This window comes from Phacochoerus africanus, chromosome 2, assembly GCF_016906955.1.
Source record: "Phacochoerus africanus isolate WHEZ1 chromosome 2, ROS_Pafr_v1, whole genome shotgun sequence".
Classification (NCBI taxonomy): domain Eukaryota; kingdom Metazoa; phylum Chordata; class Mammalia; order Artiodactyla; family Suidae; genus Phacochoerus; species Phacochoerus africanus.
In genome coordinates this window covers 126,435,526-126,579,704 of record NC_062545.1, presented here as the reverse complement: position 1 = coordinate 126,579,704, position 144,179 = coordinate 126,435,526, and positions in this window count along the sequence as shown.

Genomic DNA, 144,179 nt, shown 5'->3' with positions numbered 1-144,179 from the left:
AAAGAAGAAGACGACACAAACAGATGGAAAAATATACTGTGTTCTTGGATTATAGGAAACAATATTGTCAAAATAATTATAACTGAAACAATCCACAGATTCAATGAAATCCCTATCAAATTAACAATGGTATTTTTCAAAGAACTAGAAAAAACATTTTTAACTTGTAAGGAAATACAAAAGACCCTGACTGAATAGAAAAAGAAATTCTGAGAAAGAAAAATGGAGCTAGAGGAATCAGGCTCTCTGACTTCAAACTAAACTACAAAGCTACAGTAATCAAAACAATGTGATATTGGCACAAGAGCAAATCAATGGAACAGAACATAAAACCCAGAAATGAACCCACACACCTGTGGTAAATTAATCTAAAACAAAAGAAGCATGAATATACAATGCAGAAAATACAATCCCTTTAATAAGTGGTGCTGGGAAAACTGGACAGCTACATATGAAAGAATAAAATTAGAACATTCTCTAACCTCATACACAAAAAGACTGAAAATGGATTAAAGACCTACATATAAGACTGGATTCTATAAAATTCATGAGAAAAACATAGGCAGAACACACTTTGACATAAATTGCAGCAATATCTTTTTGGATTCACCTCCTAAAGAAAATAAAAACAAAAATAAACAAAAGGGACCTAATTAAATGTAAAAGCTCTTGCACAGCAAAGGAAATCATAAACAAAATGAATAGACAATACACATCACAGCAGAAAATATTTGCAAAATGACTGAGAAGGAATTAATCTCTAAAGTATACAAACAGCTTGTGTAGCTCAATATCAAAACTAAACAAAACAAAAAACAACACAATCAAGAAATGGGCAAAAGATCTAAAGAGACATTTCTCTAAAGAAGTCAAGATGACCAAAATGCACACAAACATATGCTCAACATCACTAATTATCAGAGAAATGCAGAGCAAAACTACAATGAGGTATCATCTTGGACAGGTCAGAATGGCCATTATTAAAAAGTTTACATAGGAGTGCCCTTGTGGTACAGAGGGTTAAGTATTTGGCATTGTCACTGTGGTGGCTCGGGTCACTAATGGGGGTGGGTTTGATACATGGCTCATGAACTTACACATGCCAAAGATGTGCCCTCCCCCACAAAAAAAGTTTACAAACAATAAATGCTGGAAATTGTGTGGAGAAAAGGGAATACTCCAACATTGTTGGTTGGAATGTAAATTGGTATAACCACTATGGAGAGCAGTATAGAGGTTCCTTAAAAAACTAAAACAGAGCTATCACATGATCTAGCAATAACACTCCTGGGTATATATCCAGACAAAATGAAAATTCTAAAAGATACATGTACCCCTAACTTTCATTGCAGCACTATTTACAATAGCCAAGATGTGGAAGCAACCTAAAGGTTTGCAATGATCGAAGAATGGATAAGGAAGTGGTACATATAAACAATGGAATATTACTCTGCCATAGAAAAGAATGAAATGATGCCATTTGCACAACATGGATGGACCTAGAGATCACCATACTAAGTAAAGAAAGTCAAACAGAGAAAGACAAATATCATATGCTATCATTTATATGTGTATTCTAAAAAAAAAATGATGCAAAAGAATCTATTTATACAATAGAAACAGACTCACAGACTTAGAAAACAAATTTATGGTTACCCAAAGGGTACAGGAATAAATTAGGAGTTTGGGATTAATTTATACACACCACTATTTACAAAATTAGCAAAAAGAGCCTACTGTTAGTACAAGGAACTCAATATACTATAACAATCCATATGGGAAAGGAATCAGAAAAGGAACGTTTCTGTGTATATCACCTTGTTATACACATGAAACTAACACAACATTGTAAATCAAATATACTCCAATTTAAATAAAAATTAAATTGGAAAAAAAGCATAATAAAATAAAGTGGCATAAGAGCAAACAACTGAGGCGTAAGGAGGTAATTCATGTGGGGTGCTCAGGCCATCCTTACGGTATATAGAAACAGTAAGGATAAAGACCCTGAAGGGAAATCCTGCTTGGCCTACTTCAACACAACACCAAGGACAGTGCTGTCATTGACATGAATGACCAGTGTGGTGGCTGCAGATTACATCAGCAAGGTAGCTGAGAGACCCTACAGGCATTTGTAGGCTTGGCAAGAACTATTCCGGATAGAATGGGAAGCCACTGAAAGCAGAAGTGTGTTTTCAAGCAGAAGAGTGAAATGATCTGCCTTATATTTTTAAAAGATTACCTATTTTAAGGAGTAGAGACTATAGTGCAAAGCTAAAAGCAGAGAGACCACTGAGGAGTTTATTTCAATAATCTTATGTGAGAAATAGTAAAGTGATGAGTGCTTATCAGCCTCCAGCTGCCATTTTTCTAGACATTAGGCTCAAAGACTTCTGGACTCCCCAGGGCTTCCTCACAGTTTTTACATTAATTTCTCAGGTGCAAACATAATCCCTTTACTTCTGTGACATCTTAGGTCAGGATCCTGAATAGGGAGTTAGGAGTCTCTTCCAGTTTACTATCTTGTCAGAACCTAGACTTTCAAATGTTTCGATATTAATTGATATAGTAATATGAAGTAGCAAAATGGAGATTAGAGGAAAGAGAGGAAGTCAACACCAGCACCAGAAGGATAAATAGATATATCTATATGGTTTTCCTATTGTCATAGGTCCTCATATTCTGTTAGGAAACAATTGTAAGGGAAATAAAAGGATTTTCCCTCTTATTTTCAGAATGCCTTTTCTTTGTCACAAAAAGAAGCCAAGGCATTTTTGCTTCTAATTATTGCTTTCCACAAATTCACCACCACCTCTCACTAAATTGTTGAAGCTTTTCCTCAAATTATGGCATGTTGTGGTTCTACACTCTAGATTTTCAAAGGCCTGAGTTCTTTCACCTTTTCAGCATTCTCAAGTTTTCTTAGTAAGAAGTTGGAACAGGCTGGAATGGAGTCATCTACTCAGATTTTTTCATCCACCATAAATTTTGAATAAGGAAAAATTATCAATGCTTTTTCTCCTTACTTTGCAAAGAATTTCCATGGAGAGGAAAAGAAATCAAAACAGCTGCAAAGTGTTAAAAACCAAGGGACCATATGAGGTGAGAGTTAATGTGAGAAAAACATCCAAATTACTTTGGGCAATGCAACTCCAGGGAAATAGTAACTCAGAACCTAAGAGCTAAATAATTCTAGTGGAATAAATATATATATTCTGGCATTCAGGGGGAAAATGACATCATAGAGAGATTAAGTCTATTAAAACACACATTTACAGACATGCCCATGCAAAAATTGCTTTTAGAGATGGGAAGAGGAGAAAAACTCATCTTATTTGTCTAATAATTCTACTGGGTGCTTTTCACTAAAAGAGAACCATCCATATATTTATAATGTAAGAATGTAAATTATAGTACATTTCAAGTTATATGAGAAACTAGAGAAATTTCTCAGTTTCAAGTCATTGAGTAATGCCTCCTTGTTTCGTGTTTGCCCCTAAATTTTGTGATTTTATGAATAATTCAGAGCAATGATTTTTACCTTCTTTCTCTAGCACAGCATTTGGGAAGTTTCCACTTCATTTTTGTTGCAAAGGCACAGCTGAGGTTCTTAAAATGGGAATAATGTTTAGAATGTATTTTTTTCCAAAATAAAACATATTATAAGGGGGCAACTAAGATATAGCTTATGGGGTTCTCAATTGTGATACAAACGGATTTAGCCTCAAGGAAGACTGTTATGTTGGTAACTGTAAGAGAAAGGAGATACACTGGCCAGACTTGGGAAAGGTGAATTCAGCCTCAGTACAGTTTTGTTTTGTCCACCAAAACAAAACAAATTCAAGCTTGAACAGAACTAATATTGATACTGAAACATTATTTGATATGTAGAGATAGTATCAAACAAGCATGGCCACGTGAGTGACCATTTTGTTTTATAGAACAGACTCCAGCTATTGGAATATGAAACCAAAAAGCACCAGGCAACTTATCAGTAAATCAATTAAACACATTTGCAACAGTAATGTAGATAGAGCAGGGGAATTGTTATACTATGTAATCAAAGCCAAAAGTAATCATAACTAACGAGAGAAATCTATGATTCACTGTGAACCTTGATACTGGACTTACAGCAGTGATCCTAATTCCAGATCTACCTGAAGTCTGGTTCAGTCTTCTCAAATGCCTCTAACCTTTCTTAAGGATTAGCTTAAAACTAAAGGTACTTGAGTGTGCAGGTGTGTGCCTGGAGCTGCAAGAGGCCAGGAGAAGCAAGATGCCACCCTTGGAATATCTGACCTGGAATTAATATCATTCTCATTTCAAATGAGAGGTAACATAATTATAAGCTTTTAGAAGTCTTTATCCAATAACTAATGGATAATTCCTTTCTCTGCCAAAGTCCCAGTTCAGCAGCAGCCTTACTTACCACTACCACCACCAGCCTTCCAGACAATCTGAAAGATTCAAGGCAATTAAAAGCAGTTTCTGCTGATAAAGGATTACCTGATATTGTGGAGGGAGGAAATTACTCTACGCCTTGTTATCTCTTCATCATAGAATAACCTGTCTTTCTATATACCAATCAAAACTGATACAAATTTTCCAAGAAATTTTCCTTGTATTTCGCTAATTTCTTTGTGCTTCTTTCTGACTTGTATGTATTGTTAGCCCTTACAGTTAGCAGTATGGCTTTCCAAACAAATGTAGCTCTATCATCCACTCTTACTGTCACTCCTCCCCAAGATTAGCACATTGTCAATAAATGTTCATTAAACTGAACTGAACATATGAACAGCCAAAATTCCTTAATTTGCATAAATGCCACATGTCCATGCTCACCTAGGACATCAAAAGATCATTTTCCTGTCTGCACATATTGGTAATAATTGCTGTAAAATAATAGCCAAGCCTTATATTAAACAAGTAAATCTTTGCCAAAATACACATACTGAAAACAATGCAGAGCAAATGCAAACAGAATCCAATAAATGTTTTTAATTTATCACAACATTTCCAAAATATTAATCCTTCGCTCTTGGCATTACATCCAAATGAGAGGATTTGAGGGGGGGGGGGGTTGTCTTTTTACGGATATATGGAAGTTCCCAGGCTAGGGATCGAATCAGAGCTGTAGCTGCCAGCCTACACCCCAGCCACAGCAACACCAGATCCAATTCACATCTGCAAGCCACACCACAGCTCACAGCAACGCCAGGTCGTTAATCTACTGAGCGAGGCCGTGGATACTAGTGGATACTAGTCCGGTTCTGTTACCACTAAGCCATAATGGGAACTCCTAGAGAGGTTTTATCTCAACTGAAAAAAATATGTTTGGCAATGTTGATTGAACTACTGTGTACCTGAACAGAACTCATGCTCAAAATTTTTCCTTAATGTCAAAGTTAAATGTTCCTTTGTGATTCTCTGTGTTTGCACGTTTGTATTCTTTTCCATTTTGTTGTTAGAATTTGCCTCTCCCACTGTAGCCCATTCTGCTCTTTTCAAATACGTATTTTAAAGGTAGCTTAAACTTTCAATCTTTGGGTTAAAAACATTTTTGGGAAAAAAAAGTATTCATACTGAATCATATTTTAGAAAAAAATTGCTTGTAGAAATAAAGCCTAAAGCCAAAGAATTAATACTTAAAAGACATTTAAAATGGTCAAGGAGTTCCTGTTGTGGTGCAGTGGAAACGAATCCGATCAGGAACCATGAAGTTGCAGGTTTGATCCCTGACCTCGCTCAGTGGGTTAAGGATCTGGCATTGCCGTGAGCTGTGGTGTAGGTAGCAGACACGATTCGGATCTGGCATTGCTGTGGCTGTGGCGTAGGCTGGCAACTGTAGCTCCAATTCAACCCCTAGCCTGGGAACCTCCATGTGCTGCGAGTATAGCCCTAAAAAGCAAAAAAGCAAGGCAAAGATTTGCTTTCTATTCCCAATATTTTCTTTTTGAGCATGTGTGCTAGATATGAGAAATTTTTCATAAAAACAAGCCAGGCAAGGTCACTTGTCTTTTCATTCTTTGCTTTCAGTAGTTCCTTCTTTTTTAAACCACATTCCAAAATTTGCCTTTATATTGTCAACTGTTCATTAAATGTAGTGTCATCAACACTCTTCTTCCAAATTTGGATTGAGCTAGTTACTAATTACATTATTTAATTAGCATGGCAACCATTATTTACCTACTTTGTTTTCCTTCTTTCTGGATTTCTGGGTCACTGTTCACTTTCACATCAGTCTGTGTATGACACAATAATTCCCTGTCTACTTCTGACTAATCTTAAAATACTATTTGAATTACATATCTACACTTTTCCTTTGCTTTTGAAAAAATATTACTTTCATTTGTGCCTGTTTCCTTATCCTTTTTTAAGAGTCTTGACAATTATTGATCAAAGCCTTGTTCCCTGAAAAGAGTAAAGATCTTCACTAAATTATTGCATTTAATGAATGTGTCATTTTTTTCATCTGGTTTCAATAGGAAATACTAAGAGTATTCCTTAGCTAAACAATAAATATATGCAAGGAGTCAGTGGCATGTTTTTTAACATCTTTCTCTGATCCAGAATAACAAATACAATGGGGTGAGAAATGGAGAAAAGAAATTAAATGTAGCTACATCTGCAAGTAACAATTGCAGCCACTTTGTCAAGGGTAAAACAATCATCAATGAGATATACAGATTGTTTGTCACTAGAATAACTGAATGGAGAAGTTCCAATTCATTGATTTTTTTCATTCCCATATGCCTGAACATCTGGGAAGCAAAAAAACTGTGCATATATGTTAATAGGCAGTGCAGTGGTAATGACTTCTACCTAAACTAGAAGCACTTATCCATTTTCTCTTTAATATCTAATTTTACATGAAAATGCTATAGATGAATTCCAATGGAAACTCAGAAAGACTGAAGGCATATATGAATAAAAGGAAATGTAATAATGATAGAAAAGTTAAAGCCTAAAAATTTTTCCAAGGACAGCATTGTTGGATAAACTTGTAATTTTGTTTTGAAATGACAATATAAAGCTTAAAAGTATAATATTCAAATTTATATATATATATTTTTTTTAATTGAACAACTAGGGTTTAGTGGCAATAAAGACTGTAGAGAATATTGAATTGTATTTCATGTTTATTCCTCTTGTCAGATGTTACCACATTTCCTATAGTTCATCAGGTGTTCAGTAAGTTAGCATTCATTTTGTGACAAGAATCACATGAATTACTGTAGAAATATAGCAGGAAATACACTTGTGGTTCCTCGTATTCTCAAGTTTATAATTCTGTGTGGAGACTACACTATGTACATGTGGAAATAACATAATTATGCTCATAAATTGATTTTTTAAAACATGCAAATTAATATGGTACAAACTGAATACATAATAAGTATGGGGGCAGAGTACAAAGCAATGATCAATGCCAGTGGGATTAATCAAGGAAGGTTTCTTGGGGGAAGTGAATTCTAAACTGAATTATATTTGTTTATTTAGCACTTGTTTTATGTTTTATAATTATAAAAATAATGTATTCTGTGGCAATAAGTTTGAAAATCTCAAATTTGTAAAAAGAATAAAAGAAACTAAGACTCTACTGTCCAAAGATAATCACTATTCAGGTTCTGTTTTCCTTCCATTTTGTTCTCTGGTTTTTTTCTGCATAGCTACATATTCAGTATTATAATCTTCTTTGTGTTTCAACTGTGTCCATATACACTCTATATATACTCTGTACATAGAGTATGATACAAATGTCTCATTAAAGTTAAGTTTAATGCCAATCAAAATACATGTACCATATTCACAAACCATTTCCCTATAGTCAAACATTTAATTTTTTTCTAAATTTTTGTTAAATAACTTAAAAAATATTGTTGTTGATAGCTTTCTCCTTAGTATTATTTTCTTAAGGTAGACTTCATGATCAGAGGTTATGATTATTTTAAGGTTCTTTATATCTATAATATTTATAAATAATAAAAGCTATCAGTTCTTTGTAATTGCTTATTTCCATTTTATATTTGATTATACTGATCATTTTCAGAAATGTGTCAAATGCTAATTGTTAATTCTTAGATTTCTGCTCATTTAATAGCAATGAATTTAGTAAATATGATATTGTTTACACATTGTATTCGGTATGCTTGATATATTGTTAAGTATACTGCTATTTCTGCTTCTTCCAGTAATTTTGTTTTGTTTTGCTTTTAATTAGAAATCAATCTTGAGTTTTAGTTAATAACTTTATAATAGCTACTTCAATTTTATATAACTTTTAATATAGCATCCAGATTTATATTACTTTTAATACTTCATCCAGATTGAAACATAACCTCTATGTAATAGAATAAGAGTGATCTCACTGTGGGCTACGTTGGTATTCAATGAGGCTATCTGAACTCTTTTAGATAAGCCATGGAAGGCCTTTGGTTTCTTCTGAGCAAGAAATTGATATGATCTCAGAATCTGGAGACCAGGGTGCAATAAAAATGGAGAATGTCCATACAGATAGCTCCCAATGTGTCATAGCTTGAAAAATGTGATTTTCCAGATGACAAATAACAAACACACATATTAAGATGTAGCAATGGAAATGATAATGAAAGAACCTATACAAAATACATTGCAAAAGAATAAGAACTGGCTAGACTTGACAAATAATTACTTATGCAAGCCGTGGAAGAATGAGAAGCTACAAATGTCTATGAGGACTAGGAACTGGAGTGAATGAGAATAATATGGTATCATTTGTAACAGAAAGTCTCAGCCTTCAGAGTTGAGGCATATGAAAAAAGTGTCACGAATAATGTACTGCTGTTAATAAAGCCTCATAATTATGAATAATTTATTCTTTCATGAATTGAAGAATATTCAAGGTTTTCCCCAGAATAACAGCACTCACTTTCATTCCTATATGAATTTTTTCAGAGAAAGAGAAGTTGGTGGATGTATTGCTAAAGGTGGGACTTTATCTCTCTTACCTAACTGCAGCCTTAACAAATAAGCATAACTTCAATGATTGTAACAATTAAACATTTCTTCTTCTGGATTTTCCAGAAGGGAGAAAACTCTGGAGGAAAAGCTGACCTCTCGGACAAAAAAGGAAAAACGACAACATTTACGTCATATGAAATACTGAGGAGGAAGCCACTTTTTGATAGAAGCTAGCTTATACCAGAAGATCCATGTGTGAAAAAAAAGATTGTCTTCCACATGCAACAATTTGTTTAGATTATCCTATTCCATCTATGCTGAATTAGTACTCCCTGCACTTGACTCCAAAGTTCCTCCTCCTGAAATGTGAATTTCTTTTTTCATGTTTATAGATCCAATACCCAGTATAAACACAAAATCTAGTCCAGTTACAAAATGGATGGTATTTTAAGCCAAAAGATAGTCTTTAGAATTTCACTGAGGAATTTATATTAACTCACATTCCTTTGATAATTAATATTTGTTGCCACTAATGAGGATGAGCTAGCAATTCATTACTGCTACCCTATGTGTTTCATAAAATTCATACACGGCTGACAGAAAAGAAATTATTTTATAAGATAAACTAATATGTTTTCTTAAGACTATGTTTTTCCTGAAACACACTTATTCAATAAACATATGCTTTCAATAATTTTCTGTCTTATGGTACCATTATAATTACTTTGCTATGTGTTGACTATATTGAAGTTAAACGCTCTATGAAGCTGTAAAATTTCAAAACTGAAACTGTACATATAGTGTACAGCGATATATATCATATGTCATGGTAACATAAAAATTCCTTAGTTCACTGTCATTTTTATGCTTAATTATCCTAAATATGAGGACTGAGGGATCTAACTGGCTATAAGTCAAATTCTCTTTTCTATTTTTCTTTTAGGATTAGTAACTCTACTTTTTTTGTCTTTTTGCCATTTCTAGGGCCACTCCCACGGCATATGGAGGTTCTCAGGCTAGGGGTCTAATTGGAGCTGTAGCCGCCAGCCTACACCAGAGCCACAGCAATGTGAGATCTGAGCCGTGTCTGCAACCTACACCAAAACTCACAGCAATGCCGGATCCTTAACTCACTCAGCAAGGCCAGGGATTGAACCCGCAACCTCATGGTTCCTAGTTGGATTCGTTAACCACTGAGCCACGATGGGAACTCCTAGTAACTCTACTTTTGAAAAATTAAATTTTCGCTGTTCAGCTGGTCAGAATCCCAACAGTGTTCATTTCTAGTCTTTTATGTCTAAAATAATGTCAAATTTAACTCACTGCAATTACACATTTTTATACCAGATTATTTGACCTTATTTAAATTTTAAGGAGCATTTCATTTATTTTTCTCTCCTTTAATAAAAAAGAAATTTGTACTTTGTTCTTTCTTCCTAGATCCTAAGCTAAATAATTAAGCAAAGTATTTTAAAAGATAATATATCAGTATTATTTTCAAATGAACATTTACTGTAATGAGATTTTGTGAAGAGAGTATGGCATGTTTTTTATTAAGTGAATATCTTATGAAAAAATAAAATTTGGCAGTATCAGTTTTTAAGTTTTAGATACATAAATCACAGGTATCTAATTAAAATAATAATAAGGATATTAGAAAAATTAAAAATAGCTATTTCTGGTGGTATTTAGGATAAATTTTGGGTTTTGTCTTACTTGAGTGTATCTGTAAGTCATTTACAATGAGCATATACTTTAGCATAATTTTTCAAGATTATCTGATTTACATCAAACTTTCTATGTTTCTTTCTTTCTACAGAAGGGACTTTGGAACAGTAGAGGAAACTATATTTAAAAATGGATCCTCAAAAAACCCTGATTCTGGGCTACTACAGTGTGTCTCCTCAGTAAGAAAAACACAAGACTATATCTCTAACAGAATTTTAAGCCTAGCATATGTGAATCTATTTTTTTAAATGCAAATTGACAGTAAATATACGGCTTTATATGCAGAATTTCAGTTGAAGAACTACATTTTAAACAGTCTTTTGCTTAATAAAATATATCTATATTCAGAGAGAAGAGTAAAATTGATCAGGTCTCAAAAGACTAAGTTAAAATTTCTTTAAAGGAATTATAGGTTATTATCCTGGTTTGGCTATGTATCACTATGACTTCATGCACACACAACCATATAAAAATGGTTTTCAAAGTGTAATCTTGGACAACTGGGGAGTCCCAAACTCAAAATTATTTCCATGACAATGATACAATATTCTTTTCCTTTTGCATTCTTCTTATCCTATAAGTGTGCAATATGATTCTGCAGGGTTTGTACACACATATTAGAACAGATTGAATGCAGACACAATATAAGATCCCTATAGTCTTCAAATAAGTCAAGCACTGAAAAGATGTGCAAAAACATGAAGCAATGTTAATCTTTCACTAATTTTTTTCTTTGAAAAATAGTTACTATTCAAAAAAGTCATTTATTTTAACATGTAGTACACTGCCTATTTTAAATAAATTAATAAGAAATTTTAAAATTGCTTTAATTTTGAATATGGTAAATATAGGAACAACACAAATAAAAAGTTTTTTTTCATTGTAAGGTGGTCCTGACAACAAAAAGTTTGAGATCCCGTCTACAACCCCATGTTTAAGTAACTACTAGATGACAAAACTATTGGTATCCTAACATTTTTAATACTCTATCTAGACCTTTCTCTAGACTAGAGATAAGCACATTTCTTCTATAAAAGATCATACGGTCATATTTTAGGCTCTGTGGTGCATTCAGTTTTTGTTGCAACAGTCAAATCTGCCCTTATACAGCTAAAGCATCTACAGATACTATGTAATAAGCATATGAATGTGACTGTGTTCAAAGAAAACTTTACTAAAATAGATGGTGGGCCAGATTTAGCCACAGACTATAAATTACCAATCTCACCCTAGTCCCAAATTTGTGTTTTAGAGTCTGTGTATATGTGTGTATGTGGAGTGGGAAAGGTTTTAGAAAGAAAAGTAATATTTATTGGTCATCTCTTATCTGTTTAGCATTTCTTAACAACTATATGCTTTATGTATTACTTAATAATCAAATATGAGTTGTTAACAGACAGTGATTTTAACCCTATTTTATAAATGAAGAAACTATAGTGTAAAAATATGACACTCACTAAGTACAAAAGCAACTTGGAATTGAACTCTGGTCTATCTGACTTGTAGTAAGCCAAAATCTTTGCCATAACCATCCGTACCAGCTATAGGTTTTATAGTTCATAGTACTTTTTAGTATAAATGATGCATTCATATAGATTACTTCCTTTGCTCTTCACACACACAGTAACAAAAACCAGTAATTCAAAACCTCTTCACAGGTAGAGTAAGTATTACTATCCCCAGTTCACAGATGAAGAAAATGAGGTTCAGATAGTAAAGCCACAATTCTGATCCCTATCTTTTTTTGTTGGCAATTCAAATGTTCTGTTTTTATAGATCCCTTTGTAGAGTCTACCACTTTAAGATTCCCAGGAATCAAATAGTTCTCTTTTCTCTTTTTTTGATACCTAATCTTTTAGCACAAAACTTCAAAGCTATGAAATGTCCATTTCTCTGAGATGGACAAAATGGAACACAGAGTGAAAATGTGCATTTTATCTCCATCTCTATGAAACAGAATTCATGCTGAATCAATGGGAGAGCATCAAAGGTCAAAGAGATGGGAAAGAACTCAGCTCAGAATTAGTAACAGTTTCAATAAGGTATACTTCTTTGAAGCAGAAGGTAATGGGGCTACTAGGCCGTTTGACTGACCAGAGTTATAGTGGCTTTCATTCCTTTACACCTATAATAAATGAGAGTGGAAACCATAGCATCCTGTAGAACTCTGACCATAATCTCTGAGCTTCTTACTGACCAGTTAAAAGTACACAGTTACGAGTTGCTACATCTTTTAGTGAAATGTAATACGTTTTGTTCATGATAGGGTTAACGATCCAGTGTAGATAAATATTTGCTTTAGGAAAGAACACTTTTCAAATCTATTAATTGAACTATACTTTATACTTTTTTTCTACACACTGATAGCTAATTCAAGAAAGGAATTAAACTCAAAAAGATAAAATCTAAATTTATGGTAAGCTTATGAAAAGAAGGTTGTTTGAATTAATGATGCAAGTGAAAAAAAGGAAATATTTAAGGTTCCAAATTATTCCAGCATATTCCCCTTATGGGGCTGATTTTAGCTAATATTGTCTTCAGTGGCCCTCTCTCACTAGTCCTTCTATGAGTGTTTCCAAGCTGCTCATCAGCCACAGATGTCCCCTACTGTCTAGATTATTTATCTTCTAATTTATATCTCATATGCTTTCCCCCAAATACTCAAAGATGTCCTTTGGTATAACTGCAGTAGGGCAGGGAGAGAGCTCACTTCTAACTTTCATCATCAAGTCTTCTTACATCAGAAGCCAAGAGACCACTAATTAATGGAAAGCAAGCTGACATCATTTGGGAGGAAGCAAACACAGGAGAAGGTGTGAAATAATAGCAAATATATAACCTAGGGTCTGCTCCCTATATCTGGCACATTGCTCCTAAATTCCTTGTAATGTCTTAAATGCTAAGAGAACTAGAAGCATATTTTGTTTTAATCGTTGGTCTCTTGGACCTTGGTTCCTGACAGAGAGCACCTAAATACTTTGGAATTTACTAAGTGACAATAGCGTCTTTTCTTCTAAGGCGAAAACTCTTGGTGGGCTCATTAATAGCTTCAGGATGAGGACTCATCGTTAAGAGAGTAAGCCATGATTAGAAGCTTAGAACATGTGGCCTCACCTTTCATCCTCTAGGAAAGGGAGAGGGGCTAGAAACTGAGTTAATGATCGATTATGACTCCATGATGACACCTTCATCCACATACTGGAAGGGTGACAGACACACTCCAACTCCAGGGGTACAGAAGCTTCTGTGCTCAAGACCCTTCCATATCCCCTCTGTGTACCTTTTCATCTGGATATTTATCTGTATCATTTATTATAACTTTTATAATAAACCAGTAAACATAATTGTTTCCCTGAGTCCTGTGAACCACTCTACAAAAAAATTAAACCCAGGAAAGGGATTATAGGAACCTCAGGATATATAGCCTGTAAGTCAAAATAAAGTGACAACCTGGACTAATGACTGGCATCTGAAGTGGGGGCAGTCTTGTGGGACTGAACTGTTAAATTGTGGAATATCAGCTTATATCCAGGTAAACAGTGTCAGAACTGGACTGCAATACAGGATTTCCACCTGCTGTTTGAGAACTCCTTGATGTGTGGAAAACCCACACATCTGATGTCAGAAATCAAGTGTAGTAGTAGTGTCGGAACAGAGAAGAAACACAGGGGTGTGTTTTTCCAACTTAGAAGGAAAAGTCGTTAAACCCAAAGTAAAACTTTGATCCTGCAACATTTATTTAATTGCTAAAGATTTCTCTAAATGAGTAGCAGAAGCCAAGTTGCTTAAAGTGCTGTACTCAGTAAAACATTCAGTAACCTATCACAGTAACCAACATCTCCCTGGCAGGGCTGAAGCCTAGGTGGTCTGAGAGGTGTTTTCCATCGTAATTTTCATGCTTCTCTGATAATTATAACTTTGCTTCCCTGCTTTGTTATTCTCCCCATTCTGAGAAACTACTTAGAATTCCTGAGTGAAATCCTGTGGAAATCAAGCTGAAAGGGCTCTGAGAAGAAATGGTGAATGCTGAGTTATTCAGCCACTTGTGATTATTTTATTTAAAGCTAGATATCACTTAAATTTTGACGGGCTGTCATTGTTCTATTATTAAAATTCTCCCCAAAGAATTTCAAATGAAGATGAGTATAACTTTAGAAATGTGAAAAGTAGGATGACGAAAATCAGTGGTTGATTTCTTAAGCTAGTTTGGCCTCCAGGAGTGAAATCACTAATGCAGGAGCACTCAACAGACTATTTCACAACCATATCTCAGATGCAGGATGGCCCAAAACACGATACTTTGAAAAGATTCCATCACAGAAGAATTACAACATCAGTCTTCCTTATGACAATTTCTGCTTCAGAGAAATTTGGTTTTCAAATTCTAGCATATCTAAAAATTACCAGGTTTCAAAAACACTATGGTGAGGAAGAAAAACAGAAACTAGAGAGTATCTACTGTAGGTTCTATTGTGATGAGACTCAATAGCAGATATAACCAATGCTGAGAAAAGAATTGTGCTTAACACAGCTGGAGTAGTAAGGAGAAGGGACTGGAAAGGAGAAAGAACTTTCTGAGATAACAAATATGTTCAATATCTTGATCTGGGTGATCATCACACATAATTTACTATATATAGCTCTATCTCCATGAAGCATTATTTTTAAAACAACCTACTGGCTATTTGGTTAGAATGCAAACTCCTGTTTTTTTGTTTTGTTTTGTTTTGTTTTTTGGGTTTTTTTGGCTACGCCCACAGTATGTGGAAGATCCCAGGCTAAGTATCAAACCCGAGCCATAGATCGACACAAACCACTGCAGTGACAATGCTGGATCCTTAACCTGCTGTACCACAAAGGAACTTCAGAATTGCAAATTCTTGAAAGTCAGCATCACAGACACTAATTGAGGAGATATGGGGGATGAAGTCCCCAAATCCACAATTTGGTCTTCAGTGAGGTAATCCTTAGATCACACTTTAAAATTTGCTGATAGGGAGTTCCCTGGTGACACAGCAGTTAAGGATTTGGTGTGGTCAGGTTCGATCCCTGGCCCAGAAACATCCATATTCTGTGGGGCACAGCCAAAAACCAAACAAAATGACAGTAAAATTCACTGATAGAGTAAATAGTACTTTACTATTAGAGCTAGCCAAGGGCCTTTCAGAGCATACTGGAGATTTCTTCTCAGCTTTAGGAGGATATATTAGTTTGTCCCCCTCCCATCTCTGCATTAGTTGAATGCGTTATTCTACTGCTGCCTTTAGTCTCCTGAGGATAATTAAAGTAGAATAATCATGTCTATCTCCTATCTCTCTACTGTGTCTCTTGGTCTATAGGTTCTCACATGGGCTGCTCACAGAGTGAAATCCTCATTTTGATGACTGACACTGGAGATGCTGCATTTCTTGTTTTCAATCTTCTATAGAGTAATTGTCAGAGTTGTCCTGGGTCATGGAAAGATGGAAAAAGCTTGGAATATTGATGAAAATATAGGTATATGTGTATGAAATTGTTATTATTTCCTATCTCAACAAAAATGTCCATTGTCTGGAGGCTGACAAATTGTAAAGTAGAAGTTGAAAATATGAGCTTTAAAATGAGGTAATTTTCTATTTCTTTCAGTTTTTTTTTTAAATCTTGTTTTATTGATTTGTTAACAATAAAAATGATGGTTATATATATATTTAAACAAAAGTAAAACAATTCCCTGGTAGCTGGTTAATTTTTTAGATAATTACCAAAATAATTACCACTACATATTATGTACACAGAAACAAGAAGCTTCGCATATTAAATTTAAAACTTAAAGAATTATTTTAATACAAAAGCCTTCAAATTTAACCAAATTATGAAAATATGGCTTTTTAAAAAAGCCTTAAAATTGGCAATCTTTTACCCAAATTTTGAGTATTTCTTCACAATTGTGAAATTTGGGAAGCAGGTAGTTTAGCAGAGTCTCAGGCTTGTTTAAGTGACTAAAGAAATTATTTTCTATCCCCCTAATACATGAGCCTTATTCCAATTTGGGAGCTATAGCTTTAAATATATTTCTGGAAGAAAGGCTTAGTTCTAGCATTTGGATAAGAAGTGATAATTGTTTAAATGTGTTCATAATAAATAATATGTTTAAGAATGAACACTATTTGGTTTGTATGTTTGTTGTTCAGGCTTCTCAGTGCTGAATAATCTCAAAGAACACATTACATCATTTCCTCAAGCTGCAGGTTTTCTTTCCCATCCCTCTGATCAGGGCTGACTGCCTATGCCATTCCCATGATGGTGTTGATATCAAGCAAAATCAACTCAAATACAACACTAAAGAGAGTCATCAAACCACAACTGGAGAGAACAAGAGAAGAAGGAAAGAAAAAACAAAACCAAAACAAAACAAAACTAAAACAAAACTAAAACAAAACCAAAACAGTTAATAAAATGGAAATAAGAAGAAGGAAAGAAAAAACAAAACCAAAACAAAACAAAACTAAACCAAAACTAAAACAAAACCAAAACAGTTAATAAAATGGAAATAAGAAAATACATATCAATAATTACCTTAAATATTAATGGACTAAACACCCCAACCAAGACATAGACTGGCTGAATGGATACAAAAACAAGACCAATGTATATGCTATCTTCAAGAGACCCACTTCACTTCTAGGGACAAATACAAAATGAAAGTAAGAGGATGGAAGAAAACATTCCATGCAAAAGTAAATCAAAAGAAAGCTGGAATAGCTATACTCATGTCACACAAAATAGATCGTAAAATGAAGAATATTTCAAGAAATAAGGAAGGACACTACATAATGATCGAAGAATCAATCCAAGAAGGATATATAACAATTTTAAATATCTACACACCAACATAGGATTACCACAATATGTAAGACAACTGCTAACAATCTGAAAAGGACAAATCAACAAAACAACAATAATAGTGGGGCGGACTTTAACACCCCACTTACAGAAAATGGATAGATAATCCAGTCAGAAAATAAAAATGGAAACTAAGGCCCTGAATGAAGCATTAACCAGATGTACTTTATAGGCATTTATAGGACATTCCATCCAAAAACAACAGAATACACATTCTTCTCCAGTGCACACAGAACATTCTCTAAGATTCATCACATCTTGGGCTACAAATCCAACCTCAGTAACTTTAAGAAAATTGAAATCATATCAAGCATCTTTCCCAACCACAATGCTATATGACTGGAAATCAACAACTAGAAAAAAACTCCAAAAAAGAGAAGCAAGTGGAAACTAAAAAACATGCTACTAAACAACCAATGGATCACTGAAGAAATCAAAGAGGAAATTAAAAAATACCTAGAAGCAAATGACAACAAAGATACAACACTCCAAAACCTATGGGATGCAGCAAAAGCAGTTCTAAGAGGAAAGTTTATAGCAATATACAAGCCCATCTCAGGAAACAAGAAAAAGCTCAAATAAATACCCTAACTTTACATCTAAAGCAGCTGGAGTTAGAACAGACAAGAACTAAAGTTACCAGAAGGAAAGAAATCATAAAGACCAGAGAAGAAATCAATGAAATAGAAATGAAGAAAACCATAGAAATGATCAATTAAATAAGCTGGTTCTCTGAAAAGATCAACAAAATTGATAAACCCCTAGCCAGACTTATGAAGAAAAAGAGAGAGGACTCAAATCAATAAAATTAGAAATGAAAAAGGAGACATTACAAAGGACATCACAGGAATACAAAGGACCATAAGAGACTATTATATGCAACTATATGCCAATAAAATGGAAAACCTAGAAGAAATGGACAAATTCTTAGAAAAGTACAATCTTCCAAGACCAAACCAAGATGAAATAGAAAAGATGAACAAACCAATCACAAGTACTGAAATTGAAACTGTGATTAAAAAACTTCCAACAAACAAAAAGTCCAGGACCTGATGGCTTCACAGGCTAATTCTACCAAACATTTAGAGAAGAGTAACACCTATCCTTCTGAAAGTATTCCACAAAAGTGCAGAGGAAGGGACACTCCCAAACTCATTCTATGAGGCCACCATCGCCCTGATACCAAAACCAGACAAAGATACCACAAAAATGGAAAACTACAGGCCAATTTCACTGATGAATATAGATGCAAAAATCCTCAACAAAATACTAGCAAACCAAAACCAAGAATAAATTAAAAGGATGACGATGATCATCCATGATCAAGTGGGATTTATCCCAGGGATGTAAGAACTCTTCAATATCTGCAAATCAATCAGCGTGATACACCACAATAACCAACTGAGGAATAAAAACCATATGATGCTCTCAAAAGATGCAGAAAAAGCCTATGACAAAAATCCAACACCCATTTCTGATAAAAAATCTTCAGAAAGTGGGCATAGTAGGAACCTACCTCAACATCATAAAGGCCATATATATGACAAATCCAGAGATAACATCATTCTCAATGGTGAAAAGATGAAAGAATTCCCTCTGAGATCAGGAACAAGACAAGGATGTCTGCTCTTGCCACTACTATTCAACATAGTTTTGGAAGTCCTAGCCAAAGCGATCAGAGAAGAAAAAGAAATAAAAGGACTCCAAACTGGAAAGGAAGAAGTGAAACTATCACTGTTTGCAGATGACATGAAACTATACCTGGAGAATCCTAAAGATTCTACCAGAAAACTGTGAGCTCATCCATGAATTTGGCAAAGTCACAGGATACAAAATTAATACACAGAAATTGACTGCATTTCTACATACTAACAATGAAAGATCAGAAAGAGAAATTAGCGAAGCAATCCCATTTACCATTGCATCCAAAAGAATAAAATACCTAGGAGTAAACCTACCTAAAGAGACAAAAGACCTGTACTCTGAAAACTAGAAGACACTGATGAAAGAAATCAAAGATGATACAAACAGATGGAAACATGCTCTTGGCTTAGAAGTGTCAATATTATCAAAATGACTATATTACCCAAGGCAATCTACAGATTCAATGCAACCCCTATCAAATTACCAAGGACATTTTTCACAGAACTTCAACAAAATATTTTAAAGTTTGTTTGGAAGCACAAAAGACCCAGTATAGCCAAAGACATCCTGGAATAGAAAAATGGAGCTGGAGGAATCAGGCTCCCTGAGATCAGGCTATACTATAAAGCAACAGTCATCAAAACTGTATGGTCCTGGGAGAAAGACAGAAATATAGATCAGTGGAACAGGACAGAAAGCCCAGAACTAAACCTACGCATCTACAGCCAACTCAGCTATGACAAAGGAGGCAAGAATATACAATGGAGAAAAGACAGCCCCTTCAATAAGTGGTGCCAGAAAACTGGAGTGCCACATGTAAAAAAAAATGAAATTAGAACACTTCCTAGCACCATACACAAAAATAAACTCAAAGTGGATTCAGGACCTAGAATAAGGCCAGATACTATAAAACTCTTAGAGGAAAGCATAGGCCAAACACCCTTGACATAAACCACAGGAATACCTTTTCAGATCCACCTCCTAGAGTAATGACAATAAAAACAAAAAGAAACGAATAAGACTTAATTAAACTTAAAAAGTTTCTGCACAGCAAGATTTCCCGTCATGGTTCAGTGGTTAACCAATCTGACTAGAAACCATGAGGTTGCGGGTTCAATCTCCTGGCCTTGCTCAGTGGGTTAAGGATCCAGCGTTGCCGTGAGTTGTGGTGTAGGTCGCAGACGTGGCTTGAATCCCATGTGGCTATGGCTGTGGTATAGACCAGCAGCTATAGCTCCAATTCGACCCTTAGCCTGGGAACCTCCATATGCCGCAGGAGCAGCTCAAGAAATGGCAAAAAGCCAAAAAAAAAAGTTTCTGCACAGCAAAGGAAATCCTAAACAAATCAAAAAGACAACCCACAGAATGGGAGAAAATCTTTGCAAATGAAGTGACTGAAAAATGATTAATGTCCAAATTTTATAACCACCTTCTACAGGTCAATACCAAAAAAAAAAACACAATCTCATTAAAAAATGGGCAAAGATCTTGGAGTTCCCGTGGTGGCGCAATGGTTAATGAATCCGACTAGGAACCATGAGGTTGTGGGTTCAGTCCCTGCCCTTGCTCAGTGGGTTAACAATCCGGCGTTGCCGTGAGCTGTGGTGTAGGTTGCAGACGCGGCTTGGATCCGGCGTTGCTGTGGCTCTGGTGTAGGCCAGGGGCTACAGCTCCAATTCGACCCCTAGCCTGGGAACCTCCGTATGCCACGGGGGCGGCCCAAAGAAATAGCAAAAAGACAAAAAAAAAAATGGGCAAAGATCTAAACAGATGTTTCTCCAAAGAAGACATACAAATGGCCAAAAAACACATGACAAGATGTTCAACATCACTCATTATTAGAGAAATGCAAATCAAAACCACTATGAGGTACCACCTTACACCAGCCAGAATGGCCATCATCAAAACGTCTACAAACAATAAGTGCTGGAGAGGATGTGGAGAAAAAGGAGCCCTTTTTCACTGTTGGTGGGAATATACATTGGTGCAACCACTGTGGAAAACAGTATGGAGATTCCTCAGAAAACTAAAAACAGAACTACCATTTGATCCAGCAATCCCACTCCTGGGCATCTATCCAGAGAAAACTATGACTTGAAAATAAACATGTTCTCCAATTTTCACTGCAGGACTATTTGCAATAGCCAAGATATGGAAAAAAACATAAATGTCCATTGAAAGAGGAGTGGATAAAGAAGATGTGGTATATATGCACAATGGAGTATTACTCGGCCATTAAAAGGAAAGAAATAATGGCATCTGTAGCGACGTGGATGGACCTAGAAATTATCATGCTAAGTGAAGTCAGTCAGACAATGAGACACCAACATCAAATGCTATCACTTACATGTGGAATCTAAAAAAAGGACACAATGAATTTTGTAGAAGAGATAGTGACTCATAGACTTCGAAAACCTTATGGTTTCCGAATGAGACAGGTTGGGGGGTTCGGGGATGCACTGAGGTTTTGGGATGGAAATGCTATAAAATTTTATTGTGATGATTGTTGTACACCCATAAATGTAATAAAATCCATTAAGTAATAAAAAATAAAATAGAATAGAATAAAGGTGGCCAATAAGCACCCTGTCCTCCAAATAATAGCATTTTTCTTTGATTGATTTTTGCTGCTTCTGATCACAGTGACATAGTTAAGGAGGTGGTGACCATTGTTGTTAACCACTCCCCACTGTTGCAAGCCACACCCCCTATGGAAGAAGTAACCCCCAGGAGATTCAAGTGGCCAGTATCTATTTTTCCCTTTTGGAGAAGCCAGATATAAAATACTAGAACATTCAAAAGAAAGTGCATATATAGAGAAAATTACAAAGTCACCACACATGCCCAGGGAAAAATACAGGCTCAAAAATATGTGAGAATATCTTAAGTTTACACCTCAGGTTGATCCTCAGTAAGAGACAGTCTATAATAAAAAAAATTAAAATAAGTGTAAAAATAAAAACAGAGCACAAGGGAAATTCTGGGAAGTGTGAGACTCTGATTTCCATAAAAACCACATTATCAGATTGAAATATCCAGGTTTCAACAACAACAAATTATCACAAGCCATATAAAGAAACAGGAAATTTTATTTTATTCAAAGTTTCTTTTATTCCAAGTTTCCTTTGAATAGCCCAAAGGCAAAAAAAATAATACGACAAACTGTTCCTGAAGTCCTGATCTTCTTTGATTCTTTGTGAATCTACTACACAAAGCCTTTAAAACAACTATCTTAAAGATGATCAAAGAACAAAAGTAATACATGGAGAAAGTAAACAAAACAATGTATGCACAAAATGCAAACATCAATAAAGAGATGGAAAACCTAAATAGAAACTTAAAAGAAATTCTGGAGTTGAAAAGTACAGAAACTGAAATGGAAATTTCACTAAAAGTATCAAAGGCATATTGAGCAAGCAAGAGATAGAAACAATGAACTTGATGTGATAAGAAAATGAAAATTATTAAGTCTGAGAAACAGAAAAAAAAAGATTGAAGGAAAGTAAACAAAGCACAGAGGGAGTGTAGAACACCAATAAGTACACCAATTTATACCTTTCAGGAATCCCAGGAAGAGGGAAAAAAAAAAAAGGAATGGAGAGGATATTTGAAGAAATAATGGCTTAAAACTTCCAAATTTGATAAAAGATATGAATATAAATAACCAAGAAGTTCCCCAATCTCAATGTAAGATGAACACAAAGAGATCCACTCTAAGACATATTAGAGTCATACTGTCTAAACACAAAGGCAGAATTTTGAAGGCAGCAAGAGTGGAGCAACTCATCACATGCAAGGGCTCCTCAATAAGAGCAGCAGATTTCTCATCAGAAACTTTGGGATTCAAAAGGAAGTAGGCCGATATAATCTAAGTGCTAAAAGAAAAAACTGTCATCCAAAAATCTCGTACCTGGAAAAACTGCCCTTCAAAAGTGAGGGAGAGTTTAAAACATTACCAGTAAATAAAAGTTGAGCGTTTGTTACCACTAGATTTGCATGGCAAGAAATGATATAGGGATCCTGTAGGTGGAAATAAAAGAACACTAAACCCTAACTTAAAGACATATGAAGAAATAAAGATTTTATTAAAGGTAAATACATGGGAAATTACAAAAAAGCCAGTATTACTGTAACAATGGTATATGACCCCACTTTTTATTTTCTATATAATTTAAGAGGTACAAAACATTTGAATCTCTTAAAATAATACATTTTAAATTAATGTATATAAAATAATACATTTAAGAAATATGATACATTTAATTTTAAAAAGCAACTATTAGTTTAAAAGTTAGTATCATTATAATTTTGTTTTTTAACTGCTTATTTTGTTTTCCACACAATTTAAGAGACAAATGGATTGAAAAATGTTGGTTTATGTTTGGGGACATGTGTATAAAGATGTAATTTTGTGACATAACAACTTAAAGGGGTGGCGATTAAGTTGTTAAAAAGCAGAGTTTTCATATGTTCCTGGAGTTAAGCTAGGAGAAATGCAAATGAAATTGCTATAACTTTAAGATGTTAAATGTACTCCCAATGTAACCACAAAAAAGTTACCTAAGAATACACACAAAAGGAAATCACAAAGGAATTCAAATACTTTATTATAAAAAAAAAATCAACTAAACACAAAGGAAGACAGAAATGCAAGAAATGAGGAACAAAAATCTATGAGGCACACTGAAAGCAATAAAATAGCAAAATGACAGAACTCAGGACCTACCTGATCAATAATTGTCAAATGTAAATGAATTAAACTCCCTAATCAAAAGACACAAGTTGGCTAAAGGTTCTAAAATACATGATCTGGAGTTCCCGTTGTGGCGTAATGGAAACAAATCTGACTAGGAACCATGAGGTTTCGGGTTCGATCCCTCCTGGCCTCACTCAGTGGGTTAAGGATCTGGCGTTGCCATGAGCTGTGGTGTAGGTCACAGATGCGGCTTGGATCTGTCATTGCTGTGGCTCTGGCATAGGCCAGCAGCTACAGCTCCAATCAGACCCCTAGCCTGGGAACCTCAATATGCTGTGGGTGCAGCCCTAAAAAGACAAAAAATAAAATAAAATAAAGTAAAGTAAAATCAAATAAAAATAAAATACATGATTTAACTATATGCATTGTACAACAGACTCACTTTAGGTTCAAAAACACAGGTTGATGGTGAAAAAAAGAAAAAAGGTATTCCTTAAAAATAGTGACTCGCAGCAAGCAGTACGGTTATACTAATATCAGACAAAATAAATGTTAAAATCAAAACAGACTATAAGTGACAGGGAGATAATTATATATTAATAGAAAGTTCAATACAGCAAGAAGAGAGTTACAAACATTTATGCACCTAAAAACGAGTCACCAAAATATATGAAGCAAAAACTGAAAAAACTGAGCAGAGTAACAGTTCCACAGCAATAGTTGATTTCAATCCCCTCTGCAACAATGGATAAAACCACCATACAAAAGATAAGAAAAGAGAGAACTTGAACAGCACAATAACCAACTAGATATAACAGATATATACAGAATTCTCTACCAAATAACAATACATATTCTTCTCAAATGTGCATGGGGTATTTTCCACAAAAGACATATTAGGTCACAAACGATGTCTCCAACCACAATGAGATGAAGTTAGAAATCAATAACAAAGAAAACTACAAAATTCACAGATTAGTAGAAATTAAACAAAACAATCAATTAATCAAAGAACTCAAAAGGGAAATTAGAAAATATTTAGAGACCAATGAAGACAAAAATACCAAAATGGGATATACTAAAATGGGGGACAGAGTGGAAAGAGTGCTAAGGGGGAAGTTTATAGCTATAAATGCTTTATGAAGAAGAAAGATCTGATATCAACAACCTAAGTTTACAACTTAAGGAGCTAGAAAAAGAATAACAAAATAAACCCAAAGCTACCAGAGGAAGGAAATAATAAAGATTAAAGATTAGCATAGAGATAAACAATATGAAGAATAGAAAAATGATAGAGAAAATCAATGAAACCAAAAGTTGTTTCTCAGGAAAAAAAAAAATCAATGAAACTCACATAACTTTAGCTAGATGAACTAAGAAAAGAGGAAAAAAAGATTCAAAATAATAAAATCATAAATGAAAGTGGGGACATAACTGTGACATTGAGATGTATACAAAGAAATACATATTTGACCTTTGGCCCTATTTCTGGTATAGAACTCTTAAAACCCTTGGAAGCTCTTAAGTGATGAGGGTGGTGAAGGTGTCTTTAGTTATGTTAATGAGATGAGTTTGGGAACAAGATGGGGAGTTTGTTGGGAGCAGAGCCTATCTTGCATAAGAAGGCTGGAACTTTCAGTCTAACCCCCAATCCCTAGGGAGAGGAGAGGGGCTAGAGGTTGACTCAGTCACCAATGGCCATGATTTAATCAATTGTGCCTATGTAATGAAGCCTCTAAAAAACCCAAAATACTGGCATTTGGGGCAAATGGTGAACACATGGCAATCTGGGGAAGAATGGTGTAGCTGGAGAGGGCATGGAAACTCCATACCTTTCCCCCATACCTCGCCCCCGTTATTTCTTCTGTCTGGCTATTTCTGAGTTATATACTTTTACAATAAGCTGGTGACCTAGTAAGTAAAATGTCTGAGTTCTGTAAGCTACTCTAGCAAATTAATCAAAGCCAAAGAAGTCGTGGGAACTTCTGAACTATAGCTAGTTGGTCAGATATACAGGTAACAACCTGGACTTGTGACTGGTATCTGATATCAAAGAAAGCTGTTGTTGGAACCTCCAATCTATAGTCAATTTTTCAGAAAGACAGATGATAACCTGGGCTGTGACTGGTGTCTGGAGGTTGGAGGGAACAGTCTTGTGTGATCAAGCTCTCAACCTGTGGAATCTGTTGCCATCTCCACTTAGATAAGGTCAGACTTGAGCTAAACTGAATTGAATTCTCAGATATTTCTGCTGATGTCTGAGAATTGCTTGGTGTTATGTGGGAAGCCCACACACAAACATGGGAATTGGGTCAAGGAACCCAAATGAAATACTAACAATTCTAATAGAAATAAAAAGGATTATAAGAGAGTACTAGGAGTGACTATACAGTAATAAATTATATAAACCAGATGAAATAAATTCCTAGGGGCACAAGATTACATCAGAAAGATATAGAATGTCTGAATAGACCTATAACTAGTAAGAAGATGTCTACCAACTATTTGAAGTAGGACTAAAATCCCTTCTCAAGCTTATTCAAAGATTGATGAGAATATTTTCTAACTAGTTCTGTGAGACCAGGGTTACCTTGATACCAAAGTCAGACAAACACACTAGAAGAAAATGACAGATCAATATCCCTTAAGGAAATTAATGCAGGAGTTCCTGTTGTGGCTCAGCGGGTTAAGAAACCAATTAGTATGCATGAGGATGTGGGTTTGATTCCTGACCTTCATCAGTGTGTTAAAAGATCCAGTGAGCTGTGGTGCAGGTCACAGACATTGCTTCGATCTGGCACTGCTGTGGCTGTAGTGAAGCTGACAGCTACAGCTCCAATCCAAACCATAGCCTGGAAATTTCCATTTACTGCAAGTCCAGCCCTTAAAAAAAAAAAAAAAAAAACACTGATGCAAAAATCATCACTAAATACCAGCACATAGTAAAATATTATACACTATATGAACAACTGTGATCTATTTCTGGTACGCAAGGATGGTTTAATGTATAAAAATCAGTCAGTGTAATAGACTACATTAACAGAATGAAGGAATAAAAACATTTAATCAACTCAATTGATGTAAAAAAAAAAGCACTTGATAAAATTCAATACATTTTCATAATAAAAACATTCAAAAAATCCTAAGAATAGGAGTGCCCATTGTGGCACAGTGGAAATGAATCTGACTAGTATCCATGCGGATGCAGGTTTGATCCCTGGCCTCACTCAGTGGGTTGGGGATCTGGCGTTGCCATGAGCTGTGCTATAGGTCACAAATGCAGCTCAGATCCCATGTTGCTGTGGCTGTGGTGTAGGCTGATTCAACGCCTAGCCTGGGAACTTCCATATGCCATGCATGCAGCCCTAAGAAGCAAAAAATAAATAAATAAATAAATAAATAAATAAATAAACAAACAATTAATTAATAAAACAAAACCAAAAAACCCCACAAAGAATATAAGGCGACAACATCAACATAACAAAACCAGTATATAAAAAACTCACAGAAAATATCATATTCAATAATAAAAGACTGAAAGCTTTTTCTGTAAGATCATGAACAAAAGCAAGTATACCTGCTTTTGTCACTTCTATTCAACTATTCAATATGGTACTGAAACTCCTGGCCTGAGAAATTAGGCAAGAAAAACAAGTTTAAAGTATCCAAATAGGAGTTCCCGTCATGGCGCAGTGGTTAACGAATCCAACTAGGAACCATGAGGTCCCTGGCGTTGCTCAGTGGGTGAAGGATCTGGCATTGCTGTGAGCTGTGGTGTAGGTCGCACATGCGGCTTGGATCTGTCATTGCTGTGGCTCTGGCGTAGGCCAGTGGCTACAGCTCTGATTAGACCCCTAGCCTGGGAACCTCCATATGCTGTGGGAAGCGGCCCTAGAAAAGGCAAAAAGACAAAAAAAAAAAGGGGGGGGGTGACTATATTTAGAGCTGGTCACTCTTTAAACTATCCAAATAGAAAAGTGAAATGACCCCTGTTTACAGATATAATCTTATATAGAGAAAACTCTAAAGATTTAACACAAAGGAAAATGTTTAGAACGAATAAATTCAGCAAAGTAACTGGATAAAAAGTCAATATCCAAAAATCAGTCACATATTTTATACAAAAACAATGAATAAGTCAAAAAAGAAATTATAAAAATAATGCAATTTACAATAGCATCAAATACATTAAAAGTACTTGGTAATTAATTTAACCAAGGAGTTGAAAAATTGTACAATGAAAACTACATAATATTGGTGAGAGGAATTAAATATTTTTTAAAAATGGAAATATACCTCATCTTCATGATTTGTAAGACTTAATATTACTTAATATTATTAAAATGCCAATACCACTTGAAACGATTTACAGATTTAATGCAATCTCTATCAAAATCCCAATGGAGTTTTTTGTAGAAATATAAAACCCATTCATAAAGAATGCAAGCAACTGTCAAGGGACCCCAGATAGCCATAAAAAAATCCTAAAATAGAACGACAAAAATGGAGGACTTACATTTCCTGATTTCAAAACCAACTATAAAGTTACAGTAATCAAAACAGTATGATATTGGTATAAAAGACATATAGACTAGATACCAGATATCTAGACACACAGTCTAGATATAGACTAGATATGTATTCTGGATTAAAATACCGAGTCCAGAAACAGATCTTCACATATATAGTCAGATGACTTTCAACAAGAATGACAAAACTATTACAGAAAATACAATCTTTTCCACAAATGGTAGCAGGAAAGCTGAATATCCATATGCAAAATAAAGTTAAGATTTTTACCTAACACCATATACAAAAACTAATTCAAAATAGACCCATGACCTAAAGCTTCACCATATCAGATTGCCAATGATTTCCTGAATATGACACCAAAAGCACAGATAATAAGAGGAAAAATAGACAAATAAGTTTTTACTAAAACTGTGTATCAAAAGATACTATCAACAGAATAAACAGGCAAGCTAAGGGGGAAAATACTTGCTAATCACACATCTGATAAGGGAATAATATCTAAAATACATAGACAACTCCTAAAACTCAAAAATAAACACAAAACAATCCAAACAGGGGCAACAAATTTGAACATCCATTTCTCCATGTGCCAATAAGCACATGAAAAGATGTTAAACCTCACTAATCAAAAGCAAAGCAAAACTACAATGCAATACCACCTTTCACTCCATAGGATGGCTACTATGAAAACAAAAACAGAAACAGAAAATAACAAACATTGGTGAGGATGTGGAGGAATTGGAACACTTGTGCACATTAATGGGAATGTAAAATGATATAACCACTGTGGAAAAGTATGGTGGTTTCTCAAAAAATTAAAACTAGACGTTCCCATTGTGGCTCAGAGGTAGAGATCCCAACTAATATCCATGAGGATATGGATTTGATCCCTGGCCTTGCTCAGCGGATTAAGGATCTGGTGTTGCTGTGAGCTGTGGTATAGGCCACAAATGTGGCTCATATCCTACACTGCTGTGGCTGTAGTGTAGACCAGCATCTGCTGCTCCCATGCAACTAAAGTCTCTATCAGTGTATGAATGAATAGATAAGCAAACATGGTATTGGAAAGAAGGAAAAGGTTCGCCTACAATATGAACAAACCCTTAGGGGATTATGCTAAGTGAAATCAGCCAGTCACAAAAAGACAAGTTCTATATAGTCCATTTATATGAGGTCAAATGGAATAGTAGTTGCTTGGGAAGTGTGTAGCAGAGGAATGGGCAGCTACAGTTGAATGGATATATAGTTTCAGCTTTATAAGATGAAAAGCTTATGGAAAGGGATGGTGGTAGGTTGCACAACAATGTAAACGTACCTAATACCACTGATTTGTATATTTAAAAATGGTTAAGATAATAAATTGTGGTTTTTGGGTTTTTGTCTTTTGTCTTTTTAGAGACGCGCTCACAGCATATGGAGGTTCCCAGGCTAGGGGTCTAATTGGAGCTGTTGCTGCCAGCCTAAGCCAGAGCCACAGCAATGCCAGATCCAAGCTGCATCTGCGACCTACACCATAGCTCATGGCAATGCCAGATCCTTAGTCCACTGAGCAGGACCAGGGATTGAACCAGCAACCTCATGGTTCCTAGTTGGATTCGTTTCAGCTGGTCCACAATGGGAACTCCAAATTTTTGATATATGTATTTTACCACTATAAAAAACTGAAATAATGAACTATAAGACCTCTGAGGGTTGTACTCTCAAAATATCTGGAATACCAAGGTATCTAAAAACTTCCAATCGGACATGCAAATAAATTGGTATGTAACTTAACAGGTCATTTATTTAATTTACTTTTCATTTACAAGAGCAGAATACTTCATCATATAACAAATTAACATAACTAAAATCCTTGTAGGTACTATTGATATTTAAGCTATGCTTGGAGTCTACTATATTTGTTTCGGATTACACACTTCATTTACAGTAATAAAAATGTACAGATACAGCTAACCCCACCCCCACCCCAGATCCATTCCCTTCTTTCCTTAGCAAAAGGGAACAACTATCCTAAAGATAAGAAATACGATTTTAATTCATTTTTTACAGTTCTGTTAAATATGTAGGTATCTTGAAACAATAGGCGTCATTTACATAAATGGCACGTCTCTTTTTTTAAACTTCTTTTCAGTCAATATTGTTTTTGAGTTTTATTCGTATAGATTGGAAAAAAAAAAAAAATCTTGTTTGAGTGTGTCTGGGTCACCACCCAAGCCAGCCTAGGGAGACAAACTGGGAAGGAGACATTTGAGAGCTCAGAATCCGCATGTCCAGATGAGGAGGGGTGGGGAGGCTCCTGTTGGGGTGCTGCCATAGCAAAGGCACGGGATTGGGAACCTACACCCTTTCCGTTCGCAACCCTTCGCGCCCACTCACCTGACCCAAAGCTCAGACGCTAAGAAGCCTCACCATGCAGACGCCAGACTTAAGAAAAACAGAGGGTGGGAAGACAACGTCGTCTGGGAGGCGGAGCACGCACCCCTCATCCACCAAGAAGCCACACCTGCCTCCACGGAGCGCCACAGATGCTAGCCGCACCTGGAGAAGCTATCATGCTATTGAGAACCAGGGGAGGGCCTTGGCTGGGAAGGCGTGCTAGGTCCCTGCGCTCGTCCAGAACATGCCCCTCCCCCGCGCCCCGCTCCCCGACCTGGTCCCGCCCCAAGACACACCCTCCAGCCTTACCCAGAGAAAAACCCAGAGTTAATTCTATCAATTTGATTTGAGCATTATATCACTTTAAGTGTAGTATTTAGTTAATTAAATTACTTCATCTTATTGAAAAGTCAAGTTGCTTGCAAATTTTCTTAAAATATTTTTATAAGAAGGAATTCTAGTGCATGTATACATGTGCGAATTTCTAGAATAGAAACGAAGAGAAATTAAGGCATCATAGAGCATGCTCATTTTAAACTTTAGCAGGTTTTCAAAATTACTCTTCAAAGAGATCATTTAAAACCATTCTTGTTTGCACAATTATAATGTAATATATTATGAAGGAAAACGACAATTTTCTTTAGAGAGAAACTTGAAAAAGTCACACGGGTCAGGCCCACTATATAGAAATACCTCAGCATCGTTTCCCTTTAAAGTAACACTCATGTTTGAAAACTGGGTAAGACAATTCAATACCTTAGTTAAAATGCGTTTTAGTACACTGCTAGGATGACTTTCTAATGATGAGTGAGTTAATACACTACAGAGAGCTCCAACAATAATTTCAAAGTAGATCCTCACTAAGAAAGTAAAATAGATGCATGAGCAAATTATATACATAACTAATAATGGGAAAAAGGAACATTATAGTCCTCGATGAAACCTGTTAAATTTTGACCCAGAATTTATTCACCAATCTGCAAGTATTCTGTCATGTTTTGGAATTCTGTCATGGAATTCTGTCATGTTGTGGAATACAATAGCTTTTTTAAGTTTCTTTAAGAAGTAAAATAATAATCATTAAGCAAATACCACATTTGTTAACCTGCCTTCAAACTTTTTGGCCTGTATGGTTAGATGGTGAAAACAAAGGGCCAAGACTACCTACCTTCACTGAATTTAGGAAGTGGGATGGCAAGGCATGCTTCCCACAGGCAATGTTTCAGTATCCTTGGTCCCTCTAAAATAATGTAAACAACTTTCATTTGCTAAGTCAACTCCATTTATTGCTTGAATGATCTACAAACATTTCATTTTCTCTTTTTCTTTTCTTTCTTTCATCTCTATTTTTATATGTATTTATATTAATAATAGGCATATAATACTTATCACGGAAGACTTATTCTGGGAAATGTCTCATCAAATTTTAAAAGATTCAAGACATAAAAAAAGGTTCCCTGATCATAAAGATACTAAATTAACATTGTGGACAGTATAATATCCAGAAAATCTCTAAATTTGGAAATCTGAACACACACTTCTAAGTAATCCATGGGTCAAAGATGAACTCTCAAGGGAAATTTTAAAATATTTTAAACTAAATATAGATGGAAATACAACATACCAAAATTTGTAGGATCCAGCTAAAGCAGAGTTGAAAGGGAAACATACAATTTTAAATGCTTATATTAAGAGAGAAGGAAGATTGAAAATCAGTAACTAAACTTCCACTTTAAGGAACTTAAGAAAGAAGTTAAATAAAATCAAAAGTAAAAAGAAAACACAACAATCAGAGCAGAAATTAAAAAATCTGAATCTTTGATACGATGAATGAAATTTAAAACCTCTATAGTTGATGAGAAAGAGAGAGCAAGAAAGGGAAAACATGACTAATATCAGGGGAAAAAAAGCAGGGACAGTGTACTTCTGCCATAGACAGCAAGTGCAAAAAAGGAAATACTATTAAAAGACAAACACTATGCCAATAAATTTGACAACTTGTATAAAATGGAGCAATTCCTTGAAGAACACAAACTACCAACACTCACTTTAGAGAAAATAGGTAACAAATAATTCTATATCTAAAGAAATTAAATTTCTAGTTAAAAGCTACAAAAAATAGAAAACTAAATGTGCAGATAGTTTCACTGGCAAATTCTACCAAACATTTAGAAGAGAAATAATTCCAATTCTTTATAGTCTCCTCTATAAAACAGAAGAAAATGAAATACTTCAGAACTCATTTTTATGAGACCAAAAATACTCTAATACCAAACCAGACAAAAAGACATTATAGAAAAAAGAAATACAAAGAAAGAACAATATATCATGGATAAGAATAACACATTGTGATCAAGTGAGATTCATTCCAAAAACAAAAAGTCTTGTTCAACATTTAAAAATCAATGCATATAATTTTCCATATTAGACTAAAAAAACCACATGATCATATTAATAGATGCAAAAATATTGACAAAATATTGCAAAATTCAACATTCATTTGTAATAAAAGCTCTCAGTAAACTACAAATAGAATTTCCCTTAACTAATAAAGGGCATCTGCAAAGAACCTACAGCTAGAATCATAGGGCTATGGTTCAGTTGCGGTTGATTTTCATTTAAAGTGTGAAATATGTGCTGAGGTTCCTATCCCCCCACCCTTTTTCCCTATGGAGATATCCAGTTGTTCTAGCACCATTTATTCAAAAAGAAAACCATTTTTCCATTGACTGGCCTGTGGAATTTTATAAAAACCAAATCGAACATATTTGTGTGAGCCTATTTCCGCCCACTGTGATCTGTTCCATTATCTATGCATTACATCTTTTAACCAACCCCACGCTGTTTTAGTTACCATAACTTATGAGTAATCTTGAATTAAGCAGCTTAAGTGCTCCAACCTCATTCCTTTTTTTTGCAGAATTGTTTTATTTATTCTAGTTCTTCTGCCTTTCCATAAAATTTCCATAATCTTGTCAATATCTATAAAGATGTTTTTATTGAGATTGAGATAAATATATAGATCAAATTTGAGAGACCTGATATCTTAATTCTCATCTTCCAATCTAAGAACACAAAATATGTCTCATATTATAGCACATGTAGTAGAAATTTTATTTCTTTTATCAGAGTTTTGTAGTATTAGGACATTTTATTTGTACTACCCAAACATGGAAACAACCAAAACAAATGTCTATCAATGGGTAAATAGGTCAACAAATTTTGGTATTTATACTTTGGAATACTACTCAGCAATAAAAAGAACAAACTATCAGCACATACAACATATCCGGATTTTTAAACTAATTATGCTCTGTGAAAGAAGTGAGTCAGAAAATGGTACATTCTATATGACTTTATTTATTTAAAACCCTACAAATTTTAAGCTAATTAATACTGACAGAAAGATGATAGGTAGTTGCCAGATTATGAGGTGGGGTAAACAGAGGAGGGTAGAATGGAGGATTTACAAAGGGGATGATGGATATGTTTTCTCTCTCTTTCTTTTTTTTTTTTTGCTTTTTAGGGCCACGCCCACAACATAAGGAAGTTTCCAGGCTAGGGATCAAATCAGAGCTACAGCTGCTGGCCTATGCCACAGCAACATGGGATCCAAGCCACGTCTGTGACTGTACCAAAGCTAATGGCAATGTGAGTCCCCAACCCACGCAGCAAAGCCACATCTTCATCGATACTAGTTGGATTCATTTCCGCTGCACCACAAGAGTTATTCCCTATGTTTGCTCTCTTGATTGTGGTGATGGTTTCAAGGGTACATTATATGGATCAATACTGATCAAATTACATAACTTAAATGCTTATAGTTTGTTGTATGGCAGTTATAACTCGATGAAATTTGGGGGTTTTGTTTGTTTTACTCAGTATTGCTAAATTTTGTTCTGGATATTTGACAATATGCTATTGACCACCATATCACCTGCCCCACATTTTCTCCCAAAAGAGGAATTTGGAGACTTCATGTCAGTACCAATATATGGAACTCTAATAACTCAAGCAGGACCAGTTTTTACTCTAAAGTCTATATTTTCTAAATTTGCAATAGCAAAGTAACCACATAATCACATATGTATAACTAAACACTCATCTAAGGTAAAGGGATATTTTTCCCCCTAGAAGTCATAAATTGTAATGATAGATTGCATTAGGCTATTAGAATTTTGAAGAATGGATGGTGTCCCCTTCAGAGTGGTTACTTAGGACATTATAACGGCAGTGTTACATTCATCACAGCATATAGGAGACGTGACACAAATACAATGGAAAGGTCATTAATGTAGAAAGGTTTTAAAACTGTCATCAGATCCATTAGAGCTGATACCAGTATTTTACATAAAAATTGCCTGCTGTGAGGATAAGGTATCTGAGATCAGATCTTTAAAGAAAATCAAATCAGATATTTGATTGCTAGATGATATAGCTGTTAAAAAAGGACAGACACAAATATATATGAATAGAAGCTTGAAGCATTGAAGGCAGAAATATCAAGAGAAAAGTTTCCTTGAGAAATAGGCTGATTCTTTGGTTAGGAGCTGAATAAAGTAGAGACTCATTTTTCAAAATAAACTGAAGATTATCCTTTTTGACTACCATGGGAAAATATTCATCAATGTGTTCAGATACTGTGGGCTCCGCCAAGTAATTCAATCAAATAAGTTGTCAAAATGGCCTTTGTTCTCTTCCTTTTCTTCATTATAGTTGATTTACAATGTTGTGCCTGTTCTCTTCTTTGTTGACATGGAAAATTTTACTAGAGAGGTGTTTAAACTCTTAGTCTATCAGTGGTAGGCCACAAATCAGTATTGGGTTTTTATTTCCATATTCTGACATTGACTAAGCTATGTACTCTGACAAAGATCCAATATAAACAGACTAGGGCACAGTGCACTCCAATTTTTAATAATGAGTATGCTAACAAGAGGACTTCTGTTTAATATGAACCTGTATATAACTGGCATCCATCTGGAATGATGGGCTTTTTTTTTTTTTTTGTCTTTTTGCTATTTCTTGGGCCGCTCCCGCGGCATATGGAGGTTCCCAGGCTAGGGGTCGAATCGGAGCTGTAGCCGCTGGCCTACGCCAGAGCCATAGCAACATGGGATCCGAGCCACATCTGCAACCTACACCATAGCTCACGGCAACACCGGATCGTTAACCCACTGAGCAAGGGCAGGGACCGAACCCGCAACCTCATGGTTCCTAGTCAGATTCGTTAACCACTGCGCCACAACGGGAACTCCATGATGGGCTTTTTGAAGTTCTCGAATGAATATTGTCCTAGCAGTTATGTTCAGTATTAGTAGAATTAGTAGGGTTTTCTGAGGCCGCTAAATTTCTTATGCTCAAAAAAGAATATACATTGTATAAGGAGGCAACTGGAAAGAGAAGAAAGTTTTTTCCTGATGGGTTAACATAATAGGATTTTTATAAATGGCAGGGCTGTGATAATAATCTGGTTAATTCTTGGATTGTCTTATCACCTACTTGAAAATTTATTCAGACCTCTTCCATGATTAACATTACTAACCAGGATAAAGGTATAATTCTATGTAGTACCCAAGGATCCTAACATGGAGAGCTAGAATCTGAGTATCAAACATCTGAAGAAGGAATTAAAATAAAACCATAAGGGGATGTACTAAGAAACTGTTCTTGCCTAGAAGAATATGGCTAAACTTAAGAAGGCCCAAGGAGAGTTCAAAGCTATTCCCTCTTTCACCTTTATCTTCCCCTCTATTAAGGATGTTGGCAGTACATAGGGTGACTTACAGAGCAATCCCCATTGATTTACTGTACACCTAATGCCTACAGCTCTTGTATCTTTCTCTAATCTGGTTGTATATATGGATGAAGAGATAATAACACTGATGTCTGTATTTATACTATATAGTAAGAATATCAGTCACACAGTTCACAGTTCATCACTGAGAAAAAAGAACCCATGTAAGTTTTTCTTTCTGCTTTACTCCATATACAGAATATTTCATATGAGCCTGCACTCATTTTTCAGAGGACAATCTAAAGCAAACTTTAAAATAGGGTTAATTCTAACTCATAGTAAAGTTCCAGACATAAGCCTGGCAAAGTAGCTATTTAAAGGGAAATTTTAAATGGATATTATACACAAGACAATTTGGATACATAATGAAGCATAATAGGAAGAAGAATGACCTACGATCTGACAAACTGCTGCAATCTTCCAGTAAACATCTTCATATTGGGTCACTGTTTCCTAATTCATTATTTCCTATAAATCAGAGACTTTTTACTTCCCAGTAAACATCTTCAGTTTAGGTTACTGTTTTCTGATTCATTATTTCATATAAATCAGAGATGTTTTACTTCACATTCCTTCAAAAGAAGGAGATATCTATCTCAACTGATAACATTGTTTGTTGGAGACTGTTTTACTTCTGCAATCATTCTTGAGAATAGCCTCATGAGCCAGCTGGTATTATTAGTAAAAGATAGTGCACCCTAGTGAGAGGCAGAATCCTCTTCATAGGTCTAGTTTGTGATAACCTTCCTCTTAATTCTATCTTGTGGTCTGTAAACCATTTAAATATGTCCTACTTTGGGAATGTAATTGGAAGTACTCCATCCAAACTGTTTTTAAATTGACAATTTAGTTGGGAAATTGCTGTGGGCCATTTATTAATAATTTATTATCTTATTAGGATTGCATAATTCTTAGACTCATTTGGTCATTACTGACCGCAAAGATATTATGACCCGTCATTTTTTTGACACTGATGGTGAAATAAGATGTAACTTGTATTCTGTATTAATGTTTAGTTCATAACATGAATAGTCTGATTTTTTTTTTTTTTCTCTTTTGGGCCACATATGGAAGTTCCCAAGCTAGGGGTCGAATCGGAACTACAGCTGCCAGGCTACGCCACAGCAACATGGGATCCAAGCCGCATCTTTGACCTACACCACAACTAACGGCAACACCGGATCCCCAACCCACTGAGCAAGGCCAGGGATTGAACCCACATCCTCATGGACACCAGTCGGATTCATTTTTGCTGCGCCACGATGGGAACTCCTGACTAGTCTGATTTTGCACGCTACTGTATGTGTTTCTATATTCTGGAATAATGAGTTACACATAATCGTATCAGTTTACTTCCTTTAAATCTCATATCACTATTCTTTAATGCCCATTTAAAAGATCATCTCCAGCTGATTAACTAGTATCAAAAACTGAAATGATGCATGCATTAATTAATAAAACAGAATCCTTAGATTTGTTCAATAAAAATAGTTTCTAAAAATATAACAAAGAATACAAACTTCCTGTCATTTACATTCAGTTAAGTTTTCATTACCTCATAGCCATTTGCAAATATATTCTTCTGTCAAAGCTGAAAATAATTCTAATTAAAAAGAAAGAAAGCAAGCACCTGTTTGGGGTCCAATTATGAATTGCAGAGAACTATCATTTCTAATTACTAAATAGCTACAGAATTCCCATTTAAGTCAAATCAGCTACACTTGAAAATAAACCTAGAATTTAAATGTTATAATCATTTATAATTCATTCTGCTTTTGCACACAAAAATAAGGCTCAATTCATAAACAAGCCTAGGGTAGGATGTGTACTTTGCAAATCTCACTGGGTGGTTTTAACATAGATGACACCAAATTTTCAGAAATTTAATGAGGCTTTTTTTTCTTTCCCTGAAAGCACATTTTGTAAATCAATCTTGAGAGCTTCCTCTCCCCTATCCCAATAATAGAGCTTATAATAATTCTAAATATTTTTTAATATTGCTGCTTAAATCTTCTAGAAAAGCCCCAATGTGAAATCATACTTAAAAAATTTCTGGACATAATATAAATACTTACTTTTAATTCATAAGAATGAGTATAATTAGATCTTAAAGATGGAAGCAGATAGCATCTTCTACTTGGACATTAGGAAAATCAATGACCCAAAGAAATCCAATGATAATTTCCCAGGCAAAACTACTGAGGGTATGACTTTTAGACCTCAAATGCACTGAATGTTCTCTTGGGAAAGACTAAGGCTCCCAGTAATCTTTAATCTGTAGACACATTTCAGTTCCCTGTGGATACTACCAATCAGTTCTCCCAGTGAAGGCATCTCTCATCTTGATTTGGAAAGAGCATGTCAGTCACTGCTCCATGTCATAAATCACTAAAATACACGTATTCTAATTAGATCTTTCTTCACAAAGGCATTTAACTATACCCCAAATATGGTCTGCTATAAGGAACTCTAATGGAAAAAAACAACCACTTTTTTTAAACTTGGTTTTGTTAACCACATTTCATCTATAGGATATTTTAGGCATATTTGTTTGCTGCTACTTAAAATAAGGTTGCACATAACCTTGCTGATTATATAAGTTATCTTCCTATAAAAATCACTGGATATAGCACATATTCTGACCAAAGCATACATTGCAGGATTGATTTATAGAGGAATATGACAATATGCAGGTTAGGTAGCTGACAAAGTTTAACATTCCCTTAAGAGTCTATGCGTACATGATGATTTACAATCAGTTGAGTGCATCTTAAATTAAAACATGTGAACAAAAAAGCATAAATTTCCTTGTGATTTTTTTTCAGTTTGCATGCCCCTTTTTCTGTGTTTTCCCATGTCATTCGTGGTGCTTTTGATTCTACAAATAAGGCTATGAAATCCCCAGGCCTGTTGTGAAAATTGGGGTGATCCTAGAAACCCTCATTAATCCTTGGTAGGGGTGAAAAACAAAAACAAAACAACTTACTTTATCTTGTTCCTAATGTATAGATCCAGGAGGGAGTAACTCAGGAAATACACCTCATTATATACCCTTTCTAATAGTCAAGAAATTATTTAAACACAGATTTTTGGAATTGGCAGAAATCTATTTGAGTTTTGGCTTTGCCCCTCCTAAATGTGTGACTTTGGGTAAGTCACTAACATCTTTAGATATCAGTGTTATCCTTCATTAGAATGGAGATAAAAATTGTGTCAAATTCTTAGAGCACACATGATACATTGATGAAACAGCACACCAAGAAATTAGTAGCTGATACTCAATGTGCAATAGTGTTACTGCTGTTTCTGAAAGTCACAATTTCTTGTCAGCTTTACAACAACGAAATTCACTCGTGAGTTTTCACAAAGTATACAGAGGCATAACTATGACAACTGTCATGAAATAAAACAATGCATCATCCTAAAAAGCTCCCACATAGGGTCACAAATATTTAAGACATAAAGAAAATTTTATGGCTTCTAGTCCAATTTATTTACATTATAGATGAAGAAATCAAAGTCCTGTGCAGTGCAGAAAATTACTCATTCTCACTTACCTCAGCAGGGTCAAACCTGTTAAAATCTCAAGTATCCTTCCTCTGGTCTCAGTTCTCTTCTTTACCACACTGGCTCCAGGGAACCATGAGATTCTAGGGAAGCCTCAGCACCCTACAGAGCCATCCACAAAAGTGTAGACACCCAGAGGACCAGGAAGAGCAGACAGAAAACCAGTGAACAACATATACTGTGCTCCTTTGGAATGCAAGCATTGGAGAGGTTACTTGTTTTTTTCCTCTAGAAGCACCTCCAAAATTTCCCTTAAAGTTTGAAATTTCAATAGTGTTCACCAAGGACACTATTTAAAAGAAAATAATATGTACATTAAACATATAAATGATGAAATTTGTGAAGAGTTGAATATACAACAGAAAAATAACATTGTATTGGAAAATAAGGAAGACTCCACCCACTATAGACCAAAAAAAATATGGGTTTTTGATCAAACTCTGCTGTTCTTGGGAGCATCTGATGTTTTTTTGCTTGGAGAAACATTGGCTTATCTCACGCCAAGGTATGGTGACCTTGCATCCTATTGGTTGACTGGGCTTTTTAAGCATTAGAGAGTACGGCAGTCAGGATCACAGAATTTCACACAGCTGGTTCTCTTGAGATAAAAGAGCCTTATACTTCTATCTTTCATCAAAAGTCTGGGTGAAAGAGAGGATATCTACACACCATAGATAAAAATCGTGACTTTCTAACATTTTATTTATATCTCCTAAAATAATTTTGAAAAACTGTGACTATCTTGTACATTTTAAGTTTATATCCAAATTTTTCTGCCACTTTAAGTTTAAATAGTATTGAAAATGTATGAGGGCTGTTTCTTTAATATTAATGTTTTAAAACAAAAATGTTAGATCACTATTCCAAAAGTTTCCAATGAAATCTATTTATCATTATGATTTGATGCTTACTATCTTCCATTAAAGAAAAAAGTAATAAGGTATTCTTCAAAAATCTACCATCATTCCTTCTGGATCTAGTTCCATTCCACTTCCACATACAATCTTATAAGATAAATTTAATGTATGAAAATCTTTTCTAAATAATTCTATAATACTTAATGGCAGCAGGTATATATGAACAAATATATTATAATTTTCTATGGTCATCTATGCTGACAGAGGCAAAATAAATGTATTACCAATTTTAATAAATAATCATTAAGGACAGTAAGTAAAATGTAATTAAGAATGCATTACTTAATGAAATACATGATGGATGTTCTTATTTTATTTCAATTAGTTTATGTGCCCTCTCTAAAATGAAACAGCATTCAGGATCAATTTGATTTCTCTCCTCTTTGTCTCTCTCTCTTTTTCTTTTTCTTTTTTTTTTGGCGGGGGTGGGGGTGGGGTGGGGCTACGGGATGTGGGATCTCAGTTCCCAGACCCAGGACTGAATCCAGGGCAGGCCACAGCATTGCAAGCGCTAAACCGCTAGGGACTATCTGTTTCTAGTCTTGTTTTTTTTTTTTGTTTTTTTTTTTTGTTTGTTTTTAAGGGCCACACCTGTGGAGGTTCCCAAGCTAGGGTCAAATCAGAGCAGCCACTGCCCTCCACCGCACCACAGCAACGCCAGATCTGAGCCGCATCTGTGACCTACTCCACAGCTCATGGCAATACCAGATCCTTAACCCACTGAGAAAGGCCAGGGTTAGAATCTGCATCCTCAAGGATGCTAGACAGATTTGTTTCTGCTGAGCCATGATGGGAACTCCTCTAGTTTTTAATAGACATATTCACTGAGATAACTTGTTCTCCTCTAAAGAGAGAGAATGCAAAGTATTTCACTATGGCAATAAAACTTAATTCACTGAACTACTTTCAAGTTATAAGACAAAATTCACATAGCGATCTCTCATCTAAAATTGCTAGGTTAGTTTCTTTTTTCAATTTTCTTGAAAAAAAAAGAATTAGAAGACACCTGATTGGGAAAAGAAATTCTTTCCCAGTCATTAGTGTCATTTAAATTATCCCTTTGATTGGGCCTTTACACAGAGGAAATGCACCATGTAAAGATTCCATTTGTGTGAAATCTATTACTTTCCATGGTAAAGTAGGTGAAAAACAACTAGAAAAGAGAAATTAGGGAAGGATAATAATCAGGAAGCTCCTAGAAAGATGCATTGTCTATCAGCAATTTGTTAGGTACATCAATTCTAGGAAACAACACATATGGCAGTTGAATATTTGGTAACGGATTTCCTGAGAACTAGCCCTGCATGAGCCTGGTGGAAAGTCTTAATGGATGCCCATGGGGAAAGCACACTCCAACATAAAGACCGCTGGAGTAACAAATGTTAAAACTAATTTTATCTGTGAAAGTTTTCCTATGTTGCTCTTTAGACCTCTGCTAATTTACATCATCTCAAAGCTACATGCTTCCCTAGAACCATCCTCACTGAGATATAATATACTCCTGACTTTGAAGGCTAAAAAGTGAAAAAAATCATATACCATTACCAGGTACATGATTAACTCAAGACTGTACTTGAGAGCCAACTGGGAGGAAAAAAGTCTTTAGAGGCAATTGGCATTTTCTGTAATGGTTATTGAAAAAGAATTTGATTATACTCCTTTTATTAGAGTCTCTTGAAATGAATTCTTACCACTAATTTGTACAAAGAAATGTTTGTAAATCTCGAATAAATAATATACATTAATTCAATTATAGACAAAAATATTATAGAACATTTGTGCTTCTACCTTTGTCTTGACAGCTGAGATACTTAGAGTCAATTTTATTTTATTTATTTATTTATTTATTTTGTCTTTTTGCCTTTTCTAGGGCCGCTCCTGCAGCACATGGAGGTTCCCAAGCTAGGGGTCAAATCGGAGCTGTAGCCACAGCAACGCGGGATCCGAGCCGCATCTGCAACCTACACCACAGCTCACGGCAACACCAGATCCCCAACCCACTGAGCAAGGCCAAGGACTGAAACCGCAACCTCATGGTTTCTAGTTGGATTCATTAACCACTGCACCACGACAGGAACTCCTTAGATTCAATTTTAAAGCTAAATCATTGTCAATATTTCTTAACTACAAAATATTCTTCCCATTTACCTTATGATTTTATATTTGTATGTTTTTAATAACCTCATTACATACAAACAATTTATTTAAGTCATAAGTCTCTTTATTGAAGATTTAAGGCATAATTTAGAGGCTGGAGGCATTAAAATATAAATAATTAAAATATCCACAATCTGGCTATGTAGCTTGGGAAGATAAATTTTCTTCTTATGACAATTACTATCTGTTAGGAAACTTGTATTAATATTGTATAATTTCAAGTGCTTTTCAGATAAGCAGGAGATTACTGGAACATATATACTTAGAGATGTGATGTTCTGAAACCTGAGAGCACACATATACATTATAGAAAACATGCCTAGGTTTCTATTGGTCTCTGATTGGAATTGCTACAAGAACTTCTGATAGGACTCATGAAAATATCAAAAATAACCATAGCTAGAAACTGCAATGGTAAAGAGATCTCATTCCCTTGCTTCTACTTTCCACTAATTTTGGAATTTTTAAAAACAATGCAACCCTTGTCTAATTTACATGGGTGTCAAAATGTGAAGAGATAGTCTTTGACAATACCTTTAAGGAAGGTCTGTGCTCCAACTCTGCCATTTGTATCTGTATGTCCTTACAGGACCTTGCTTTAGCATAATGTCCTATGCAGTACTGTTAGGACACATTATAAGGGAGGTGGCTTCAATATCTTCAGTATGGAGTTTCGCATCTGCGTTGGCTGCATGGTTATTGAGTACATCTAAGATCGAGCATCCCATGCCTAATTTGTCCCCCTGTCTCTCCAGTCCCCCTAATATTGATTAGGATGGTCCTTTTTCTAGGGCAGGCAAAATATGCAATTATGCCAATGAGCAGGAAAGCAATTAGCAGGTGATAAATATGCCCAGATTCCATTTCAAATGAAGCTTTATCCCAAACATTCTATCAGTTAAAAGTAACTAGGAGGAAGATAAGCTGACCTTCTAAGCAATCTGATAATGTAAAAACAACTAGGACAATCCCCTTGTAATACAACAGGAACAAATGCAATTACAATAAAGCCATGTTGGGACATCCCGGCTTAGATAATAGAAAGTACAACTGCAGAAAGACAAACTCTGGGACCACCTTCCAATTCCACTGGGACTCTTGGGATGAAGGAGAGTCCTGTTTCAAATCTCTGCCCCTGGTAAAAGATGTTTCATTGATAAATAAATGTACTTATCTCCAGAGAGAAAACATGGCACACACAATATGAAGAAAACGATCAGGTGATCTTGACTTATATAACCATGTAAATAATCAAATTCTCCACAGAATGTTTAAAAGCACAAATTTTCTAATCAATTTTCTCAAATCTGATACCCTTTCATTCATTTGTTCATTCATCTGTTTACCAAACATGCATTTGAGCATTTTTCAGGAGTGAGGATGAGTTCTAGACAGTTTTAAGAAAGATTTTAAAAAGCGAAGAATTTGGGGAGGAGTATGTTTTGGCTTTGCATTCTAGTTCTGACATGAACACACTGCATGGGTCAGACTGGGGTTTGGGGGTCCCAAAGCTTATATGATTTATGGGATCCTGTAAGGAAAAAAATACACAAAATTGGGACTACAGACTCATGTCAGTACGGAATCCTGAAACTTCATCAACTTCACAGACAACCGTCTTCATAGCTGGGTGTGATCTTGTGCTTCAATTTCTTCAATCCACAGAAAAAGTGCTTTGTGCAGTGCCTGGCATGAGTGGGCTCATGTTAAATGGTAGCTAGCAGTGCTGTCAGAGAGCAGACACAGAGTGAGTTTATACAGACCACAGCAGGCCAAGGCTGCTCCCTTTATTTTTTTTCTTCCAGAAAAGTACATTCAGTCTAGCTGCCTTCTCAGAAGCCCAGACAAATGCTGGAGTGTCCAAATAAGCTTAAACAACATAGCAACCCTCTGGGAAGGAATAAAGGAGTGCATCTGGCCTTAGGTAATCTTTTCTGCTCAGTTAATTGGATTCACCGAACTCTCTTTTACAATGACAAAGAGCAAATGTTTGGGATAGAAACCTTTCCTCAGTCTAGTAGAACACCACCATTTCAAATAAACATTTTGATCAAACATTTCATCACATAGATTGTGTTTGCCCAAAAAGAAGCTTCTGCACCTATGTGCACTGGTTTTTTCCTTCCCAAAATATTTGCTTGGCATTTTCTAGACACAGGTTGAAAGCACCAAAAATAAAATATTTTTCTTTCTTTTCTGTTTTTATTTTTTAACTATCAGTTGTCCAGACTCACTATCAATGTTTAAAGCTGGTTAATGACAGTATGTGATGAGGAATACTTGACCCTGAGGGAATGAAACATTTTATTATACTGTTTAATCTCCTTACTTCTCAGCTTGAAATTCACTCTCTCTTTCTTTCTACGTTCAGCCCAAATTATGGATCCATATTTGCCCTCTTAGGCAAATCATCATCTTGATTCTCTTATGTATTCAGAATATTATATTCAAAACCATATTCATTATTTTCCAGATAATGTTTTAGACCCAAGAATATAAATAGCAATAAGCCTCAGTCGCCTCTCTCAAGGTGCACAAGGCTTGGAGGAAGAGACAAACAAAGGGGTAGAAATTCCGTTATTTTATTAAAAACCCTATCCCAGAAATATTAAGGAATTGCAGAAGAAAAAGTGCCTCAATGTGCCAGGAATAGGATAAGGCCAGAAGAGGTGAAAACAAAAGAAGGTAACAATGCAGCCAAGTTTCAGAGAGTTAGAAATGGGTTCATTAAGAGTGCACAAATGAAAATTAATGCCAAGAAGGAAGGGGATATCCAAAGTCCTCCTTGATGAAACTGCAGAGACAAAGGGGGAGGTAGAAAAAGTTTGGTAAAGCTGAAGCATCAAGTATGTATAAGGCTAGAAAAATAGGCTGTACCTGGATTTTTAAAAGACTTTTATGTCATTCTGAGGAGTTTAGGTTTTATTCTGTAGGAAATTTAAGGCAGCACGTGTGTTTTAGAAAGATCAATCTGGCTACAAGTTCTATGAAAGCTGAACTGGCAAAGAAAGAGATAGGCAGGGAAAACAATGATAAAGCAATGAAAATCGTAAAAATGAGAGATGACTAGTGAGCCAAGATAGAAACAATGAGAATGTGGAAGAGAGCATGGATTTAAGAGTTACTTAGGAGGCAGAGTGAAAAAAATTTGGAGATAGGAAAGTCATGGCTGATTCCTAAATTTCTACATCTCTCTGTGAGTCTTATGGAGAAACCAGACACACATACACATGCAAATAAATACACAACACACCAAAGAAAACATGTCTCTTAAAATATATTCTACGTATACATGGTAGTAAAAGCAAATGGCACAATTAAATGTGTTTAACCATTTATGAATCTGTTATTAATATTTAATTAGTATGTTATTAATAGAACATGAAGCAAGAAAGCCGCACAACTATTTCGGAAAATCTGTGATTACAGATTTTATAACCCCCAAGAACATTGCTGAGGTCTATTAATTTCTTGAGAAGAACCTGTTTACATATGAAATTTTAGTCTAGCTATCATGCTAAGTAGGAGTACCACTTGATATTTTCCTATTTCTTTTCATTACTGTGTTATTGTTTTGGTTTTAATGGTTTTATAAATTATTAAAATATATAAAAAATTATATTTCTACTATATTGAAGCATAAAGAGAAATAATAAATGGAGATCCACATATTCCCCTGCCCAGTCCCAGAGATGGAATATGGTCAACATTTTGAAGATCTCAAGACCCTTTCACTGATCTCACCACCTTCCCTCCTCACTCCCCACTCACTAACTACAAATTTGACTATTGGAGTTAATTATCTCCTTAACTTTTTCCCTGGTACAATCAATATCCTCATGTTCTTAATCCATAGAGATTATTTCACATATAAGTTAAATCCTACATATGCATTCTTGGTGACTTTTATCTTTGGCCCAAAAATATATTCCTGAGATTCATCCATGTTGATGTCTATAGCTGTGCTCATTCTTTGACGCTGATGTTGAGTATTCATTATGCACATAACCTGATTTGTTTTTCCATTTACCTGCAGACTGGTTTATTATGAACATTCCTGCTTTGAGCATTTTTTGAGTATGTCTTCTTATGCATATGGTACCCAAAAATAGTTAATCAACTCTTTTGCTTAGAAATCCCTTTTGTATCTTTTTCTATCCTTTTGCTTTCAAATATTTGGGAGTCATATTTTAGAGGACTTTTGTTAAATATATATACATATATGTACACATACATATATAAAATGATTCCTGGTCTATGTGTCCCCAAGTATATACAATATATACACACTCAAACATATATATATATATATATATATATATATATATATATATATGTACACACACACACATATTTACAAATACACAACCAAAAACATACACACGTATTTTATATATATATGTATATTAACTTCTGGCAAAATAAAAATAAGAATTGCTGTCAACTAGAATTGGAAATCTACTCTTTCCAATTCTAAGAAATAGAAGGAAGGAATAAAATGAGATGCTACATTTAGGAGGAGAAAATAGAACTTGATTAAAATGATATTCATTCTTTCTCTAAGTGCCACAAGGAAGGACAAAGGTAGTTATAAGAAAATTATAGCATGTGACATTATTAAGCAGTGGTGGTTACTGAGAGGAATTAGAGTCAAGTCTAAAGGAAGAAGAAAAAGACGGGATATAAAATTAGTTTAAAGTTTTTCACAGAAAGGTTGATAGTGAAGAATATTCTAGTTCTATTAAGACTACCTGGAGAATGGATGCAGCCAGGGGGACAGAATGAAACAATGGATGTACAGTTGGACACCAGGCTAACAATATATCATATCCTAAGATTGCATGAAAATCACAACTATGAACCAAAAGCACCTGAGAATATTCCACAAGGTCCTGAACTTTGGCTGTACTCATTTGTAAAGTAGAAATATCTTTTTTTTGACAGCACCAATGTTTGGGGACAGGATGGAATATTTCTTCTACTCTTTAGAGTCTTCTGGCTGGTCTAAGAATTAAATTAACATGAGACAGAGTAATAGGAAAAAGTCAAATTTAATTGCATACACACAAGGGTTCCAAGGACATGGCCCAAGGACATGTTGGGCAATTAAAGCATATGTGTCATCTGAGAGAAGAAGGAGGTAAGGGCTTGGAACTTCAAAGTGAAGTAAAGCCATTCACTGGAAGATGAAAAAGAGCATATGTTTGGTAAAAAAGAAAATTTGCTGGGCCATGTAGAGACAATGGGACAGAGAGACTTTAATCAAACAGGCCTTGCTAAGTTTCCCCCAATCTACCATACGTGGTTCATGCTATAATTTAGTTGTTTATGTTGATTATTTTTCTTCCTAGAACAGGCCCTTTATCTAATTCTTTTAGGCAGTTAAGGTAAAAGCTTTCCCTGAGCCTTTTGTTTCTTAAAAACAATGAGCCTCAAATAATCCTCAAACCAAAAAGACACAGTTTGGGGTGACAAGTTTTGTTTCCCTACACCACAGTCCTTCCTCCTCTGGTGGGTGCTCCTCCTTAGGGCTTTCATGCTGCCAGCATGCTACACAGAACTCTTACTTACCTGCCAGCCAGCTGCACATCCTTTCACCAAGCAGACATTTTCATTTTCCCCATCCCATGGTCAACTCATCCAAGGCCAGAAATTCTCAGTCAGCATACCTTCAAATTTTGATCAAAGTATAAAATGTATTCTTATTCCCTCACAGTGATTTATGAAAGATAGCACAATATGTTTTGGTGTTGTTTTGCTTCTTTTTGTTTTTCTTTGTAGGGCCTCACCTGCGGCATATGGAGGTTCCCAGGCTAGGGGTTGAATCAGAGCTACAGTTTGCAGCCTATACCACAGCCACAGCAATGCAGGATCTGAGCCATGTCTGCAACCTACACCACAGCTCACTGCAACACGATCCTTAATCCCCTGAGGTGAGGGATCAAACCCTCAACTTCATAGTAATTAGTAGGATTTGTTTCTGCTGAGCCACAACGGGAACTCCAGGACAATTTGTTGAATTGTTTGTGAAGGGTGTGGAAAGCAAGGGAGCAAGAGATAAACACTGTATTATCAGGTCAAGCTGACATCACAGAAAGGCTGCAGCACATGGGAACTCTGTTCATGTAACAGAGCTTGGTCTAGACAGTAAACTGTTTTCAGAAAAGAGAGGCATGGTGCCAAAGGGGTGACAAATGAAGTTTGTGATAATTATGGACACATTTATGGAGATGCAGTCTTGGTAGTGATTGCAGTGGTAGTGACTGTATTATGAACATTTTAAAATCTCTTAATCTATCAACAATTCTAGCATTTGGAAGTATGCTGCAAACACCAAATGTTTGAGGATCTCAGCAGATGTTAAGACTTGTAAGGGTAGTGATTATGTTCAACTTACTGAACAAAGACAAAGAGACAATGCTAGAGAAATATCAAGTGAATGAATGGATGCTTTTCCTTGCCTTGTTTTTTACCAGGGTGGATCTGAAACTTATTCAGGTTAACTTACTCAGGCTGATAAAAGGTGATAATGTTTAGCTATTAGTTAAATATTTAATAGAGACTCAAAGGGTTATTACAAAGTATCCTATTCAGATGGTGAGGAATTTCAGACAAAGGCACCAGGTCTAAAGAGAAACTAGGAATAAGGATAATATTTAAATTCAGACTGCTTCCTAAATCACAAAAATCAAGGCCATGAGCTAAGCAGAGAAAATATGTGGTAGGATTTATCGTATCCATTCCTTAAATAAATATTAACACATACTAAAGAGAGACACAGCTTTAATGAGAAGACACTGACAATAAATATAATAAATAAGAAAATTATGTGATATGTTAGAATGTATTAAGTGCTATAAATATTTAGAATAAAGAAAGGAATTGTTCAAGAAAGCAGAACAAAGGAAAGTTTAAAAATCATTCATTCATCTGTTCATTCACTCAACCAGCAGGTCTCAAGCATTAACTTTGTCCTCAGACTTTGGAATATAAAGTCTAATTAAACATGGCCCTGCTTAGTTCAATTAGCATACATGAACAACAGGAAGAGTCAAACTCTTGTTTTGTAAATGCCCCTAGTAAAAATGGGTACATAATGCTATGCAGATTCAAATAATGACTAGTAGTTCAGGGAAGACTTCAGAGATAAGAAATATTTACATAAGATCTTAGGAACTGAATGAAATTTAACAATGGAAAGGAGAGAAAGGACCATCCAAATGGTTGCAGAAGTTAATGCGACAGAATGGAGATATGAAAGAGGATAGCAACTCAGAGAGGTAAAAAGCCTCTCCTAATGAAAGCAATAATTACAACAGAAAGCAAACTAGGGAGTGTGTGGTGTGGTCCAGCAGAGGTGAGAGAGTAGCTTTACTTACAGGAGATGAGGCTGAAAAGAATCTATCTTATCAACACCTGTAAAGAGTTTCTACATACACCGAATGCATTTGTAGGCTGCCCTGTATTTTGATCATAGGAAACAGCAGGCTTAAAAGTACCATGGAACAAAGCAGTACACTTTTGTTTTTACCATGGGTGTGCTTGGCTTTAACTAGAATCAGAATACAAAAATCCAAACTTACAAACAGATAAAATAGGATGTGATTATTTTGTGAACAAAGGGATTCCTCACTTTATAAAAGGATTTACATTCTTTGTTCTCAAGTACAAAACTGGTGCTTGAGTTTGCCAGCTCCCTGGATGTCAGGAGTCCTCAGTAATGGAGTTATTCCTTACACGCTTCTGCCTCTTCAGTAGAACTATTTTTTCCCCGCTTTGTTTCTAAAGTTAAAGTGCTTCATTTAAAGAACTTAAAACCAATTCTACATAAGACATAAATTTGTTGTTTCCAAGATGCTTTTAGTAAATATTTTGAATTTAGCTTCCAACTTTCTCCTCCCTTATCCATAAACATGCTGGTGGGCTAAAAGGGAAAGGAATCATTCACTTAGCCTTCAGAAGGTCAGATGATAACATTCCAGAACTGTGGCTGGAGAAGTGAGAAACAAAACTCATGGTGGAGATGAGGGCCCACAAGGGTATAAGGGACACTAGCGGGGACACCGGTACCAAAGATGCTTGATAATGATGGGGGTGTGGGGTACAGGAAATGTAAGGATAGTAATATGATTTCTTGGTTTCCAAGGAAACAATCAAAATCTCTTAATGAGCACATGTATCTAGAAGATGAGCTTACCAAGTTCCTTAACACAGAGATGTTTCTGGAAACATAGTGTTGTCATTCCATGTCTCCATCAGTTGTTATTCTTTCCTGTTTTAACTTTTAGAGAACTACTTTGCTTTTCTAAAAATTTAAAAGTAATTCAAGCAAAGGTTTTGGGAATGACCTCCACCAGGCACTCTTCTTGCCCAACCTCTTCAAAATACTACTCTTAAATTCCTAAATTTGTTAAAGGTCCAAAGTTTAATGTTCAAGTTGATAGATATTAATACTTAAAAGTACTATTTAAACACATCAGTAAGGGTTCAAATATGTAAGCCATTCGCCTTATTGAAGAAATTATCTTTTTTCATTACATTAAAATATGTGGGCATGTGTGTGTATGATGTATCTTCAAAGGCTAACAAACTTCATGGTAAAAGATGAAGTTTTCCCCCTTCAGACCAGGAAAAAAAAAGGCAAGGACATTTATTCTCAAAACTCCTAATCAACACTGTACCACAGTCCTTAGCCAGTATGTTAAAGCAAGAAAAAAGACAAAAGTAGAAGGATAGAAATAACATTTTCCTTATTCATAAATTATATGACTGTTGTGAAACAGGAAAAATAATTTTCCCTTTACCTTTCTAGGTTCTTGGCTGAGACTCCTTGTAATAAAAGAGATTAACATCACAAAAGCAAACAGAAATTTAATAACATGTATACCTCCTGTATATATGGGCAATACCCAGGAAACACTGGGTAACACTCTGAAATGGCCCAAGTCATAACTTTAAATACCATCTTCAGTTATCTACAAAATAAGATGTTGAGTGATGGGTGAAGGCCTGTTGATGGGAGATTACCAGGAAAAACATTGGAAGGAGTAACAAGGTTATGATTGTTATGCAGATGTAAGTTGCTACCTTTTCCACTGATGCAAGTTTCTATGGATTTAGTCATCTATCTCTTTCTGGTGCAGAAAGGGAAGACACCCTTATAAGTGGAGATTTCCCTTGTAAATATTAATGTCGTTTACAAAAGGGCAACTTCTACTTTATTTTCAGAGTCTATAGCTTTTTTAAAAACAATCAGCCTAAAATAATCCTTATACCTAAAATGTATATTTTGGGGTGCCAAATTCTGCTCTCCTTCATTATATACATAGAAAATACAAAGGAGTATTAAAAAAACACTCTGCTGGAAAAGTCCATTTAGCAAAGTTGCAGGATACAGGTCAATATAGTAAAATTGATTGTATTTTTCTATTTCTATATATTAACAACAATTTTGGAAATGAAATTAAATCTAAGGTCATTTATAATAATATCAAAATATGAACTACTGGGAAGAAATTTTTTTTAAATGATGTAAGAACTCTATACTTACAACCTGAGAACATTGCTTAGAGACTTTAAAAGCGTAACAGAGAAATAAACCATTTTTAAAAATTGGAAAACACAAAAACATTAAAATGATCATTTTCCTCAAATTAACATAGTCAATGAAACCCCAATAAAATTTAAGCAGGCTTTTTTTGTTGTTGATGAACTGATTCTAAAATTCATATAGAGAGTTCCCATCATGGCTCAATGGTTAACGAACCCAACTACTATCCATGAGGATGTGGGTTTGATCCCTGGCCTCACTCAGTGGGTTAAGGATCTGGCATTGCCCTGAGCTGTGGTGTAGGCTGGCAGCTACAGCTCTGATTCAACCCCTAGCCTGGGAATGTCCACATGCTGTGGGGTGGGTGCAGCCCTAAAAAGACAAAAAAAAAAAAAAGAAAGAAAAAGAACAAAGTTAGTGGAGGTATACTATGAATTCAAAACATAGAATATAACTACAGTAATATATGACAGCATTGTACGATATAAAGAGAAACCTACAGATCAGTGTAAACAGAATAGAGATTCCACATACAGACCATACTTAGGTGGTCAAACAATTTTTGACAAAGACATCAATTCAATTATTCAATTACCCAAACGAAAGTCTTTTCAATAAATGTGCTAAAACAACAGGATATCCCTAATGAAATTAATGAACTTCAACCCAATATCACAATATTCACAAAACTTAATTTGAAATGAACTATAGACCTAAATATAAAAGGAAAACTCTAAACTTTCTAGAAGAAAACACAAGAGAAAACCTCATATCCCTGGAGTAAGTGAAGATTTATGAGGTAAGATATAAAAAGCACTGACCATGAAGTAAAAAAGACAGATAATAGTTTTTACCAACATTAATATCTTCTCATCTCCAAATGACACTATCAAGAAAATGAAAAGGTGATCCATTGGGAGAATAGATTTGTGATATGTGTATCTGACAAAAGATATATCTAAGTCAACCAACCCCAATAAAATATGGACACTCACTTGTACACCTACATAAGAAAATATCCTCAAGGGGGAAAAAAAACTTAATTTAACTATTATCATCATAATCTAAGCCCCAGGATTTCTATCAAAATTATTTTTGGTGATAACAACCCAGTGGTAATACCCAAGCAGAATCCACTAGACCGAAGGCAGAGAAGCCCCATGAATAAAGATATTAAGATTTTAATGGGCTATACTACTCTTGTACATACCCAACCCATTATAGATTTGTCATTTAGCTTTATGGCATCACAATCATATAAATGCTAACTGCAGTGCTTCATACTCTTTCCTCCTCCCTGGAATTTTCCCAGGGCTATCTATTAAAAAGCAGACTGATCTCATATCAAACTCAACAGAACTGTGATGTGACTTTTATCGACTTAACTGAATAGATTGACAAAAATACAATCCCTTTATTGGAAAAAGAGATACAGACACACATAGAAATGTTATTGTATTGATGTATTTAAACATTAAGTCTAATCAGAACATAATTATTTAATTAGTGTTTTGTTATAGAAATGTCTATTAAATCAAGCATCTCCAGTGTCATTCATGATTACACACTCCTCATAAGTCCTTTTTAGTTTTCTTAACAGAAAAGAAGCTATAAGGAGCCACATCACAAATTATGCAAAATAATCCTCAAATTTATAAACCATATTAAATTGAATCAGTTTTATTTCCACTGATTCTTTAAATTTGATCTTATTTTTTTCTGATTACAAAAGTAATACATACTCATAAGAAAAAAAATAGGGTACACAAAAGGGTATAGTGTTTTTTCAGTTTGAAGATAATAAAATTATATGATTTCTTTTCTATGTATTTTTAAGGCTCTGGAATTTTTCACATAACACTGTAATTTCCTGTCTCCAAAAAACTCAGAGGAACTTGCTTGTGAAATTTTCTTAAACAAGGCATTTTTTTAGCTACATATATAAAAATAATTTCAGTCTTTTCTACTATGATTTACATGTTTTTCCTCAATTAGGATTTCCCAGTATACCAGTATGCAACTATGCACTGAATTGTTGTATAATATCTCTCCCCTATGTGTTTTTAAACTTTATTTTTAAAAGAATTCTCATTTTAACAGTTTCTCAGAGATTTCCATCTAAAAAAAATCCTTACATATCTCTATCTATTCTTTATATATATTTTTTTCTATTTACTAATCCATTACTTTCCTTTTTCCCGATTTCTTTAGGGCAACCTTCTTTAAAACTTTCTACCTTCTTAAATAAAATGCTTATTTCACTCATTTTATCTTTATTAAATGATAGCCCCTAAGGATGATCTTTGAGTAGGTATTTTAGACTATCCCAGAAATTTTGATACAGGTTATTCTCAGTTCAATTATATTCTAAAGATATTTTAATTGCATTTTTATTCCCTCTTTAACTAAATTGCTATTTAATGGAATCTTAATTTTTAGTTTTGTTTATTCGTGGACAAAATATGTAATCTTGCCCATCCAGTTTCCATTTTTTTTTTTTTTACAAGTTGAGGAATTCTGCATGGCATTAGATATGATTAAATTTTATAAACATTCTTCAGGCATTTGAAAAAAAAATATATTTTTCCCTTTTTGGCTGCACCTGCATCATGTCAATGTTTCTGGGCCAGGGATCAAAGCTGCACCATAGCAGGGAAACAGGACACTGCAGTGACAGTGCTGGATACTTACTGTGCCACATGGGAACTCCCAAACACATATATTTTTTCTACTTGTCAGTATACATTTATATTGTTCATGAGCACTTGTACTTATTCTGTCTTAATTAGTCACAGTCTGATAGTACTAAGCTAAAGGCATCTCACTATACTTGCTTTTTTATATCAAATTATTTCTAATATTTTTGTTGCTCTATGTTGTGTTCATGGAGATTTATTACTGTTATCCTTTCATAATGGATTTTATCAATAGAATTACTTGCCTTCCCATTCAAAATTTCCTCTCCTTGAGCTCCATTTTAATATTATTATTGTGATTTCTGCTTCCATCTCTCTTTCTTTTTTGTATTTACTGTTAATAGGGGAGTTTAATTCACATATAAGTGTCATAATCAATATATTCAATCTTAGTTCTATTTTCTTATTTCATGCCTTCTCTAATTTTTGCATACTTGCTACTTTTCAAAATGTTTCTTTTTTTCTATATTTCACTTTGTAGACTTTAATTCGTATATTTTTTTTAAGTTTGCCAAATAGAAATCCTACTTTTAATTTTACTGGAAGTTGCCCTTAAGATTTTAAAGTATTTCAATAAAGTTTTTATTTTTTGAAGATAATTGTTCAGAAATACGTATTTAAATGTTTTTAAACTGAAGATCCAAATGATGCTATTCATAATTGGAGTAGGGCACAGCATAATGAATGACTGGTACATAGTAAAAAGTTAAAAAATGTAACTACTACGAAAACAGGTCTATGGTTTGTTAGTATAAATAGTTGTTATAACTGCATCTATGAATCAAAGTGATGATTTTCTTGCCACTGTTTTGCCAACAAAATGTTGACATTCTCCTTTAGATCATATTGCAAAAGCACCAGTCCTCTTTCAACTCATGCATTTAAAAGAAATGTAATGTTTTCCTATTATGTTTAGGGGCTCATGAAGAATCAAATATGGTTCCTGCCATCAGGAATCATACAGCCTAGTTGGGGAAAAAGATCATAAACAAGTAAAAAAGGAACACACACACACTTATCTTTTGATCATTTTTCAGGTGTATTTTAATGAGGTGGGAAGAGATCTCATATATTAAGTAACATATATGAGTAAGCCCGTATGTAACACGGAAGTTCTAACTTAAATTTTTATCTTCAGCAATGCTTTATTTCCATTGCCTGCCTTTCCAACAGTTATGATCCTTAATATATTCACTTGAAATTTCCCATCTCAGAATTTCCACTAATACATAATACTTTGTCTTTCACAAAGAATGATAGGACAGAAAGGAACCTTAGGGATCTTTTAGGCCCAGGACGGTAAATTCAGGCACCAATGTCACACTACCACTTTCCATGCCCATTTATTTTAAGACCGGATATAGCCTGGAAGTCATTTCTTCATAGCATTCTAGTTTGTACCAACCAACTGAAGTGAAACCTATTTGAAAAAATTCTCATTTCACAGTGGAAACTAATTGTTAACTAAAATTTAAAATGCAGTAGATACATATGTATAAGAATCCCCTTGAATAACAATTTTGTAAGTTGGAATTTTCACATAGGGGTTATCTTGAAAGTGAGGCAAGTTAAAATGTATTGTCACATTGCTCATTCTTAGTCCTATGCCTCTTTCAGATCAGACAATTTTTAAAAATGTTATTTGGAGAACTTGAACTAGAATGGTGGCCTTAGGTAACTATGTTATCTCAGAACAACAGTTTCCCTCTTTTGGTACAGATCCTTTCTCCAATTTTTCTCCATATAATTCACCCTTCATTTCTCATAAAATGAATCATTATATTCTGTTAGAAACACATGGCAATGTAAAAGCTAAATGTCAATGTAGTCATGTATTCTTATTTAAGAATAGACATTGCACAATTGAGAGCTTAAGTCTTTCTTCAACAAATATTTATTGAGTATGTTCCAGGTGCTAGGCCATGTGTTAGGCTCTTGAGATAGGTCATTTAACAGAAACCAAAAAGGTTTCAGGCCACCTTTGAGCTTTCTAGTTGGACACAGCACAGACAGAGACAGACCATAAAGAGGACAGTAAATCATGTTGTATATTAGAAAGTGTTTCTTTGCTATAAAAAATAGCATAGTAGAGGACGGAGATTGGGAATACTGGTGACGGTGCCGGGATACAATTTTAAATAGAGCCTTATGGAGAAGGTGAAATTTAAATATTTGGAAGATGTAAGAGAACCATACATACAGCTGAGGGAGAGATGTTCCAGGCAAAAGAAACAAGTGTGCTTGAGGAACAGCAAGGAGGTATAGGAGACTGCAGAGGAGTGGAGAGGCAGATAACTTGGGGAATGTCACTTTGCACAGACAACAAAGTGGTACACACACAAAAAAAGATGGATATTAAATATGCTAGTGTAGTTAGTGTATGTAATTTAATTAAGCGTATTTAGTAGTTTAAGACTAAGGAATAACAGGAACCCAATTTCCTACAGGAATTCCCTTTCATTAAGTCCTTCCAAAAACTTTTTCCTCATCCCTCCTTTAATTAAACAAGAATCCTATTTGAGAAATTTCTGTTTCCCTAGTCTTTGCAAACTGCTTTAATCCTATGTACCACTTTTCTAAATGCAACCTACATAACAAATTTTCACATCCAGGGCTTGTGTTTTTTGACATCAAACATGATTACCTGTGAAGCATTTTGTAATATTTCTGCAAAATAAATTATATTACAGTGCGTTTTGGGCTCCATTTACTACCTAAAACAATTGATTGGAGTTCATTGCTTCCTTGGCATAATGATGTGAACTGAAATGGATGTCATTAAAAATGCTAAAGTGCCACACGCATACTCTTCAGGCTCCTCGAGTGGTGTTGAAATGAGGTAATGCTTTTATGCAAACTCAACCAGCAGCCTAAGTATCTCTCTCTATCTCCTTCATTCTTTGCAAGGACAGTGAGTCTCAACTCTCAGGGAGGCAGAGTTATACCTGGAAATTCCGCTGACAGGAAGAACACACAGCCTTCTTCCCAATCCCCTACACGTCCAGTAATAGCCATGCATTAGCTTAGCTCTAGGGCACACAGTATCCAGTCGCACCATGTGTAGCTATTGTGTGAAACAGTGACTCTCTGCCTAACACTGTGGAGGATACACTAAGGTAAGGCAGTGCTCACATTTTTAGCATGGGTATCATGTTTTATAAATTTCAAAACATACTCATAGTTTTACTCAGAAAATCTGCACAATATGATGCCTTTTGTTTTTTTAATTGGAAGTAATTGGAGAGCCAAAGCTTACATATGTTACATAGACAATAATCAAGTTCCAAACTCTGCAGCCCCAGTTGTAATCACATTCTCACCATGTGGAATTAGCCTAACTAGTTTTAAATCCTGATTCTACTACTTTCTAAATCCATGACACTAGATAATTTATTAAAATTCCTTCTGCTCAGTCTCCTCATCTGTAAGTTTGGGCGAACTTGCTAATTAGCAAGCCTAGTGTAAGGAGAGGCACTTTATGATTTGTCTTCTGGAACAGCCTTTCTTAGTAGTCAGGCCTCATGCTGTAAAGATGCTCAGGCTAGACAACAAAATAAGGAAAAGCCAGAGGAGGAAGGTTCTAGAGGATGAGAGCTACAGCATATCATCAAGCTGAATGTATGCACCTGAGTGACCTCAGCTACACAAGTGGAGCAAAAGAAGCATCCAATTGATCTCAGTACATCCAAAGAATGAATATAAGAATACATTGCTATTTTCAGCTACTAAACTGTAGAGTGATTTCTTAGCAACAATATATAACTGAAATAATTAATGCATTCCTCTTTTAATATAATAAATTGTTTAGATTTGGCCTTTGCAATAGATCTTATTTATTGTACTGGTTCATTCAGACAATAGCAAGTCAAGGAGCCAAGGAAGGATCTATAACTAGACCTGGGAATGGATACGGGAATTTGGTTGAATAAGGTGAAGAAAAAATAAATTGCTAATATCTGGCAGTGGAATTTCCTTTAGGCTCAGAATCAGACTTCTTTAGAAAAAAGAAAATCCTTTGATAAGTATATCAAGTAGGATTAGGTTTGCCAGCATGTAATAGAAAAACACACACAACATAATAACAGTGTCTTAAAGAAGACAGATGTTTCCTTCTCTGTGTTCATAAACAAAACCAAAGGAAGACAGTCTAGAGAAGATATGGTAGTCTCTGCTTTTCTGGGACTCAGGCTCCTATTTCCTGAGGCTCAGCCATCTAATGGCTTTGACTCATAGTCCATGAGGGCTGGCAAGCCCCTGAAATTCATGTCTGTATTTCAGTTAGCTAAGGCGAAAAGAAGGGATAGAGGAAGAAAAAGCCACAGGCCACATACAGAGCCAAGGAATGAAGAGAAATGGGTCTTATATATTGCTATGTAATATCCTATGTGAGGACTGCATATGGCTGATAGCTCTTCTTAAAAACTTCATTATTCAAGTTATTTTGTGTGTATGTAAATGTGTATATGTTTGATGAAAAGACTGAAAGTCATACATGGGAAATTGTGGATGGCAGAGTGACATCAATGTGAGAGAAGATCCCAGAAATGTAGGTGACCAATGCAACGTGAGCCTCCCAAAGTGTTCTGAAGAAATTCTGAGGTGGACTTTATACCTCAACAGTTTGCAAAACAGAGATTCAAGCAATCGTTTCTTTCCTTGATTTTTATTATATACATTTTATAATATGCCCAAGGTTGGAAGGAATGATTTAATGAACCCCCTGCACACATCCATCACTCAATTTCAATAATTTCAACACATGGCTGACCTTGTTTCACTTGTACACTACAGACTTTTCCTCCTGCCCAACACTGGATGATTTTAAAGCAATTACAAGATATCATATCACAGGCCAATGTTTGCTAGATCACAAAGGATCAAAGACCTTGAAAGTATCTGGATTAAATGTGGAAAAATGTAAAAGTCAATGACTGTACGTACAGTCAAAGAGCAGAGTTAGACAGCATTGAGAGAAACAGTGGATAGTATGAGTAGTTTAGAACTGAATAAAAATGAACGATATGAAGACCTTTAAGATGACTAAGTAATTAATGTAAGAGTAAGAAAGGGCTAAAAAAAGGATGGATAAAAAAGCAGGCTGTGGATTTGTAAAACAGTGAAAAAGACACACAGCAAGAGAGAAGAACATTATTCAGGTTAGAGAACATTCAAGAAGTTTCCAAGTGGATAGCAAACCAGGACTTAGAAGCTGAAGATGAAATGGAAAAAGTGAAGAGGTCAATGGTAAATATGGCTGGTTATTTGCCTAATCCCCAGTGTTCTCCTGAGTAACAGAATCTTAATTATATTAAGGCAGAATGTGTCTAAAATGTGCTAAAAGTGAAATTTCCAGGCTTCTCCTTTCACATAGAGTATGTGAAATTCACCCTGTAAAGCTCTGGAAATTTTCTTTAAAGAAGACTGATTCATCTGGATAGGCTCACTTTTCACCCTTTTTGCCCTTTATTCTTTCCCCTCTATGACTATTAGAGGGATTAGGAGGGAAGGGATTACTAGCACACCCAACAACCATCATCAATTAAAAGACAGGGTAGGGATCTTGGAGCTTGCATCCCTGATGACTGTGGAGCCAGCACATTGGCTGGGCCCACCGAACTCTTCATTCTGATACAGGAGAGACAAGTGCAAAGCATTTTTAAGAGGAAGGGAAGGTCCCTGTCCAAATTAGCCTAAGACTAATTTAATTGATGTAGGTCTAGTGAGAGAAATACAGTAAAAAGTCTTTGAAGGAAGAATGGAAATTATTATTAAACAAAGCAAAATAAACTTTTTCCTTTGATTAGTAGATGTTGCTGTTGTGTAGACAATGTCTCTCCCAACTGAATTTTTAGATGAAAAACTTAAGCATTAAAAAACTTTGCAGGAGTTCCCTTCATGGCTCAGTGGTTAACAATCCGACTAGGAACCATGAGGTTGCGTGTTTGATTCCTGGCCTTGCTCAGTGGGTTGAGGATCTGGCGTTGTCGTGAGCTGTGGGGCAGGTCGCAGACACAGCTTGGATCCCGTGTTGCTGTGGCTCTGGCATAGGCTGGCAGCTGTAGCTCCGATTAGACCCCTAGCCTGGGAACCTCCATATGCCACGCGTGTGGCCTTGGAAAGGGCAAAAAGACAAAAGAAAAAAACAAAAAAAAAACTTTGCAGAGTAATCCTCCAAAGCTGAGTGAGAATCAGACTCACTGGTGTCATCTATTATTACTTATTATTACTACTAGTAATAACCTCTTAAAATTCTACAACAGTTTGTCAATCTCCCAGCCCTTTCATATAAATCACCTTATATCACTTTCTCCATTTATTTAACTAATTTTTCTTTTGAGCTCTGAATGTGTGCAAGTCATTATAGACATGAATGGGGGATGACACACTGTACAGAATCACCATATCAGGTAAGGCCCCCCAAAATAGTTACTATTGATTGATTGATCATCCTGTATAAGGCACCATGTGAAACACTTTTCAGATATTTTCTCAGATAATTTCATAACAACTTTATGGAGTGATTATTGCTATCCCTCTGTTCTGGGGTGAGAATTAGAGACATTAAAAACTTACCATGTTTACGTAACTAATTAGCAGAGGCACTGGGATCCAAATCAAGAACTGTCTGACTCTCAAGTCTCCAAATAATTTTGATTTGAAATGGAAAATATTAGATGTCTGAAAAACATGTAAAGAGTGGTACAAGTAAGAGCTTAGATATATAAAGTATGCAGAATTAGGGTTTCTGCTCTATTTCCACAGAAGAAGAAACTAAGTCTCAGATAATTGGTGATTTACCTGACCTGCTTTATTTGTCCCTCACATTTCTAGCATGGACCACACAAATTGTTATCCTTTCTTTTGTATCACCTACTATACATCTAGTTGCCAGAAATCAGAAAGGATGTGAAAGGGTTAAGAATATTCACCTACTGCTGGTCAAAGGGCTGTGAATGATGGGGAAAGACTAGTTCAAAACGAAAGAACAAGTCTTCAGCTTAACCCAATCTACAATTTGTATGCTAAACACCAGCATGCTAAACACTTTAGGTGACCATGCTAAGTCCCCTACCAGTGGAGTAGGTTTATGCTCTATCACCAAATCTTAGAAGAGTCATATCACTTTCTTTTCGTCTGTGTTGAGCAAGGCATCAGCTCTAGGCCAATGACGAGTGATCAAATCTGATGTAAGCCTTGCTTTAAGTGATCACAAATGAATCAGTTTCAATAAAAACTGTGACAGAGGGGTGGTGGGTCCTCGAAAGGGGGAAAAATGAGAAAATGAATGAGCAAGAGAAAAGTCAAAAATAGGTTTGTCAGATTGAGAGAATAAAATACAAGGTACCCAGTTAAAGAATTCCCTTGTGGCACAGTGGGTTAAAGATCCAACATTGTCACTGCAGCAGCCTGGGTCAGGGGAAGATCCTTGCCCAGGAACTTTCATACACCCCAGTCACTGCCAAAAAAGGTACCCAGTTAAATCTGAATTTTAGATAAACAATGAATAACTTTTTGTAATAACTATGTCCCCAAATATTGCATGGTTAATAACAGGTTGCAAAATAAAGAAAATTTTTTGTCTCACTGCATAGCACAGTTACCTGTACCTAAAAATTATTATTTTTTAATCTGAAATTCAAGTTTGTTTGGGTATCCTGTATTTTATCTGGTGGCCCTAGTCAAAAAAAAAAAATACAGAAAAATCTAGTTCTTAATTTCAGTTACCAGGGTCTTTTAAATAGAGTATGAGCCACATTTTTTGTTTGTTCTGAGGTTCCAAATGTAGCAAAATGTGAGGAAAATGTTAGAGAGTTTATGGAGTTTATACAGTATTTCATTTTACAAAATAACACTTCCAACTCAATGAAAATAAATTTTTGCTATTAACTAGATAATTATAGAATATATATTTTTAAATTAAACCATCACATATATTAAGCAATATGGCCAGAAATTGGGAAACAAATTTATTTATTTATTTATTTATGTCTTTTGTCTTTTTAGGGCCACACCCGAGGTATATGGAGGTTCCCAGGCTAGGGGTCCAATTGGAGTTTTGTTGCAGGACTACACCAGAGCCACAGCAATGCCAGATCCGAGCTATAACCTACATCGCTGCTCATGGCAACATTGGATCCTTAACCCACTGACTTAGGTCAGGGATCAAACTGGCAACGTCATGGTTCCTAGTCAGATTCGTTTCCGCTGTGCCACGATGGGAACTCCAAATTTTTTATATATGTATTTTACCACAATAAAAAATTGAAACAATGGGAACTCTGGAAAATAAATTTAAAATGTCGAGTTTTTTTTACTTTAAAATTGTATCCAGGTATCTCAGTTATATGTATTTATTGTATGGAGATAATGACAAATACCAAAATGGAGGGCTTCTCTGTATGATTATGCCAAGGGTCAAATGCCCCTCTCCCTTTCCCAACTGATTGGCTCTATCAGCAATAGAAGAGTTCCTTACCAATTGTTTGGAAGATCTTTCTTGTTTCATGCCCTGGTATGGAAAGTTATCTTCCAGATTTGGAGACTGTATATGTTTCCTCTGGCTGCTTTAACAAACTGTCACAAATTTGATGGTGGATTAAAACAGCACACATTGATTTTTATACAGTTCTGGGTGTTAAAAGTGCAAATCACTTCCCCTGGACTGCAATCAATATTCAGGCAGGGCCATGCTCCATCAGGAGGCTCCTGGGGAGAATCTATCTCTTGCCTCCTCTAGGTTCTGGAAGCATTCCTAGGCTTGTGGCCATATCACCCAATCTTTGCCTCTGAGGTCATACTGCCTTCTCCTCTTCTGTGTAATGAAAGTCTGTGCCTCCCTCTCATTGGGAAGTGTGACTGAACTTAGGGCTTACTTTGATAATCCAGGGTAATTGCTCCACGAGATCCTGAATAAGTCACATCACCAAAGTCCCTTTTCCCACATAAGGTAACTTTGGGGGTCATTATTCAGCCTGCCACGGGGACTGAGGGGATGCCTTGCACAGAGCAGGGTCCCTGAAGAATGTAAATTAGCTTATTAGTGGACTTAGGCAGGAGTCAGTTTGTTGGGGATTGCCTTTTTATGTTGTTTAGAGAGACCTGGAATTCAACTGGAAGGTTTGTTATCTCACACACCTGAAGTCATGAGCCTGGATTATGTCCCTCACCTGTTTCAAATACAGGTTACAGGTGGGGTCCATAATCCCTCAAAGAATGCAGTTCTCATGGTGTTGCGGCAAATCACATGTCCTTGATAACCTGAAGTTCTATCCATTTCATGTCTTTTTTCTTGCTATAGAGTTCAGTGTAGATGAATATATATTAACTATTTTAAAATATTTGTTTACATCTCTTAGGAGCAAGGGATTGGGGAAGGTCACATAGCAGGGTGGTTAAAGAGCAGCATCTAAACCAGATTATCAGGAATTTAATCCCTGCTCCACTAATTACTAGCTGTTTTCACTTCTGTGCCTGTTTTCCATCTATAAAAGTCTCTACTTCCTATAGTTGTTGAGGATTAAATGAGCTAATATATGTGTAAAGTGCTTAGAACAATGACTGGCTGTTAGATGATATTTTTAATTTAATCAATATTGCTACTTATTTAATGGAGAAACCAAAGCAATAGGAATCCCCATGTAAGAAGTAAGCATAGCTGAGGCAAGATATATGCCCCACTTTTTTTTGATAACATGTTAACTTCATTTTTTAACCTAAAAATATTTTTTTATTACTCAAATGAATTTATCACATCTGTAGTTGTATAATGATCATAACAATCTAATTTCACAGGATTTCCATCTCACAGCCCAAGCACATCCCCCCACCCCCCAAACTGTCTCCTCCGGAGACCATAAGTTTTTCAATGTCTGTGAGTAGGCATCTGCTCTGCAAAGAAGTTCAGTCTGTCCTTTTTCAGATTCCACATGTCAGTGAAAGCACTTGATGTTGAGGTCTCATTGTATGGCTGACTTCACTTAGCATGATAATTTCTAGGTCTATCCATGTTGCTAAAAATGCTGGTATTTCATTCTTTTTAATGGCTGAATAATATAGTAATATTCCATTGTGTATATGTAGCACATCTTCTTGATCCACTAAGAGTTAAGATAGGTTCTACAAGAAGTATGAGCTTAGAGTTTCTTTTTTTTTTTAGCACTCCAACTTAAGGGGAGGTCAAGAGTTACAGAAGATGATAAGGAAAGGGTAAAATGCTCTTTGGCAGAGAGCTGGTAGGTAGCTATAGCATGTATCATTGGACAGGGCAGGATGGCTAGTCAGGGAAGGATGGTAATGTGGGAAGAACATCAGCTCTACACACCTTGTGCTAGTCTGAAAAGGCATGGAGCCTCACTCAGCTCAGACACTTAGGAGTTCAAGCTTAGTGACCTTGACCAAGTTAGAAAAGACCAGTGATATCTACAAAGACTTGTTTTAAGTATTACCTTAAGGAATTCATGAAAACTCATCCAGAGAAATGCAAAAAGTTTTGTTTTCTACATGACCTATTAATTGGGATACTGGCAACCATGTGATTGAAGGCTTCGTTTCTTTAAATAATATAAAACCATCAACATTTGCGTCATATCTAAAGGACACTGTTCCTTTGAACAATTTTTTGAGCAGGCAGTACGTACTTGAGGACTACACTAGAAGTTGATGAGCAAGTTATGAACTTAAAGTTCTGCCTGGAGAAAGTTATGGACCAGTAGTAGAGACAATCTGGTGAAGAGAGAATACCAAATGGGTGGTTAGTAAAAAAAAAAAAAAATGGCATTTTTGGTTTAGATTGGCAAAAGAAGGTGTTCAGGAATTTTGCTGGGCTTTTTGCATATGAAGAAAGCTGGGCTGACAGTCCAGCCTCAAAGGCCGATGAATAGTTGCTAGATGATTACTAAGTGACACGAGGGAATAAATTTCTGTTATATTAAAAGTGATATATGGCACAATAAAATTATATTCTTATATATGCAGTACTCAATGCCTAAACCATCATACTGACAAAATCAAAGTGATGGGTCCTACGTTCTCAAGGGGCTGTGGGAATGTGGGTGAGTATGTAGAGGTCAGCCAGCTGCCATGCTCCCTGGAGCGGGCCCTGGCCCTGGCATGGGGACCAACCGTGGGGTTTTCAGAGCTGAGGTGGGGGCTCGGGCAGGGGAAGTTCAGAGCCGCGGGAGCGGCAGAAGCACGTGGGCTGAGGGGGGTGGGAGGACGCACACCGAGGAGTAGCGGGTGGAAGTGTCAAAGAGGAAGGAGTGGAGGGCCGCTGAGGTGATAGGGTGTGGTCTGTGGGGGAGCAGGCGGTCCGGGAGAGGAGGGCAGGGAGACCCACCAGGACTGAGGAGGCAGCGGGGAGCGGGGAGCGTGCCTGCGTCGCTCGGTGCGGTGACAGCCAGGAGCGCGGCGCGGGGCCGAGTGGCAAGGGGAGTTTCCCCTGCTCGCCAAGTGGAGCCCAGCTCAGAGCTGCGCCAGCGCCTTCCGCCTGGGCCCGCGGTGCCAGACACCTGCCGAGTCCGAAGCGGGAGTCCGGCCGAGCGTTCCGCCCCCAAGTAAGTCTTGCCTTTTTTCTTAATTTCTCCTCCGCCGCCTCAGCCTCTTTATCTGCGGTGCTCGAAGCTCCTGCTCCGGAGGCTGAGCGAAAAGCGCACGGGAGAGCTCCGGTGGCGTCCAGGGATGCTCCAGCCTCAGAGCGCGCCCCGGCCGGCGCCGGGACCTGGCCGCTAGGCCCGCCGCCCCGTTGCCCTGCGCGGCGCAGACGGAGGTGGCGGCAGAGTTGTTGGCACAGATGCTACCCGTCTTTTGTGTCTTGCCCGAGCCCAGTGTCGGGCCGCGCCGGGGGGGTGGGGGTGTGGGGGAGGGAAGCGGAAGACACTTTATGGCTCTTGGCCCCACCTCTGGCCCCCACCCCAAATCCTTTGGGATTTCAGTATGCCACGGACTCCGGCGCGAATGAGTGTCTACCAACCCCTGTTGGACCAGTCGAATCAGGGTGGGCAGCGGCCGGACGGCCACGCCGCCCCCCTTCTGGTTTTCTTTTTAGAGACAGCGTCTTTAACAGCAGGTGCTGGGAGCGGGGCTGAGTGGGTGCTTACAGGAGTCTTGAGTGTAGGGAACGACCTGCTTTCTTGCTTTTCTTGGGTTCTGGAACGGAAAGAATGGGGCCACTGGGAGCCCCGAAACCCGAGCGTCCCGCGCTAAGCGGGCTTATGCGGCCGGCGAACAGGCGTTCGCTGGGTGGGTCCCTTGTCTGGCTCATTGTTCGCGGTGACTGTTCTTGGGGCCGGGCTAGGCGACACAGACGCCTATTACTGGGCCGTAAATTCAAGTGACGACTTGGAGGAGTGAGGTCAAGACTGCTTGTTGGAAAGGGCTTTACAGTTTGGAAACGGACTTTTTCAGGCGCGGAGGGCAACAGTAGTCGTCAGCAAAAACCACACCTGAGTGTGAAACTTAAATCTGACTAATTCACCGGGGCAGCCCGGTGAATTAAATCCTCAGAAACAGGGCGCGATATTTCCCCCATTGAAATTGTCTTCAGAGTAACGAAGATGGAGTTTTAAGTGTTACTGGGAACTGGTTGTTTTCTCTTGCTAGCACCTGTTTCTCTTATAGGTTTCTGAGTGGGGTTTATTTTCTCGCCCTTTCCCCCCCTCCCCCGCCTTTTTTCGGAGTAATGTGTATATGTCATTCTGTTTGTGCATTGTGTACTCCGCTAATTGAATTGCATGGTTTCAGGAGAAGAATCCATTTAAAAAAAAAACAAAGTGCAGTTTCCACTCTACAAAGGGCCAAACGCTGGTGTAGACATTTATTGCTCCCCCACCCTAGCCGCATGCTGACATTCATGGAGGCAGACATGTGCACCCGGAGTCAAAGGGAGCCGATTGTCCCTAGTTGGAGATGCCTAAACACAGTGAATTGCTCATTTTGTTGGAAGCTAGAACACTTATTTTTCCATTTACCTAAATTACACTGATATCACCTGTTCATGATATTCCTTTAGTCCACTACAAAGGAGGGTTCATTTTCCTGAGAAGGATGTTTCTTGTTTTTCGAAGGTGCATGAGTGGTAATCAGAGTAAGCTGGTCCAAAAAGAGATTTTTAAAAATTATATGTATGTTAATATATTATAATATATATATAAATATTCCCAGTAGTTACTAACCCAGCTGCTGCCCTGGTTATATTTACTTGGACCTGACTGATGGACATCCTAAATGCATCAGCCTGCTGAAACCTGGAGTTCTAGCCCCCAGGAGAAATAATCTGAACACTTTTCTCTGACCACAGTCTGATTCCACAGGGAAAAAACATGCAGTAGGAGTGTTATTTAGGGTATTGAAAGCTGTGTGATTTATTCTAAAGAGGGAAGAAGGAGTTAGAAGAAAATAAAAATGGAAGCCTGAGTAGGCATCCAAACCATACTCATAGTTCACCCTATATGTATGTGGAAAGTATGTTGTATTCTCTCATGCTCTCTCTCCTTTATCACTTAGTCTTTATATTCTTAATGCTTTTAATCACAGTTTTTGTACTTGTTTTTGGAAGTGGTTTTTTTGGCTTTGAAAAAAAATTTATGTTTTCAGTCTGCTATTATTTTACATTTTCACTATCAGTAGTGCTCATTGAATATGTGGGATCATCTTTTAAACTATTCTTTTGTTTGTTTCCCTGCATGGCATGCCCAGCTTAGTATGGGACCACATGAACAATGCTTCAACCAGGTCGTAATGAAGATTAAGACATGGAAGGAATCCGCATGTATGCATAAACTGTATACTTATTTAACTGCCTTCCCATATGTCCGATTTTAGATACTTGCTTGTTCATCTTCTGAAGTCTCCAGACTCCAAATTCTTACCCAGATTGATTGCTGCACTAAATCTTGATTGTACAATGAACAGAACTTAATTATTTTGGTCTCATTTATCAGTCAGCAATGTTTAGTGTTGCCAGTTTAATTATATCATTGAAATATGCATGACTTTAAAGTATGTTGAAAAAGGTCCTTTTAAACTTGTTTCCTCATAAAGAAAAAAAAAGTCCTTGTGAAGCCATAATTTCACTGCTGTGAGGCCCCCCTAGCCATTTGTGTTTATTGAGTTTACTTTTCCACATGAAGAAAGAACCATTGTTTTGTTGTCTAGGAGCTGAAAGAAGATAGAAAGTGAGAAAAGAAAATCAAGCACTTAATTTTCTCTACTTGGGAAAAATATTTTTTTAAGTAAATAGTGATTATTTTCTTAAAAATACACTAAAGTCTTATTAAAGAATCCTGAGGAAAAAAACAATTTTTAGGATAGAAATGCTGGCTGTTACTAAATACTCATAAAAGATTGGTGTATACAGATGCATACATTTTGAACCAATCTCCTAACGCATTTTCTTCTTGCTATAGAATTATGCAAGTTATCAAATCATTGTTACTAAAACATTGAAATCTCACCAAAATCTATATTTAAATATACTGTCTTTTTTGCAAGTGCTTTAATTGTAATAGCCTGTTTGTTGAGATTAAAAAGAACATCATTGATGTCATGGTGTGCTTTGCATTTTAAAATAGTAGCTAATGAATTACAAACATTCATTACTCCACAACCACTTGCTGAAATTTCTCAGGACCCCCAAATAGAGAATTATTTGTACTATATACTTACTATCATTCAGACCCTTGCTGAGTTTTTGTTGATCCCCTTTTCTTCTTTGAAATTAATTGCATTTTAAATTAATACTCTGTTGGCTCTGAATCTTTTCTTTTTCTCCTATGTCATAAATTTATGTGTAGATATCTGCAGCATTGTCTGGTTAGGGAACTTGCTTTTGAAAACACGTGGGAATTAGTGGGTGGAGGGGTGAAGAGAGAACAACTTTTATTAAACCTGGAAAGAGTCAGAGCTTAACACAGAGAGAGAGGGCAGGTTTCATCTGAATAAAATTCTTTGAGGAATACCTCTTTGACCTTTAAAATGCCAAGCTATGTAGCACATAATATACATTTCAGGAATTCAGGCACTAACTTCACAAATCATAAGGCAAATAATACAGTATCATAGTGCCTTTACTTTGTCACATTTGAAGGGCAACTTCCAATTCCATTCACTTTTCTTCATACTAAGTACTAAAAACTACCCACTGTTATCTTATGCTATTTTTTTTTTGACAGGTGGTGGGGTGGCTGGAGGTAGGTGGGGAGTTAAGAGGGGAGGGAGTACTGTTCTATTTATGTAAAAATGAAAATTGTCAATGTTTATTTTGGAAAATTTTTATATAAAACGTTGCTTCTTCTGTAAGTTTCATGCTTACTAAATTTTTACTTAGGAAGATGAAGTTTGGCACTCAGTTTTCATAACCAGATGCAACCACAGACAAATTGATTAAGCAATTCAAATTAGTGCATTTAAGTCTTAAATTTAGGTTCCCCTCCCATAAACTAATATGAAGAAAACTACTGAAATAGGCTTTATTTTTAATAACCAATATTCATGTATATTATCCTGCAAATAAAGATTAACATAATTAACAAAAATGGAAACATTTATGAAATGAGGATATAAGGAAATGCAGATTAATGATTGTGTATACTTTTGATATATACCCTTTTTCCCCCGATAAATTAGTATTTTAAATCTCAGGGGGGATGTGAATTTCTTAACTGATCACATTTTCTCTTTTGCATTGGCCACTAGAAAGCTCAGAGCCAATCTGAAATCTAATTTATTAATTATATAAGGCTTCACGGAATGCATTTTGTGTGTTATCTTTCTCAGTGACCTTATCTTATTCTGTTTATGTATGTATTTTCTCTGTAAAAATGTCTGGATTTTTTTTTTCATTGCGTAAGGAGACAGACCACAAAGTTAACTTGAATACATGTTTAGAAATATAATCAACTCTGCAGATATTATTAAGGTCTAATATTGCAAATCCTGAGGGGATATCAGGCAAATTAAGGCATGGTTTCTGATCTAAAGGTACTTATATTCTAGCTGGATAGAGAAGCCATAAAAGCCTAACAAGTCAGCTAATCAAGAGGCAACATGTATACACACACACACACACACACACACACATCTATCTGTTGCATTAAATTGAAAACCTAGGCCTTATCTTTAATAATGCTCAGCTTCCACTTTCTTGAAAAACACTGTTAGTAGTGCCAATTGGTAAAGCAAAGTAACCAAATCTTTTCATTAGGAAGAATTCCCCTGTGGGTATACTAAACTCCAAAGAGACTGAAGCTCTGAGGGTAAAAATAAATGTTAGAGAAGTCATTGTGATTCTATGGTAGTAGAATGGAAACTTCCAGACATTTCTGCTCTCTTCTGTTTCTCTTCCTTTCTCTGTCTCTCACTGGTTTTTCCACTTGCTCCCCAGTCAGTCAGTCAGTGACCAGACCTGATTGGCAAGTATGACAATTCCAATGTCAAGCTAAGCCCCACCAGGCTAGCCAGCTTATGAAATTTCTGGGCTATGTAACTATAGTATTTGTTCTAAGTACTGTACTTAAATACAGTAGTTAAGTTTAAGTGCCCACTGGTTGTTTTCCTTTGTACTTGAATCAACAACCATTTTCAGCTTTTAGAAGGGACCACCCACAAAACGGTTCTTTTTGACTGTAGAAAAACTCAGAGAAAGAAAAAAAAAAAAGTAAAAACAGAAAAAACATAGAACCAATTTACTGACCCAGGGTGATATTTTTATGGCAAGGGCCACAAACTCAGAATTAAACTTCCAAATCTAACCGGCTACCTCTGGCTATAAATCTGATTTGCATTTTCTCTGCCTCCCACATACATATCATTTTTCCCCAGACCTATCAATTATGTTAATGTTAAAAATAATTTAAAGTCTAAGACATAGATCTGTTGTCCTGAAGTGAAGAAAACTATGAAAAAGACTATGGTAAATACTGATCATTTAAACCTGGCCTTTTAAAAAGCACATTGGATACACTGAAAATCCATGTATTAGTATACTTACTGTGCTTCCAATTATGATATAAATAGTGCATAAAGCTTTAAATTTTTCATCAAATTAATGTTTCACTGATATGCAAATTAACGACTGACATCTAAGGTGCATACCATGTGATGATTCCTAATTGGCAAGTGAACCTCAAAGGGTTATTTATAGATTACATTGCAACAAAGTGTTGGAGTAAATTCTCATTGTGCAGCTCAATTCAAATTGACGTTTTTAGCTTTGATTCTCTTCACTTTTTTCACATCCCTTTTGATCTCTAAAGTCTCTCAGAAATAAGCTACCTAAGGTGCTAAATATATAATTAATAATATTTGGTTAGAGAATTTGTCTTCATATTATCCTTAAGAGATTTGGAGACCAGCTAAGTCCCCCTGCCTTACCAGTTTGTTCAGTTATGAACACCTCTTGGGGCTGTGAATTTGAACTCAAGGATTTGGTAACATTCATTTCTATCCAGAGCACACAGGATAAATGTTCACATAGAAAAAGTGAGGAAGAAACTTGAACATAATTTATCAAGTGAATTAATTTTTAAGAATAGCTGCCTTTAAAGATCTAAGTGGAAATCCTATTTTCTTCTCTAATGGCAATTAAGGTTTCTTTTATCTCTACTTTTCATTACATTATGTGCATGGAGAATGCAGTAAGAGAATTATAATGTATCTGCAATTCCTGTGCTGTGTTATTAGGTCAAAATTTGGCCTTTCTTTTTTTTATTCCATGTCTATCTGCTTAAAGGAAGAATAGCCAAATAAAAAATGAAAAAGTTCTTCATTTATTCTGCATATTTCTCTTCAATATGGATTTTGTACTGATCTCATAAGGCAAAGTTATCTGAGCGATACATTTCTGCATACAAAGATAAGGTTACAATTTATTAACTTTTAGATACTGTCTTCAAACTATACTCAACCTGGAATGTTCCACTTTCCCTACCAGATTGGTGAAACGGTTATCTTTTTTGTAAAGATTTACTTAAAAAAGACTTTCTTGTTGAAGGAACCCCCACCATTGGATTTAAATTTGGCATTCTTTTGGAAGAGTGTATGTGTATATGTGTGTGCATGTTTTACAGTCATGTTGTAAACTTGAAAATGTTTAGAAAATCTAAAGAACTATATACAAATATAGTCTTTATTTTTATTATTACTGCTATATTGTGAAGTTGAGACAAACTGGATGTTGAATCTAAGCTGCATGTGGAAATGAATACTTTTCTTATTTTTAACACTTTTGACTAGTAGTTGAATAATTTAGGTCTTGCTTTTTATTGACAAAAGTTTACACTAGTCATGTATAGTGTGGTGTGGGTATGATTGAGGCAACTTGATTTTTTTTGCTGATGAAGGTTTATCAGGAAATTTATCCCTTACAGAAACTCACTTTCATTAAAAAACTTTGAATAAGACTTACTACGCATTACATATTGACATGGGAAATGAGCATAAAAACAATAAATAAAAAAGGTCCTGCCCTAAAGGAATTTAAAATCAAGTGGAGAATAAAAATACCGAATTGATGTGGTAAAATAAATAACACAGATCATTAAGGGATATTTGGGGAGCAATGAGGATAGGTAGTTTAGAAAAGTTTAATGGGAGATTTGAAGCAAAAAGAACAAGCAGAAGTCTAGCAGGTGTAGAAGCAGTCGATGAGGTCTCCATCATAGAACTTCTGGAGAAAAGGAGAACAGTGAGGCATATGTGGAAAATCCAGATTGTCTGGCAGGAAGTATTTTACGTTAGACTAAAGATCAGCTTCGTAGTCTAGACTAGAGATCAATATTTTTTTTTTGTATTTTTATTCTGAGATCAAGATTTTGAAGTTTAATCCTGATTAAGTCCAACTCTCGTACACTTCATGTCTGCACCCATGCTGCTGAACGTATCCTGGTATACAAGCATGGTGTCGTTGCATTTTTGTTAATCTTAAACAGATTCTTGAAGTTATCAGATAATCTTACTGAACTAGCCACACCATCTACTCTCCTACAAGACTCTATGTCATGCTTCCTCCTCTCTTCCTCTCAGATGAAGGCCTTGTTTTCTATTCCCTGATAGAATTGAGCCATCAGAAAAGACTTTCCAGTCTATAGCCTCACCACCCTGAACACACCCAATCTCGTCTGATCTCGGAATCTAAGCAGGGCTGGACCTGGTTAGTACTTGGATGGGAGAAAAGACTTTTCCACAGTCACCTGCTACCACATGTAACCACCTGTCAGTATTTGCACCCATGTAATCTGCCTTCTTGCTCATTCTCTCATATAGCACTGGTAGAATTTAAACTGCTAAATTTTAGTGAAATCTGATATGGAAATATGTAAATGCAATTTATTACTGAGTGCAAGTATTCCTTTAGATCTTGAAATTCCATTTTTAGTTGTTCAGCATTGGGAAATAATCAGGATTGGAGGTGAAGATTTATGTAAAGTATGTTACTTAGAATAATGAAAAAATTAGAAGCAACAGACTAGCCCAAGGATAGAAGGAAAAAAATAATGAAGTATAGTACATTCTTAGGACAGACTGTTAAGCATCATTTAAAATTATGTTTTTTAAAATAATGATGTAAAAAAAGAACCCAAACTGTACAGAACACTGATGTAATTTTGTTATATGTATATAGAAAGACCAGAAAAATAAATGAACCATGTTAAAATGTTGTGTCATTGGATACTGAAATGAAAATTGTTCTGTACGTATAGCAGTTTCTTAGAAAATACTTTCAACTTGGAAGAGAGAGCTTTTTGATGGAAAGATCCTGGTTACGTAGAAAATGTCCACTGAATAAACACAATAATGAAATTCTATAGTGTGATTCAACTGTCATTGAAATATCAGTCCCTACTACACATTCCCCTTGCCTGCAACATCCAGCCCACCAAGACTCACAGAATTTCTGCTAAAATACATCACAGTTTGTTTAATTTTCACCATCTCCACTGCTGCCCTTATAGTGTAAGATGCCATACTTTTGAGCCTGGGTCACTGCTTTAGCTTCTGGCAGGTTCTTCTCACTCTTGACATTGCAAAATAATGATCCGAGATGCTTATTACATAGTGTTCAAAGTGTGGACCCCACTGATGAGCTGCCTGAGTATGAATCCCAGCCCTGCCACTTACTAGCTGTGAGACCAGGATCAAGTTACTTGACATTTCAGTTTTTTACTTACATTTTCCCATCAATGAAATTGAAGATACCTATCTTTTAAGGTTATTATGATAATTAAATTCATGACTAGCTTAAAGCAAGTACTATTTATATATTAGCTATTTTTTCAAGACCTTAGATTATAACCTTCCTTGTTTAAAACCATTCAAAGACTTCTCGTTGTACCTTGAATGAAATTTTTATGATCACCGCCATCAGTTTTATTGACTCTTGCTACTTTCTGTTTTCTTGCTATTCCTATAAAAACACCATGTCCCATTCTGTCACTGGGCCTTTGCACATGCCAATCCCTCTGCCTGGAATACTCTCATCTGACTCTCCCCATAGCTGCTGCTTGTCTTACATGTCTCAGCTTCAGCCACATCTTCTAAAAGCCCTTCCCTGATTTTCTTGTCATTGGAAGGACACTTCCTGCTATTCTTTTTTCACTCTCCACTTTTATTATTTCCTTAATAGACCTTATCACAATTTGAGCTTTTTGTGTATTAACTTTCCCCCCTCTATTTTACTGCTAGAATTTAAATTCTGTGAAACAAATATAACATCTGTCATGGTTATATTTGTTTCCGTCCAATACCTATCAGAGACTCTGGCATGTAGTCCTGAATAAATATTGGACGGATGGATGCTTCTCACTATTAGCATTTTGGAATTTGCATTTCTAGAAGGGCTAACTTCAAATTTGTAAGGTTTTTTATGTCCTTAAAGAGATCTAAGGAGATAGAGAAAGTTATTAACACTCGTGATTTTAGCTCTGCTTCACAAGGCCTTTATAATACTTGTCACTACCAAAGTGCATTTTAAAAGAGGTGCAGAGTGTGAGACTGGAGATGGGAGCAGTAGGTGTATTGGGGTACTTAAAATGTAAAGATGTTTCAAGCTAAATGGAAACTGCAGTATTGGGGGTAGGGGGTGAGCTTGGGGCAAGTTATTAGAGTGTTGATAGTTCAAGCATTTAAGAGGACATAGGCCATTATTTCGCAAAGCACCAGGTTAAAAAATACTGCAAAAAATAACTTCCATAGCATTTTAGTTCTTAGCTTTAGAAAATGTTGACTAAGGTTCTGAAGGTACCCAATGCCAAAATTAGTGGATGGAAATTTTTTTTAAAGTCAGTTTTGTTATTTGATGTCATGAAATTAAAAACAAAACTGTTTTCAGTCTTTGATTCAGCTGGTTTGTAAAATGGAAGTCAGTCAGACCTGAATATGTGTGTATGTGTGTGTCTTTGAAACTTTTGTTTTTTCAGATAAAAACACTTGATGTAGAAAAGATGTTTTCATGTATTGTTTTTGATCATAAAATTGTAAAGGCATGGAAAATTTTGTATCCACTGATGTTCCCTTTCTCTTACCAGGAGGTGTCACTACAGCTCACTCAAAGTTACTAGTGCGTTCTGTAGGGACAAACTGGTGCTAGCATTTTATCAGACTATCAGTACCCCACCCATCAACTTCTTTCCTGAGTTAGTTGAAGGAAATCTGATGAAAACAGAATTGGTTTCAGGTGACTGTTTCTCCTCCAAACAAGTGTTCTTATCATGAACTAGATGATAACTTAAAAGACTTGTTTAATATTCTGGAAACAAATGGCATTCTTACTTTCTTTGCATATTGAGTGAGGGCAGTGGAGAGAAAAAAGAAAAGAGTAAGATAAAGATGAGAGAGAGAGAGACTTAGAGAAACATGGAGAAGAGTGGAACTGAAGTGTTTCTAGTGGTAACACACTGCTTGTGATCCCTGAACACCCCTCTGACTTGCATGCCTCATCCCTTCCCTATCCCTCTTCTCTGCCTGGATGTTAAGTCCAATTTGCTGTGCTAGAACTGTTATAATTAAAACAAAAACACCTTTCTGCTATTGAGCTAATACACTATCCCAGTTGTTTGACACACATAACTTCTCTCTCTTCTGATAACATTATAAAATAGGTATTATTAATAACTATTGTGAAGGTGAAGAAAGTGAAAATTGAGAGTTCCCACTGTGGCTCAGTGGGTTACAAACCTGACTAGTATCCATGAGGATGCAAATTCGATCCCTAGCCTCGCTCAGTTGGTTAAAGGATCAGGTATTGCCATGAACTGTGGTATAGGCCTGCAGCTCCGATTCCACCCCTAGCCTGACTATATCTGTGTGATGTAAGTGTGGCCTTAAAAAGCAAAAAAAAAAAAAAAAAAAGTGGAAAAGTTGTGGGATTTTTAGTTGTAGCTCTGATTTTAGCATAAGTTTATCAGATTTCAAAAGCACATCCTTGTTCTTTGTGTGAGTTCCTCCTTCTGGAGACTTTCCTAACATCCTTGGAAGTTAGGAATCCCTGGGCAATTCAGGTATCTTTCCTCTGGGTCCCACAACATCTGATACTTCCCCAATGTGAACACTCATCATAACTGGACCACAACCTTCTATTTTCTTATCTCTTCTTCACCCAGAGTTGGAGCATTTTAAGGGTGGGCGCAAAATCTTGTCTCTAGAATAGGATGTGAAACCGCTAATATTGATCAACTGGATGAGCAAACAAGAGAACAGGTGCACCCAAAGATGGGGCTCACATGGGGGTGAGGGTATGGGTGAGCACAGCGTGGAAGGTAAGGACCACAGTGTGGCCAGACTTCACCCATTTCTCTTGGCCTCACTTGCTCCACAAGCAACTGAACCATGAAGAGTAAAGTCCCACCATTTGAGGACGGAAAAGAACAGGGTTAAGTGACCAAGAAGGAGGGGATCTTCTGCACAGCCCACACCTTGTAGCTCCTCTAGAACTGAAGGGAAAAGATTGGCATCGAAGGAGCTGTGTTTACTGCTGGCCTCCAGGTGGCAGCATGGCCCAGCTGTCAAAGACCAGCTCAGCTCTTAGACGCCCCTGCTGCTGCTGTTCTTAGAGCATTTAGTGTCCTGGGAATGATTAATGGTGCTGCCCGTTCACTGTACCCTGAGGGTAATTGAACCTGCAATATTTTGGAGGCTGCAGAGAGACATCTTGAGCCCTATCTGATAGAAGGGGCTGCAACATTTTGGATATTTTCCTTCAGAGATGTCCCAGAGGCCCTTTTGTTGTGCATAGAATGCAGTCCTTGGCAGAATGCTTTAAAGTGTGTGTGTGGGGTGGTGGGGTGGGGGGTGGGGGTGTCCACCACCATCAACACTTCTAAAACCTGAGGAAATTGAATAGTCATAATGTTTTTAGATGTTTGGTTTGCTGTGCATTCTGTTGTTTTTTTCCTTCTTTGGTTCTAAAATAATATTCCTTTCCACCTGAGTTAAAGCAAATCCTCTGGAAGGTAGCTTATGTTAATTGACTGAGTATTTTGAAAGAGTGCAGGCAGAGCTATGTATAATGTCTTTATTTAAATAAGCTCTAAGCCCTTTTATATTGTAAGCTGAGGTATTTAAAAGTAAGATGATTGGAAATTTCAAAAGTTGCACACAATTCGAGAGAATGTGAAACATATTAGAAGGAGCAGCTGACACATGGGTATAGTGTCCATTTATTCTAAATATACATGTAATATCAATTATATAAGACAACCAACAAAAGATCTTAAGCTTGTCAGGTTGGGTTTGTTTGACTGCTTCTTTTCATTAGAATTTTTAGTAACTGGGAAAAATGCCAGATTCTAAAGCCTGGAAAAAGGTATCTTGAATAGGATATGCCGATAGATCTTAGCACTATTGAGAAAAGAAAATCACTTAAAGATTAAAAAAATGTTTCCTCACCTATGCAACCAAGTGGGGAATCCAAACATCCACCTTTCTGTACTTTGGATTTAAATAGCCCTGGTGGTCAGCTTTAAGCAGTGGTTTGTAGCTTTGGTGAATTTTTAAAATATCTCTTTGGTACTTTTGAGAATAATGGTTTTTCCTCAAACCTGTGAGATTTGACTCTTCATCACAGAATATTCTCTCATGGTAGACCACAATGATTTAAAGCTGTGTTGTATATTGGAGGTTACCTTCTAGATGTTTAGAGAGCCAAACTTAACTTGTCTCCATGTACTGACACGTTTATGTTTTAGCAGGCAATAAGCTTGGTCTCTTTCATTTCTTGGAATAGAGTAGAAAATCAAAAGGATGATTAGAATGGTCCATCAAAGTCAATTTTTAGATTAGAATACAGGTATTATACAGACTACTATTCTATCTTCCTTTGCTTAAATTTATCTCAGAGGATGAACTTGCAATAGTGTCTTTCTGTGATGAAGACCTAGGCCAGGGATTGAAAGTGAAGGGTGGGGATGGAGAATTAATTGAGATAAATCCACAATGGTTTATTCACAGTCTCTGATTTAACTTCAACTTTAACAACAAAATTAGTAAGGAAAAAAAATCCCAGCATACCCTAAAATCCTGCTCGATGATCCATGACTCATTGCAGTGTTTTTCTCAGCCTACCAGTCTCTCTTTCTTTGACTACTTTGGGCAACTTATCAAAAATTTCTTAATTTTATCTCGATTTCCCTAATGCCTTTAAGTATGTAAGTACTATATCTTGTCTAGATATTATTTATATTTCATATATTTTTCTAATATTTCAAAATAGATTATAACTTTTTGTTATCATTATTTCATTACTTGTAAAGGAACACTTTTTGGATATATTTAATTCATTTCCTTGCAGGATAAAGAGGCTTATCACCCTACAAAAGGACACAGCTGGTAGGTACTCTCTTAAATATAGGGCCCACTGATCAACTTTACATTTCAAAGCTTAGCTTGACTTCTTTACTTTAGCACAATAATGTTTTTGAAAAATCAGGTATTGTTGAAGAAAAAGTTTTCTAAACCCTTTAACTCTCAGCACACAAGAGCCAAGACTGGTGGAATATATCAGAGTTTAAGTGCATTCTGGGGAGTAGACTAATTCAAGATGAGTATTAGAAAAATTAGGAGAATGAGGAAATGGAAAGCCTACTCTTTTGGAGGTAAGGAATCCTGACAGGTAAAAAGTTATGGAGTTAGGGAAGCAGGTTGGTTTTTTTAAGATCCTGACCTTCCTTCTTTGAGTTCAGATCGCAAAAAGAGCAGGGTTCAGTAGGAAAGCCAGTGGTGTGCCTCCCAGATATTAGGTTTTAGGAGGAAACTGAAAGACTTAGGAGGAGCCCCAATGTAACATGGGCAAGAATAGAGCAGTGGTGGTGAGAGTCTGCTTGACTGATGAATCTGCAAGGAGGGACCCAGAAGCCACATCCTGATAAGGGCATGCTGAGATGATGGGGTAGCCAGTAGGCTAGTGGAGACCTGAGGTCTGGGGAAAGAAGCTGCTGGCCATGGATGGAATCTTAAGGAGTGGAAGAAATGACTTGTGCCCATGGACACCAACAAGGGGCACCAGCAGGTTCTTCTGAAAGACTAGACGAAACAGTCAAATTTCTCTACTTCCTTGAAGGGATTATATTTAGCAGGTCTGCAGTGGTATGCTTGCATCATTTGTTTACGGTCAGAGTCTATTCTAATGGTTTTTATTGGGCTGGCATCTATTTTGATTTGTTCATGCCATGCTGTACCCATTGTTAAATATTTTGAATTTACTCTAGGTTATCCATGTAGAGAGCAGACTTGTCCTACCACTTTACATTGGGGATCTGAGAGCATCTGAAGTTCTGGCATGGATTGGAGCTACCTTACATTCACTGTCGTAAAACTATGGTTAATCCAGGAATTATCTTGAGGGAGGAAAGAAAAAGAGGAAGAGATCTGAAAGACTGAACATTTATGATATAAAGACTGTGTCCTCCAGGAAATGGCTATATAAACAGCCTTATTAAAGGAGTTAATTTTTGAATAGACCCAATATTTAGATTTAAGGAGACTGCTTACATTTGAAAATAATTAACATACTGTGAATTAGTAAGTATATGTGGAGTAGGGCAACTTAAAGAATAATATCAGAGAAATAAACTATAGGTTCTTTTCACATCTCGGAAAAGGATGAGTAAATTTCCTCTCATCTCCTACATACTTTTGCTGAGTCCTCTACAGTAGCACCTGCTTGGAAATTTTGGCTCGAGCTGATTTCTGATTCCTTCCCTTGGTACCTCTTGCTTCTCACATGTACAAAAGTGTACAGGAAGTCATAGATTGTTCAGTTAGCCTCCTTCTTTAAGTGTCTTACTTACAATAGATATTTCCAGGTCTAATCCAGAGGTAGGTCCTTCAGCTGCTTTCCTCCATCAACCGGAATTGATCTACTTCATACCTAGTAATAAACCCATATCTTTGGATTTGTCTGTGAAGCCCTATGATATTCTTCTCCCTTTAAAAAAATGTGGATTCCCCCTGTAGCTAAGATCATGTTGTTCCCTAAAGATAAGTGGGAATAACAACACCTTGGATCCTATCTTTTTCATCCTTGAAACTCCCCCTGCTTAGAAGGGCTACTACATTGCATTAACTCCAACCTTTGACATTATGGGTGTACAAAACTAGAGTCTGGAGGCCCACTCACAATTTAATGAGGTTTTTATTTCTTTTTATTTTGTCTGGAGGAGATGGAGAATAGTCAATAAATTATTAAGCAAGAGAGCTAGGATTTAAATTTAGATTTTTCTTAATCCAGAGTTCCCAATTTTAATCTCACTTCATTGGCACCAGTATTTTTATTAACTGTTGGTAGTAAAGGATAACACAAATTTATGGTGACAGAAGGGAGGGCAGTTATATGCCATGATGTTTCTGTATCTTTGAAACCCCTAAGTGATGAAATTTCAGTGGGTACAGTGCAGAGTTCCTTCTTGGGAAGGAACTTTCTGTAAAAGCTTTGTTTTTGAGGACTTAACAACAGCAAAAAGTGAGATAAGAATGTTAACACCTTTTACATCTTTCTCTTACTGTATCTGCCTGTGTACCCAGCAGTGGCTACTGACCCTTAAGGAGATAGTTGACCCTTAAGGCCATTGAAAGTTTCCAGCTGCAAGTCTGTTTGTTTGTTTTTGTCTATTTTTAACCTTCCATACATAAAAATGTTTGAGGTAGCAAATCTGTTAGGATGGTTCAGTAGGCCTGTTGACTAGTGGAGAGGTTGATATTAATGTGGGGAAGAAATTTATGAAAACAGATTGTTTTAGCAGCTATCATTACCAACCATCAATCACATCACCTGGAGAACGTCACTATTCCTGTGAAATAAGAATACCTTTTCAGCAAGGTGTTTACTGAACAACCTTGGTGGACAAACAAGGCAAAGCGCAACACAACCCACAGTTCTGTACATGAGGAAAAGTGCGTGTATGTGTCTCGCTCAAAATGGCAGAGAATCCCAGAATTCTCATTTTACTTGGAATGTATTTTATTTTTGTTTTTCATGGCCACCCCCATAGCATATAAAAGTTCCCAGGCCCTGGACTGAACCTGTGCCTCCTCAGCAACCTGAGTCACTGCAATCAGCTTCTTCTTCTTCTTTTTTTTTTTTTTTTTGCTTTTTAAGCCAGTCCCTGTGGCATATGGAAGTTCCCAGGTTCCCAGGCTAGGGCTGAAATCAGAGCTGCAGCTGCCAGCCATAGCCACAGCCAGGGGATCTGAGCTGCATCGGCAACCTGTACCAAAGCTCACAGCAACGCCAGATCCTTAACACACTGAGCAAGGCCAGGGATAGAACCCGCATCCTCATGGATAGTAGTCAGGCTTATTACCACTGAGCCACAACAGAACTTCCTGTCCCTGAGGTTGGATTCTTAAACCTACTGTGCCTCATTGGGAACTCCCTTGGAATATATTTCAGAACAAACATTTAAATATTTAAGTGGGTATTCTCAAGTGCCTCTGTGTATGATGTTTTAGCAGTTCCTTCAAGAAAATTATGTAGTCCCAGTGGGAAAGGAGCTAAAAATATATTTTTCCCCATCCTGACCCATGCTTAACTCCATCCTGGCAAAATACTCCTCAAACATTTATTTTCCATAACAACTTCCTAAACAGGTAGATCTCTCTCCTTTCATGCCTTCTCAGAAGCAAAGGGTGGTATTTATTCTAGAGTATTTTTATGTGACTATGAGCTGAGGAGCCCAATAGTAAAACTAACTTGCCCTAAGGTTGGCTACTTATAATGCATTATTTCATTTAGTCCCCATTATGAAAGTTCATATTATTAACACTATTTGGCAGAAGATAAAACTGAGTCTTAGAGATGTCACATAGCATGTCTGATCTTAGATGGTTAGGGGTGGAACTGAGGTCAACCACAGAGATTTCACTCTTCATTTTCTGCTGCCTCTTGAGCAAAGTGTTCAGTAAACCTGAAAGCAAGATCCTCAAGGAAGGAGCACAGAGAAGATTATCTATGTACTTGAGTTGTGACAGGATAAGGAAAATGGCAATGGGGTGAATCAGGGGACCCGAGTTTAAATCCAGCTCCTCTACTTCTTCATTGTGTGAATATATGATACACTTACTTTGCTGGATTTTTAGGAAGATAATTACATTTGTAAAACGTGTTGTAAGACTATGATGGGCCAAGATGCAAAAGCACAACGAACAAAGCAGATTTAAAGTGGTACTTGTTTGGGGGGAATTTGGCAGTACTTCTTGGGCTGTGATATTATATTTTATAAAATTCAGATACCTATTGAAAATAAAATGTTTATTTAAAAAAGCCTGAGGTAAATTCAAAGTACTACTTTAAATTTATAATTCTTAGCATCTCAGTCAGTGTTAACTATTTTAAATGATCTTATTCTAGTGAGTGGATAAAATACAGAAGAACTAACTGCATACTATTTTAACCAGCTCAAAATTTCTGGAGCAAAGTCATTAAAAGTTGCAACCTGGATTTAAAATAAAATTGCCCAGAAAATTTCACCATTTCAATTGTGATGACATTTCAAGGCTGAGTTAAAAATGCATGGCATTTTTTTAACTGTCCTATAAACAACATGTAAATACATTTTATGCATTTATAACTATTAAAAGCTAAATTCCTCAAGTTAAAATGCTGCCCCCAAGTTTCCTGATTTTTCTGCCCAACAAAATAATTGTTGACTATTTTGAAAAAAATTATCAGAACAATGTTGATGATTTAATGATTTTTTTTCTTCCACCAGAGCTGCATGGTTTCTTTGAGTGTGCTTAAAGGGAGGGGGGAAGGGAAGGGGAGGGTATGAGAAGTCAGTATGTAAGCCATACTCATGGTAGTCTCTGTCTTTATAGAACTAAGATAAACTATCTTTTGCCTTGCTTTGTGCATCCGTTTAGGAGAAAGCTTGTGCAATTTGCATTTTAGAATGTTCAGTCCTTTTAATTTACTTCTAAATAATTTGTTTCTGCATTATGCTGCTTTGTTTGTAGAGAACAATACTTACACAAGTGTTTTGTGAAGTAAAATGAACTAACACAGCACTCTCCAAAGAGAATTTCAAAATAAAAACCATTAAGGATGAATGGCGTGCGTTACAGAAATCTCTACCATATGTCTGAATGGGTCTTTGTATCAAGCTTATTTATGAAATTCATAGGCACTAATTTATCTAAGAAATAGAATGATAATGCTTTCAAGCCATAGGAAAAAAAATAAGAACGTACCAAATATAAAAGACATTAATAATCTGTCACCCTGATTATGTCTTTTCTTTTGGATTACCTATTGAATCCCAGCAGAAGGATTTTTTAAAATTTTTATTAAAGTATAATTGATTTACAGTGTTATGTCAATTTCTGATGTACAGCATAGTGACCCAATCACAGACATGCACACGCACACACACGCACATATGTATTCTTTTTCTCATACTATCTTCCATCATGTTCCATCACAAGTAATTGGATATAGTTCCCTGAGCTATACAGTAGGACACATTGCTTATCCATTTTACATGTTAATGGTTTTCGTCTACCAACTCAAACTCCAAGTCTATCCCACTCCTTCCCTCCGCCCCCTTGGCGACGTCAAGTCTGTTTTCCATGTCTGTGAGTATGTTTCTTTTTTGTAGATAGGTTCATCTGGGCCATATTTTAGATTCCACATATAAATGATATTGTACAGTATTTATCTATCCCTAACTAACTTCACTTAGTATGAGAATCTCTAGCTGCATTCATATCTATGTTGTTGCAGATGTCATTAATTAATTCTTTTTTATGGCTAATTAGTATTCCACTATATATATATGTACCACATCTTAAACCATTCATATGGATTGGCTTAATAATATAGAAATTATTTGGCCTTAACAGAAGTTCGTCAGAGTCAATTCCTGGAGTAGGTTGTTTAGAAGATGAACTACCAATATATCATTGCATTTGTAAGTGAGAGAAATTGGACCAAACTATAGGAAATTCTGTTATCAAAGATTTCTAAGAGGTAGATTCTGTCTACCATGGTATGTAAAATACATCTCAAAGACATTTTCCCCAGTGAGACTGACCATCTCATGTCACTAGAAACAAACAAACAAAAAATGTAATTAGGTATCTTAGTATTTTTTTAAAATGTCCTTTTCAAAAATAATTTGTACCCTTGTGTCTTCACCATCATATTCTGGATCTGCTTATTTGATCAAACTCAGTAGATGGCCCCTTTTACTACTAAAAGTAAGAGTTTTAAGAGTTATTGAAAGAATCTCATTGTTTTGGGCTTATTATGTGAGCATCCACATTTTCCTATTTGTTTAAGAATCTGAAAACGTTGTAAGTTAGTAATCCATATTTTTGCACAAAATGTAATTATGTAGAAAGAACTCAGAGTTGTTAATAAAGAAGTAGTTAGTAGTACAGGATCCATCAGTAACCATAGGCATTAGTAGCAAACCCGTTTTGTTTGAGAAAAGAGTGATATGGCCTTTTGGACCAATGGAACTTGGTGAGGCCACAGCAAAATAAAAGTCAAGTTGTTATAAAAATTCAGTTTCTATATCGACAGTCTTTAAAGGTGATTTGTGAGGGACTCTCACGTCAGTCAGTAGCACTTTTTAATTTTCACTGTCGTTCAGAAATGATCATCTTAAGATACTCATGAGCAATAAAGCCAAATTCAGTGCAAAATTTAACCAACTGTGGTACCATAGCTTCCAAATATCACTAGTGACTTGAAACTTCTCCATGTGAAGTTCAGAAACTGTCTCTCAGAAGATAGTTCATATTGTGAGGGCTCATTTCTTATGTGTTAGGGAACATTAATGAGCCACCATAAAAATTGGGGCCAGAGGTTATTATTTACAATAAAATTGAGGTCATATTTTCACAATAATATCCCCTTAAGTTAATCACTGTGGAAATGGTGGCTAATAATGACCATTCTAAATCACACAGTCTCTTAAGGTATGGATGGAAAAGATTGATTTGGCCACTTATTTTATCATAGGAGAATTCAGCTAACACATTTTTATAATTTTCTCCATTCTGGTTCCCCTGAATGCCATCCAGTAGACAGGCAATACTGTAGGAAGACTGGGCATAGTACTAGGTCTTTCTCCAGAGTTGGAACAGTATAATAATACACTGTAGAAATCAAAGAGGAGTTTAAAGAGATCTTTGAGATGAAAATGCGAACTCTCTCACCAATCAGCTCTGTGACCTTGGTCAATTACATAATCTTTCATAAGTGGAGTAAAAAGCAGATTTTGTAAGAATTAAATAATATACTGCAGTGCATGGCATATTTAAAACACTCAATGATGCGTGTTGTTTTGAGGGAGGATGAAATGTTGAGAACAGTTAAACATGTTGGAGTATGGGCCTGGTGGAAGTATTCAGGTAAAGGGGTTTGAACCCAAAGAAGTTAGTGTACAGGCTTAGGGATGAGAAAGAATCATAAAATTCACTATTTTTGTGAATATTTTGAAGACTATAGTGGGCACACAGATGAAGAGAAAGCCAATATAAGAGGAAGTAGGAGAACTTCAAAATTAGTATTTAGCTGATAACAGTTCTTAGCAATTTATTTGCAAAACTTTCTGCCTCTGAAAGTAATCTGGGTCATACCTTTAGAAGTAGTTTGCTCATTCATGGCACGGTTTAAGATGCTAGTTCTGATCATTGGCGATACCTGGTATATTTTGTTGAAAGTATGCTATGAAAGAAAAATAATGAGCTATTTTTTTGTCTTCTCTGAATCCTTATGCATCACGAAACATAATGTCATTAAAGCAGAAACCACATGGTGCTCACATAGAGTTCTTTCTTTGAGAAAGTGAACCATTAAGGGAAAGTATAACTTTGCATAGCCAGAGTCTAACATACTGTCATCACATAATTGAGCATAATGAATATTTTCTGAATGCATGAATTAATGAGTTAGAGTGAATTAATGAATCTCCAAGTTTTAAGTCCATACTTTTAATGATCAGGGTCAAACATATTTATTGAAGACTCTTTCATACACATCATTGTCACTCTGCCAGTTATGAAATGTATAAAATATTATATCACAAAAATGATCACTGTTAAAGATGGTAAAATTTTCATAAAAATGGTGCATGCATTCCTTGCTGGTTGCATTACCAACTTATAATCCCTTTAGAAAGTAACATGACCATTTGTAGCAAAAAGTCAAAAATTTATTCATACTCATTGCCTTCAAAATTCTTCTCTTATGAAAACATTTGAAGAGAAATAAAACAAGATCAACATAAAAATTATTACAATTGATAATACTAGCAAAAAGTTGGAGACAAAGTAAAAGTCCACAAAATAATTATTTTATAGATTATGATACATGAAATCAGTTTAATATTATAAAGCTATTAAATTATAATTAGGTAGAAACATCAAGGTATGTTTATGAGACAATATATGTGAAAATGGTAAAATATAAAATACTATGTATGCTATTATTATAAAACACTATAAATACAGTATGTGGATATGGATAATAGGCATAAATAAAACCAGTAGTTGTGTCAGGATAATAAGATAACTGGTTTTCATTTTAAAAACATTTATTTGTCTTATATAACCTTTCAATACACTTCTAAAAATTCTTATTTTCTTTTATAAATAGATACTGTATAGTACCTTTTCTTTGGATAATTCTTTGTCTTTCTAGGGCCTGAGATTCATTATGAGTTGCTCTCAGCATTCCTGTACTGTAATTTAGGAGTACATAGATAACTGGGTGAAAGGTGTATAATATTGATCTCTGGCTATATACTTTTAAGGTTGTTTGAAAAAATAACTTCTCAATATACATTCAATTTCTTATCTGGTTTGTTTTTCCTGAAAGCCAACTTAAGGTAGAAAGTCAAAGGCTTTTTATCTTATAGATATAAATATGCATGTATCTTTGTTAATCTGGAGGCAGCACATTAAAATAGAAAGACACACTTGGCTAACAGTTTGGATCTGTTGCTTTTACAGATGGGGGAACCCTGGGAGGCAGGTAAATGAAGTGATTTGGATGGGGATACAGTGCCAATTAATGGCAGAGCCAGGATTAAAACGTACAGGTTTTGAGTGAGTTGAGAACTTTTCCACCCACCCCTCATCCAGAATGCTTTGCCTATCACGGGAACATGAGTTGTCAGCTCCCTTCTAGCTTCAGAGTCCATGAAGATTTTTCTCTACACGCAGTGTTGCATCTGTACTACATTCCTATGTCTGAGAAAAACAGGAGTTTCCATCTCAGCCAGAAATTGCTACTTTGTACGCAATTGCACAGGTAAATACTGGGTAAATGCTGGCTCTTGGCAAGTCTTGTCTGCACATTCTCACTGGTTGCATCTCGTCAAAATCAGGTGTTCTGCTTCTCAGCTCTGTAGCCATCATGTGTATTCACTTAGCTACAGCATTCCTATCTGTCTTAGCCTCCTGTCTTCCCTCTCTACTAGCCACAGGCAGAAATCCTGGTCACAGCAAGCTGCTCCCACTGGGGTAGCTTCCAAAAATCCACAAAGAACAAATTAGTGTTCCTGATTTGCTTCAGAAACAAACAGCAAAGAAGCCTCTCCAACATGCTTGAAAGAAACAAATAAGAGAGAAAAAATAGCTTCAAGGGAAAAAACCTACTGCTATTCTTAAGGGGGCTCTAGGAGAAGACTTCAAAAAAGACAAATGGTTGCTGAGGACTGTTTGCCCATTAGCCTGTGGTGGGCCAATTAGGCGGCATTGGAAGGGAGGATGAGTGGGTAAATTCATTTGAGGGTCCTATGGAGCCAGCCTTGAAAGAATTTTAAAAAAATACACTCGTTTGATTTAATGAATGTAGTCAAATGAACACAGATGATAATATCTAATCTCTAAATTGGTATGTAGTTTGTCAAACCAGGCATCTTTTAAGCATGGCTTCCTCCTTTGCACCCATTTGTTCTTGCCCTTCTTATTCCTTCCTTGGTGTTAATATGGTGACTAAGCCCTCTTGTTGTGTCTTGTCTCCTGTTTACAACCTTGTAGAAAAATTTATAATTCTTCTATAATCAGAGCAAAAGGCAGTGAGTAATTAAACTTTTTCATCTCTTTGGAAAAAAATATTTTATTGCCTTTCTTCAATAATATTCATCAGAAACTTTGACAGTAGGTATTAACTGAGCACCTACTGTGAATTAGGCACTAGTGTAGCCATCATGGAAAGTCCAGATCTGATTAATGCTTTGTCCTTGTCCTCAAGGATTTCATTGTGTGAAAAAGGGATAGGAGACTTCCTGGGACCAGGTGCTGGTTTAGCCAGTCTTTCAAGCTACCTTTGTGTCATTCCTCCTCTCATGGCTTCTGTGAGCCCAGGCAGTGTCTTTGGTGCATGAGGCAACCATCTAGGAAAGAAAAGCTCTAAATCAGTGGCTCCCAAACTTGGGTCCTTGGATCTGAATCTCCAGATGAACCTGTTGTGCTTTTGGAAACTATCTAATCTAGTATGAATCAGAGTATCTTTGGGAGAGGTCTGTTTTAGAGATTCTCTGTAGGTGATTCTGATACTTCATTAGGTTTGGAAATCACAGTGGATGAGTCAATAATGGGCAAAAGGGAGTGATGGTGGAAATGGACAAGGTAAATAACTATCTGCAGATACCTACAAGTCAGTATACACAATGGTTAAGGATTATAACTTGTGGAGTCATATTGCTTGGGTTTAAATTGTCTCTGTCACCTAGAGCTGTGAGATTTGGGGCAAGTTTTAAAATCTAGCTAGTCTTTAGTTTCCACAGTTTGTTAAGTGAGAGAAATAATATTACCTACCTCAGAGGATTATGATGGGATTAAATGGGTTAGCCTCTTAAAACAGAACCACACTGAAGATAAAGACAACATGCCATAAATGTCACTACTGCTACTACTGCTGCTGCTGCTACTGCTGCTGCTGCTAATATTATTGCTACTGCTACTACTACTACTGGTTGTTGTTTTTCTTCTTCCTATTATTATTATTACTATCATGAGGAAGTTTATGCTTAGAGTCTTATACAAAATATAGGTGGGAATTGATAGGAGTTTAGTTCCTTTTAACCCAAGTTAAATAAAACAAAATTCCATTCCATTCCAAGCTGGCTGCAGTGATCTTGGGATTTGTGGACCCAATCCATTTCAAGCTAGGGACCGAGGCCCCTACCTCAGGGCTGCCTTGGGCACCACTCTCTTCCAGAATTCTAACATCATAGTCCCACAGGGTCTGGTCTTTGCAGTTGAGTTTTGCCGCTGGTCTGGCTGTGACCTCATTAACTTGGTCAAGAAGAGAACTGACATTCTTCCTGTCATTGAAGATGCTTGGCGCATATACAAATACCACACGATTATTGCAATGGTGGATGTGATGTTTGCCGATGTGGCCCAGCCAAACCAGATGGAGACTGTAGCCCTGAATGGCCACACCTTTGTACACAGTGGAGGATGCTTTGTCATTCCCATTAAGGCTAACTGCATTGACTTCACACCCTCTGCAAAGGCCATATTTGCCTCTCAGGTGAAAGAGACACAGTAGTGGAACATGAAGTCTCAGGAGGGGTTGACCTTAGATCCTTATGAAAAAGGCTACCCTGTGATCATAGATGTGTATAAAACACACCCCAAGGTGAACTGAAGCCCAGTACCATCTGGATTGGGATAGATTGTATTATTACTGTTACGTGCTACCATTGCTGGTATTAGACTAGGTGATTTTTGTACTTTTTAGAAACTTGTAGGCCGGTTTGTGTTTTCTGTGCCCAGTAAATGGCTAATATCTGGCCACCACACTCTCCACTACAATATGCTACCACACATTTTATTGTTTTTCCATTTGAATATGTCAGAGGTGTTAGGAACAACAGGAATTATAAGGCATAGAAGAAATTTTTAAATGTCTTTGTCTATTTCTCATCATGGCCCTTAATGGGCCCCAAAGTAATATTCATGTGTAAATATATTTGATTCAGTCAGTATTCTTTCTCTTAATCACTCAGAAGTTGGCGTGGACTGCTAGGAAGCACTCTGGCATCAGATTTAGAGAGTGAGTTCTCAATAAAGGGCTGCTTCTGATCTCCATAGCAGTCATGGGCATGCCATGTAATATCTCTGGGTTTATTATTGTCATTTATAAATGAGATTGGGTTGATATCAAGGGTTACCAAAAGAGCATTTCCCTTTCTCCTCATGGTTTAATTCACTCTGCTTCTGGTCCAAATTTGAGTAGCAATAAGGCAAAAATACCTACCAATAAGGAGGATAATTAATTTCAGGATGCTGATTGGGCCACAGTCCTAACATGTGTATTTCTCCTTTTCACCTACTTGTTCGTTGATATACTCACTCTCTTCTATGGTAGCTGAGCCCAAGACCCTTCTATTATTGCTGACAGGTAGGATTATCTCATGTTTCCCAAAGTATCCTCTGTATAGAGTATTAATTCAATAAAATATTAATAAATCCATCAGGAAAATATTTCCATGATAAAAAAGATTCAGAAATAATATATTAAACAAATTTAAACTGATTTATTTTTTTGACCATCAAAACCTGGAATATTCAAAAGTATACTGTGAATTATCAGTAGGAGAATAAAGTAAAAAATACTTACAAAATATTTTGATCATGGAATCCACACCTTCAAGAAATATCCCAAGCGGAGTTCCTACTGTGGTGCAGTGGGTTAAGAATCAGACTATAGCAGCTCAGGTCACTGTAGAGATGCAGGTTTGATCCCTGGCCCAGCGCAGTGGTTAAAGGATTTGGTATTGCTGTAGCTGTGGCATAGGTAGCAGCCATGGCTTAGATTCAGTCCCTGGCCTGAGAACTTTCATATGCTGTGGGTGTGGGCATAAAATGAAAAAAAGGGAGGGAGTTCCCGTTGTGGCTCAGTGGTTAACGAATCCGACTAGGAACCGTGGGTTTGTGGGTTCGATCCCTGGCCTTTCTCAGTGGGCTAAGGATCTGACATTGCCGTGAACTGTGGTGTAGGTTGCAGATGCGGTTTGGATCCTACATTGCTGTGGCTCTGCCGTAGGCCAGCGGCTACAGCTCTGATTAGACCCCTAGCCTGGGTACCTCCATATGCCACAGGAGTGGCCCAAGAAATGGCAAAAAGACCAAAAAAAAAAAAAAAAGGAAAAAAGCAAAGAAAAAAGATATGTCCCAAGGGATCAGTGTTTCATGGAGTACACTTTTGCAAATGTTGGAAGAATATTTACCAGTTTTGGCTTCTAAAGGAGGTAACAAACAAATTTTCTCTCAGAGGTTCTATAAGGAAAAGTAACTTATCCTAAGACACATTCCTTGAAAAAGCAAATTTGGAAACTTTGTGTATTTATCCAACCACTACAGTATAACACATTCTGGCCTTTCAGTTCAAAGATCTAGGGAACATTGTATTTAAGGATGTATACAAATGTGAGATGGAGGAAGAAATCTTAAGCCCAAATTACTTGGTCCCTGTTGCCTGGCTAGGTCTCTTGTACCAGTCCCATCAATGCTCACATGCCAAACAAAAGCAGGGTTTAACTCCCTGACACCCAGTTTCTAAAAGGCTGTCAATCCTGACTTAGTCTTTTTGTATTAAAAGGAAAAGATTGAAATTGTTACTCGTGCTTGACTCATTGGACCAAAGGAGCAATTGCAGGGGCTCAACAAGCCTGTAAAGTGTAAAGGCTGGCAGTTCTTGTTCCAGGGTGAATGTTAGATTTTTGTCCTGAATGAAAGAAAACTTACTACAATCCCTTTCTTTTAAAAAAGAGAATGTAGGAAAGAACATGAGATCACAAATCTTTTTGTAGTAGATGTCCTGTTTCTGGGAAGGTGCTGCCATGACCTATCCTTTGTTTCAGTGGAGTTAACTTCTTAAATTCAATAGCATTTTGTCAAAATAATGGGAGGTTTCACTGGCTTTTACTATATCCATACATTAGTGGGACTCTGAGTAGATTTCAAATAATAATTTGTCCAAGCCAGATTTGAATCCAGGAACATACAAAAGAAGGTGGGGTTACTGCAAGTAGTTATAAGTGAATAGAGGGTATTATATGACTTCCCTTTATTTGAAGATGCAAGCCTCATTTTTTTTAAGATAGGCAATCATGACCAGTTGATATTTCTTTGACCTAGGTGTTATGTGCCCAAACCAGGATTGCTATGTTATTTTAGAAGGCAGCCCTTTAAAAATCAAGTCATTTGGCAATGCGAGTTTAACAGAAAAAATGATGGCTCAGTTAAACATTTTATCAATAATGCAAAAGGTGGTTTTAAAATAACATATACTCTATATTTTTTAATAGAGAGAAGTAGACTAGCAGATTTTAGAGTCAACGCCCATATAACTTATGATGATACTTTTAAATAGTAATACATGTACTTGGTTAGAAAATTTAAATTGTATATAAGTACAAAATAAAAATAAAAATATCTCACCACCTCACCCTCTATAAAGGTAACTACTGTTGAGTGTGTGTGTGTGTAAAGCCTAATGATAATAATAGCAATAATATACCAGCATCCATCCGTCACTCTTTCTTGTTATCATTTTGACAATCGTTCCGATTTTCAGGTTGTTTTAAAATAATCAAAGCATGTGTATACCTGTACAAATGTTTGTTTTCACATAACTTTAATAATGGATTTGCTGCATTCTCTATAAGGCAACATAATACTCTGTCACAAGATCTATCATCAATTATTCAATCAATGGGAACAATTTCTAAAGTTAATCTTACACACAAAATAAGAATATATTTTCCTCACTGTTTTAGCCTGTTGATAAGACAGAATAGTGTATTTCCACAAATAGTGTATTTCCTTATTAAGATACACATAGATACTTTAGATGCATGATGCTAATTGGATAACCTTTTGAAATATACGTAGTGTAAGTATCCACAAGTCTGAATTGGCAGTTATTCTCCAAAAGCCACATTTAAAGAAGATTTGGACTAGAAATTTTGTTTCCTGTGGTGACCTTGAATCAAAGAGGAAAAACATCAAGCCAAATTATAATCATAATCTGTGTTATAATCTGATAGGCTGAGGAGATAAGAGTAGGAAAGGGAGAAAAGGAAATAATTGTTGAGTAAGTTTAATGTGCCAAGAATTGCGTTAGGTGTTAGCACTAACGTTATTTTTAATTAAGGGATTATTGTTATTGATTATTTAATAATCAGCTTTCCTGAAGTTATTCCAGCCACTGTAAGATAGATGTTGCAGTCAAGAGTCCTTATTTTTTCCTTAAATGTGCTCTCATCTACAACAATTCGGCCTCTGTGACTGATGATAAAATCTAGGTAGGAGATAATATGAAGAAGGCCAAGATGGACTGAGATTCTTTCTAATATCAACAATAACCTGACAGGGCTGAAAAAAGTGCATGAAAATTAAGTTATTCACCCATTCCTACCAACCTAGCAAATTTTAATGTCAGCCTTGCAAATGGTTATGATCACCAGATAGAAAGCTTAGGGAAAGAAAAATTAGGGCATACGCAAGGATAATTAAGAAGCAGGCAAATTAAAATTTAAATGAAGGCTTTCAGTAATGGCAATGCGTTTCTTCACTGACTGATACTGGACATTATCTATTCTTTCATCATTTTGCTGTGTGTACCTGTGAGAAGGCTTTGGGAAATTTCACTTAAGAAGATAAGAAAAGAGGTTAATCAGTCAGACCTTTCCGCTTTCCAGACCGCTATTTTATCTCTGGCAGTGAGACCCTCACCTGTACTTCAGAGGGGTGGGTGATTATAAGCATGAAATATTGAGCACAGTAAGGATTCAGTAAATGACAGCTATTGTTATGAGGATCACTGTCACTACAGTTTTGCTTTTGGCAATTCACTCATTTCTAGCTTCCCTTAATAATGAAACTACCAGTCATTTATTTTCCATGACTCTTAATTCCTTTTAAGTCTATCCTTTCTCTCAAAGTAGCACATTTCCTATTTGCTGCCTAATATATAAAGTAGCATTTCCTTCCTTTGTACATGCCTTAATAATATGACACCTCATTCTTTAATCTCCTTTTTTTCCTGATAAGTCTGTTTGACCATATGAATACCATTCATGATCACATTGTCGTCAAGAAGTGGTGGAAAGAGTATGGCAGGAGATGATGGAATAGATGTGGATTCAGATCTTTTCTGACCCTCTGCTGTTAGCTCAGTAGCCATTCAGGGCCTGTGAGGATTAAGCAAAATGACATATGAAAAGACATTAACAAAGTGCATGGCAGATAGTAGGTGGTGAGAAAATATTATTTTTTCTGCTCTAGCAGCAGCCCTGTTTCTTATATTCTTCCCTTCCTACCTTTTAGCTTCCTAGCATAAGAGATACTATGATTCTAGAGCAACACTGTGCAGTAGAATTTTCCCCAGGGATGGAAATGTTCTGTATGGTAGCCATTAGTCACAGATAACTTTTCATATTTAAATTTAACAATTAAATTTTCAGCTCCTCATTTGTAGGAACCGTATTTCAAATGCGCAATAGCTACAATGCTAGTGGCAACACATATCGGACTACACAAAAATAGAATGTTTCCTTTTCCTTAAGGTTCTATTTGACAGCATTGTTCTCTAACAATAGGTTATAAATGTGACTAGTGTGACTGCAAAACTGTTTTTAATTTTAATACTGTTTAATTCCTTTTCATTTAAATGTAAACAGCCACAAGTGGCTACTGGCTAGTGGATCCAACAGCAAAGTTTTATAGTATCACAAGCACTAGTCAACGTCTTTGCAGATTTTAGTTGACATTTTGAGATTTTATTTGATCCCAGTGATTCTGAGGTGTGGGTAAATTAATCCCTTAACTCCAAGTGTTTGTAATGTGTTTTTGGTTTCCTCTTTTCCTTTATAACTAGGCTTGATTCAGCCTGCATGTGATATGCTTAGGTAATTAGCTGTCCTTAGTTTTTTAATTCAAAAACCTTTATATATCTCATTGGAATTTACTGATCTCACTTATTTTTAAATCTAGCAACAAAGTCAACAAAGGACTTTTCAGTAGTATACTTAGTACTCTTCAGTGAATGACAAGGTTTAGAGAAAGTATATGAGAAAATGACAGTCTGTAGCAAGGAGGTCTTAATCACAGAGATACAACACACTGATAAGCTGTGATCACTTCAGAGGTGTGTGATGAGTAATTTGTTGCTATTAATAAAGCATCAACATTTGCAAATTATTCACCTTTTTATGTTAAGAAATTAAAACAGTCTTGATCACTGGCATAAATGATGTCAGTCTTATTTACATGCTGTCATGCTCTTTTGAATGGGAAAGAAATGTGGTGTGGAGTTATATCTGACACATTGGTGGTTGCTCTCATACCTGGGTTCCCTTATGAGATTGGGTCATTGATCAAAATGGCATCCATGTGTGTCACTGTGGAGAAAACTGTTAAAAACATTATAAGCAGTGTGATGTCAAGCAATACATTATACTGATGCTTGGTCATGGGGACTGCACATTTGTCTCACTGCTTGAATCTTTTATTTATTTATTTATTTATTTATTTATTTATCTATTTATTTATTTATTTATTTGTGTCTTTTGTTTTTTAGAGCCACACCCTTGGCACATGGAGGTTCCCAGGCTAGGAGTCTAATCGGAGCTACAGCTGCTGGCCTACGCCAGAGCCATAGCAGCGCCGGATCCTTAACCCACTGAATGAGGCCAGGGATTGAACCCACAACCTCATGGTTCCTAGTCGAATTCCTTTCTGCTGCGCCATGATGGGAACTCTTGTATTTTTTTTTTAAATTAGATGGCATTTATTTAGTAATTAGGCTGTTTTAGGTATAAAAAAGTATGGCTTGAATGTGGTTTGAAGGTGAAGTAGTATCAAGGATACATCTGTTGACAGTGAGAATTGAAAGGTGATGCAGTGGAAGAGGTATTAGGGGGATTAGGACAGAGTTGAAAAGTACAGTGTCTGGAAGCCTTCACAAGCAACGAGAGGTTTAAACATTTAAGGGAAAGGAGGAAGAGGTCATAGGAAGACATGTCTGAAGGTCAGAAAGTAATATACTATTGCTAACTGCATGCAGAATGATTATTTAACTGAGTTCCCTGAATGAGTTCAGGTTTTTGTTTGTAGATTCTGAAGACGCTTGTGTCTAGAATACATATAATGAGGGAGTTTGGCATCTGTTCTTCTCTAGTTCCTTTATTTTACTTAGGAACAGAACACAATTGTTACAGGAAGGATGATATGTTAGAAACTCTCATTGGATTCTGTAATCTTTCAGCTCAGGTATGAATAAATGACCATCTGCAAAGAAGTTTCATCCTGAGAAAAATTGTGATTACTTCTAATTCATCTTGTTATTAAGGTAAATTGTATCAGAAGATTTATATTCCCCAGTTTTCTGAGAATAGAGTTGGAGTTCCTTCTAGAAAATGGCAGATGGGCACAAATACCATCTCAGACCCTCTGTCTGTGGGAGGAAGAGGCAAGTTTGGCTAGTATAGTATCTTCTGCCCATTTAGTTTGTTCTTTCTTTGCTGACGCTTATATAGATTTAAAAGCCCATTAGGGGAGAGTGTGTTCTGTTCGTAAGTAGTGGAAACACATGATCTGATGACTGTTCTATAAACAGACCTAAGCTTCATTTTAGACAGGAATAGGTTTTCATTTATTTGGAGGCTAATTATAAATTGGAATGATATTCCTTTTGATGGACAATTCAATTGCATTTAAATTCAAATTAACATCTGCTGTTTATACTTTATATTGTACAATCTACCTGAATCTAGTCAGAAGCTATTAAATATCTGTGGCTAGAGAATCTTTGTTCTCTGAAGAGTTTAAAGAAAAAAAGAGCATTTCCTAAAACCCTCCTTATTGGAAACAGATTGTAGTTGCCCTTGAAAATCAAGGATGCTTTCCTTTGTCCACAATATATTAAAGGTGGCTGTGCAAATATGCACAAACATATTTCACTACGAGGAGGATGTTAAAAACGTTTAGCCCTTTTCAGATAATACATGATTTGAATGAAAAATGTATATTATTCTATTTATAATACTAGTTTAGATACTGACTTATTTAAGATTTAGTTCATATTTATAAGTACATTTGACTCCATAGATACATTAATTCTACTCATACATGCGTTCATTTATAGCTGTACTTTATATATGTGAATCCCATATTCATATATGGTAATATTTACAGTTGGATATATACAGGTAGATAGGCATGTACATATATAATAAATCAGCATTTCACAATTGAAAAACTGGAAATAATTAGTATGGTAATTATTAGTTTTAGGCATTTTGCTTTTCTTTAAACTCTCATTCACTTACAGATCACATTATATTTATAGGTAGTATAATATTATGATATTCGCCTGCTGCCAAATGCCTGAAGAACATCTGTACTTTTCACCTGAGAAACAAGTGAAGCACAGTGACATAGGAGCAGACCATCCATGCTCAAGGATCACTATAAAGTTATGGGTGAAGACATATACAATCTACTTACAGCTGTTATTTTTAAAATTGTAGAATCATAGAATTAGCATTTCTTCCAAAAAGTAATTAGACAATTTATAAATGACGGGAAGTTCTTACGGCATGATAGCCTGTCTAAACTTAGTCCTAACATTGCATTTAAAACGTTGAAGAGATAACTGATCCTGTTGAATGGTCGTTTTTATCTTTTAAAAATAGTACCAGGATGGTTTTCTTATTATTTGAGAAGATTTTAATGTGAAATCAGCATAACATTATATTAAAATACGACAGATTTTGCATGAGCATGAACTTGAATAAGACTTCAAGGTCCTTGAAGTATATAACTGTTTACTAATTATTTATTTGACAGACTATGGCTTTAAAACTTCAAAATAGGTTTAAAAATGTTAATCATTAAAAATCTTGAGATGAGTAAATGTGAGCCTTTATGAGGCTCTCGAGATGGGCACATAGCTCAGAAGTTCGGTGTTCTAAATCCCTGTGCAGCACCTAATCTTCTCTTTAAATGTTAAGGGCTGTCTCATGCTCTCTAGCAATTCATCTCTCTAGAATTCTTCCTGGTTTATAAAGACCCAACCCCTACCTTTACATTTTTCTCCTACTCATACCTAGAATGCTCCATGAAAGTTGGAGTGAGAGGTGAAGGCAGGGTTGGGGAATTGCCAGAAGAAGCTGACTGGCTGGCACATAGGAAACACCAAGTCACCGAGCCAAGTAGCATGAACATGGCGTTAACAGTGACCCTATATGTATTGTCCTCCATCTTGCAGGATCAGAAATGATTTCTTTTTATCTTTTATGAAAGTATAGTTGATTTACAATGTTGTGCCAGTTTTTCCTGGGCATGTGTCTGGACAAAACTATAATTCAAAAAGATGTGCGCACTCATATGTTCATAGCAGCACTATTCACAATAGCCAAGACATGGGAGCAACCTAAGTGTCCATCAACAGATGAATGGACACAGAAGATGTGGTACATATATACAGTGGGATACTACTCAACCATAAAAAGAACAAAATAATGCCACTTGCTGAAAATGATTTCTTAGCTCACCAAAACTGAATCTGTCTCTCAAGGAGGACTCAGGTTAACAAAAATTCACAGATATATATGAATATGTATGTATGTATGTGTATATATATATATATACACACACGCACAGATACACATAATCCTGAGTAGTATTTTTAAAACCAGATTGCCAATTTATTACTTCTTAAAAGGAAATGTAACTTTTACACGTTAGAATATTCCTAATAGCATAACCGGAACATGTTCTCTTGCCAATTTAAAAGAAAGTCAAATCATTATTGGAAATTTTTTGAAGAAAATGAAAAAAGTGTTCCTTAAGAAAAAAAATGTGTAAGACCCATGAAAAACAAAGAGCCAGTACCTTAATTTTCAAAGAGGTTTTTTTTTTTTTTTTTTTTTTTTGCAAATAATTAAGTAAAAGCTAATGTCAATTTTTTAAATGGACGAAAAGATAAATACCTAACAGGTGAAAACAGTTTGCAGAAAAACAAATGATAATGACCAGTAAACGTGTGACAAATAAACTTCACACATAAATGAAAATTAAAATAGTTTTTATCCTGTGAGTTCAGCAAAAATTTAAAAATTCAGTGATATTTAGTATTGGTGAGGATGTGGGAGAAGTCATCTCAGATAAAATGAGTGAAGTCAGAAATTGGTAAAACATTTCTGAAAGGAAATTTGGCATTATTGATCAAAAATTCCAATTTGCAGTACCTTTGAGCTAGAACTCCATAGCTCAGGATTTACCTTAATTACACACTTACAGAAGGGTGCTAAAATATCTGAATGGAATGTACCTTGTAATAGCAAACAATGAAAACAATATTTCCCTTCATCAGGGGATTGCCGATAAATTAAGTCAATGTATTGGACAGAACACCCTGCCTCAGTGAGAAGATAATTAAGTTAGACCTATTGATTATGATGTAGAAAGAGCTTTAAGATGTATTGTTAGTTGATATACAAAGTGTGCATTACATGTTCTCCTTTGTGTAAGTAATAGTCAGATATATTTTACTAGAAAAATACAGATAAAGTAATAGTGATACATATTTTACTAGAAAAATACAGATAAAACTATAAGTGGTGGGAGATGTTTAGCTCTCATTTTATACCTTCCTGTGCAACTTGAAAATTTCATGTACTTTGCCTAGATTTCATTTAATTACAATCATATTCTCTTAAGTAGACACATGCATGTATATGTGCACACGTATATACATTATATATGTATATATATATTACACATATAGCACAATTTTATAAAGTAATACTTAACCGAATAACTTCAATCTTCTTCCTATAGAAGTCTGTTTACTAAATTTTTATTTTTTCTGGTCACTCTTTGGTCACTACTTTACCACATTCAAAATACTCTTCTTTCATTATTTTCTTGTTATGTGACTTTGGACAAATCAATTCATCTTTCTGAGCTTCTTAGGTTGTTTATATGTTGTTCATTCTAGTAGAACAAGAGAAATGCCTTTGTCAAGGTGGTGCTATAAGGACTAAATAATAAATCTACTATGTACATAGTTCAGTGTCTGGAATCTAAAGGATGTACCATAAATATTCATCTATTTCACTCATCCAGTGCTTTTGCTTTTTTTATTTTCCTCCCCAGTGTCCCTTTCCCCTTTCTTCATCTTTGTCTTCTACCAGATAGGGCTCTGCTCTGAGACCCCAGAGTCAGAGTACTTTAGACAACCCTATCATGGGCCAATTATATTCTTCAGAGGTAGCTGAGAATCTCACCACCATCTATAAAATTGTTTCCAGAAAGTGAGTCACAAATTAAGTCTTGGAGCATAATCCTTTGAAAATTGGAGAGTGTCTGGCCTGTGACTAACAGCATTAAGTAGAGATGCATTCTTTCTCCATTTTGCTTATTATCTATAACTCAGTGATACTTTTCATTGCCCCCAAAGAGCATGATTGAGCTTTTGTTAAAACTCTTTCAATTTAAACACTCTGATACCCCAAGTAGAGTGTTCATGGAGATTATGCTTTGCCTTCAACATGGGGAAGTGTTTACTTGGTGGAGCACTTGCTATGAGCCAGACACTGTGTCAGTTGTTTGATAGGTGTTATCTCATTTAATCTTCACAGTAAGCCTATGAGCCTCTTGTCATTATTACTCTTACCATTTTCTGAAACAGGGAATAGGCTCAGAGAGGTTAAGTAATGTAGACAAGGCCATACAGCTTTTACATGGGAGAATCAAAATGCTTATCCACATCCACCTAGTGCCAAAGCCTATGCTTCTTCTAGTTGTTGTTAACTGAATGAAGTTTGCTACTCTGAAGATGTTTGCATCTTACTTCCAAAAATGTTCTTTATTATTATTTTTGTGTCAGCATTGGCATTACAACATTTGACCCATAGGCAGTCCTCCTATACAACTTTAAACTTGCTGTGTAAAGAAGTAACCTTTTTTTGACCTTGATAGAGTAATTTTTCAATCACTGTTTCATAGAAGAATACTTTTTTGGTTGGCAGGAGCCGTGATTGTTTGAATGGTTACCCATCCTCTTGTTAAAGGCTCTGGAGTTAGTAGTGGATTTTCTAAAAGTATACTTTGCTATGATGCCCATCACTCCTCTCTGCAGTGCCAGAGGAGTGCCATGACATGAAGATTCCCACTCATTCACAAAAGCATATTCACTAAAATTTCAGCAGGAGGCTAGAAGCCATCAGGTCATAAGCACCATTGCTCTAGCATGGGCTTTCAGAAACATGACATAGGATGCATAAGAATGTCTTTTTATTGTACTTTTCTCTTAATGGACTGTAGTTACCTCCCTCATCCTGTACTGTGCCTGTGTCTATAATTGTTTCCTTTAACATTAGTCCACTGTGCAAATATGCCATGTCCAGTTGAATTTTTGTGCTCCTTCCCTTCTGTACTAGCTGTCAGAATCCCCTGCTCTTTTCAAGAGCAAGAAACCGTTTTAATATTTTTATTTTACCCACATTCCTTTTAATATTGTGTATTATACTTGGGCCAGATAGAATTATATCCTGAGCTTTATGATGTCAATTACCTATTGCTTCATAACAAATCACCTCCAAAAGTAGTGGTTGAAAACAACATCCATTTATTTTTCTCATGATTGTGCAGGTCAGCTATATAAGCTGGGGTCTGCTGGGTCCTTTATTCATCTTGGCTAGACTTCTTTGTGAATCAGTGGTGAGTTCAGGTCAACTGTGGGCCAGCTTTCCTGATCTTGGCTGGGACAAATGCTCTAACTTGACTCTGATACACATGGTCTCTCATCCTTGAGCAGCCTAATAACTCAGACTCATTCACATGGGAGCTGGGCAGTGTTCCAAGAGAAAATAGAGAAATAGCAGATGCAGGCAAGGCCTTTTAAGGCCTAGGCTCAAAACTGGCACTCTGGTATCACTTGCAATATTTTTTTTGTCTTTTTGTCTTTTGTCTGTTGTTGTTGTTGCTATTTCTTGGGCCGCTCCCGCGGCATATGGAGATTCCCAGGCTAGGGGTTGAATTGGAGCTGTAGCCACCGGCCTACGCCAGAGCCACAGCAACGCGGGATCCGAGCCGCGTCTGCAACCTACACCACAGCTCACGGCAACGCCGGATCGTTAACCCACTGAGCAAGGGCAGGGACCGAACCCGCAACCTCATGGTTCCTAGTCGGATTCGTTAACCACTGCGCCACGACGGGAACTCCACTTGCAATATTTTATTGTCCAAAGAAAGTTGCAAGCCCACCGCAGACACAGGAGGTCGAGGGTGCAGATTCCTTCAAGGGAGGAGCTGCAAAGCCACATGGCAAATGATGTGGATGCAGGAAGTGGTGGAGAACTGAGGTCCTTTCTGTAAGCAATCATCCAATAGTTCCCTCTTTTTGCTTTACTCTGTCAACAAAGTAAATTTGAGGTCTTGGCTAATCTATGCCCAGGTGCTGTCCTAGTGAGCTAGCTAACTGCAGTGACAGATAACCCAGTGGTTTCTGCATGATGTTTAAGAGATATGTAGTGAAAGAGCCTGTAATTAGAGTCATTACCACCAGCTGATGTTCTCAGTGGAATGGCAATAGGCAATGTCATCTGCCCAGGACCCAAGCTGACTACTTGGGATGCCGGAAATCCCTGCCAGAGGAGTTGGAGTCCAGAGCGATGTATGAGGGGATGGGCTTTCCAAAGTGCCATAATAGAGTGGACACTTTCTCAGCTATCTCTGATAAAAAAGTAGGAGAAGTTATTATTTTCTTACCACAATGCCTGTTCTCAACTCTCATTGCTACCAAATAAAGCTGAAATCAGGTTTTTCTGGTCTCTCACAGGTGTTTGATGACTAATATGCTACCTGGCTAGATAGCTAAATAACTTGGTGCAGGTAAAATACGTATGTTTCCAGAGAATCCTAGAGCAGCAGGAAACTTTTGTTCTACAGAATAGTAATCCTCCACGATGTTCCTTGTTTTCAAGGATCCTGAGATAAGCTAATTGTGTTCAACATTCTTTATTAAATTAATAATTAATCCATGTATTGAATAACCACAATGCATATTAGTATAGGGCAGATTTTTCCAGATACTTCAATAAAGAATCATAGTCACACAGTGGGATGGTTTTTCTAATGTGTCTTCCTGCAACTCTGTTTTCTGCCCTTCTGTGCCTTGCTCTGGGTTCCCTGGAGGCTGACCCCTGTGAACAGATTCTACCAGCTGACCTTTTGTTGGGTTTGGCCAATAGGAGACACCTGTTGGATGATAAAAAGGGTGGGAGGAGAAGGAATTTTTCTCCCCAGTTATTTTGGCTTTGGTGCTGTTTCTCTGGCAGTGGCTGGCTTTCTCTGTGACTACAGCTCTTTCAGATAGGTTTTCCCCGTGACTCTAGTCTTCTATGGGCTGTAGAAACACTCTTTGATCTTCCCCCTATGTCTGCCTTGGGCCTCTCTGTTGTGCTACTCTCTGGCTGCTTCAGCATCCCTTGATTATTTCATCAACCCCAGCTGTACTTTCTTAAGCAGTCCCTTCATTAAAGTCTGTTCCTAAAGCTGCTTAGCTTGGGATTCAAAGGACCCTAATTTGATCTATAGATAGAAAACAGGGAATAGGTGAATTGGGGTGGGAAAAAATAAGCTTTGAACTTGCCTAGTAAAAAACTTACCCCTTTATTTTTTTACTAACCCCTAAAGGAAACTGAGTACTTCTTTCAGCTATGAAAGTAGGCAAAAGGCATTAGGGGCACCTCTGGCTTTGTCACCAATGCTATTTTCATATAACATGTAAGTTTTGTTGTTATATTGAAATAGTATTTATTGTTATTACTGCTTTGAAAGTATGTTAGAAGATCTGATGTTCAATCATGCTACTTCAGTGAGTTAGTAAGGAAGCACATTTATTCCTATATTAAAATTTTGTTGTAAAATATTTTGTTAACTGCATTTTAATGTAATTGGAACCCTTTTGTCATATTTGTGTATTTTATTTTACTTATTTTCTGCAATGGATTTCAGAGGCTCCACCAGACTCCCAAAGAGTATCACCCCCACCCTCACATGCGAGTTTAAGAATTCCTGAACCATCTGAGAGAATTATATTTCCTGCAGGGGAATGACTGATATAATAGGAGACGAGCTTCCCAATTTATTTGATCAGAGAACCCATTTTTCATGTTCATGGATTAGTATTTCATGGAACTAGTCTTTCACAAAACACACTTAGGAAAAGATATCCTACGGGAATGACCCATCATATGGTATTTCCAGAAATAGGAGCAATCAGTCATGATGTCTCGTCAGAAAGACACTGTTGCCCCTCAAGCCCCACTGGGTGCAGGACTTAAGCTTCTCAGACTTTCTTTGCCACTTGTGCTTTGCCTTATTCTTGTTTCCTTTCCAGATGCCACACATTTTCCTCTTAGGTTCCATGCTTTTGCCACTGGACCCCCTTCCCTGTATAGTCTGTGCTTGAACCTCCCTCCCAGGTCCTGAACCCTGTTTCACAAACCCTCCAGTTTCATTCCCGTGGTAAGAACACACTTGTGAATTACAATATGGGCAACAGCCAAACACATCCAAAACCAAAACAGTGGCCCAGTAGCACAAGAAGCCTCGATATTCATTTTCTGTCTGGAACAAATCTGTTAGTGACTCTGCCTTTGTCACTAAAAACATCATTTAGTCCTGTAAGGATAGTCAAATAGTCTCACATATTATTTCTTTATCTCTGGTTCCCTGCTAATTAGCCACAAAGAGCCAGAGATGACCACTGCTGTGATGTTACAAATGCATGATCCCCTCCATTACCTCTGCTTTTTGAGAGCAGTGGTTTCCTTTCTATTTATTTTGGTCTTGTTAGGTCCCAATACCAGGAGTTCAATTATGCTTATTGGATGCATAAATGAGATGCAAATTTAAACTGGGACAAGGAGGGTTTGCTTTGTCAACAGATTTAGTGACTAAAAAACCATATGAAAGCAACTTTAAGAACTAAATTCATATTTTATTCATCATTAGACACACTAAGGACCATGTGCATAGTGTTGGAGGCTTACTGATGGGGCTATGATCCCAGATTCCATCCATATTTCTCAGAGGCAGAGCCACAGTTAATACATTTACCCTTTGGAAAGATTAACTAAGTGCTAACCATTCCCTTTGCATATTTTGTTTCTTTGGAGGTATTAATAAAATCCTTACAAGGGTTGTGACCTTCTTTGATTTCTTTTTGGTTCCATTTAAATCAATGCTAAAACCTTTCTATTCTAAGACTAAGCTTCCAAATAATAATTCTTTGTTATCTTCTTTAAGAAATAGAGAAAAAATGTTTGCATTTATTATTTTAATTGCATACATGTAATATAACATATATAAATATATATAAAATACAAATATATATATTCCAATGTTTTCCTACCCCCTTTTTAAACCAAATTTCTTGTTTAAAATATGAAAAATTGTGTTCTAAAAATTATGTAGGAATCATGCCTAATATTCTAATTTGTGAGTGATTTATATCTTTTACAGTTAACTTTCCTACCACACTTAGCCTTTGAGGCATATTTTCTGCTTTTCATCTGTCCTCTCTGTTTTATGTGTATAACTTTTTCTACCAAAGATGTTTATAGTGTCTTTTCCCTTAGAGCTTTTTAAGAGTCTTACTGAAGTTTGAGTTCTCTCCAAGTTTTCTCCCTTTGATTTTCTTTTCTTTCTTTCTTTTATTTATTTATTTTTTTGGTCACCTGTGGCAACACTCTTTAAGGATTTTTACATTAAAGTCAGTATTTTGAACAGCGCTTCGCATGACCACTTTTCCAACATCAAACTTACATGTTGTTATCTTGTCAGAAGGTTCCAAGTTACTTTTCAGCTTTGAAGGAAAAGGCTTCAAAATTGCCATCCGGTCTAACCATTGATAAATAAAGTGATCATGTGCCTCTGTCTTCCTTTTTTTAGTGGTCGCTAACCTTAGTGTAAAGCCCAAAATCCTGTCTGATAAGTAGAACCCTAGGTAGCTAGGGAGATGATATTGTCCTGTAAATGCAATTCTTGGATTTACAAATGGTACATATATTTAAACTATTCTTTTCATATCTCCAATTATGTTTTGCTACTCTATTCTTTCTTTACCTTTTGAAGTAATAATAATAATTTTTGAACCTTAGCAATAACTGAAAATTATTTTTTTGATGTTTTCTGTAAGACTGTGATTAAAATGCCAGAGCATTTTAACTTCAGACTTCATTGTCCATGGTAGAAAAGATGGAATATTATTTGTTATTAACTTTCTTTGGCTTCATTTCTCATCCTAACCCTGACTTCCAGGAGCAGGTTGAATGTCATCTTTTTGGTGAATACACTCTTATATTTTTCCCATCAGAATTAATTCTTTCCTCCTCTGTGCTACAGATTGTAATTGTAATAATATTAATTATTAATATATCATAATGATGATAATTGCATTCATGGCACTTAATATTTTCTAGGCACCGTACTGAGTACTTTCCATTTAATAGCTAACTTACTTTTAACAAAAACACTGTGATTAAGTATTATTATTGTTCCCATTTTACACATAAGGAAACTGAAGCACAGATGGACTGTGCAGATAAAATTTGATCTCAAGGCATTTTAACCTCAAAACCTTAGTAGCCTCTCAGCACTGTTATCTTGAAAGAAGGATTGTGACTTGCCATTTTATTCCTAGTCACCATAATTTTTGTCACATGGTAGATGCTTAGTGGGTAGTTGTGAAATAAATGACTGTGAAAGGAAATTCTTTAGATCAGTGAAAATCATTGGGTTGAACTTGCAAATCTAGGAACTACTACCAACTACAACTCATAAAAAAATTACTCTTTTATCCTTATTTAACCCAATTTTGATTTCCCACTCATGCCACCCCAAACCAACAGTTTTATCTTTCCTAACTTCTAGGCATTATCTTTCCTTCTTACTGCTCTGTGTAGATAATAGGGGTAGCACTACAGAGGGGGCGCTGCTTGGTTGTACAGTGGCAGAAGATCCTTATTCTGACTTGTGAGGTTCTGAGTGCCCTTCTTCCCCTCCCCACTACACCCTGGCTAGGGGTCCTTGTCATCTCCCAGTTTGGAGCAGAATAGAGTACCAAGTTCTGAGTCTTATGATCTACTCAGATTTCATGGGTTTACTTTTTTAAATTTTATTTATTTATTCATTTATTTTTGCTTTTTAGGGCTGCATATTTGGCATTTGGAAGTTCCAGGGCTAGGGGTCAAATGGAGCTCTAGCTGACGGCCTACGCCATAGCAATAGCAACACTAGATCTGAACTGAGTCTGCGACCTATATTGCAGCTCATGCCAATGCCAGATACTTAATTCACTGAGCGAAGCCAGGGATCAAACATGCATCCTCATGGATACTAGTCAGGTTTGTTTCTGCTAAGCCACAATAGGGATTCCTTCGTGGGTCTGCCTTTTATAACAGGGAGAAATTCCATCATCTCCTTCATCCCATTCCGTATTTTTGCTTTAGGGAGTATTAAGTATTGTGCTGGCTTATTTTTTGATTTCACTTTCCTAATTGTCCTTCCTGGCTTAACTGTGCTCTTCATTCTGAATTTTCAACCTGGTAAGTCCAATGGTTCAATATATGTTCTATAGCCAGACAAGCATTTCTTATAAGCCCCTCCTTCCAGGTAAAGGAAATAGGCCTCATTTGTTAAAAGTGCCCATCACCACTAAAAGCACAGCAATCAGGAGGGTAGAGGTCTACAACTTTGAGCACATGATTATTTTTAAGGGCATCACTGTATTTTGCAAAATACTGTATGGTTATCAGACTGATCCAGGGCCATAAAGATGTTAAAAGGACAGCTACATGTACAATAATACAGCTTAGAAGAGCTTCTACTTTTGTTGGATAAATCCTTAGAAGCTCAGTTGCCTTAAAGCCGTGGTGGTCCAAATTAACTTCTTGTGGACATTAGAGAGCTGTTTCTGGCTCTCTGTTTTGTGTTCTCTCTTTCTGCCTCTCCTCCTCCCACTCCTTCCCCCTGCCCCACTCTCCCGCCATACTCGTCCTTTAAAGATGTGGGGCCAGCAGACCATAGGTACAGCACTGGAAAGAGGCTTATCTGCCCCCAAAGAATCCCCACATTTACCTGATTATCATTAAATACTGTCCAGCCTTTTTTTTTCAGCTACCATATGAAAGACATATTCAGCATTGTGTGAGCAAATCTTCCTGCAGTAGGAATTATGCGTACTCCTCCACCTGGGCTGTTTATGTCTCCTACTTTGAACAAAACCAGAAATGCTTGTTAGAATGAAGTCACTGAAGGTGATATTATTATAAATAAATTGATTCTACTTTATCTTGTATAAAACTCTTTGTTATTGAAACCATGTACAAGCCCCCATGTCCTTGTGTTTTGAAGTAAAAGGCTTGTCTTTTAGCCTCCCAGGCCTCCTCTTGGTCTCAAAAGGCTGACTCAAGAGTTGATGATTAGGAAATACTGTTACAGCTAAAAACTAGTTAAAGCAGTTCCCCTTATGCTATGCTGTGTTTTAACTAGCTCTTAACTGTAACAATATTTCCTAATCATTACCTCTTGAGTCAGCCTTTTGAGAGCAAGGGGAGGCCTGGAAGGCTCAAGGTCAACAAGCCTTTTACTTCAACACATAAGGACACAGGGGCCTGTACACGGTTTCCTTACTTCAACCACTATTAGTTAATATACCATGCAACTGGTTGAAACATATTGGCAGCTTGGAAACATGCTTATGGATTAGCTGGTTTACTGGAAAGAACATTGGTTTAGTGTTAGGACAAATCTAATTATCCCTGGTCTTGGCGCTTTTGACCTGGGCAAGTTCATTGCCTACTCCTTGCCTCAGTTTCATCTATGAAGATAACAGACTTGTCACAGATAGTTATGCACATTAATTATGATGACACATGTTAGCACTTTGCTCGGCAGCACCAGTAAGCCTTGATAAATATTTCTTTTCTTTCAGCTTTGTTTTATGAATATAAATTTCTGATTTAAGCAACTAATATGTAGAAAAAAAAAAAGATGGAAGTCCACCTTTACCTTCAGGTTCTTTAGATGTAGTCCCCTTCTTTGTTTAGGCTTTGATACTTTTGAATTGTCGGATAAGTTGATTCTCACACTTGAAGTCTGAGTCCAGGACCCCTAGAGAATGAAATGCAGACAAGTGGAATTTTCTTGAGGAAACCTGGCTAAGGAATAAAATAAAGATCATGGAGAGGCAGCAGATTGGCTAAAAACTTCTGGCAGCCTGAATTCAGTGGGCCAAAGGCCAGCCCTCTATGGAGTGATCAAGTGGGTCTCTGTGTGTAAGGATGAGGAAAGGGGGGAAGCTACTTGCTTCAGAATTTTGCCTAGCGATGAATAAATAGCTATGAATAATTAACTTTCTTTGTATCCATCACAGATCCTAACAAATTGCCTTACATATGGCAGGCTCTCAGTAAGTGTTTAATGAATGGATGATTTATTCAATTAATCACTGAATGTTAAATTGCAAGAGGACTGAGAATCAGATAATCCCAAACTGTCACATTACAGCTGTGAAACTGAAGCCCAGAGACTGTCTCACTTGTGAGCCTACTCAAAAGGCTAAGACCCACCCACATCTACTGGTTCTAAAACCAAGGCCCAATGCTGTAGCATAGACTTTTATTTCAAAGTAGAATAGAAAATGGATTGGGACCATGGATGGACTTCTTTTCTATTTAAAAGCACCCCAACCATCAGATTCTGTTTCTTTGTCCTAAGGGCTCAGAACGTCAGGATACCCTGTGGTAGGCTTTGCATTCAAATGTCTCCATGTGGTCTCTGTGAAGCTGGAAAAAAAAGAGGGATGGTTTTATAGAGAGGGAGAGGGAGAGGGAGAGAGAGATACCAATGAGAGTCAGTAATTGTGCTCCAAGAGGCCTTGTACTATGTAGCTGGTGAAGGAATTGGCTCAGTCCTCATAAGTGATCTTGCTCCTCTCATTTGCCTGCTATACTTGGTCCAGTCTCTACACTTCATATCCATGCCATTCACTTCTGCATAGCCTTGACACCAGCTTTTGGCTAATGAAATCCTTACACACCTTCAGGACCATGGTGATCACATTTGCTAATGATGCGCCCCTTCCTAGACTCTTCCAGTCCTATTTGTCTCTCTCACCACTGCACCCTTAATGCCTTTGCTGTTGGACCATCCTTCTATTCTTTGTTGTTTCATGTGTGGCACAGAATATGCTCTATACTTCTGTTGTTATAAGACTTACTGAATGTTCATTGAATTAATGTTTGGTCAAAGTCCCCTTGGATTAGACTTGCCAGATAAAATATAGAACACCCAGTTAAATTTGAATTTCAGATAAATAGCGAGAAACCTTTTAGTGTAAGTTTGTTCCAGATAGTGCATAAACTTACTTATACTAAAAAACGATGCATTGTTTATCTGAAATTCAAATTTAACTGGTGTCCTATATTTTTATTTGCTAATTCTGGCAGCTCTAACTTGGACAAAATTTTTTACTTCAGGTCTCTCTTAAAGAAATTCTTCTTTGTAGTAATGAATATTTGGGGTTAAATAACAAACTAAGCTTTTTACTTTTAACCCTTGGAGCACAGGGCTACAAAGATCTCTTGATTTATCTACTCTAACTTTTGTTGTTTAATCTTCACATTCTTATTTAATAAAATTTATTTAAACATGTTTTTTCTTCTTCTACAGAATCTGATATATGCAAAGTTGTATGTGTTGGACTGAAATTCACAGTATGTTTTACTAATCTTGGATTTCCATGGTTACATTTAAAAACAATTAACATGTAAAATTCAAACAAAAATAAAACCTCACTGCCAACAATTGACATAGAAATGCATAAACTTCAGTGTTCTTCTGCTCCCTAGAACCTAGCACAGGTGGCCAGTACTCTACACATAACTGGCTCAGTCTTCTTTCTCTACTCTCATCCATCCTTTTGCACTCCTCAGAGTCACAGGCCACCAGGATTTCTTCCTTTTTAGAAAAGTACCCTACTTTTCTAAAGCAGTGGTTCTTAAAATGTGGTCACTGAACCAGAAGCTTTCAGCCACACTGGGGAATTTATTAGAAATGTATTTTGGGGGACCTCATCCTTGTCCTACTGCTTGAAAAACTCTAGAGAGGAGACAACTGTCTGCCATCTAACAAGCCCTCCAGGTAATTGTGATGCATTCTAGAATAACCAATGGTTTAACAACTGCTAGAACAACCAATGGTTTCCTATGCTTTTATGTAAAAAATAAAGATAACTGATGTGTGGGTAATTATTCACACTGTTTATATGGACTTAAATCAAATAAATCAAGATCACTAGTCAGTTCTTTTTTTTTTTTTTTGGTCTTTTTAGGACTGCACCAGCAGCCTATGGAGGTTCCCAGGCTAGGGGTCAAATCAGCTGTGGCCTCCACATCAACTCGGGATCTGAGCCACGACTGCCACCTACACCACAGCTCATGACTATGCTGGATCCTTAACCCACTGAGCAGGGCCAGGGATCAAACCTGTGTCCTCATGTATGCTAGTCAGATTTGTTTTCACTGAGCCATGATGGGAACTCCAAAGTCACTAATCAGTTCTTAATAGGCTTTTCCTCAGTTTTAGTTTCTGTTTCTCCTTCCCTATTATCTTCTTTCCTACAAAGTCTTGTTGACTCAATTTTACCAAGTAGGTATGTTGAAAAGAAAAGATCTGGTCATCTTTCCTTTCCCCCTGACACCTTCTCTTCCTCGTTTCCCTCTCCTCATCCTTCTTTTTCCCCTTCTCTTTTTCTGTCTTACTTGGTTCAGCTTCCCACTGTAGCCACTGAAATCCTTCATGTGGAGAATTCTCCCATCCTTGTCTTCGACTCACATAAATAACCCTGGACTAATACTAAAACCTGCTTCTCAACTCACCTAAACAGTCCGGTTTTCACCAGCCTTCCTTGTCTTCTTCTCTAGTTCTCTAGCATCTAATGATATGATATGCTCTTTATCATATTGAAATGTCTTAATCATTCAGATATCTGCTAGTACCTGCTGTTGTAACAAGTATTTACTCAATAAACAATCCCCATTTGTTTTATGCATTACTATCACTATAATCCACTTTTCATCACCGTTACTCCCACTTTTTCCAGGCAGGGATACTGTTAAATTTACACAGTTATTTAAAGAAATGAAATTTGTTCCTTATACTTTCCAGAAATGGCCTTTCACTAAACTTCTATATATCTAATTCATAATTACTTTTGTTTCTTACATAGGACAATTCTTCTATTTCTTATTTCATGAAACTGTCCCAGCAGTTTATCCCTTCAGAAGATGTTAATTAGAACAAGAAATATTTCCTAATTAATATCTTGCATTTGTTTTTTTTTTTTTTTTCAAAAACTCTCTGAGGGTAACCCATTTCTAATAGACAGAAATTAAAATCTTTCTTTGGAAGCTGATTCTTTTTTTAAAAAACCATAAAATTCAAGTAAGGTTAACAGTCACCATTTTAACCATTTTAAAGTATATATTTCAATGTTTTTTTGTTTTGTTTTGTTTTTTTGTATATTCACAGTATTGTATAAACATCACCACTGTCTAATTCTAGAGCATTTCTGTCACCCCAAAAAGAAACCTCATAACCCCTAGCAGGTAATCCCAGTTTCCTCCTCTTTCTAGCCCCCTTTGAAACCACTGATCTACTTCTGATTTTCCTTTTCTGGACATTTCATTTATTTGAATCATACAATGTGCGACCTTGTTATCTGCATATTTTTTATTTAGTAGAATGTTTTGAAAGTCTATTCATGTTTTACCATGTTTCTATACCTCAGTCTTTTTATAGCTATGTAACAGTCGCTATAAAGATATGCTATATACTGCTTTTCCATTCATCAGTTGATGAACACTTAAGTTGTTTCTACTTTTCAGCTATAATGAATAGTGCTGTTATAAACATTTATGGGGAAGATTTTCTGTGGACAGTTCTCAGAATATATATCTAGGAATGAAATCACTGGGTTTTGTGCTAACTCCATGTAGGAATTTTTAAAGAACCGTCAAATTGTTTTCCATAGGGGCTGTCACATTTTACATTCCCATAAGAAATGTATGAGAGTTGTAATTTATCCACATTCTGTCTGACACTTGATTTTATGTTTTGTTGTGTATTTTTCATTATAGCCAATATAATGGTTGTGAAATGTTATCTCATTATGGCTTTGATCTGCATCTCTGTAATGAATAAAAATGTTGAGCATTTTTTTATGCGTTTATTTGCCATTTGTGTATATTATTTGCAAAAATGACCAAATCATTTGTCAATTTTTTAATGGGTTTTTTTATTATTGGGATATAAGTATTCTTTATATAATCTAGATATTATCAGACATATAAATCTGATAAATATATATGCAAATATTTTCTCACATTCTATAGATTGTTTTTACTTTTTTCATTGTGTTCTTTGAAACAAAAAATTAATTCTGATGAAGTCCAATTTATTAATTATTTTCTTTTATGCATGTGCATTTTTCTTAAGAAACCATTGTCTGATTCGAGCTTACGAATATTTATACCTATGTTTCTTTCTGAGAGTTTTACACTATTAGCTACTATATTTTGGTCTTTAATCCATTTTAAGTTAATTTTTGTATATGGTATGAAGTAGTGGTCCAAATTCATACTTTTGAATGTAGATATTTGATTTTCCCAGCCCTATTTGTTGAAAAGGCTATTTTTCCCCAATAGAATGGTCTTGACACATTTTATTGAAAATCAGTTCATTGTAGACTTGAACTCATTTCTTGACTTTCAATTTTATTCCATCTCTTCATCTATTATACCAGTACAGCATTGTTTATTGTTTTGATTACTATACTTTTGTAGTAAGATTTGAAATCAGGATGAGTGAGTCTCCAAACTTTGATTTTAATTTTCAAGATTATATATATTCTGACTTTTGGAGGGAGTCTTGTGAATTTCCGTATGAATTTTAGGATCATCTTGTCCATTTTTTTCAAAAGTGGCAGTTAAAATTTTGGTAGTAATCACTTTGGAGGGTAATGCCATCTTAATGATATTGAATTTTTTAATCTATGAACCTGTGGGTATCTTTCCATTTGTTTAAGTCTTCTTTAATTTCTTTCCACAGTGTTTTATAGTTTTTCCTGTATAGATCTTACAGCTTCTTGGCTAAATTCCTTCCGAAGTATTTTATAGCTTTCAATGCTGTTGCAATTGGAAATTATCTTTATTTCCTTTTCAAGTTGTCCATTGTAAGTATAAAGAAATATAATGGATTTTCATTCATTGATATTATATCCTGTAACTTTGCTGAATTCTTTTATGAGCTCTCACAGTCTTGTGTTTGTGTTTGTATTCTTTAGGAGATGCTATGTAAAATATTATGTCATCAGCAAATAGAGGTATTTCTTCCTTTCCAACTTAGATGCCTTTTATTTATTTTCATTGCTTAACTTCCCTGGCTAGAACTTCCAGTACAATGTTAAATAGAAGTGACTAGAGCAGATGTCCTTGACTTATTCTTGATCTTAGAGGGAAGCATCCAGTGTTTCAAACTTAAAAGTGATATTATCTATGTATTTCTCATAGATGCCTCTTATTAGATTAAGGAATTTCCCTTCCATTCCTAGTTTTTTGAGTAATTTTATTATGAAAATGGTATATGTAACTAAATGCTTTGCTATAGCTATTGAGATGATCATGTGCTTTTATTTTAATTCTATTAATATGATTTATTACATTGATTGATCTTCATACATTGAACCAAAATTTCATTGCTGGTATTGATCCCAATTAGTCATGGTGTGTAATCCTGCTTGCTTCAGTTAACATTTTTGCATCTATATTCACAAAGAGTAGAAATACAAAGTTTTTTTTTTTTGTTTTTTGTGATCTCTTTATCTGATATTGGTGTCAGGGTATCACTGGCTTCATAGAAAATGTTGGGAAGTATTCCCTTCCCTTTTATTTTATGAAAGTTTCAGAAGGATTGGTGTTAATTTGATAGACTTCTCCAGTGAAGCCATCTGAAAAGAAAAATCCCAGGATTTTGCTTGAAGGCTTTAAATTACTAAGTCAGTCTCTTTACTTGTTACAGATATGTTCAGATTTTCTATTTCTTCTTGAGTCAGTTTTGGTAGTTTGTGTATTTTTATGACTTTGTTCATTTTATCTTGTTATCGAGTTTGTTTCTCCTAGTAGTCTCTTACTATACATTTTAATTTCTGTATAATTAGTAGTAACATCCCCACTTTAATTCCTGGTTTTAATAATTTAGATTTTCTCTCATTTTTTCCAGGCCCATCTAGCTAAAAGTTTAGCAATTTTGTTATTCTGTTCAAAGAATCAACTTTCAGTTTCATTGCTTTTTCTCTATTTTTTTAGATGATTTTTATCTATTACATTATACTTGGTTTACATGGTTCTGTCAGTTTTCTACTGTACAGCAAAATGACCCAGTCAAACATACATATATACATTCTTTTTGTCACATTATCCTCCATCATGCTCCATCATAAATGACTAGCTATAGTTCCCAGAGCTATACAGCAGGATCTCATTGCTTATCCATTCTGAAGGCAATAGTTTATGTCTGTTAACCTCAGACTCCCAGTCCATCCCACTCCCTCCCCCTTCCCCTTGGCAATGATGAATCTGTTCTCCAAGTCCATGGGTTTCTTTTCTGTAAAAAGGTTTGTTTGTTTCTTTTCTGTAAAAAGGTTATTGTGCTAATTATATTAGATTCCAGATTTGAATCAGAGCTACAGATGCTGGCCACAGCCACAGCAACTGTGGGATCCAAGCTGCGTCTGCAACCTCACCACAGCTCACACAGGAATGCTGGATCCCCAACCCACTGAGCAAGGCCAGGGATTGAAGCCACGTTCTTCTCATGGATTCTAGTTGGATTTGTTTCTGCTGTGCCAGGAAGGGAACCCTGGGTTATACATTTTTTAATTTTGAGTTTTAAGTGTTTTGGGACATACATCTTTAATCAGATATGTGTTCTGAAAATATTATCTTCTACTCAGAGACTTGTATTTTCATTCTTTTAACATTATCTTTTGCAGAGTAGAGGTTTTTGATGTTGATGATGTCCAACTTATCAATTTTTTTCTTTCATGAATTGTGTGTTTTTGTTGTTGGATCTAAAACTCATTATCAAACCCAGCAGCCTCTAGATTTTCTGCTATGGTTGTCTTCTAGTAGTTTTGTACTTTTTGTGTTTTACAGTTAGATCTTATATCCATTTTGAGTTAATTTTTGTGAAAGGTACAAGATCTATGTCAACATTCACTTTATCTTTTGTGTATCAAGTTGTTTTGACACCATTTGTTGAAAGGACTATTCTTTCTCCATGAATTCCCTTGGTTCTTTGTCAAATATCAGTTATCTACATCTCTGTGAGGCTATTTCTAGGCTCTCTATTCTGTTCCATAACTTCACAGCAAGTATTGAGGTTAAATAATGTCAGTCTTCAGACTTTGTTCTTCATCAATATTGTGTGCTAGTCTGACTCTTTTGCCTTTCCATATAAACTATAGAATCAGTTTGTCAGTATCCACAAACAACTTGCTAGCATTTTGATTGGGATTGCCTTGAATCTATAGATCAAATTGAGAAGAACTGACATCTTAATAATATTGAATTTTCCAATGCAAGAACATGAAATATCCATTTATTTAGTTCTTTGATTCCTTTCACCAGCATTTTTTAGTTTTCCTCACATATGTATTGTACATATTTTCTTAGATTTATACTTAAGTGTGCATTTCCCTTTTTTGGGGGGATGGTGCTAATGTAAATGGTATTTACTAACCAAAAAATTTGGGAAGAAAGGCTGAGGATTGAGCTGTTTCGGGGAACACTGACTTTGCAAAACTGCGATGTATTTCTGGGGATCTTGAGGGTCATGTGCAGTCTACAGAGCTATGTACAAGCTCAGAAAAGACCTGAGAAGGTTCAGGCTCTCACCTCTGGATGACCTCTAAGCTCTGTGCAACCAGGAGAAACAACTAAAGTAGTGACTAGAATGTTCACATGTAAATGTTTTTTACAAAGTCTCCAGGGGTAACAGCTTTAGTGCTAGATGAGTTCCCAATCACATGAGATAAAGTCAGGCCTTTTGAGAAGGTCTTGCAGGAAGCTGTAAGACAGACCAGAGAATTCTTTGCTAATATGTTCAGTTCTTCTCCCTCAGGTATTAGCACCTGGAATGTGGGCTGTTATTTTCAAGGCTTCTATTGAGCTATGTATTTGGGTATGGGATGAGGGTAAATTAAGACACAGGCCATACTTCTCACCAAGAATTAGCTAGTTTTTTGGTTTGTTTGTTTTGCTAAATCTTATACCCAGATTGCTGCACAATTTTGGTTAGATTCCATAGTTGTGAAAATGTTAACTCCAATAGCTTTGTCCCTATTTTTCATTGCTTTTATGGAAGAGCAAACTTCTGGAGTTCCTTAATCTGCCATTTTCTTAACATCTGAGAAATGAGTTTTAAAGGAAGATGAGATTCCTTCCTTTCCTGGATAGCTATAAAAATGGATCACATCCAGTGGGTATGTGTAGTCCTACCAGGAGAGAGAAGATTCATGTCAGCTTCTAAGTCCCTGTTTCCATATTTGTCTAGTGTTGAATACAGTATACTTTTATAATTTAATATTATAATTTACAACATTCTGTATGATCAATATCAGTAATAATGCAATTAATGACCAAATCATAAATTTATACAGGCTTTTAGTGTTCTAACAATAGTCATGTGTTTTATCAGTTTGTTTTTCTCCTCTACCATACTGTATAAGGGAATTATGTTTTTTTTTAAACTTCCAACATAAAGAACAAAAGATATTTATGAAAAAATAATTCAGACTGCCTTCAGATAAATTCTGCTATTGCTGAAGGTTATCAGGAAGAGTAATTGCTCAAGAACATTTTATGTGGGAAAAAAATCCTGTAGTAGGTTGGTTAGGCTAAGGATCTATTCCCCTATAAAAAGGAATTATAAAACACTTAGGAAATCTTTGCCTATCTTGCACATCAGCTATAATCTCCTATAGGAAGAAGTACATAGAGTATGAAGCAACTTGGGCAAATAGCATTGCACTGGGAGTCAAGATTAGTGTCTTTAATTTACCGTATAGCCCCTAATACTCTCTAAAGCTCAATTTATCATGTAGCTACTGAAGGGATTTATTTAGACCCAAGCTGCAACATGTAACAGTGCCACTGGGTACATTCTACTGTCTAATGCTTGTCCTTTGTTGAATGGAATTAATATGCAACAGAATACCACCAGCTTTTGGAATTTTTTGTGCCCTTTAGCAGTTTTATCAGAATGGTTTGATGGCATCCCAAGGTTATACTGTTTCATATCACTCTTAGAAATAAAGTTGAATTAGAGAACAGCCTAAGAATACTATCTAGAATCCTGGTCAGGTTCTCAGCCAAACTCCTGTTTGGTTCCCAGAGCTTAAGGTTACTAAGGGTTTCATATATTCTATTCCACGTCTAAGAACACAAGATAGACATCTCAAGGATGTCTGCTTCACTTATTAGTCCAACATGCATTAGTTATCCAGGAATAATGACAGATCTCAGAGGGGTTCTAACTTGCTGATATTGAGAAACAGATTGTCATGATAATGTTTCTGATAATTATCCTGGTCATCTTTTTTTCAAATTGATCTATGTAGGGCGGCAAGAAGTAGTGTAAAAATATCACTGAATTAGGACAGAAAGGGTAGGAATATTAGTCCCAGCTCCGCTGCTAGCTAATTCTGTAGCCTTATCTACTTTGTCTTGGTACAAAGTGCTGGAGGGGCTGTGGAGAAAAGAGAACCCTCCTGCACTGCTGGTGGAAATGTAAACTGGTACAGCCACTATGGAGAACAGTTTGGAGACACCTTAGAAATCTATACGTAGAACTTCCATATGACCCCACAACCCCACTCTTGGGCATCTATCCGGACAAAACTCTATTTAAAAGAGACACATGCACCCATATGTTCATTGCAGCACTATTCACAATAGCCAGGACATGGAAACAACCCAAATGTCCATCAACAGATGATTGGATTCGGAAGAGGTGGTATATATACACAATGGAATACTACTCAGCCATTAAAAAGAATGACATGATGCCATTTGCAGCAACATGGATGGAACTAGAGACTCTCATACTGAGTGAAAGGAGCCAGAAAGACAAAGACAAATACCATATGATATCACTTATAACTGGAATCTAATATCTAGCACAAATGAACATCTCCACAGAAAAGAAAATTATAGACTTGGAGAAAAGACTTGTGGCTGCCTGATGGGAGGGGGAGGGAATGGGAGGGATCGGGAGCTTGGGCTTATCAGACACAACTTAGAATAGATGTACAAGGAGATCCTGCTGAGTAGCATTGAGAACTTTGTCTAGATACTCATGTTGCAACAGAACAAAGGGTGGGGAAAAAAAATGTAATTGTAATGTATACATGTAAGGATAACCTGACCCCCTTGCTGTACAGTGGGAAAATAAAAAATAAATAAATTAAAAAAAAAGTAGCAACCAAAGGACCAGCAGCACCTTTTAAGAAAGGTCAGTGATTAGAAGGAACTGTGGGGCGCTGTAGTGCATAGAGCATGTTTGTCAAGTGTGCATTTATTGATAATGATGATGACACAAGTATTCTGACAGTAGCTAGATATTTTTGGACATATGCATGTTCTTTTTCGCTCTAGTGCATTTTTATTTTTGTCATATTTTGCCAAACAATAAATAAAGACAGCATTAATATTCATGAGAGGTTGCAGAAAGAAAATGTTGAGTTTATTTTGCTCTCAGGGACACAAACCACTGAAGGGAAAATGCTGTAAACTCATAGTTGGAGAGTAAAATAGCAACAACAATAATAATGATCTACCTAATTCTCCAGGGTACATTAAAAACACACAGCATTGTCTAGACTCATTTATGATAGTGAAGCACATTGTCAGGCCCCATAGCTCACCTTTACGTGCCTTGATTTGACCCCCAGAGTGTACCTGAACCTGTAAGAATTTTCTCACACATAGCAGAAAGTTGTACTTAGGTACAGAGCCAAAAGGGCTTCCTAGTACTATAACATGAATTATACTTAGCTGTCAGAATTTCTGTTTTCCCCAAGATTGTGTTTTTCTTGAGCACAAGAAATCTGAGTTCCCCAAAGTACCCACCATAGTATTTCATAGCATTTTGCCCATAGTTGAAACTCAATATATGTTTGTCAAAGGGAAAAGTTAAGCGGAGTATAGATCAAAACTTTGTTTTAGGGAAAAAAAGCATGTCTATAGAACCCATGCAGGTTTCCCAGCCCTGGTTTATTGGCAGCCATGCTTAGGCTGGAGCCAGTAGCAATGGGCCCAGGTCCTGCCTTAGCACCTACCTATGAGCCAACTGATAAGTCATTTGAGAACTGAGGAGAACTTTTATTCCAAGCAACAGGGAAGGTGCTCACCTACTCTTTTAGCATTCACTCACACTGAGGAAAAAGTAAGCAACTCAACTGAAAGCTCCTTCATTTTGCAAGCATGATAAAATGATTACCATGATTACAATGATTGCCCTACCCAGAGACTCTCCAGATTATTTTAATGAGCAGCCAGTGTTGAGAATCATGAAGACTGGGAAAGAATGCTGGCTTTGGATTCCAAGTCCAAAGTTCAGATTCTCCATGGCCACTTAATCTCTCTATGATACTAGGTATGGAGCACTGGTTGTTGGAGCCAGATTGCATGGGGTTGGGAAGCTATTTAGCCTCTCTCAATATATCAGTTTCCCGTACGGTAAATGGGTATAAAACTAATGTTTGCATCATAGAGTTGTCACGAAGATTAAATGTTCCATGTATAAGATATGAATAATGTATAAGAAAGCACTTAGTACTTGGCCCATTGTAAATCCTAAACAAATAATTCATATTATTATTGTTGTCATCATTGTCCATGTCTCTAGGCTTCAGTTACTTCATCTGTAAAATGAGTTTGTGGTATTTACCTTTAAAGGTTACATGAGGCTTTGAAATAACATTTTTGGAGTCTGTGACATGTCATAGGCATTCAATAAAATAATTTTATAGCATAATTATTATAAATTCTGATCTCAGTTATATGATGTGTAGTTGGAATAAGCCTGATGTTCTTCAGTATATGGAATGATTTGTCATCCCCAAGGCTTTTTGGCTGGATCTCCGAGTCAGGACCTCTGATAGAGAATATGAGGTTTGATTATGACCACACCACACTTCCATACCATACTGCCTTCTTTTCCTCATCTATAGATTCAAGCCTTTCCACTATTTTTTAAAGCTCATTTACAACTTTAGTGTTCAGTCTCAATATGAGAACACAGATTTGGTATACTTCCTGCTTTGGCATCAACATGGAGTTTTTTGCATCTTTATTTCTAATGTCATCAGGGGAATTTTAGTCTAACAAAACAGAATTTTAATGCTGTTGACTATTAGCATTTATATTCTCACAGTTAGTTAAACCAGATTGCCCTGACTCTGGAGGAAAAAAGGCAGATATTTAAAATGTGTACATAATGATTGCCATTTGCCAAAAATTCAAATTCATTGATTAGTCACGGACAAACATTTGGGATCACTGAAGGATTTAGGAAAATTAATCCAATTATACAGATATATTTCCTTTGTGAATCTTATTGATGACTGTTTGGGGAAAATAGAATATGAAAACATAAATATGGTTCAGAGCGAAATCTTTTAAGCCAGAACATTATGAAAGGTTTTGCTATAATCCATTCAGAAATTCTGAAAAGTGGTTTGGAGACATCGTCCTTGTTTAACCACTGAGGAAATTGAAACACCAAAAGAATGAGCGATTCATCTGTCTTCTAGCATGGCAGGCGGGGACAAAGCCAGGATTAAAATGCAAATGGCACTTTATCCAGACTCATATAAAACAATGTGCAGCCCAAAATGTATATTTAAAAAATATTCCTAGTGTTAAATGATTCTGTTGGAGTGTATTTTCCCTCTAACTAGTCAATAATCCATTCTTCTTTAGCTCTAGCAGGCACTATTAAAAAACACAGAATGTCACATATCTAGGCAGCCTTGGAAATCACAGCCCATTCCTTGGATTTCTCAAAGGAAACAACTGAAAGAAAGAGAAGGAAAGTCTGCGTGGTCAGACTGTGCCTAAGTGGTCATGACCTACATGATAAAAAGTCTCCCTACTTTTTTTTTTTTTTAATCCTGGAAGCTTTATTTTGTTTGCATGAAACTAGAGTAGGGTTCTGTGCTCTCTCTCTCATAGCAGATTTTAGTGCAATCTGGTTTCACATATATTCTAAGGCTAAGCAGATTGGAAGGAAATACTGCAGACATGACCCACAGTTGGGCTTGATTTAGGTTGTAGAACCAACAGGGGAAGGGGTGAGGGAAGGAGGAATGGTAGAAGGGAGGGAGGGAAGAACGGAGGAAAGAAGAAAATGCTGAAAAAAAAAAAAACTCTTTATAATCACTGTATGACCCAATACACCGTTTACCAAATGTGCATCTGACTCATGAGGACTCTCTAGTTCTGCCTAATTTTGCATTTCTCCATTAGGTTTCTTTATTCAAAAGAATTTACCAAAGTGGATATAGGTACTAGTTGGTGTAGGGCAAGGAAGGTTTTCCCTGATCCTCTTAGGATCCTTGACTGGGTCTGAAATTTAAACTGACCAAGACAGATAAATAGGTTAGACGCAAACACATTTTATTCAGTTTTTACATGTATGAAGGCAACTTGACAAAAGAATGAAGACCCTAAGAAGTGACCAGAGCAGGAAGCTCTTATACCTTTCAGACAAAAAAAAAAAAAAAACAGTAAATTTATGAAGAATGGCAAGATAAAGGGGTTTGGGTCAGAGGTAGTAGGTGATGAGGAAGTAACGAGGAAGGTAAGGGTTGGTTTAGTGAGGCTTGTTTGTACAGATTTCTCAGTCCCTAGTTCCCTGTCTCTGGTGATAAGAATGCTGCCTTCCTTCCTGCTACAGCTGGGTTACCTTGCACATGGGAGATTTAGCTCCTGCTTTTAGGGAAGAAGGGGAAGAAGAGGAGGTCAAAGTGACTTTCTTGCTTCTGCTGTTTTCTCAGACTTCTTCAGCTTAAGCTATTCAGTATGCTTCAAGGTGCTATATTTTGGGGCATTGTATTCCTGAACCCCATCTTTGGGGAGAAAATTCTCTAATACCGTAGCTACTTCCTTGCATTTCTGACTCTGACCCTCTGAGTTTCCTGACAGGGGCAGGATTTATATAGCTGGGTGTAAAGAAAAGATCTGGAATCTAAAGTCAGGGAGACGGAAGTATACATTCCAGTTTTGCTGTTTACTACCTATATGACCTTGGGCAGGTCACTTAATCACTCTGAAATCCTAAACCTACCCTTAAAACGGACATAATAGTTTCTATTTCAAAATATCGTTGTTGCATGTTGTTGTGACAATGACCTGACCCAGGGGCTAGCATGGTATTTAAATACAGGGTATTATTATTATTATAATTATTATAAAGAACATGGATTTGGAAATATTGAAGTATTACTCTCTTCTTGCCTGGTTATCTGGGTTTACTTTCTGTGCTTACCTTATGAAGTTTTCAAAGTTCTAAAAGCTGAGCTGGGGAGTTCCTGTCGTGGCGCAGTGGTTAACGAATCCGACTAGGAACCATGAGGTTGTGGGTTCGGTCCCTGCCCTTGCCCAGTGGGTTAACGATCCCAGCATTGCCATGAGCTGCGGTGTAGGTTGCAGATGCGGCTCGGATCCTGTGTTGCTGTGGCTCTGGCCTAGGCTGGCGGCTACAGCTCCGATTAGACCCCTAGCCTGGGAACCTCCATATGCTGCAGGAGCGGCCCAAGTAAAATAGCAAATAAATAAATAAATAAATAAATAAAAGCTGAGCTGCTTAATCAGGACTTTTCCTCCCAGTTACTCCTTTCTGTTGAGCACAGTGTTACAGATTTGGTTAGGCTCAGCCAAGGCAGGCTTCATGCTCATGACTTACAGTTGGTATGTGATGAAAAAGGAACCACAGGGCATATGCAGACTTTGGGGGTCAGGTTTGAAGTTTCATTAAATCTGCAAAAAAATATTGAGTTAAATTACAAAATAATGGTAATTTGCTTAGTAATCTGAAGGAGAAAAAAAAACTCTCAGAAATGATTATTTGTATCCTTATGATCAAATATGTACTAGACTGGAAATATATTTGTTCTTAAGTGATATTATTTCTAATTATAAAAACAATCCCTGCTCATTATAGAAAATTTGGAAAAGTTAGACAAGTAGAAGTAACCAATGTTAATAAGAGTGTCCCTTACCTTTTAGTGGATTGTCTATGCAAATATGTATAGTACATGTGTATAACTACTACATAAACAATTTTTTAGAAAACTAAATTTTAAACTATGATTTAATAGCTATGGTCTATAATTAAACCTCTTGATCATAGGTTGTTTGAGGATGTAGTAGCTATATATTACCTTCTTAAAACTTAACCGTGTAAACTTCAAACACTCTGGAGGCGTCCTTGTCATGGCTCAGTGGAAATGAATCTGACCAGCATCCATGAGGATGCAGGTTCAGTCCCTGGCCTTGCTCAGTGGGTTAAGGATCCAGCATTGCCGTGAGCTGTGGTATAGTTTGCAGATGTAGCTCATATTCCACATTGTTGTGGCTGTGGTGTAGGTTAGCAGCTGTAGCTTCAGTTTGACCCCTAGCCTGGGAACCTCTATATGCCATGGGTACAGCCCTAAAAAGACAAAAGGGAGAAAAGAAAAAAAAACCCCTGGAAACACATATACAGGCACTTAGACACACTCACAATGCTTTACTGAGCCCCTTTGTTAGGCGAGCTACCCCAAAAATGGGAACCTCCAAGCCTGAGTGGAGTTTGGAATTTGAGAAGCCATCTGAGGAGGAATACAATTTTATTTTAAAAAGTGGAAGAGGATTAAAAGTCACCTTGCTGTACAGTAGAGAATTGACAGAACACTGTCAACCAGCAATAATGGAAAAATAAATATGATTATTTAAAAAAAGAGTAGAAGAAATAGCCAACAGTAAAACCAAGACTAGGATATCTCACTGTTGCATACCTGGGGCAGCAGACAGCGTGGTATGACTCCATTCTCAATATTGTCTTAGGTTTCATGGAAGCAACTCATGAGCTGGTTATTTGTGTGTGTTTTGTGTCCCAATACAACTAACTTCTTAAGCCCTGACTATTTGTGTCAAAATGTTGAGAATCTGGAAGGCGAGAACTGGGAATGTCTAATTTTCTTTTTTTAATACCGTGGAGAAATAAAAAACAAATGGTTTGTAATAATCTTAGGGGACCCAGCTCTTCAGGAAAGATTGATTTGAGCTTGAAGAGCTATGTGATAGAAATGAAAGTTTTCATTAGGCAATTCAAGTCAATATAGTTATGTTCAATATAAAACAGGCAATCATAATTAGAATTTGAAACATACCAAGAAATGAGAAGAGTTCATTTCAAAACAAAATGGGGAAGCTAGCAAAGAGCCAGGAATGCCACGATTAGCAGGTTAGGTTTGAGATGTGCTTGGTGAATGTTAAACGAAGTAAATTTTAAAGTAGGAATAGAGCATAATCAAAATGGTAGAAATGTTTTTACTTCTCTGTGCACAGTAGCTTGATATGGAAAATGATATTAAATGGCAGAACCCAGTAAAAGGGCTGTCTCTGTCATATGGGTTGTATGCAGTGGTAAATGGTTATATCTGTGAGCCTGAAGAGGAAAACCATAGGTATGTGGAGTATTCTTGTTGAATGCTTTCATTTTACAGTATTTGTTGAGAGACAGAATTTCATTCATCCATTCATTCATTCATTCATGTATCATCAAAATATTTTTGAACACCTATGATGTTCTTAGGTGCATAATTTTACAGGCTATGAAAACTTGGGTACAGCAATAGACAAAACTGAAAATCCTTATTTACGTGGTATTTACTATCTCAATGGGGAAGATGGAAAATAAGCAAATAAATATATGATGTCAGGTAGGGTTCTCTCATGTGTGGTTGTGTTGGTTTAAACAGGATGTTTAAAATAGAGGAGCGAGAAGAGCTAACAGTAACCCAAGGAACATGAATCTTGAGGATATTGACTAAACATTGGGAAGAGTCATGGGAGGAGCTGACAAATTCACTGTTCAGAATAAAGAGGTCATAGCATGGAAGAGTGTGAGGGTACAGCGGGGTTTTAGTCCAGGAAATCTGGGTTTGAATCTTTTCCACTGAGCAAGAACTTTTGTGACTTTGCCCACATTACTTAAACTCTGTGAGTCTCAGTTTCATCATTTGCAAAAATGAATATCTTTCTTGTAGAGTTATTAAGGATTAATTATCCATGAACATATATGACTTAATTTTTTTCTAATATATTTAACACATTTACTGATTATAAATGTGTGTTGTAAAGCCCTTTTTAGATATTTTCTTATTTAATCCTCACAACAACCCTGTTGTAGATACTATTATTATCCTTCTTATACAGATGTGAAAACTTAAGAACAGACAAGTTAGGTAAACTTGTCCAAGTTTGCACAGTTAAGTGAGGAGCCGTGTTTCAAACTCTTGGGAAACCTGACTGCATGATCCACCCCTTAAGCCCTGCACCTGCCTACCTACCACAGCATTTTAGGGATTTAAGTAAAGCCTACATTTAATGTTTTCATTAAAGTGTGGTTGATTTATAGTGTTCTGTCAATTTCTGCTGTACAGCAAAGTGAACCAGTCATACATACATATATATATATATATATATATATATATGCATTCTTTTTATCATATTATCTTCCATCATATTTTATCCCAAGTGATTGGATATAGTTCCCTGTGCTATACAGCAGGACTTCATTGCTTATCCATTCTAAATGTAGTAGTTTGTGGTATAGTGGTGAGCATAGCTACCTTCCAAAGCCCTCATTTATGAAATGAAGGAACTAAAGTAGGTGGTTCCTCAGCATAATCCATTCTTGCATTCTGTGAGCTGTGAGCACAGTGAGGAAGTAGATCTTATCTGAGAAGTAAGGACAGGACAACCAGACGGTGCCAGAATATGGTGGTTAAGGACTGTTAGCTTCTGGCCACAGCTCAGAATGATCTGAAATTCATGGGTATCTGTACTGATAAGGAAGGGGCTCTGCTGTTATAGACCCATTTATTGCTCATAGTCTTTCTCTCATGTATGTGCCAATTTTGCAAATACTGAATACGGAATGTAGCTTGGCATAGAAAAATTGATGACCTTTGTGATGCTTATTCTGAGAACTTGATCCTCTTGTTTTCAGAGATGTGTTTGTGTTCTGAACATTCAATACAGAAAGGTGAAAGAACATTCAAAACGTAAGAAATTGCAAACACAGAGAGTAAATATCTATCATAAAAAATATTTGCATTTATAGGGCCATAGTGAGGAGTGAGAGTCAGGATGGCAAGGATACTCAGACCTCACAGAATATAGTAGAAAATCATAGACATGCCTCCTGGAATGGAAAAGTCAGAAGAAACTGAGGCTTCTTCAGAGGTCCAGTGGTTTCTCATGACCCTTCCCCCATCTCTGTGCTCTGTGTTCCTCTCCTGAATTTTCATGAACTTTCAGCAACCCTTCATAATGCTTTAAGGAAGCTGAATTGCCTCAACCTGGGTTCTAGCAGGAAATAAATTAACCCCAGACTATGCAAATAAAAAAGCCCACTAGCAGAGGTGTGGGCAGAGTTTAGTGAATGAACACGGGTTAGAGATACGCTAAGAAACTAATAACCAGTGAGGGACCATTGTTGCAATTGATCATAAATATTGGTGGAGGAAATGTAGCAAAGTCATTACCATAAACAAAGTTTCATATCCATTTATGTCTTCACCAATCTGTTCTTGTAATATTTGCTTACTTCTTGGTTTTATTTGACATTTCTTAATTTCTTCTAGTTCTCAAACTTCTAGCTAGTGTGCATGCTTACAGCTGAATTAATAGCTGAGATTTGATTCCAAATATATGAAAAGACATAGTCTGAATCTAAAAATTCCATTAGCCATTTCATCATTTGTGAGATTATCAGACCCTGCCGGGTCAATTAGTTTTTAATAGACCAGAACATTTGCAGACTATAGTGTGCTGTGAACTGTGTCAGACTTTGGGGTCATTAGGTAAGGGATGGAGTTTTAATCCCCTACATTGACTGTGGGAATGTGGACCTTCTAAATCACAAATTCTCATCTATAAAATATATAAAATAATACTCACAGGACTAGTGTGAGAAGCAAATGGTTCAAAGCTATGACATTATTCTGAAAATACAAGTACCATGTAAATATAACATTAACTGTCTGCAACATCATGGCCTCCACATAGTTATGAACTCAAAGGAACCCAAATGGAACATCCTATTTAGAAAAAATAGGTAATATAATATAAGCCAAATGAAAATCAGAGACTACTTGTTCTTATTTATTCCTAAATCAGGGAGGTTTAATTTTCCATATTCTAAGTTTTAGCAACTTAGAAACAAAATAATTAAAAATTATAAAGGAAAGACATCTCATTATCATATACCTTTATCAAGCAAGGAGTGAGAAAAATGCTTACCAAAAATTACTCAAAAGTTTTGAAAAATAGATCTTGCGTATATAGGAATATCCTGCAGCCAGGGTCATTTCCTGCTGTGTAAAGAGCGCAATTTACTCCAAGTGCCCGGAAGGCACCACTGTTTATATGAGGTGGAATAATGAATGTTTGTAATGATTACATTAAATTATCACAGAAAGGTTAAATCATGTTTGCTGTGATTTGCTCCAGACAACAGGAATATATGTAATGTATTCTGGAAAGATATGCATTCAAAGTGGTTAAAGTTTAATGATATTGTGAAACTTTAAGAAGTATTTGGAAAACACAGTTCTCAATAGCTGAAGTTTTATTATACTATTCTACTGATTTATAGTATAGAATGTCAGACATGACAGTCATTCATTCGCCTGACTTCCTAAGATATGTATTTACAGAGTTGAGTGCACAGTAACAATCCTCCAAGTTCTGGCTGTCCTATTACCTTGCTCTAAGAAATTTGACTAGCCTTGTTTTTAAGACTTGGGACTTTGAGTTAGCCCAGGAGTTGAGAAAGTTTATGACATGTGTGCTTTAATAAAAAATTACCAAGTTCTACAACTTCCATGAACAGTGTGCCAGCTATGTTCTAGGATCTTATAGTTAGTATGCCTAATAAGAGTTCACCTGCATTGCCTGTGGTTCATTTGCACACTTATTAAATGTTGATCAATGCCTATTATTTGCCAGGCATAGAGGATTAGGCCTGTGCTCAGCACTGGGGATACAAAAGTGAAAATTGTGATAACCTGAGAAAAGTAGTGGTTATATTTTTCTGTGGATTCATTATAAACTACCACGCTGTCCCACATACACACATACTTAAAGTGAGATAGTGCCGTCCTGGTTCTAGGTCTTCTCACACGTGATTTAGCTCAGACTTGTGATTTAGAAAGTCTAGATTCAGGAAAATAAAGGGTTAAACTGTGGACCAAGAGCCAGTCAGTGGCTGAATTTCTTTCAAAAGGTAGAAGGACCAGAAAAGGCATGAAAAGATGAGGCAGAGAAGAGCTGCTAGTCTTGAGAAACATGGTGGTTAGAGGATCTTGGCCAAATGAAGCATAGGGGAGAGGTTTCTGTGAGGAGAGAAGTTCTTGTCTTTCACAGAATCACTTTTCAGGAACTAACTCCAGGAACTGAGGACAGAGACCACTCCCACCATTTCTGTATAGGCTAACCATCCTGGGGCTACTGAAAAGTTCTGGGCAGGAGTTACTGTTGTGGCACAATAGAAACGAATCTGTCTAGCATCCATGAGGGTGCGGGTTTGATCCCCAGCGTGTCTCAGTGGGTTGGCGATCGGTGTTGCCATGAGCTGTGGTGTAGGTTGCAGACGCAGCTTGGATCCCGTGTTGCTGTGGCGTAGGCTGGCAGCTACAGCTCCAATTTGACCCCTAGACTGAGAGCTCCCATATGCCATGGGTGCAGCCCTAAAAAAGCTAAATAAATAAATAAGTTCTGGGTGGAGGTGAGCAGGGCAAACTTCCGGTGAGGATTTGGAACAATATTTAATTTGAATTTAGAACAATTTATGCACCTCTGAGTTGTGGAGCAAATTCATATCTATTAGAAATGTAGATCATGGATCATGGATGCTGCCTTAGAGAAGCTTGCAGTCTAGAAGAGTAATTCACATAAATAAAGCTAACCATGCCATCTCACTGTTTACTGGCAGGTTCTCTAATGTTCACAGTAAAACCTGCAAGGCGGGACTTGTTTGTGTTTTACAACTAAAGGAACAATACAGGGTGGTTTATATATTAATGAAAGGGTTTATGGAAGTCATGACATACTGTGGACAAACATGGATTGTCCAGCTCCTCCCTGGGATGTCCATAATAGAATAACAATAACAACAACAACAACAGATGCTGAAAGAAAACCCATTTAAATGCTCCTGGGGAGGAATGGCCGCATTACATTTATTTGTGTAAAAACTTTTTTCACACAATTTTCTGAATACTTCAGAGATTGAATAAAATTCCAAAGCAATGACTGTTCCTCTATATTTTTTAAATTATTCAATGACTGTTTCTTTAAATAGCTATCGCCATCTCTAGCCCTCAGTTTGACTGAATGTAATCTTTAAGGAACAAAAGGAATAAATTTTCCACTGTGCCCTAAAGAAAGAAAGGGGTATGCACTGCCCCGGAGTGAGATCTGAGGACCAGAGCAATGAAGGTTACTGCTGTGGGTCTCTTCTGTCACATGCCAGTTGCTGTTTGACACCGTTGTGGGAACTCTAGCATGAACAGATATATGTTTTTGGCTTAGAAATTTTCCAGTTGCATTGTCAAAAAGATGGAGAGACTCCTTTCTCCGGTTTATAACATAGAAAGGTACGGTATGAAATAATTAGTACAATAAAAAGTTTAGACACCTCAAGTCACATTTACGTTTTATTTTCCATCTTGAAGCATTGGATCAAAGCTACCTGAGACCTGTCTTCAGAAGAAGGAGCATCTCTGGAGGAAGCTGATACAAAGGGAGAAGTCAGAAGATGCCAGAAACCCTATCTTCAAAATAAATGGCAGTTAAAAGTACCCAGGGGACTTTCCTTTTTTAAAAGCAGAATTCTAGTTAGACTTCAATAGTTCACAGTTCTAGTCTCTGCCCCAACAGTAGGCATTCTTTCCTCAACATCCTTGACAGAAAGTTCATCCTGCCTCTGTTTGAACTCATCCTATACTTTGTGAGGCAGGTTGATTAACAGGACAATTGTTGCCATGGAAGTTCTACTCATGGCCCTTGTTTCTGGAATATAATGTGAAATCTACTTTCCCTTCTATATGACAACCCTAAGATATTTTAGAGATGACAATGATCCTTCCTCCCAAAGCACTTTAGTTCAGGTTTATTCACACATGTCATTCTACTTGTTCTCTACTGAATGTACTACCATTTTGACTTTCCTCCTTAAATTGTCTATCAGGGACTAAGATATATAATCTGACTAGTTAGTCAAGTAGAATTATTGCTTATTTTACACTTTATTATATTTCCAAATTGATGACTTTATTATCTCTTAAACAATATATAATGAAAGTTCAATTAATACACATATGAAGAAAATAACCAAATTCCCTCTGCTCAAATAGTTTTCACATTTGGTGATCACTTTAGATCCATGCATATATATGCTTGACTCAACCTGTAAATTGTGTCTTAAATATGTCTACTTCTTTTCTTTTCTACTTTTTATGATAGCCATATGTGTAGTGTGTATTTATACCTCATTTGGTTTAAATTTGCATTTCTCTGATGGTTAAGGGTAATGAACCTCTTTTCATGTGTTTATTTACCATCTGTATATCCTCTTCAGTGTATCCTCTTCAGAAGTAACTGTTAATGTACACTTTCTATTTGGATTTTTAAAACATCTACTATTGAATTTTGTAATTTCTTTATATTCTGGGATCTTAGTCCTATTTCGTTTTTGTGGTTTGTATTTCATCCCTGTCTGTAGCTAATCATTTCATCCTCTTTACATGGTCTTTCACAAAGCAAATGTTTTAAAATATATCAATTTTAAGTTGTTAAAGTTTGTAACCAATCTTCTTTATATAAAACTCTTTGCCTAGCCCTAAATCTAACATTTTCTCCCATGGTTATTTCTAAAAGTTTTATAGTTTTGTATTTCACATTTACATCTGCGATCTACTTTGAGTTAAATTTTGTATAAGATTATATGGCTCTAGATTGAGATTCATTTTTATTGCCTATAGTATCCAGTTGTTCCAACAACCATTTGTTGTAAAGGCTATCCTTCCACTGTTTAAATTACTTTTGCACATTTAAAAAAAAAAATCAGTTGAACATTTTGTGTGGGTCTGTTTCTAACTTCTGTATTCTATTCCATTTGTCTATGTGTCTATTCCTCCACAAATACCACAGAACTTGATTAATGTAGCTACATAGTAAACTTTAATATTGGGTAGAGTAATTCTCGTTTTATTTTTCTCTGTCAGGATTGTTTTAACTATTTTAAGGCCTGTGTGTTACCAGACAGATTTTAAAATGACCTTGTCTCTTTCTAAAAAAACTGAGTGGGATTTTGATGGGAATCAAATTAAACCTAGAGATCAACTTGGGAAGAATGGATATCCTTTCTATGATGTGTTCCATTCCTTAAATATGATATCTTTCCATTTATTTAGGTTGTCTTCAATTTCCTCCAACATCATTTTATAATTTTTAGTGCACAGATTCCACACAGTTAAGTATTGCATTTGTTAAGTAATATCTAAGTGTTGCATGTTCTTACAATTAAAAATTGTTTTCACATGGACAGGTTAGTATATAGAAATGTGATTGATACTTGTGTGTTGATTTTGTATCCTGTGACATTGCTGGAAGCACTTATAAATGTAGATTTTTTTGGTAGATTCTTTTGGATTTTCTGTTGTACACAGTCATGTCATCTACAAATTCGAACAGCTCCATTTCTTTCATTCCAATCTGTGGGGTGTGTGTGTGTGTGTGTGTGTGTATACACTTATTTGCTTTATGCTGGCTAGAACTTCTGACACTATGTTGAATAGCGATGAGAACAGAAATTCTTGACTTGTTCCTGATCTTAGGGGAAAATGCTCTGTTTTTCATCAAGTAGAATGTAAGCTATAGGTTATTTTTATTTATTCTCTATCAAGTGGCAGTAATTTCCTCCATTCCCAACTTTTATCATGAGTGGGTATTGAATTTTGTCAAGTTTTTTCAGTGTTAATTGATATAATCATTTAATTTTTGTCCCTTAGCCTTTTATATAATGGATCACATTGATTGGTTTTCTAATTGAGCTAGCCTTGAATATCTGGAATAAATTCCACTTGATAATGCTGTATAACTCTTTTTATACATTGTTGGATTTGGTTTGCCAGCATTTTGTTGAAGATTTTTGTGTCTAAGTTCTTAAGAGATACTGGTCTGTAGTTTTCTTTGTATTTTCTTGGTGTAATTTTAATATTAGAGTGGTATTGGTCTCATAGAATGAATTGAGAAGCATTCTTTCTTCTATTTGCCAGATTAAATTATGTAAAATTAGTGTTAATTCTCCACTAAGTGTTTTGTAAAGGTCTCCAATGAAAACATGTGAGTGTAGATAGTTAAATTATGAATTCTATTTTTTTTCTTTTTGGGGGGCCACCCCGTGGCATATGGAGTTCCAGGGCCAGGGATTAGATCTGAACTGTAGTTGCAACCTAAGCCGCTGTAAATCCTTAACCCACTATACTGAGCTGGGGATAGAACCTGCATCCCAGTGCTCTCAAGATGCTGCTGATCATGTTGTGCCACAGAGGGAACTCCATGAATTCTATTTCTTAAAGGGTTATACTACTTTTCAGATTATCTGCTTCATCTTGGCTGCGTTTTGGAAGTTTGTTGAGTTTTGAGGAAATTGCCCATTTTTTTCTAAGTTGTCAAATTTATGAGTATAAAATTATTTGTATTATTTCTTAGTTATCCTTTTAATAGCTGCAGGGTCTGTGGTAATAACACTGTGTCATTCCTGATAGTGATGACCTGTGTATTCTTTCTCTTAATTTTTGTCAAGCTTGCTAGAGGTTTATTATTTTTTAATTGCTTTTGGTTCATTTGATTTTCTGTATTGCTTTTTTACTTTTAATGTCTTTATTTCTATTCTTTATTACTTCCTTTTTTGCTTGCTTTGTGTTTATTTTTGTTCTTTTTCTAATTTATTTATTTAGGAACTTCGATTATTAATTTTAGACCCTTCTTTATTTCTAATGTAAGCATTTAGTATTATAAATTTCTCTCTCAGTGTTGCTTATGCTGCATCTTACATGTTTTGATATGTTGTATTTTCATTTTTACTCAGTTATATGTTTTAAATAGACTTATTTTTTTTTTGAACCAGGGTTATTTAGATGTATGTTGTTTACAAATTTTCCTGTTGTCTTTCTGTTATTTGTTTCTAGTTTTATTCCATTAGGCCAGAGAACACATTCTAGATGATTTCAATTCTTTAAATTTGTGAAGTATTTTTTATGTGCCAAGATATGATCTATCTTGGTTAATTTAACATGATCATTTGAAAAAAAATGTATACTCTGCTGTTTTGGGCAAAATCATTTGGATTCTGTTGATTGTTCTATTTAGATCTCTGACACCTTTGCTAATTTTCTGATTCACTTGGGTTGGGGGAGTGCTGGAGCCTCCCAACTAAAGTTATGGATCTGTTTATTTAATTTTTCAGCTCAGTTTGTACTTCATGTATTTGGAGGCTCTGTCAATTAGTACTTACATACACTTTTATGACAATAATATATTTTTGGTTGATTGGTTGTTTTATTATTATATTTGTCTCCAATAACTTTCTTTGTTTTGAAGTCTACTTTATCAGATATTAATATAGCCACTTGTGCATTTTTATTAATGTTTGCTTATCTTTTTCAATATTTTATTTTCAATTTGAAGTAAGTTTTTCATAGTTCTTTCAGAGTGGTAAACTTTGAATTTGGGTTTCTTGTAAGCATATACTTGGGCCATATTATTTAAATCTAGATGGCCAGTGTCTTTCTTTTGATTGGTATAGATTTAGATCATTTACATTTAAGGTAATCATTGATATGTTAGCACCTAATATATGTTTGGAACCATTTTATTATTTCTCTTCTGCTTATTTCCTCTCATTCTCTTTCCTCTGTTTGTCTTTTCTGGCTTGCCTGTGAGTTTACTGGAACATTGTTTTAGGACTTTATTTATTAGTGGTTTTGAGTGTATATCTCTGTATAGTTTTTGTAATGGTGGTATTGCACTGTACGTATGTGACTTATTCCACCCTATGGATATCAGCAATCTACCACTTTAAGTGAAATGTAGAAAACTTTTGGTAGTCATGAATTTATCCATTTAATTTAAGTTGTCTAATTTGTTGATACACATTATCATACTATTGCTTTATGATCCTTTTTTAAAAAATATTTCTAGTGTCATAACTAATGACCCCTCTTTCTTTCTTTCTTTCTTTTTTTTTTTTTTTAGGGCCACACCTGCAGCATGTGGAGGTTCCCAGGCTAGGAGCTGAATCAGAGTTGTAGCTGCCAGCCTATGCCACAGCCACAGCCATGTGGGATCTGAGCCTCGTCTGTGACCTACACCATAGCTCATGGTAATGCTGGACCCTTAACCCACTGAGTGAGGCCAGGGTTCGAACCTGCAACCTCATAGTTTCTAGTTGGATTCATTTCTGCTGCACCACGACAGGAACTCTGACCCCTTCGTTTCTTAATCCAGTGATTGGAGTCTTCTTTCTTCTCTTAGTTTATACCTAAGGATGTATTAGTTACCTCCGGCTATCATATTGTTACCACAAAATGGGTGTCCTGAAACAGCTAAAATTCATTCTCTCACATTCTGAAGTCAAGGCATTGGTAGGGCCATGATTACTCAGGAGTCTCTAGAGAAAACCCTTTTTATGCCTCTCTCCTAGATTCTGGTAGCTGCAGCACCCTTGGCATTCCTTGTTAACCTCCGTATTCATATGCTTTCTTCCTTTCTGTTCTCTCCTGTTTGTCTGTCAACTCTTCCTCTGCCTCTTTCTTATAAGGACACCTGTAATAGCATTGTTTTTTTGGCCACATCTTGGATAATTTATCTTAACCTCCTCTTCTCTATATCCTTAATGTAACCATAACTTTTCACATGTAAAGTATCATTCATAAGTTTCAGAAATTGAAGAGAACATCAATTGGGAGATGGGGTAGAGAGTGATTTTTCAGCTCTCAACAAAAGTTGTCAATTTTGAATCTTTCCAAAGAAGCAGGAGGTTTTATTGATTTTCTCTATTAATTTTCTAATCTCTGGTTAATTTGTGATCTAATCTTCATATTACCATACTTTTGTTTGCTTTAGGTTTAGTTTTCTCTTTTTTTCCCAGTGTCTTATTGTGGTAGGTTATGTTGTTGATTTGAGAGCTTTCTTCTTTTTAACATGGGCATTTACAGCTATAAGTTTGCATCTCCGAAGTTTTGGTATGTTGTGTCTTTGCTTTTATTTTTGTCAAAATATTTTCTAATTTTGGTTTTGATTTCTTCTTTGAACCATTCAGTAATTTAGGAGTGTGTTAATTGCCACATAGTTTCTTTATGTTTTTGATTTCTAATTTCATTCCATTTTTTATTTGAGAACATACTTGTATTCTGTCCATACTTTTAAATGTATTGAGGTTTGTTTTATGGCCTATGCTTTACCTGGAGAATGTTCCATGTGCACTTAAGAAAGATACATTGTTTTACTTGAATGGAATGTCCTATACATGTCTGTTAGATCTAGTTGGTTTATCGTGTTATTTAAGACTTCTGTTTCTTTATTGATCTTTACCTAATTGTTTTATCTGTTTTTGAGAGTGGGGTATTGAATCCCCAACTATTATTGTTGATTTCTCAATTTTTCCCTTTATTTCTGTCAGTTTGCTTCATAAAGTTTGGCACTCTGCTTTTAGGTGTATAAATGTTATAATTACTACATGTTTTCCAATTTATCCTTTTATTATTATAAAATATCCTTTATCTCTCTTAGCATTTTTGGTTTTAAAGTGTGCTCTCCCTGATAGTGTTATAGCTACTCCCTCTTTTTCTTATGGTTTCTGTTTGAATCATAGATCCTCTACTTTTGATCTATATCTTTGAATCTAAAGTATGCCTCTATAGACAGCATATAGTAGGTCTTGCTTTTTTATCCATTCCAACAGTCTTTGCCTTTGGTTGGATTGTTTAATCTATTCACATTTAATATTATTCTTGATATAGTTTTCCTATTGTATAATTTTAATTTCTTTAGTGATTTTTTTCAGCTTTTTGGGAGGTTATTTCCTTCATGGTTGCTCTTGTGCTTACTATATAAAGCTTAACTTTCCAGAATCAGCTTTAGATTTATGCTAATTTAATTCCATTGAATGGCAGAAATGCTGCTCCTAGGCAGATGTATTCCTTTCCACCCCTTTGTGCATTATATGTAATTGTATTATATCTCTTAAAGTTTACAAGCATATGCTATTGATATAATTATTACTTTATAAAATTTAATAAGTTTTAAAGAAGCTGAGAGAGGAATAGAGAGCAAGTATATATTTATAGCTGTTGTATTGACTTTCTTATTTAGCATTTCTGGTTCTCTTCATTTGTTCCTGGGGAATTAATTTACCATCTGGAGTCATATCCTGAGCCCAGTACAGTTTTTTTCCCATCTACCTTTTTTTTTTCCTGTTGTTTGTAAATATATTACATTTAATTTTTATGTTATTGGCCTAATCTAAATTATATCCATATTTTTTATGCAGTTTCTTTTTAAATAATTTACAGAAGAAATGAGAAAAAATATGCATTTATACTTTATTTTATAATTACATAATCACCTTTACCAGTGCTCTTTGGTTTTTTATTTGGATTTAATTTTCTGCCTGGCAACATTTGCTTTCAGCCTGAAGAACTTCCTTTAGCATTTCTTATATGTAATCTGCTAGCAACAAATTTTTTTCAGTTTTTGTTTATCTGAGAATGTGTTCATTTCATGTTCCTTTTTGCAAGATAGCTTTTTTCTACACAAGCTTTTTGGTTGACAGTATTTTCTTTGAGCAGTTAGAATATATTATGCTACTACCTTTTGGACTCCATTTTTTTTCTAATGAAAAGTCAGTTGTTAATCTTACTGGGATTTCCATGCAAGTTATAAATCCTTTTTCTCTTGCTGTTTTCAGGATTTTCCCATTGTTTTTTTCTTTCAACATTTTTATGATAATGTATCTGTTTGTGGATTTCTTTGAATTTGTCCTACTTGGATTCATTGAACTTCCTGCATATCGAGATGGTTTCCAAGACTTTTGGGGAAATTTCAGCATTATTTTATCGCATATTTTGTCTTCTCTTTTCTTTCTACTTTTAGCATTCCTGTTACGTGTATATTAATGTTCTTAATTGAGTCCCACATTACGCTGAGGCACTGTTCATTTTTCTCAATTCTTTTTTTCTCTTTGTTCTTTGGATTATGTAATTGCTGTTGATTTATCTTTAAGTTCATTAATTCTTTCTTCTACTAGATCAAATATACCATGAAACTTCTCTAGTGATTTTTTCATTTCAGTTATTATAATTTAAAACTCCACAATGTCTAAGTGATTCTTTTTTTAAAAAATTCTGTATCTTTATTGATATTCCTTATTTGATATGATATAATTCTCATGGCTTCCTTTACTTTGATCGTGGTTTCCTTTAGTTCTTTGTACATATTTATAATGTCTACTTTTAAGATTTATTTGTTAAGTCTGACATCTGGTTACTCTTACAGGAAGTTTTCAGTGGCTGCTTTTTCCTTCTTTAATTTTAATTTTTCTTTTTGATCTTTGCATCATACTTTCCTGTTTACTTCTAATTTTTTTGTTTGTTTGGGACTGGACATATAACTAATAAATTGTAGCCATTCTGGGTACTGACCTTCTACTCCGGAGCTTGCTATTTTTACTTCTCATTTATTTATATAATGACTGGCTGAATTATTTTAATAAAGTCTACAGCCCTCACATAGTGTTAAGTCTCTGATGTTTCTCTTCAGTGGATGGGTGGGGCCTTGGTATGACCACAGTCACCCTGAAATGATAGTTGTTTTGGCAATGCTTTCCATCACTATTTTGAATCCTGAATATGTCCAGTCCTGACACTCCACTGATCGCTAGCTGTTTCTTCTAATGTTGTCTTTTATTAATGCTCTACGAATTTGCTCTACAAATGAATCCAATTGGCATAATTCCTGAGAACAGTGTATGAGGCTGGTTCTGCCCCCAGGAGGGTTCCTCTCAGCTGTGTTGTTCCCTCATTCCCTCTGGCAAACAATCCAGCCTGTTTGGCTTATATCTCTAGTGGACCTACTAATTTCCTTACAGTTACCTTTCATCACATTTCCTTTAGAGCCCTTTAAGGTTTGAACTTCTCCATACTCTGTTGCAATTGAAGTCAGTTCCTTTAGGAAAAGATTAGGAGCTATATGTGGAGCTATATGCTTTAAGAATGCTTCTTCTGAGAAAAATCTCTGAGCCACAGCTCTAGAGCTGTGGGTGGGGGGAAAGTGATATGTTTCTTTCTAAGTAACAACCCTACGTTTGATGCTGAGTCCTTGGTGAAGTGGGGTTGGCACTAGCTTTAAGTCTTTTCAGCCTGACTTTTCTAGCATTGAACCACTGCCTTACAAGCTTGGATGAGAACAGTAAGGTTCCTGGTATTCTTGGCAGCACCATACTCAAGACAGAACCTCCATACCATAGGTTGAGTCGGGGTAGAGGAAAGAAACCCTCAGTTCATCCACTTAGCTTCAGCAATAGAGAGCTGGTCCAGGATGAGAAATATTTATGTTCTGCACCCCTAGATCCTAGAAAGATAACCTATCTGGGAGTTGAGGGAAGAAGGAACACTGTGTTCTTAGATACAGCAAGTCTAAATTGAAGTCTCTGTCTTGCTGAACTGGAAGGAAAGAGGGAGGGAGCAGGTCCTCATTCAAATACTGCATATTCTTGCTGTCCTTACCAAGTTTTAATAGATTTGCTTGAATAAATGTTTTCTAATTTTCTGTATGCACACGAGACCACTTCCCGAGACTTTAAATATTGTTTTTAAATAATTTTCACCAGTTCTGTTGGGAAGCAGGTCCTCAAAGCTCCTCTGGCGTTATACTAAGCAGAGCCAGCTCCAGTAATTTTAACATGGTTTTCTCCATTCCTAAGTTTCTCATTTTGCTTTCTGCCTTGGTTGGTTGCAGGTGATGACCACATCATTTGTTTTTTCAGGAGTTTATATGTATCCCCTAAGTTTTTTTCATGAGCAAGAATCTCTCCCTGTTGCATTTATAATTGAATAAGCTTAGCCACTTTAAAATATTCTTGGCATATACTTTGTTTTCCTTAGAACTTTGGAGAATTCTTTCATTGTCTTTTACATTGAAGGATACTATGGAAAAGTCTGGAGCTTTTATTGTTTTCTCCTTGTACTTATAACTTTATTTTTTCCTGCAAACTTTTTTTCTTTATTTGCAACATTAAGGAACTTATTGAGGATATATTTTAACTTTGACTATTTTACCTTTAGATATATATTGTATCTTTTCAAGGTATGGATTCAGTTTTTCCTCATCTAAGAGAATATTTCCCATATATCTGTGAACATTTTTTGATCCACTTATTGTATTCTTTAATTAGGACATACCTTTTATCCAGATTGTATTATCAGTATTGTTTATATCTGTCATTCTCTCAACGTTTTTAATCATTTCTACTTTTGATTCATTCTGATAATTTAACAACTCTAATGTGTTATTTATTTTTTCCAAGTTTTTAGATATCTGATAGTGTTTTTGTTCTCTTTCTTCTCCTCTTAGCTTGGCATTTTCCCTCTCCTTTTTTTTTTTTTTGGTCTTTTTGCTATTTCTTGGGCCACTCCCATGGCATATGGAGGTTCCCAGGGTAGGGGTCAAATCGGAGCTGTAGCCTCTGGCCTACACCAGAGCCACAGCAACGCGGGATCCGAGCCACGTCTGCAACCTATACCACAGCTCATGGCAACGCTGGATTGTTAACCTGCTGAGCAAGGGCAGGGACCAAACCCGCAACCTCATGGTTCCTAGTCAGATTCGTTAACCACTGCACCACGACGGGAACTCCCCTTTCCATTTTTAATCTGTTTTTTGTACCTTCTTTTTGAGCTGATGTTTTACTAATTTCAAATTTATATTAAATTTTGGAGCACACAGCAACTTTCCATATGCTGCTACTTGTTTTCCAACTGGATTACTTGACTGACTTTGATTTTATATCCTTTATATTTCTTTTTTTTTTTTTGGTCTTTTCCTCTTTTTTTAAAAAATATTATATTTGCATAATTTCCATGCTCTTCCCTGTTTATTTTTCTCAACTTTGCATCATCAATTCTATTTAGACTCTTTCTACCCACAGTATGTTCTTTAAACCAGAGACATTGGTATTACCTGGAGGTTAATTAGAAATGCAGACTCAAAAACCCCATCCAGGACCTACTGAAACAAAAACTGCATTTTAACAAGATCCCCAGGTGATCCTTATGCACATTAATGTTTGAGAGGCACTGCTTGAACTTCAGTGCAGTTACTGAGGTAACCTGGGGAGCTTTAAAGACTACTAATGCCTGAGATTCTGATTTAATCTGTATGAGATATAGACTAGGCATGGGAGTTATTCTAAAAATGCAACCAAATATGACTACCATTAACTTAGACCTTCCATTTATTTCTGATATTGTATAGATCACTTTCTTTTGTAAATTTTTCTCAATTTATTTATTTTGTTAGCCATTGACTCCATTCTACCATCCTCTGTACACACCCAATAAATTAGATATTGACTTCCATTCATTCTGTGATCTGAAAGTGAGTATTAAGAGTTGGACATGGAAGGGTAATGGGGGTAGTGAAGCTATGGATGGTGAAGGAGTTCAGCTCTTTCTTCTAAGTTCCTGGGAAATGTTTAACTTCACCAC